Consider the following 144179-nt stretch of genomic DNA (forward strand, 5'->3'; position numbering starts at 1 on the left):
TACGTACCCCAAACGAACAGATACGGACCCAATAACCTAATTCCACCGCCGCAACTTTCTGTATCCATGAGATCCCATCTTGGGGCCTGTTCCGGAGCTCCGCCGGAGGAGGGCCGTCATCACGGAGGGCTTCTACATCCTCATAGCCTCTCCGATGAAGTGTGAGTAGTTTACCTCAGACCTTCGGGTCCATAGTTAGTAGCTAGATGGCTTCTTCTCTCTTTTTGAATCTCAATACAAAGTTCTCCCCCTCTCTTGTGGAGATCTATTCGATGTAATCTTCTTTTTGCGGTGTGTTTGTTGAGACCGATGAATTATGGGTTTATGATCAAGTCTATCTATGAATAATATTTGAATCTTCTCTGAATTCTTTTACGTATGATTGGTTATCTTTGCAAGTCTCTTCGAATTATCCGTTTGGTTTGGCCAACTAGATTGGTAGTTCTTGCCATGGGAGAAGTGCTTAGCTTTGGGTTCGATCTCGCGGTGTCCTTTCCCAGTGACAGAAGGGGCAGCAAGGCACGTATTGCATCGTTGCCATCGAGGATAACAAGATGGGGTTTATTTCATATTGCATGAATTTATCTCTCTACATCATGTCATCTTGCTTAAGGCGTTACTCTGTTTTTAACTTAATACTCTAGATGCATGCTGGATAGCGGTCGACGAGTGGAGTAATAGTAGCAGATGCAGAATTGTTTCGGTCTACTTGTCACGGACGTGATGCCTATATACATGATCATGCCTAGATATTCTCATAACTATGCTCAATTCTGTCAATTGCTCAATAGTAATTTCTTCACCCACCGTAGAATACTTATGCTCTTGAGAGAAGCCACTAGTGAAACCTATGGCCCCCGGGTCTATTCTCATCATATCAATCTCCATCACTTTAATATTGTTTTGCTTTTTACTTTGCCTTTACTTTTTACTTTGCATCTTTATATCAAAAATACCAAAAATATTATATCTATCAGATCTCACTCTCGTAAGTGACCGTGAAGGGATTGACAACCCCTAATCGCGTTGGTTGCGAGTAGCTATCGTTTTGTGCAGGTACGAGGGACTTGAGCGTGGCCTCCTACTGGATTGATACCTTGGTTCTCAAAAACTGAGGGAAATACTTACGCTACTCTGCTGCATCATCCTTTCCTCTTCGGGAAAATCCAACGCAAGCTCAAGAGGTAGCACACTGACACACAGAATCCAAAAATTTATGGTATTTCGATACGAAGAGCATGTTGCGTCACGTCCGGTCAGCGTTATAAGTGTTTCGACCGAAAAAATTATAGAAAATTTATAAAATGGAAAAAAGCCACGAAACTTGTCATGCATCATATTCATGATGCTACAAGACTATGGAAAAAATTGGGTTCATTTGAAGGATGTCGAAAAATACCTCGTTTTCGGACAGGGCCTTTGCTCCTATCCGAACGGTCTACGGAGAAGGAGGTCAATTTTTTGACATCTTTAGAATGGCCTGAAATTTTGCATGTGAGTTAGTATGCCCACTCCCATACGAAGAGCACTCCCACACAAAATAACCATACGCAATTTGAAGGATGTAACAAAATTCTCCGTCGGGGCGTACAAAAAAATCTTTAAGCGCGGATAGTCATACATTACAACACTTATACAGGTCATGCTAGATCAGTCCACAATAATTGTTAAGTGACATAGCAGAACGTACATAAGCATAATGTGGTATGGCCACCACGATTAAAGATTTGATGTTGTAGATGGATGAAGCTATTTAAACACGTTATTAGCCGTGAAAACTAGCAATGTGGGACTAAAAACACAACACTGTGGGCGGTTGGCGCCACTAAAGGCGCACACACGGCCGGCCGCCACCTCTTCGCCCATGCGCGCCGTGGGTCGCGCCTGCGCGCCTTTCAGGCCTTTATGGGCGAACTTTTTTTTAATAAATATAAAAATAATGTGTCTAAAAAGTACTGTATTTGTAAATATTAAAAAACAGAATAAAAATTCCTGTAGTGTTGACGGATTTACCACAGAAGATTAATGTGAATTTTTGCTGTGACACTCCATGATTATGGAGTGCCATAGCATCATTCACATTATCCTCACGAGGAAAGACCGCAACATTAAAGGAATTAATACGGTACACAGAGAACGATATATAAACAGATGAATAAGCGTGTTCAAAAGCAATGCGGGACTAAACAATTAACAGGTTGGGCGGTGGCCGCCGTGGATTTTCGGCTTTCATGGTTCGTAACGTGTGCGCCGCAAACGGCGCCCAAGTGGCCGCCGTGGGTCGCCTGCCTAGCCCGGCAGTATGCACCGCGCGCGCCGACTGTTAAAAAAAATCATTGCATATTTTGTATTTTTCATGCACTAATTTATATTTTGTATTCAACATGGACAAAACACACCTAACTTTTGCATGCGCGTGTGAGTGGCCCCCACGGTCTCGCACGCCAGATTACGACGGAATCGGAGTACGAACGGAAGTTGCGTCACGTCGGGAGACGTTTTCTGGGTATTTTCACGAAGAAAATCGTAGTAAATGCATCGAGTGTCGAAACGCACCCAAATTTTGCAGGCGTGCTTGTGTGCCACACTGTAGCGTGTGAAAAAAATTACGACGTTTCATGGCTTTGCGAAAGGGAACACCTACTGAATGCATGTCACACCCCAAATCGATATCATCGGTTTGTGCTGTGACTACATGTCAACATGAACGAAACACACTCAACTTTTGCGTGCGCGTGTCAGTGACCCCCACGGTCTTCCACGCCAGATTACGACGGAATCGGAGTACGAACGGAATTTGCGTCACGTCAGGAGACGTTTTCTGGGTATTTTCACGAAGAAAATCGTAGTAAATGCATCGAGTGTCGAAACGCACCCAAATTTTGCAGGCATGCTTGTGTGCCATACTGTAGCATGTCAAAAAAAATCCCGATGTTTCATGGCTTTGCGAAAGGGAACACCTACTGAATGCATGTCACACCCCAAACCGATATCATCGGTTTATACTGTGACTACATGTCAACATGGACGAAACACACCCAACTTTTGCGTGCGCGTGTCAGTGACCCCCACGGTCTTCCACGCCAGATTACGACGGAATCGGAGTATGAACAGAAGTTGCGTCACGTCGGGAGACGTTTTCTGGGTATTTTCATGGAGAAAATCGTAGTAAATGCATCGACTGTCGAAACGCACCCAAATTTTGCAGGCGTGCTTATGTGCCACACTGTAGCGTGTGAAAAAATGGCGATGTTTGATGGCTTTGCGAAAGGGAACACCTACTGAATGCATGTCACACGCCAAACCGATATCATCGGTTTATACTGTGACTACATGTCAACATGGACGAAACACACCCAACTTTTGCGTGCGCGTGTCAGTGACCCCCACGGTCTTCCACGCCAGATTACGACGGAATCGGAGTATGAACAGAAGTTGCGTCACGTTGGGAGACGTTTTCTGGGTATTTTCACGGAGAAAATCGTAGTAAATGCATCGACTGTCGAAACGCACCCAAATTTTGCAGGCGTGCTTATGTGCCACACTGTAGCATGTGAAAAAAATGGCGACGTTTCATGGCTTTGCGAAAGGGAACACCTACTGAATGCATGTCACACGCCAAACCGATATCTGAGGTTTGTACTGTGACTACATGTCAACATGGACGAAATGCACCCAACTTTTACGTGCGCGTGTGAGTAACCCCCACGGTCTCGCACGCCAGATTACGACGGAATCGGAGTACGAACGGAAGTTGCGTCACGTCGGGAGACGTTTTCTGGGTATTTTCACGAAGAAAATTGTAGTAAATGCATGAAGTGTCCAAACACACCCAAATTTTGCAGGCGTGCTTGTGTGCCACACTGTAGCGTGTGAAAAAAATGGCAACGTTTCATGGCTTTGCGAAAGGGAACACATACTAAATGCATATCACACCCCAAACCGATATCATCGGTTTGTACTGTGACTACATGTCAACATGGATAAAACACACCCAACTTTTGCGTGCGCGTGTCAGTGACCCCCACGGTCTTCCACGCCAGATTACGACGGAATCGGAGTACGAACGGAAGTTGCGTCACGTCGGGAGACGTTTTCTGGGTATTTTCACGGAGAAAATCGTAGTAAATGCATCGAGTGTCGAAACGCACCCAAGTTTTGCAGGCGTGCTTGTGTGCCATACTGTAGCGTGTGAAAAAAAATATCCCGGCGTTTCATGGCTTTGCGAAAGGGAACACCTACTGAAGTATAAAAAAATTGTGACGTTTCATGGAAACATAAAAAATAAATAAACAAGGCTAAACATTAGCAGGTCGGGCGGTGGCCACCGTCGCACAGATAGGTTGGGCGGTATCGGGCCTGGCCCAATCGGCGCCCGACGCCCGTTTTCCCTCTCCATCGCCATATACCGCCACGCACGGGCGGAACCCTACCCAACCCCACCAGTCACCCCCGTACGCCACCCCGTGCCCCCAAGACGCCCTACCACGATTGCCCCGTTTGCGCAGCGCCGTCCATCGCCGTCCATTGCCGTCGACGTCAAGACCGCACGTTGCCGTATTGGGCCCCCGAGTCTGCCGGCGCAGATCGGCGACGCTCGGCTGCTTGCTTACCTTCCGGCATAGCCGTTGTTTCGGCGGCCGCCGCCCGGATTAAGGTCACGTTTTCCCGTCTCGTATAATTTCTTCGGACGCTATTGCGTAATTAAATTTATTAATAGGAAAAATGTAACATGCAGTATGGACATCGATGGTGTGATTCCATGTTCCATAGAGAAGTGGATAAGTCTTGTTGAGAAATTAACAACCGCTCAGCGATTTAAGTTCTACCAAACAAACTTGCAAGAGATGTTGATCATTCCGTCAGTACAAATGAGGGATTGTTTGCTGCATTTTATGATGTTAGGTTACAATCCAAACAGCAAAAAATTCATGGTACAAGAAGATAGTGGCAGTAAAGGCCTTATTTCACTTAGACCGGACGAAGTGTTTTCAATATTTAGGTTTAAGAATGAAGGTGAGGATGTTTTTGGCATTCTTGCGACGGAAGGAAAAGAGTTAATAAAGAAAATTCCTACTCAGTACGTTCACAAAAAAAATGGTCAGATGATGATAGATGACTTGATTCAAAAAATTGTGAGGAATAAATCCGCTGATGATGAGTTTCTTCGGATGGCTGTTCTTGTTTTGTTGGGGACTATTATTGTACCGATGTTGGCTGTCTCCATACCAAAGGAGTACTACGCGTTGGTGCATGACATGAAGCGGATAAGCACGTTGAATTTTAACATGTTCACTTTGCGAACTTGTTTGACGGAGATTGGTAAACTCAAGCAGGACGGCCGTGTGAGGCAATGGCCATGTGGTAACCTAGCCCTACTCCAGGTATGGTATTAATTAATGCTATTTAATATTCCTTCATGTTATGCATTAGTAATTTATTATGTGATTTGTTTTGTAGTACTTGTATTGCGAGAAGGTGCAGCCAACCACCGGCCCGAAAAATGACCCGTTGTCGTTGCAAGTTCCCCTAATGAAAAACTGGACTGAATCTAAAGCGGAGAAACGAGACAAGTACGACCTGGAAAATGGTCGTGGTCATGGATTGGTAATATTGTAATGTTTCTTTAACAATACATTAATTATCTATTGATAATGTCATGTACTCATGTTTTCATTGCATACTCACTTTGTAGATAGATGACTGCATTACGAAAGAGTATAGAATGAAAAAACTTGCAGATGAACAAGCTGAAAGCAGTAAGAAACATAGCAGCCGAAAGTCATCCGTTACGGAAAGAAAAAAGTGGACTGTGTGTCCGAGGTCCCTGCTAACCTAAAGCCTTTTATGGACCGGGTTATGAATAATATGAAGGAAATTCGTAAGGAATTGTTTCGTATGCCGGAGTTATGCGCACAGGTAAAAATGTAGCAATTCTATTATGCACTCTATTAAACTCGATAAATTGACAAAAAGATATAACATGTAATTGGGCTTACTTTTGCAGAGATTGTTAGAGAAAATGAATAAAACAGGTGTACGGTACAAACCAGGCACAATGGCAGAGGAGGAAGAAAATTTGTTTGGACAGAATAGTGAGTCCAGGTATGAAAACAAGTATCCTAAAAAAGAATTTCAATATGATGACATACACACACCTAATGGCTGAAATGGCAGTGGACATTATGATTTGGATTCTGAAGGAGGGGGTTCGTTCAAACTAAGTACTGGTCACTTGAGTAGCTATAAAGGTGAGAAGGATGATCCTATAGATGTCCCAGAGCATTCGAAAAAAAAGAAGTATCATCTCTAAAAACCGATGAAATAGAAGCAACAAGATGGCAAGTGCAACAAAATGAGCAAGAAGTGTCACAGGGCGTGTCAGATGGTAATAGCGAGATAGAAGAGAAGATGGAGGTGATTCCAGGGAAGCGAAAGCGGAGTGCATCAAAGTGGCAGAAATATCCTTATATTAAAAAGATTCCGAGAAAACGTGCGAAACATTGCGCGAAAGCGAGTAAGTTAAACATGGTATGAATATTTTTTTGATACTTATATATTACAAATTTGTACGATAATTATATTGACTTCTGTTGTAGAACTGTTTAATGAAACAACCCCTCAGTTCGATCATTCTGTGGATGATACGGTGCGTGCCGCTGTGCAGCACGTGAAAGCGTACGAGCACTCACCAAAACACAAGAACCATGAAATATTCAACAACGGTAAACATGAAGGACTTACTACGGCAAGAGTTTGCCAGATACTTAACCATGCATGGTTATCCGGTGATGTATGTTCTTTTATTGTCATGCTTATTTTCATGTGTTAAGTATATTGCATCCATGTTAAATTTAGTCATCTATTTCAGATAATTGACGCATATGCGACGTACATATCGGATTCAAGTATCGTCAAGGACAGTATCTTGTACCCACCCGTAGGTCTTACTGGTTATTAAACACTCGTCCAAAGTTAGTAAGACGAGGGAAGTCGGTAGATGATTCAGAAGGTTTAGCACATGCAAATGAACCTCTCAACAAATGCATGACAGAATATTTTGCAAAACCGAAAGTACCGTTTGTATTGCAGAATTGTATTTTCATTATTATCATATGCAAGCTTAATAACAATATTTAACTTATGAAATAGGGTTATTTTGCTTTAAATAAGGATAAAAACATTGGATTACGTGTGTTATGCACACTAGAAAGAAAGAGTTCCAAATTCTTGATTCTTTGAGGGGGGAAGAAAATATCTCTGAAACTACCAGGAAATTTGTTGAAAATTTTGTAAGTTGTATTCATGTGTGTACAATTAACCGTATAATTTGTTTATCGTATGTAGTCAACGGGTTTATAATTTTTTTGTCAGAAGAGCAACTTGCAGGAGATATCCAAGATGCAAATGATAGTGCAATTATGTCATTCCCGGATGTGTCTGTATGGCCTATAGTCCTGTATGACATGCCTCAACAAGAAGATGGGTGAGTTACATGTTGCACGTGCTTTTGAAATACATTAATTGATTAGTGCTATCTTATTTAACGTGATTTTTAAATTACACTTATGATTTTCAAACACAGGAATTCATGTGGGCTATTCGTCCTTCACTGTTTTCAATACTGGGACAGAGAAAAATTTATTACTGCTATTTCTCAGGTGGGTAAATTTTTAGTATGAAAAATTAGTTCATCATATTATATATAAGTGATGAAATTAAAATTATTTTTATTCCTTTTCAGGAATTTATTGACAGTTCGAGAGAAAGAATGATATCTGGAATTATTTTGTCCCTAGAAAATAAGCTTACAGAAGTGAAGAACAAAGTAATTCGACCTGCAAAGAGGAAACAAAAATAAAAATCTCATACGAGATTTCTACGTAGTTTTCGAAACATGATATATTCATGAGTGAGGATTGAGTGTGGATGATTTTATTTTTTTATGTGAGTTCCAAATATATTTCGCATGTCCAGATTATGTAGACTGACAGATTTATTTAAAGTATATTTTAATCATTTGATTTTTTAGAATTTAATTTATATTTTACATTGAATGAGTGTTCTCGCGAATTTGATATATGGTAAGGTTCTTTCCCTTTCCGCCCGCATGCGCCCCTCTGCGCCCGAGGGCGGCGTCTGCCTCGGGATCGCCATGTGCGGCGGCAGCAGAATCGTCCTCGTACGTACCGCCCATTTGCGCCCGCTGGCGCCACTCGCCCCCCCGGCTGTAAATGTTTTTATTTTAAAATAGAGCAATGGGCGGCCGTACAACGCCTCCAATTGCCCAACATGCATGTTTTATATACAAAATTATATATTTCTATGAAAATAATGTATACATCATATATCGTATTAAAAACAATTCCTATAACACCAAAAAATATATATTATAACGTAAAATGTGTATGCCACATATCATATTAAGAACAACGAGTATAGTGCCAACAAATATGACATAAGTAAACAGCGATTACAAGTCCCCTGTATCGATGTTCCGAAACAAATATATAAGTACTATTATTCAATACAACCAAATAAATCGTCAACTCTATTCAGAAGTTGTTTTTCTTATTCGAACAAGTCTTGCTATGATCATCATGCCATGTTCCTGCATACAATGATCATAATATACGTCATAATTTTGTAAAGAATAAACTTAACAAGAAAAGAACATTAATAAAAATGTATGCACATACTTAGGATTCTGAGGATAATTGTTTTTGAAATGACCTTTTATTCTGCATAAACCGCATAGGCGTACAGGAGGTTTCTCATCAAAACCTTTAGGTCTACCGTTTTTAGTCACGCCAGGTTCCTTACCACGGCCTTTGTTATTCTGCCCTTTCGGTGCTCCTTTCGTATTGATGTTCTCTGGATCACCAACAAAAACATGATCTTGATCCGGCACAAAAGCATCGTCTTGTGCAACCCTATGCTGTCTCACATAATCTTCCTCCTCAACGTCCTTGTTTGCTATCACATCCTCCAGAGCAGCCTTCAGTTTATCAAATAGGAATGGTCTATGACATGCCGCATGATTTGCTTCCGCTGACAAAATAGTCAACTCACTATACTTAGTTCTCTCCTTAGTACCTGCCCATCCCCATGCGAAGAGATCGCTAGTGCGTTTCACGGGTGTCGGTGTCAAAACCGGCGGATCTCGGGTAGAGGGTCCCGAACTGTGCGTCTAAGGCGGATGGTAACATGAGGCAGGGGACACGATGTTTTACCCAGGTTCGGGCCCTCTTAATGGAGGTAAAACCCTACGTCCTGCTCGATTTATTCTTGATGATATGGGTATTACAGGAGTTGATCTACCACGAGATTGGAGAGGCTAAACCCTAGAAGCTAGCCTATGGTATGATTGTATGTTGTCCTATGGACTAAAACCCTCTGGTTTATATAGACACTGGAAAGGGCTAGGGTTACACAAGGTCGGTTACAAAGGAGGAGATATACATATCCGTATTGCCTAGCTTGCCTTCCACGCCAAGTAGAGTCCCATCTGGACACGAGACGAAGTCTTCAATCTTGTATCTTCATAGTCTAACAGTCCGGCCAAAGGATATAGTCCGGCTGTCCGGAAACCCCCTAATCCAGGACTCCCTCAGTAGCCCCTGAACCAGGCTTCAATGACGATGAGTCTGGCGCGCAGTATTTTCTTCGGCATTGCAAGGCGGGTTCCTCCTCCGAATACACCACAGAAAAATTTGAATACAAGGATAGTGTCCGACCCTGCAAAATAAGTTCCACATTCCATCGTAGAGAGAATAATATTTCCACAAATCTAATCTGCTGACTTGTTTTTGCAACATAACGTTATGCCATGACCCGGTGATTATTCGAACCGTTTCCTTTAACTAGCCCCGCACATAACGCGAGGCAGTTTTTTGACACGTCTTGTCAAAGTAGAGATTGTGTTCCCCTTATTACGGGATTCTCATCAATACGGGCATGGGTAACCCAACCGCGCCATCGATTACGATGCTTGGGGGATAAGCGAGTTTTACCAGGCTAGTGGGGGCGCATAGTTTTGGCCGACTGTATAAAGGGATAAGGATTCACCTTTTCATCCACGCCTTCTTCCTCCTTTGCTCATCCATTTTCGCACACTCGAGCTCCAGCGCCCAAGTCCGCATTTCCCACCTCGACCTTCTCCAACCATGTTAGGAGCGGGAGGCAGGTGGATGGTCTCCTCCGTCACGGAGGGACACATCAAGAAGCTGAGGAGAGCCGGATACCTACCCGACGACATCGCGCACCGGCTCCCAGATGAGGGGCAGCTCATCCCCACCCCCAGGCCCCATGAGAGGGTAGTGTTCCTTACCCATTTCCTCCGCGGATTGGGATTCCCTCTCCACCCATTCGTTCGGGGGCTCATGTTCTACTACGGCCTGGATTTCCACGATCTGGCCCCGAACTTCATCCTCAACATCTCGGCGTTTATCGTCGTGTGCGAGGCCTTCCTCCGCATCAAGCCCCACTTCGGCTTATGGCTGGAGACCTTCAATGTCAAGCCGAAGGTAGTGAGCGGCCGCCAGGCGGAGTGCGAAAGCGCCATGGTGGGCAAGATGCCCAATGTCACATGGCTCGAGGGCTCCTTCGTGGAGACCATAAAGGGGTGGCAATCGGGGTGGTTCTATATCACTGAGCCACGCGACCCTAAATGGGCAGCGGCCCCCGAGTTCCGATCTGGCATCCCCACGTGGCCCACCTCCTGGCAAGAGAAGGTTCTGTCCTGGGGTAGTTCGGGAGAGCTAACCGGACTCCAAACATGTATTCAAAACATGGTGAACAAGAAGCTCAAACTCGTCAACGTAGTCCAGGTCATGCTCATCCGCCGGATCCTCCCGTGCCAACAACGGGCTTTCAACTTGTGGGAGTTCGACCCGGCCCAGCACCGAACTCTGAACAGGCTCTTCGACACAACTCACGAGGATGCCTGGAAGGTGCTATTCAAGGGTGCCGAGGTTCCCCCTCCCACTACCGAGGATCGCGGATTCTGCGCGAAGCGCCAAGCTAGCGCGGTAAGCTGTTTTACCTCTCACGGGATACTTGTTTTTCATAGTTTGACTCCATGCGGGATCTAAGCTCCCGTACCTTTGACAGGACTGGCAGGAGACAACCGGACAGATCGACTGTCCGGCTCCTTTGCCCGAAGGCCCAGCAGACGCTCTCCTGACGAAGATGCTAACTCCGGCTCCTTACAAGGTGCCGGAGAAGACCAAGAAGGCCAAGGAAACCCGAAAGAGTTCTCGGCACCAGGTGGTATCGGACTCATCGCCCGATAACTCCACGAAGCACTCCTCCCCCGAAGACGAGGAGGAAGATGAAGATGCTCCCCCTCCAGCCAGGGGAGACAAGAAAAGGAAGGCCGCCCCATCTGGGGAGGCCGAAGGGTCCAAGAAGGGAAGGACTCTCCTTCCGGACCACTCCACCACCACCGCCGAAGGCGACGATGAGTGGCTGCTCAGGGACAAGCCCCTGGCGAAGTCGTTAGTATTTGGGTACCAGAGTAACTCCTAGCATTCCTTTGTCGAACTGCTTCTCCTAACGCCGAATTATGACTATGCAGACCGCCACGAGCCCGTATCGACGTATCGTCGGACGGCTCCCTGGGCTCGTCGGATATGGATAGCGATCCTCTTCCGACCGCCACCTCCCCTTGCCCTACAGACAACGCCGAGGTATTGTCTCAATAGGCACCGGGTCGAGGGGAGACAGCCCCGGAGGCGCCTCAAGGCGACCTTTCGGACTCCGGGAACAGAGGGAGCAAAGCCCCCGAGGGCTCCGAGTTCGGCCCTCAGCCGAACACCGCGCCGGAACCTCCAGTGGTTCCGGACCCGAGCAGGCGGCCTCCTTCCAAGAGGGGCAAGACGCCTGTGCCGGTGACCTCTGTCCATCCAGAGGCACCGGACAATCTGCTGGGAGCGCTTCGCAGCGCTTCCATCGACGAAGAGCACCGCACTATTATGAGTGCGGTGATCGAGAAGGTTCAGTCCGCCAAAAGCGGACTGACTGAAGCATGTGCGAGCCTTCTAGCAGGCTTTGAGGTTAGTATTTAAAATATACGAAAATATTACCGCATAGACAGTAGCCCCTGATGCTCTGTTCGGTGTTCACAAAGAAAAGCCGAACAGAGGATCAAACAATATCGCAGGAGTCTAATATAAGTATGTCTATATGCGTATGCAGGCTTCGCTGTTGGCCTCTGCCGCACTGACTATGGAGGTCGCCGTACTGAAGCAGGACCTTAAAGGGTCCAAGGACGAGCTCGGCCTTGCTAAGAGGCAGCTCGAGGAGAACAAAGGTAAGTAATACCTAGTCTATAGCTATATATATAAAAAAGATGCGATTGCAAAATGACAGGATCATCATGAATTTTCCAGGGGCCACGACCGAAGTGGCAGCGCTGAAGCAAGCGCTGTCCGAGGCCAAAAACAAAGCGGCCCGGGAGCGCGTCGAGCGGGAAAAACAAGAGGCGCGGGTGGGCGAGGTGCAGCAAGAGCTCCAAGCTCTCGTGACGAAGCACGAGGCGTTGGAGCTTGACTCGAAGACGCGAGAGTCCGAGCTTGCCGCGACCCTTGAGAGCGCAAAGAATGCCAAGGCCGAAGCCCAAAAGGCCCTCCAGGAGATTGATGCGATGAAGAAGATAGCGGCGGGTAAGGCATTCTATATGCAAAGCAAGCATGTGAAAGTAAATTACTTGTTACTTACCCGGATCCGGAGCTCTCCAGGAGCATTCGCAGATTTGCCCCGCAGCGTGTCGAATGCCGCATACTTTTACCAGGCCGAGGAGGAAAGCTCAACGGAGAAGCTGTTCTGGTCTTAGTATACTGGGACCGAACACCCGATGCCTCTGAGCGACCAGCTGAAGCAACCGGTCGAGCTGCACAAGGCGGCCGAACAGGCCATGAAGGGCTTTATAGTCCGGTTGTGGCCTGGCGACGCCCTTCCAAACAGCTACTTCGGCCTCGTGAGGCGGCTTGTGGATGCCTGCCCATGGCTGGAAGTCGTCAAGCGGTCCGTCTGCATCGAAGGTGCACGCCGGGCTTTCGCCCGTGTGAAGGTGCAATGGGCCAAGCTAGATGCCGTGAAGCTGATCAAGGAAGGGCCGCCAGAGGGCAAGGAGCATCGCCACCCCGAGATGTACTATGAGGGTGTCTTGAAGGGTACCCGTCTCGTAGCGGACGAGTGTACCAAAGATACAATATTTGAGTAAAGTCGCTCGTGTAATCGTGTATTTATGAAAACTTGTTCATATGCGCTATGCAACGCTTGTTTGAATTTAAAATATTACCTTCTGTTTGGCCGTTTATCAAATCTGAGAGATGGCTAGTCGTCGGCTTCTGCCCCCATGCCACGAGTGCCGGAGTGTTCGGGATAAACCTGAGCACTCTTGTTCCCATTTTTGGGTCCTTCGAGGGAGGTGCTCAGCACAACGAACAAGGGAATCAGACTATAGTGCGTTATCACTCTCACTTAGCCATAGAATTCTATAATTTTAAATTTCGGCGAAGCCCCTAGTATTCGGAAGGCCGAATCTGGGGCGCGATACACGCCTTAAGCCGGACAGGGCCGACTCCTCGCTCTAAGCGGCATAAGTCTTTAAGGACTCGAAAACCTCTCGAACAGCGACCAGTCTCTCGCCTTATCATGACAGTCAGTTTTAACTTTCTCTACTGAGGTGCTTAGCCCAGCAGAACCGGGGCACAATCGCAGTAGTTCTCCCAGTGCTACCTTAGCCGATATAGCGGAACGTAAGGTACCAAAACATGGGAGCCGGGCAAACCCAACTATTGACCCAAGACATGATTCGGAGCTGATGCATATAATGCTATAAGTTTGGGGTGCCGCACTGTTGAAAGTGTTCAGACTTCTCACGCCGTATTATGGGGTATGCTTAAGCCCCTAGCGTATTGGCCGTACCAGAGTGTACGGGTGCTGGATGTCACGAATGAACATATATATATATATATAAGAATGCAATAATAATCTTAATGCTATGCATTGTTTATTCAAAAAGGTGCGTTAAAGCAGAATGATACAAGTAGTGCGATAAGCAAAAAGTAGGACTGTTTGACATGTCCCTTCTAAGGGAAAGCTGAGGAATAATATTAAAGCAAATATCTCACTCGTTATCGTAATCCACCTGGGAGTTCCATGGTGTGACGTAGCTTTCTGCCTCCTTGGTTGCTGCATCATGTGTTTGGCAATCATACTGCCGGACAGGGTTTCCAGAGATTAAAGTCCTGAAAGAGAAAAATACCAAAGCGGGAAGCCCCTAGTGCGGTTTAAGCCCATCTTGGAGCGTGCCGCAGTCATGCCCCCCTCCCCGCCTGTGCCCATGGTATTTTTAATGCGTAATTATGTACGCGTGGCACGGATTTCGCCATTTGGCTGGGACTGGGGTGGGGGCCGCATTGCTATGCGAGCTCAGAACGTGCCAGGCGGTCCTGTTGCCGATTACTCCGGGCGCGCTTGAAGGTGTTCGGGTCCTTAAACGCCGAACTAGTGGATTTCCTTAAGAGGCTGCTTTGCGCTTCCGCTGCGAGGGCCGTAGTGTACTCCTCCGTTCAGAGAGAGCGATCTATGTTTCCATTAACTGTAATGACCCCCCGAGGTCCTGACATCTTGAGCTTGAGGTATGCATAATGCGGTACCGCATTGAATCTCGCAAATGCGGTTCGCCCGAGCAGTGCATTATAACCACTGCGGAACGGGGCTATATCGAAGATTAACTCTTCGCTTCGGAAGTTATCCGGGGATCCGAAGACCATTTCCAGTGTGACTGAGCCTGTGCAATGGGCCTCTACACCTGGTATGACGCCTCTAAAGGTCGTTTTTGTGGGTTTGATCCTTGAGGGGTCTATACCCATTTTGCGCACTGTGTCCTGATAAAGCAGGTGCAGGCTGCTGCCGCCATCCATAAGGACTCGAGTGAGGTAAAATCCGTCAATGATTGGGTCTAGGACCAGTGCGGCGAATCCGCCGTGACGGATACTAGTGGGATGGTCCCTGCGATCGAAGGTGATCAGACAGGAGGACCATGGGTTGAACTTTGGGGCGACTGGCTCCAAAGAATATACGTCCCTGAGCGCACGCTTCCGCTCCCTCTTGGGGATGTGGGTTGCGTATATCATGTTCACCGTCCGCACTTGTGGGGGGTACCTCTTCTGTCCTCCGGTATTCGGCTGTCGGGGCTCCTCCTCGTCATCGCTATGTGGCCCCTTATTTTTGTTTTCGGCAATTAACTTGCCGGCCTGCTTGAACACCCAACAATCCCTGTTGGTGTGGTTGGCTGGCTTGTTTGGGGTGCCGTGTATTTGACACGAGCGATCGAGTATACGGTCCAAACTGGACGGGCCCGGAGTGCTTTGTTTGAATGGCTTTTTCTGCTGACCGGGTTTAGAGCATTTGAATCTGGCATTAACTGCCGTATCCTCAGTATTATCGCTGTTAATGCGGCGCTTATGTTTGTTGCGACGTGACCTGCTATTGCCATCCTTGGTATCCGAAGTACCATGGTTCTTTGATATGTTATTACTGCGAGCCAGCCAGCTGTGTTCTCTCGCACAAAAGTGGGTCATGAGTGTTGTGAGGGCTGCCATAGATTTCGGCTTTTCCTGACCAAGGTGCCGGGCTAGCCACTCGTCGCGGATGTTATGTTTGAAAGCTGCTAGGGCTTCTGCATCCGGACAGTCGACGATTTGATTTTCTTTGTTAGGAACTGTGTCCAGAATTGTCTGGCCGATTCCTCTGGCTGCTGAATTATGTGGCTCAAGTTATCGGCATCTGGTGGTCGCACATAAGTGCCCTGAAAGTTGTCGAGGAATGCGGCTTCCAGATCTTCCCAACAGCCAATGGACCCTGCTGGCAAGCTATTGAGCCAATGCCGAGCTGGTCCTTTGATTTTGAGTGGGAGGTATTTAATAGCATGTAGATCATCACCGCGTGCCATGTGGATATGCAGGAGGAAATCCTCGATCCATACCGCAGGATCTATTGTGCCGTCGTATGATTCTATATTTATGGGTTTGAAACCCTCTGGGATTTGATGATCCATTACTTCATCTGTGAAGCATAAGGGGTGTGCGGCGCCTCTGTACTGGGCAATGTCGCGATGCAACTCCAATGAGTCTTGTCTACTGTGCCCGGCCCGGCCGGATTTACTTTTACTGTATCCGGCGTGACGATTATCGTCTCGCGTAGTGGCGCGCCCTCGTGATCCTTAGATTGATCTTGCATGTTTTTCTTTGTCCTCCAATACGTCTCGAAGGTCTGGCGTATTTCCCCATGCCTTTTTATTTGAATGGTGTCGGGGTGCGGGCTGAGCTTTTGGCTGGAATGCCTCTCTGTCGCAGCCACGGGGTGGCCGATCAGCCGCATCATACGCTTCTTCCTCCAGTCGGGGTAGCAACCTTCATTTTGGGTAACTCTTGGAGGGGCGTTCGAGTTTATATTCCTCGGCCGCCAGGACTTCAGTCCATCTGTCAGCTAGCAGATCTTGATCAGCTTGAAGCTGTTGCTGCTTTTTCTTAAGGCTATTTGCCGTGGCTGTAAGCCGGCACTTGAAGCCCTCTTGATCGACGGGATCCTCTGGCACGATGAATTCGTCATCGTCGAGGCTTGCCTCGTCTTCGGAGGGAGGCGTGTAATTATCCTCCTCCTCGTCTGCCGCTCTCTCAGGAGGGCTGGCCTTTCCATCCTCCTGCCCTAAATCGTGCTGGAGGGGATTATTGCCATCTTCGTCCCTATCCGGAGTGCTATTATCTCCTGTGCAGGTTTCACCACTTTTGCTTCGGCGGGACTTAGAGCGGCGCCGCTGACGTCGGCGCTTGGGTTGCTTCTTGGAGGGGTCATCCTCCGTTGTCTCGTCGCCATTGCCTTCTTTGGGTGTGTCCACCATGTATATATCGTATGATGAGGTGGCTGTCCAGTGCCCTGTGGGCAGTGGTTCCTCTTCGTCTCCCGCATCGTCGTCCATATCGTCGATGTCTTCGGAGTCAAAGTCGAGCATGTTGGTTAAGTCGTCGATAGTGGCTACTAAGTGGGTGGTGGGTGGGCGTCGAATTTCTTCGTCATCCGCATCCCAATCCTGCCGGTCATAGTTCGGCCAGGATCCTCCTGACAAGGAGAGAGACCTTAATGAGTTCAGTATGTCGCCAAAGGGCGAGTGCTGACAAATATCCACGGAGGTAAACTCCATGATCGGCGCCCAATTGCATTCTCTAGGAACGGGCGTAGGCGGTTCGGAGTACGTGGCCGGAGAAGGATCCGACAGTCTGACAACACGGCTCTCGTGCAGGGTAAGGTCGATATTCGGCTCGATCGCCGTTGAGGATAAGGCCTCCGTGGGGAGTCCATCCACCCGTCCATGGACGGCGCAACTGGTGCGATCTCCTGAACACTGTCCGATGGTAGAGCTAAATCGTACTCATCGTGACCGTGTGACGCACAAGGCAGGGACTCGAATCCGTCGAAGATGAAGTCTCCGCGGATATCGGCCGTGTAGTTTAAGCTTCCAAACTTGACCTGGTGGCCAGGGGCGTAACTTTCAATCTGCTCCAGATGGCCAAGCGAGTTGGCCCGCAGTGCGAAGCCGCCGAACACAAAGATCTGTCCGGGGAGAAAAGTCTCACCCTGGACTGCATCGCTATCGATGATCGTAGGAGCCATCAAGCCTAACGACGACGACACAGAGGAACTCTCAATGAAAGCACCAATGTTGGTGTCAAAACCGGCGGATCTCGGGTAGGGGGTCCCAAACTGTGCGTCTAAGGCGGATGGTAACAGGAGGCAGGGGACACAATGTTTTACCCAGGTTCGGGCCCTCTTGATGGAGGTAAAACCCTACGTCCTGCTTGATTTATTCGTGATGATATGGGTATTACAAGAGTTGATATACCACGAGATCAGAGAGGCTAAACCCTAGAAGCTAGCCTATGGTATGATTGTATGTTGTCCTACGGACTAAAACCCGCCGGTTTATATAGACACCGGAAAGGGCTAGGGTTACACAAGGTCGGTTACAAAGGAGGAGATATACATATCCGTATTGCCTAGCTTGCCTTCCACGCCAAGTAGAGTCCCATCCGGACATGAGACGAAGTCTTCAATCTTGTATCTTCATAGTCTAACAGTCCGGCCAAAGGATATAGTCCGGCTGTCCGGAGACCCCCTAATCCATGACTCCCTCAACGGGCAGTCCACCTCTAGCATTCTTGGTGAATCTTCGCAGCACTAAGTAGTTAGGTAAGTCCTTCACGTTCAACCTGGCTAAAACATAAAGAACATGCTTGCATGGAAGACCTTTACGTTTCATACAATTACAACTGCACCTCACTGTTTCTTCTGAATTAGTAGGTGTATAGTCCACTTTGAATCTCAGTTGCCTGTTATTTTTCCATGCCACTATGAATCTCCTACTGACGGCTCCACCGAGTATATCTATGATCTCAAGATCCGCTGCCTTCTTCATTTCTTTCTGCAAGAGGTAAAAGTTCACCGCAGTGAAGTCACGGGCAGCGGCTTTTTCAATGCATTTGAACTTGTCGAGTACTGGTACAGGGAGTGTCTGTGTGGACAAGCAGTCGTCGTGTGACTCGTTCTCATGGAGCCGAACAATGCAGTTCTCATAATGCACAACCATATCAACAATTGTCATGCCAGAGTCAAGATGCATATGAAGGCAAGAGTTCATACTCTCGCTCCTCTGGTTACTCCGCATACCAAGGAAGAACCCACCGGTGAGATATGATGCAGCCCAAAGCCTTTTCTTCCTGTACATCCTATGCAACCATGTTTCAGTTTTCTCCGACTCCCATTTAGCTGTAAAAGCTGTCCATCTCGCCTCAAACTCATCATGTGTAGTGGCATAGTAAATAAGAGCTCTGAACTCCTTAAGGGACTTGTGGTGGAGGTGTTTCTGCATGTTTTTCTCTATATGCCACGAACAAAGTCGATGCCACACGTCAGTAAGGACCTTCCTGACAGCCCTTATCATGGCAGCGTCTCCGTCTGTAATAACAGACCTCGGCTTCTTCTGACAATGAGCTCTCAAGAAGGTCTGCAACACCCAAACATATGTATCCTCCGTCTCATCTGACACAACAGCACAACCGAACACAGTGGTGCAACAATGATTGTTTAGACCAACAAAAGGTATGAATGGCATTCCGTACCTATTCATCTTGTAAGTGTTGTCAAATACGATTACATCACCAAAGTCAGGGTAATCCCGACGTGACTGAGATCACACCAAAACATGTTCTTCAGCTTGCCTTCTGCGTCAACAGTGTACTCAAAGAAAAAGTCTGGATCCCTTGCCTTTCTCGTCATCATGATACCAATCGCAGTGTCCGCATCACCCTTTGCTAGCAACTTTATTTTCTCCCTATAACACATGTTATAAAGCTTCCTCCTGCCGAAACCAGCCCGTGCATATGATCCATACCTACTAACGAAGTTGTCATAAATCCAATGTTTTTTGAGCCCAGCACCAGCCATTGCTAAGATCTCAAGCTTTTGCTATTCCTTTATCTGATTATGGGATCGAAGATATATAACTTCATCCGGTCTAGCAAGAGTGTGAATATGATCATCGCTGAAACTACTGACATACCAAATGGAGCGCTCCCTGTCAAGCTTCACAGTTAGATGGGCCTCGCAATAGCACTGAGTCTCCGCTCTCAACCTGCGCTTCTTCCCTTTCATGGTACAAAACTTGGCCTGTCGTTTCCCAGCCCTTAAACACAGAAACCTCCTCAAGCGCCTAGGTGCGTAGATACCCTTTGCATATTTCAAGTTGTCCTTCCTAATGCTGAATCCACGCTTTTTCGCATAATCGTTATAGAAATCATATGCCTCCTCGTCTGTCCTGAACGTCGTGGACATCACCGTCCAATGCCTGTCCAGTGATTCTTGCTGGTATTCATCGTACCCAGTGTCAAAATTGCACTCATCACCATCGGCATCATCATCGTTTTTGCACGCGCCACTAACCTCTCCCTGGAAAAAATTACAAACAACCTTATATGTCAGTAAGTAGTTGTATAAGGACTATCATATGTATTCACTTTCCACTACTTACTTTGCTCGAGCTGTCATTATAAGATGCATCAATATCGTTTTCATCATTGGCATCATCGAAAAAATTCCATTCATAGTACCCTTCCACTTCCATCTGCGCAAATTGTAAATATGATATGTAAGATTTGATGCGTTTTTCATGTCACTTTAAAAAAACTACAATACATAAATCTAAACCTACATGGCTTCCGCTTTCACCATATGAATCATCTATATCCATATCCTCATTGTCATCATCCCCTCCTATCTGTGAAAATTCAAACATGTTATAGTCATCGCGGATGCTTGTATTTAATATGTAAGACAACATGCAGACCACTTACATTGCCACTGTAAGACTCATCCAAACTCATATAATTTTCGCCGTCATGTTCGTCTTCATCCAATGACAATGATCCGTCCTCGCTACCGCCATCATCACCGTCATATCCTATTTCAGCCTCAATCTATACACGTTCATATATAATCAAAGATTCATTCAAACTTCACGTAACATCTTTGCATTTAAAATCCGTTTTTAAATCACTATGCCAGCGCCTCGCGTACCTCATTGCCTTCGTCAGACATGAGAATAGTGTTGGGATTCGCCGAAGACTCGACGGTGAACAGCTACGAGCTGGCGACGACGGAGGCGTCTGCCCGACCGAGGCGGTTGTCGGCGTCTAGTCACACACAACGCGAGGGCGAACAGCACGCCGGGCTGACGACGGGCGATTCTCGGCGTCCGGTATCGCCCGATCGGCCAGGTACTGCCGGAGATGGCGGCGGCGGTGGCGGCGCCTGAGGCGACGTGAAGATAGGGTTCGCCCGACCGGTTTTTTTAATCACTCGGGCGTATGCAGTGGGGCGGGCGTGCATGCGTGAAGGCGTACACCGGACGTGGGCGCGGACGGGCGGGCGTACGCGACAGCGCCGTACGGCGACGCGGGCGTGCGTACGACGGGCGGGTATTTTCATACGGCGTGTGAAATGACCGCCCTACCCTTTATACATTTTTGGGGGAGGGGGGTTGTACCGAAGCGCGCCTCCCTATAAAATCCTGCGCTCGCCACGCGCATAGAACACAGCAACGCGCCCTCCCCTCGCAACCTCGCCGCTTCGCAACCTCGGCGCTTCGCCACCTCGCCGCTTCACCGCTTTCCGCGCCACCACCGCGCCACCATGTCGCCGCGCCGCCGGGGTTCTTCGGGCTACGGCGGCGTCCGCGAGCGCCCCAACGGCTGGTACTCGGCCGAGATCCGGTCCGGCGACGTCCGGCTCGGCCTCGGGTCGTTCCAGAGCGCGCACGAGGCGGCCCACGCGTACGACGCGGCGGCGTGGCGCTTGGACAGGCCCCGGTCGTAGATGAACTTCCGGGACGTCTTCATGCGCGAGCAGGCGCAGCGCGTCGCCCCTCCGCCGCGTCTCATCACCGACATGGACCCTGCCGACCACGCTCGGCGGCAGCGCTGCCTCCTCATTGCCGAGGAGGACGAGCGAGCCATGGCGGAGTGGCGCCGTCGCCACCCGGAGGTCGTCATCGACGAGCCATGGCGGACCGGCGATGGCGGAAGGCATTGGCGAATGCGCTGTCCGATATCGTTGCAGCAGGTGAGAGGTCCATCTTCACGTCAGACGATGAACGTTGGTTGGACATGTGGCTCGATACCTCGGACGACACCGACGAGGATGATGATGGTGATGATGGTAGCGACTTGGAGTAGTTTCTACCTATGTATGTCATAGTAGTTTCTATGTAATTGCATCGTAGTTTTATCTATCTATGCTTTCGAAATATCTATCTAGTTGCACCGATGTAAAATACATTCGTATCGTTTTTTATTATCTATGCACTCTATCGTTTTATCTATGTAAATTTATCGTTTTTTATTATCTATGCTTCCGAAAATGTTGTAAAAGATGGGCGCGCGCGCTGCTGGAGCGGCGCGCGCGCTGCATTTTAGCGCGGCTGCTAGAGCCAGCGCTGCGTGCCGCGCCAAACTAGGCGGTGGGCGCGCGGCAAAGCTATTTTTTGCGTGCGGTGCGTTCGACGCCTGTTGGAGATGCTCTGATGATAAATATACTACGGCGATATGCTTTGCTCAAAGTCATTCGAGATGTAGACCATGACATGAATTGTAGTTTTATCATTTGGGGTCAATCTGGTGGTTAATTAAACATAGCTGGTAACAGGTTCATATATATATGACCTCAAAATCGAAACCTTAACTTGGTGACCACAAGATTTTCCTGTTAAAAAATTTCCTTTCTTAGAGCATCTCCAACAGCCGCGCTACGCGTCGTGCTAAAAACTTATTTGTCACGCGCCGTTCGTCTGGTTTTACGCGGCCGCCAGCGCTGGCTCCAACAGCGCTGCGCTAAAATGCAGCACGCGTGCCGCTCCAGGAGCGTGCAAAAAATGCAACGCGCGCGAATCGCTGGGGCATTGCATATATGGCATTTTAGACACAAAATGGATTTGAAAACATTCAAAATGCAATGAACATGACATATAAATTTTCACACAAACAAGTTGATAAATAAAAGTTCATGCCCACAAGTTCAAAATCATGCCCACAAGTTTATCCAACCAAGTTCAAAATGCAAACCAAGTTCAAGACACAAACGAAAGACATATCAATCCTCCTCCTCGTCTTCGTCCTCATCTTCGGAAGACGATTCTGCCTCATCCGAAGATGATTCTTCCTCCCTCTCCTCATCGTGCACCGAATCACGTGAAGCTCCGACGGTGTTGGCAAGATTTTCAACGGCACCGTCATGGGAATGTGTGTGAGGAGGCACATCGAAAGACATTCCGCATATGGCGGCCGAAGGTGCACCCATGCCTCCCATGAGAGAAGCAAAACTCATGCCTCCCATGGCGGCCATAACATCGGGGGGTGCTCCAAAGCCACCCATGCCTCCCATGGCACATAAACCTCCCACGGAACCTCCGAAGTCACCCATGCCACCATGGCGCCAAGGCCACCGCCACCCATGGCGCCGAGGCCACCGCCACCCATTGCGTCGAGGCCACCGCCACCCATGGCGCCAAGGCCACCGCCACCCATTGTGCGAATCATGGCTCTTTTTTGGATCAAGACTTCTTCACAGGCAAGATTGACTACTCCTTTTGCACCTCATTGAGGATAGATGTGTCCAAGAAGAACAAGTGCTTCTCCCATTCCAACAATCTAGTTCGCTCCTCATTGCTCACCTTCCTCTCCTCCAAAGCCACCCTCCTCTCCTCGGCCGCCAACTTCCTCTCCTCGGCCGCGACATCTTGGTTCCTTACCATTTTCCTCACCTCGTTGGCTTCTTTTCTTGCCTTCACAATAGCTTCCATAGCTTCCATAGCATTTTTGAGCTCATCATCTCCTTTCCTCTTCTTCTTTTTTTTGCGTCCTTCTTGCACCCATCCGGTCGTTTTGGCTTCGAGTATGAAACCGAGTTGGGTGTGGGGCTTCTCTTGCCGTCACTTGATGCATCATCCTCCTCCTGATCATCATCATCATTCAACTCAATTGTTCGCTTGCGTTTGTTGCTCAAATTCAAATCATCCAAATCTTCACGCTTCTTCCATTTCTCATCATCCTTCAACACGTTATAGCAATGAGGCAAGGTAAAAACCCTTCCTTTCTTGATCTTCCCCTTCTTGGTTTTCCTCTCCTCTTCTTTGAACAAGTTTTGTGCAATGTGGTACTACATGAAAACAAAGCAAGTTAGCACTTCGAACACCAACAACAAGTATGATGAACATGTATGGAAATGCCACTTACTCTATCGTCCTCATTTGTGCCACTTGGGTTCAATTTGTCAACTGCCTTTTGACAAGCCGCCCACTTTTGACAATCCGAGTTGATTGTCGACCACCAGGACCGAAGTGGTTTCTCGGAGCGGTCAATTCCACTGACGTTGTGAACATCATAGTGTTCTTTCATCCGCCCCCAATAAGCATCTCTACTTTGATCACCTCCAACGGATGGATCCCTCAACACTTGCAACCAAGTATTGCATAGTAAGATGTCATCGGAGTTGGTGTAATTGCCCGCTCTTCCTTTTGGCGCGTCGACAATGCCCTCACCCTCCTCGTCCACCTCGAACTCATGGTCTTCAAAATGCATGTCATTGGTTTGAGACCAATGTGAATTGTTGGAGCCAACACCCATAGTTGACATGTATGCATCATCGTTGAGACTACGAAGTTTTTTGAACAATGCGAATAAGCTATCTATATGAATGCATTCAAAAAATAACAAGAAAAGAAACGTTGATTTTTTTTACCTTGGGGGCATTTCGTTGAACACGTTGTGCGCCTCGGCCGCTGGCTTAACGAGTGAGCTCGCCGGCGCTTCGGTAGCCGCCGTTCCCGTCCCACGCCCTGCAAGCTTTTTCCTCCTCGCCTTCGAGGTGCCGGAGCCATCCGCCGCCTTGTTCTTCGCCGATGCCTTGCCCTTCTTCGGCCGCACCGCATTGGGAAGCTTCAAGGGGGGGAGGGGGACGGCGGCTCAAGGCGACGCGGCGCGACGCCACCCGCCGTCGAGGTCATTCGCGGCGGCATGAAGAGGCCGCGCGTGAGGCCGATGGTCGAAGGAGCTCCAGCGGGGTGCCGGCGCTAGGGTTTGCGGCGGCGGCGGCGGCGGTGGACGGGTCGCGGCAATAGGATGAGGTGAGCGGGGTGCCGGCGCGTGCATCCATGGGGTGCAGTTCGCCGGCGCCGACGCGCGCGGGGTGTAGGAGGCGGAGAGGAGAGAGTGCGGCGCGAGCACTCGAGTGTGCCGCGCGCGGAAGCGGGCACCTCAAATACATGGCGCGAGATAGCGAATCGGACAGCGCGCCCAACTCCTTATACCGTGCGCGTGGTTATTGCGCGCCCGCTGGAGACACCCGGAGGGTTGCGCGCTGGCTAAAATGGCCAAATTTGCAGCACTATGCTTGTTTAGCGCGGCTGTTGGAGATGCTCTTAGCATGGATGTTACTACTACATTCTAGAACTAGAAATTGTTGTTCTAGACTCTTATCGCGTTGCCGGACTTTGTTGGTTGTGATTTTAAATGATAAGGGCAAGGGTTTTTTTCTCACACCAAAAATATGTTCTTCTTTGTGCAGTTTCAAAGGAGAATATGAAATGACGAGCTCCGGTGTCTCTGGGATCCTACTCTTGCAAGAGGCCACAGCAGCAGCCTGCCACCACTAACCCAGCTCAAGGGGGGAAGAGTGATGTCGGGGATGCCATGGACTGGACTCACAGTAGGTGATTTGTTTGGGTATGACTGCCTTCGAGGTCCATACCATCATTACGGTTTCTTTGCTTTCAGCCCATGCCAACCCACCATCCGAGAAGTACCCAGGTGGAACGTGGAGAGAGTGTCTGCTTGTGCTTTCTTGTTAACTAGTCAGAATCTTAATTTTATTTATTGTTAAGGTTCTAGAAGATTCAGCAGGAATGTATGATGCATGGAGGTTGAGGCTGGAAGACGATTGTTGCTCCCTCCGGTCCAAAATAAGTATATGTAGGTATATAGAGCTTCTGCATGTCTGCTCTACCAATTACTATTATTATTAAGTTCTAGTACAACCTGATGTCCATGGTTTGTAATCGCCTACTTGTGTTGAGTTTTTTATTTTTATATAAGGTTATTATGAATGAGACGGTGGATGTTTCAGGTGCGTTTTCTAAATTACATGCATGCCCTGGGCGTTGTTGCCGGAATTTGTGCCGAGTAAAAACGATGATATAGATAATTTGTAGACACATGATTAATAAGGAATATCATTTTTCAAATAATTTTTAGTATCCTAAAGTTTTTTTTAATCTAAACGCACTTTTCTTTATTGTTGATCAAAATTAAGATTCATTAGGATACAATTCATATCTGTGGGTTTAAGAGCCAAAGATGACATCCTGTCAAAAGTCCTAAAGCGTGTCTAGCAAGGCTATGTGCCTTTATGGTCTCACGTCCTTCACAAATGAAGGTACGCTTGATGAACTGGCTTGACGTGGCTTGAATCCCCTTGATGATTGTAGCATATCACCCTCTTGTATCTCTGGGTATATCACTGATCACTCCCTGACAATCAGAGAAAATTATCACATGTGATAACGACAAATCCTGTGCAAGACCCAATGCTTCCCAGATTGAGAAGGCTTCGAGTGTGGCCGGGTTGGACACCCATACAGAAGCCCTCAAGTACTTACCAGTACAGTCCCTGCAAAGAGCATTGGAAGTCCCGTCTCTAGAATTTATAGTTCCCAAAGTGAAACACAAAAAATAAATAACATCACATCGCTTTGTGTTGTCAAGGAAGTGGTTGAACTTAGGCACACCAGATGCATTGAGTAGCTTCGAATTGCATTGACAAGTTTTTGTGAGATTCTCTTCCAAAAATAAATAATGCGCAGTAAAGAATTAATGGCCAATCAATCAATCAAATTGAGAGGTGGCAGGAAATGAATTAGTTGACATGTTTCACCGAGGACCGACATGCATGCCCTGGGAGGACAAAGGGTAATTGGTTCAATTGATGCCATCAATTTAGATCGAATGGCTAATAATAACTGGGGTGATGTGGAACCACACATGCGTGTAGTGACTTGTAGCACTATAGGAAAAACATATGTTTCTTCTGTTTCTTTGCAAGCCGGGTGTGGTTTATCGGTTACTCCGCTCATGATGGTGTAAGCCGAGTATTAGCGCCAAGACACACGGCAACGAAAGAGGCCTCGGCTTACTACGTCCTATGACGGCAAATGTCCAAAGTACACCTGGCTTATAAAAAAACTCGGCATATTGTGGCAACAGTGCTCACCTCGCTTAACAGCTCCGTGACGGTGGTGGTCTGTATAAACCGAGTGCTGCCTACGTAGCTCACGAAATATATAAAACCCCTCTGGTAAAAAAAATACGAAAATGTTCCGTCTACTAATAATGATGCATTTTGTTTTTATGCAGAAGAATGATTGTAGACACTGATAATTTAGTCGGTAGCGAAGGGGATTTATTGAATGAGAATGTCAATGATTCGTTGTTATCTCACTATGTTTGATGAAAGGTTGGTGAGTATGATTACTTCTGTAAAGATGTTGTACATTTTTCTTGCATTTAAAGTCTCTTCGTAAATCATTGTGTGTATTAAAGATATATTTCTAGTTAGTTTTTTTATTGTTTTTGCCATCCCTTTTCAGTTTGTTTCGTCTAAAGGCAGGATTGTTCTAAACCAAATGCTTGTGTAAGTATCCAAAAAAAATCATGTAAACTGAGTTCTAGTGATGTGTTGCAACTTTATGTGTTTACTTATACCAACTTGCTTATTTTAGTATATTGTAACTACTATTTCTCTCCCGTGATAATTTGCTAATGCTAGTACACATGATGAATTTACATGTTTTAGTTATATTGGTCTGCAGCCCAATAGCCCTCTCGCTCCGTTCGCTCTAACTCGCTAGTTGCTCCATGTTTGATATTTTGATGGTGCAACTCAGCGTACGAAAACCCATAGATATGGCTCAAAAATCAGTAAAAATGGACACACTTATAAAATATTGCTAAATCTACATACTATTGTGAACTCAAAAATTATATATTTTTTTTAAAAAATATGAACTTTAAATATGTTCACGAATTCAGAAAATATTCATGAATTTAAAAAGTTTATGAATTAAAAAAATGTTCTTGAATTTAAAATTTCTATGTAAAAAAATAAAAAAACCGTACATAAAACCTATTGAAAAACGTGAAAATAAAAAATAGAGCAGAACTAAATTGATTAAAACCAGAGAAAACCTGGTCTTCATTTTTTCATTAGAACATTAACCAGGTGTGTGTGTGTGTGTGTGTGTGTGTGTTTATAGTACATAAAACCTGGTGTTAGTAAAAAAAAACAATTAGGGGTACCAGGTGTTAGTAGACGAGCGGAGAAAAAGATCGGTCTAAATGGGCCCCTGTGTAGCGTACGGTTCTGCCTGGCGTCTTACAGGAAATTCAGCGGAACGCATCGCTACCCACGAGACGAGAGAAGCCAGATTGTTGCGGCACGCGGAGTCCTAGGCGGATTGCAGCAGGAGCACTCTTCGTCTCCGTCTCGTGTTTGTCGGTGAATCCGGTTCTCACTACAACCCTCCTCCCAATAAATACCAACACTACTGGTCCTATAGCTAGAGATCCACCATGTCGCTCAGCCACAATGAATAGTAACATAAACTAGTAACATACACATATCCCTAAATTATGTTACTATCTTCATAGTGGGTACTCCCTCCGTAAACTAATATAAGAGTGTTTAGATTACTATTTTAGTGATCTAAACACTCTTATATTAATTTACAGAGGGAGTAGTAACTTAAGGACGGTAACATGCAAAGATTCATTTATTAGGTTATAGACTCATATTGCATTGGGACATGTGATGTTACAGTAACTAGCTAAGTTACTACAACTACCTCTCTCCTCATTAACTTATTGCCACATAAGAAAATTTGCTGAGTTGGATTCGATGTTACTGCTGAAGTTACTACCACTGTGACTAGTCTCAAAGGCTATTACGAAGCCTCGTTGCGTCCGCCGGCCGCAGACGATGTGTTGGCGGTGGCGGCGGGGGCGGCAAAGTTGAACTGGGGGAAGTCCTCCTCGACAGCAAAGCTTAGAGCATCTCCAGCCATTGGCCCGCCAGGGGGCGCCTGAAATCGTCTTCCGGGGGCGAGCCGGCGCAAAAAAGGGTCTGGGGCGAGTTGGTGCCCAGTCATCAGCCCCAAGGCCGCCCTCAGACGCGCATATTTTAAAAAAACATTTGACGATTTCGTTTAAACACGACTAAATTTTGGCTAAATTCGGAATATATTAAAATGTTCGGCGGTATATAGCAAATATAACTAAAACAGAAAGTCGCTGAACGCCGAGTAGTCGCCGCCGCCGTCGTCGTCGTCGGACTTCTCCTCCTTGATGCGGCCGTCCCTCGTGGATCCCTGACCGGCGTCCCTAACGCAGACTGGTGGCGGCGGCGCGTCATCGTTGTCGCTATCCTCGATGACGACGACTCTTCCTTCGTCGCGGCCCCAGCGGCGCTGCTCGAACCGCGCCAGGGCGGCGCGCTGGCGCTCCCTCGCCATCTTCAGGGAGTCCTTGCGCGCCCATTCCAGGGCTGCGTCGTCGTCGAGCTCTGCGTCGCCGTGCTCCGTCTTCATGGCGGGGAGACCCGGCTCCGTCTTCACCGGCGCGAGCCCCGGCTCCGTCTTTGGCTTGACGAAGCGCGGAGAAGCCGACGAGGAGGCGCGCCGACCGCCCTCGTTGATGACGATGCCGGCGCTGCGCGTGCGTCGGCCGAGCGGCGTCTCCGCCGCGGGCTCGGCCTTGACGCCGAGCAGCGCCGGAGAGCCGTAGGAGTGGGAAGAGGAATGGGAGGAGGACGACGAGGAGGAGCCGAACCTCCTAGGCCAGCGGCGGGTCGTTGTTGCCCTCGAGGTGCGTCAGCACGCCCTCGAGCGTGCGACCGGTGACGCCCCACCACAGGTGGCGCCTGAGGGAGTCCTGGATTAGGGGGTCCTCGGACAGCCGGACTATATCCTTTGGCCGGACTGTTGGATTATGAAGATACAAGATTGAAGACTTCGTCTCGTGTCCGGGTAGGGACTCTCCTTTGCGTGGAAGGCAAGTTTGGCAATTCGGATATGTAGATCTCCTCCCTTGTAACCGATTCTGTGTAACCCTAACCCCCTCCAGTGTCTATATAAACCGGAGGGTTTAGTCCGTAGGAGGACAACAATCATAATCATAGGCTAGCTTCTAGGGTTTAACCTCTACGATCTCGTGGTAGATCAACTCTTGTAATACTCATATCATTAAGATCAATTAAGTAGGAAGTAGGGCATTACCTCCATAGCAAGGGCCCGAACCTGGGTAAACATTGTGTCCCCCGCCTCCTGTTACCATCCGCCTTAGACGCACAGTTCGGGACCCCCTACCCGAGATCCGCTAGTTTTGACACCGACATTGGTGCTTTCATTAAGAGTTCCACTGTGTCATCACCATAAGGTTTGATGGCTCCTTCGATCATCGGCAACGATGCGATCCAGGGTGAGGTTTTTCTCCCCGGTCAGATCTTCGTATTCGGCGGCTTTGTACTGCGGGCCAACTCGCTTGGCCATCTGGAGCAGATCGAGAGCTACGCCCCTGGCCATCAGGTCAGATTTGGAAGCTTGAACTATACTGTCGACATCCACGGAGACTTGATCTTCGATGGATTCGAGCCCATGTTAGGTGCGCCGCACAGTCACGACGAGCATGACTTAGCTCTGCCGCCGGACGGTGTTCGGGAGATCACACCTGTGGCTACTCCGGCCCCCAATCCGGAGCAGATCGTGCCGTCCGAGAACGGGTGGATGGACCCCGCCACAGAGGCCGCACACCCAGCGGCGATAGAGCTGAATACTGACATCACCTCCTATGAGACCTGTGTTGCCGGACCCTTGGATTCATCCCCGACCACACGCTCCGAACCGCCTGCGTCCGTGCCTATCGAATCTGATTGGGCACCGATCATGGAGTTTACCTCCGCGGACATCTTTTAGCACTCGCCCTTGGGCGACGTGCTAAATTCATTGAGGTATCTCTCCTTGTCAGGAGACCCTTGGCCAAACCGTGTCCGGCTTAAGTGGGAAGCGGACGACGAAGAAATTCGTCCCCCACCCACCACCCACTTAATAGCGACTTTCGACGACTTAACCGACATGCTTGATTTCGGCTCCGAAGACATCGACGGTATGGACTATGATGTAGGAGAAGAACAAGAACCACCGCCCACAGGGTGCTGGACTGCCACCTCTTCATCTGATATATACATGGTGGACACCCCCAAAGAAAGCGACGGCAATAAGGCAATGGAGGATAATCCCCTCGAGAAGCAATCTAAGCACCGGCGTCATCGGTGCCGCTCTAAGCCCCGCCATAGCAAAAGCAGCGATACCAGCACAAGAGACAATAACGCTGCGGATAGCGCCGAAGACGAAGACAATCCCCTCCAGCCAGGCCTCGAGCGGGAGGATGGGCAAGCTAGCCCTAAGGAACAGGCAGCAGACGTGGAATCAGAGGATGACAATTACATGCCTCTCTCTGAAAGCAAGGTGAGCCTCGCGATGAAGAATTTATCGTGCCTGAGGATCCCGCCGAATAGGAGCGCTTCAAGCACCGGCTTATAGCCACAGCAAAAAGCCTGAAGGAAAAAGCAACAGCAGCTTCAAGCTGACCAAAATCTGCTAGCGGATAGATGGACTGAGGTCCTGGTGCCCGAGGAATACGAACTTGAGCGCCCAAACAAAAGTTACCCAAAGCGCATGTTTCTACCCCAACTCGAGGAGGAAGCATTAAAGCCCACGCTCCCAGCGTATGATGCGGCTGACCGACCACCTCGTGGCCGAGACAAAGCGGCATATCAGGCCGAAGTCCAGCCCGCACCCCGTCGCCAGCTAAACAAAAATACCAAGGCCCGGGGTAATACGCAGGACCTGCGAGACGTATTGGAAAACAAGGCAGGACATGCAAGATCGATCTACGGATCACGGGGTCGCGCCCCAACGCGTGACCACGACCGTCACGCCGGATATACTAAAAGCAAATCCGGCCGGGCCGAATACAGCAGACAAGACTCGTATGAACTGCGTCGTGATATAGCCCGGCACAGAGGCGCCGCACACCCCTATGCTTCACTGACAAAGTACGGATCACGAATTCCCAAAAGGTTTTAAACCCGTGAATATTGAATCATATGATGGCACAACAGACCCCGCGGTATGGATCGAAGATTTCCTCCTCCATATCCACATGGCCAGCGGTGACGATCTACATGCCATCAAGTACCTCCCATTAAAACTCAAAGGACCTGCTCGGCATTGGCTCAATAGCCTGCCAGCAAACTCCATTGGCAGTTGGGAGAATTTGGAGGACGCATTCCTTGACAACTTTCAGGGCACTTATGTGCGACCACCGGATGCCGATGACCTGAGTCACATAACCCAACAGCCAGGGGAATCAGCCAGGAAATTCTGGACTCGGTTCCTAACTAAAAAGAACCAAATCGTTGACTATCCGGATGCCGAGGCCTTAGCGGCATTTAAGCAACATCCGCGACGAGTGGCTCGCCCGACACCTCGGCCAAGAAAAGCCGAAGTCCATGGCAGCCCTCACGACACTCATGACCCGCTTTTGTGCGGGCAAGGATAGTTGGCTGGCTCGCAGCAACAACACATCAAGAAACCCTGGCAATTCAGATGCCAAAGATAGCAACGGCAGGCCACGTCGCAACAGACACAAACGTCGTAACAACGGCGACAACGCCGAAGACACAACAGTTAATGCCGGATTCAGTGGCTCTAAATTCGGTCAGCGGAAAAAGCCGTTCAAAAGAAGCAATCCGGGCCTGTCCAGCTTGGACCGCATACTCGATCGTTCATGTCAAATTCATGGCACCCCTGATAAACCAGCCAACCACACCAATAGAGAATGCTAGGTGTTCAAACAGGCCGGCAAGTTGAATGCCGAAAACAAGGAAAAGGGGCTGCATAGCAATGACGAGGAGGAGCCCCGGCCGCCGAACACAGGAGGACAGAACAAATTTCCTCCCCAAGTGAAAACGGTAAACATGATATACGCAACCCATATTCTCAAGCGGGAACGGAAGCGTGCACTGAGGGACGTCTATGCGATGGAGCCAGTCGCCCCAAAGTTCAACCCATGGTCTTCTTGTCCGATCACCTTCGATCGCAGGGACCACCCCACCAGTATCCGTCATGGCGGTTCTGCCGCATTGGTCCTTGACCCCATCATTGACGGATTTCACCTCACTCGAGTCCTTATGGACGGTGGTAGGAGCCTGAACTTGCTTCATCAGGATACAGTGCACAAAATGGGTATAGACCCCTTGAGGATCAAACCCACCAAAACCACCTTTAAAGGTGTCATCCCAGGTGTAGAGGCATGTTGCACGGGCTCAATAACACTGGAAGTAGTCTTCGGATCTCCGGACAACTTCCGAAGCGAGGAGTTAGTCTTCGATATTGTCCTCTTCCGCAGTGGCTATCATGCACTGTTCGGACGAACCGCATTTGCCAGATTCAATGCGGTACCGTATTATGCATACCTCAAGCTCAAAATGCCAGGACCTCGCGGGGTTATAACAGTTAATGGAAACACAGAACACTCGCTCCGCACGGAGAAGCACACTGCGGCCCTTGCAGCAGAAGCGCAAAGCAGCCTCATGAGGCAAACCGCCAATTCGACGAAAAAGACCCCGGACACCTTTAAGCGAGTCCGGAGTACCCTGCAAGAGGATCGCTAGGCACGTTTAGAGCTCTCCTAGCAATTCGGCCTCCGTCCTAGTCCCAGTCAAGCGGCGAAATTTGCGCCGCGCGTACATAATTACGCACTCAAGATACCATGGGCATAGGTGGAGGCACGGCCATGGCACGGCCCACAATGCGTCTCAACCGCTTCAGGACCCGTATACCTTTAACATTTTCTTCCTTTCAGGCCCCTATTCTCTGAAGGCCCTCTCCGATCGTCTGATTATCGGACCCGTCACGGGAAAGAAACACCAAGGAAGCAAGAAGCTTTGACGTACAAGGGAATCCTCAGGTGGTCTGTGATAACGATCGATATACCTGTTTTGCATACCCACACGCAGCTTGACCTTGGATAGGACATGTCAAATAGTCCTATTTTTTACTTATTGCACTACATGTATGCATACGCTTTGACGTATCATTTAAATAACAATATACAGCATCAGCTCATTATTGCATTCCTTTATCTTTTTTTCCTGTCTGCTTACTTACGACAAGTCGCACCCATACATTCTGATACGACCAGTGCGCCAGGGGCTTCAGTATACCCCATAACACGACATGAAAAGTCCGAACACTTTCGACAGTGCGGCACCCCGAACTTATACCATTATATGCATCAGCTCCGAATCATGTCTTGGCTCAATAGTTGGGTTTGCCCGGCTCCCATATTTTGGTACCTTACATTCCGCTATATTGGCTAAGGTAGCACTGGGAGAACTACTGCGATTGTGTCCCGGTTCTTCCGGACGAGCACCTCAGTAGAGAAAGCCGAAAACTGACTGTCATGATGCGGCGAGAGCTGGCCGCTGTTCGAGAGGTCTCAAATACTTAAAGATTTTTTCCACTTCGGGCGAGGAGTCAGCCTTGTCCGATTTAGGCGTACATAGCTCCCCAAGTTCGGCCTTCCGAATACTAGGGGCTTCGCCAAAATTTAAAATTGTAGACTTCTATGGCTAAGTGAGAGTGATAAAGCTTTATAGTCCGATTGCCTAGCTCGTTGTGCTGAACAACTCCTTCTAAGGACACAAAACTGGGATAAAGAGTGGTCAGGTTTATCCCGAACACCTCAGTACTAGTTACATGGGGGCAGAAGCCGACGACTGGCTCAAATTTTATAAACGGCCGCACAGAAGGTAATATTTTAAATCAACAAGCGTTACATAGTGCACATGAACTTGTTTCACATTACAGGATCACATGAGTACATTCATTCAAATATTAGATCCTTAGCACATTCCTCTGCCACAAGGCGAGGACCCTTCAGGACACTGTCATAATACTTTTCGGGGTGGCGATGCTCCTTGCCCTCCGGCGGCCGCTCCTTCACCAGCTTTTCGGCATCCATCTTCGCCCAGTGCACTTTCACCCGGGCAAAAGCCCTGTGCGCACCCTCAATACAGACGGACCGCTTTATGACTTCAAACCGTGGGCAGGCATTCACAAGCCACCTTACCAGGTCGAAATAGCTGCCAGGCAGGGGCTCGCCAGGCCACATCCGGACTATGAGGCCCTTCATGGCCAGTTCGGCCGCCTTGTGAAGCTCGACCAGTTGCTTCAACTGGTCGCTCAAGGGCATCGGATGTTTGGTCCCAGTATACTGAGACCAGAACAACCTCTCCGTCGGGCTCCCTTCCTTGACCCCATAGAACTCCGCGGCATCCGACACACTGCTGGGTAGATCCGTGAACGCTCCTGGAGAGCTCCAAATTCAGGTAAGTAAAAGGAAAGTTTCCTTCACATGCTTGCTTTGCATAATGAATTCCTTACCCGCCGCTATCTTCCTGATCACCTCAATTTCCTGGAGGGCCCTTTGGGCTTCGGCCTTGGAATTTTGTGCGTTCTCGAGGGCCTTCGCACGCTCGGACCCTTGCGTCCTAGAGTCACCCTCCAAGGACTCGTACTTCTTGACAAACTACTGGAGCTCTTGCTGAACCTCGCCGACTCGGGCCTCTTGCTTCTCACGCTCGATGCGCTCCTTGGCCGCTTTGCCTTTGGCCTCGGACAACGCCTTCTTTAGGGTCGCCACTTCGGTCGTGGCCCCTAGCAAAATTCATGACGATCCTGTGATCTAACAACCAGTTTCCTTTTTTATCAATAAACAGACGAGGTATCACTTACCTTTGTTCTCTTCGAGCTGCCTCTTGGTAAGGCCGAGCTCTTCCTCAGATCGCTCAAGGTCCCGCTTCAGTGCGGAGGCCTCCGCCGTGTGAGCGGCAGCGGCCAGCAGTGAAGCCTGCTTATTCACATAGACATATTCTGATTAGACTCCTGTGATTATTATTTGATCCTTTGTTCGGACTTTCTTCCGAACACCAAACAGAGCATCAGGGGCTACTGTCTATGCTGTAACATTTTCTCATAATTTGATTACTTACCTCAAAGCCTGTTAGGAGGCTGGCACATGCTTCAGTCAGTCCGCTTTTGGCGGACTGAATATTCTTGACCACCGCACTCATGATAGTGTGGTGCTCTTCGTCAATGGAAGCGTCGCGAAGCGCTTCCAACAAATTTTCCGATGCCCCTGGATGGACAGAGGCCATCGGCACAGTCTTGCTGCCCCCGGCATTAGAGCCCATGGGAGTCTTTCCCCTCGTGCACCCAACATCCAGAATGTCTCCTTGGGGCGCTTCCGGACTGTCTCCCCTTGGTTTGGTACCCTTTGAGAAAGCACCTCGACGTCGTCCGTAGGGCGGGAGGAGGAGGCGGTCGGGAGTGAATCGTTGTTCATCTCCGACGGGCCCAAAGACTCATCCGAAGAGGATACGTCGATACGAGCTTTGGAGGGGCTGCATGATCATCTTCGGCATGATAAGAAGTAATAAAATAAAACATACCAAGAATTATTACGGTATCCGGATACTTACGACTTCGCTAGGGGCTTGTCCCTGGGTAACCAATCCTCGTCGCTAAAAGCGGCTGCCGTGGAGCAGTCGGGAAGGAGAGTCCTTCCCTTCTTGGACCCTTCGGCTTCCCCTGACAGGGCGGCCTTCCTTTTCTTGTGTCCCCGGCTGGGGGGAGAACTTTCCTCCTCCTCCTCCTCCTCCTCATTTTCATGGGAGGAGGGTGCCTCGGTGTTATTGGATGATGAGTCCGATACGACCTTGCGCCGGAGACCTTTTCTGGTCCCTGTGGCCTTCTTCTTGGCCTTCTTCTCCGACGCCTCATAGGGCACTGGAACCAGCATCTCCATTAAGAGAGCACTTGCTGGATCCTCGGGCAGTGGGGCCAGACAATCGATCCGCTCTGCTGTCGCGACCCATTCCTATTAAATGGCGGGGAGGCTTAGATCCCCCACATGATTATACAGGGGAAAGAAACGTCTTATGAGATATAAGAAGCTTACCGGATTGGCAGGGCGCTTTGCGCTGAGTCCGCGATCCTCGATAAGGGGAGGAGGTACCTCGTAGGACTTGAACAGCACCCTCCAGATGTCCTGGTGTGTCGTGTCAAAGAGCTCTCGCAGCGTCTGGTGCTTAGCCTGGTCGAACTCCCACATATTGAATGCCCGTCTTTGACACGGGAGGATCCAGCGGAAGAGCATGACCTGGACCATGTTGACAAGCTTGATTTTCTTTCTTATCATGTTTTTAACACTGTTCTGGAGTCCGGTCAGCTCCACCGATGAACCCCAGGATAGGCCCTTCTCTTTCCAGGAGGTGAGCCGCGTGGGGATGCCGGATCGAAATTCGGGGCCGCCACCCAATTGGTGTCACGCGGCTCGGTGATGTAGAACCACCCCGATTGCCACCCCTTCACTGTCTCCACATAGGAGCCTTTGAGCCAGGTGACGTTGGGCATTTTTCACACCATGGCGCCTCCGCACTCCTCTTGCTGGATGACCACCACCTTCGGTTTAACGTTGAAGGTCTTCAGCCACAGGCCGAAGTGGGGCTTGATGCGGAGGAAGGCCTCGCACACGGCGATAAACGCCGAGATGTTGAGGATGAAATTGGGGGCCAAATCATGGAAGTCCAGCCCGTAGTAGAACATGAGCCCGCGAAAAAATGGGTGGAGGGGAAATCCCAGCCCGCGGACGAAATGGGTAAGGAATACAACCCTTTCGTAGGGTTCGGGGGTAGGGACGATCTGCCCCGCATCTGGGAGCCGGTGCGCGATATCTGCGGCTAGGTATCCGGCTTCCTGGAGCTTCATAATGTTCTCCTCCATAACAGACGAGACCATCCACTTGCCTCCCGCTCCGGACATGTTTGGAGTGGTTTTGCGGAAAAAATGTGAACTTGGGCGCTGGGGCACGAGTGCGCAAGAATGGATGGGCAGGGAAGAAGAAGGCGTGGGTGAAAATGAGGAGTCATTGTCCCTTTATAAGGGCGGAAGAAGCTATGCGCCTCCCCACCTGCCTGGTAAACTCGCTTATTCCCCAAGCGCCATAATTGACAGCGCGGTTGGGTTACCCACACCCATATTGATGAGAATCCCGTGATAAGGGGACACAATCTCTGCTTTGACAAGATGTGCCAAGAAAACCGTCTCGCAATATGTGTAGTAGCTGGTTGAGAAAAATGGTTCGAATAATGACCGGGCCATGGCGTGATGTCATGTTATGAAAAGTTGTTAGCAGATTAGATTTGTGAAATATTATACTCTCTACGGTGGTATGTGGAATTTGTTTTGCAGAGCCGGACACGATCCTTGTGTTCAAAATCTTCTATGGAGTATTCGGAGAAGGAACCCGCATTGCAATGTCGAAGACAATCTACGCGCCCGACTCATCGTCATTGAAGCCTGGTTCACGGGCTACTAAGGGAGTCCTAGATTAGGGGGTCCTCGGACAGTCGGACTATATCCTTTGGCCGGACTGTTGGATTATGAAGATACAAGATTGAAGACTTCGTCCCGTGTCCGGGTAGGCACTCTCCTTTGCGTGGAAGGCAAGCTTGGCAATTCGGATATGTAGATCTCCTCCCTTGTAACCGACTCTGTGTAACCCTAAACCCCTCCGGTGTCTATATAAACCGGAGGGTTTAGTCCGTAGGAGGACAACAATCATAATCATGGGCTAGCTTCTAGGGTTTAGCCTCTATGATCTCGTGGTAGATCAACTCTTGTAATACTCATATCATCAAGATCAATCAAGCAGGAAGTAGGATATTACCTCCATCGCATTATGGGCTATTATTACACATTATGTCACAATACTTATGCCTATTCTCTCTTATTTTACAAGGTTTACATAAAGAGGGAGAATGCCGGCAGTTGGGATTCTGGGCTGGAAAAGGAGCAAATATTAGAGACCTATTCTTCACAGCTCCAAAAGTCCTGAAACTTTACGGAAGTCATTTTCAGAATATATAAAAAATAATTAGCGCAAGAAGTTCCGGAGGGGGGGCCACACCCTGCCCACGAGGGTGGGGGCGCGCCCTACCCCCCTGGGCGCGCCCCCCTACCTCGTGGGCCCCTTAGTGGCCCTATGATGCCCATCTTCTGCTATATGGAGTCTTTCGATGAGGAAAAAATCATAAGCCAGCTTTCGGGACGAGGCTCCGCCGCCATGAGGCGGAACCTTGGCGGATCCAATCTAGGGTCAGGCGGAGCTGTTCTACCGGGGACACTTCCCTCCGGGAGGGGGAAATCATCGCGATCGTCATCATCAACGATCCTCTCATCGGGAGGGGGTCAATCTCCATCAACATCTTCACCAGAACCATCTCCTCTCAAACCCTAGTTCATCTCTTGTATCCAGTTCTTGTCTCTAAGTCCGGGATTGGTACCTGTGGGTTGCTAGTAGTGTTAATTACTCCTTGTAGTTGTTGCTAGTTGGTTTATTTGGTGGAAGATCATATGTTCAGATCCTATATGCATATTAATACCCCTATGATTATGAACATGAATATGCTTTGTGAGTAGTTACGTTTGTTCCTGAGGACATGGGAGAAGTCTTGCTATTAGTAGTCATGTGAATTTGGTATTCGTTCGATATTTTGATGAGATGTATGTTGTCTCTCCTCTAGTCGTGTTATGTGAACGTCGACTACATGACACTTCACCATTATTTGGTCCTAGAGGAAGGCATTGAGAAGTAATAAGTAGATGATGGGTTGCTAGAGTGACAGAAGCTTAAACCCTAGTTTACGCGTTGCTTCGTAAGGGGCTGATTTGGATCCATATGTTTCATGCTATGGTTAGGTTTACCTTAATACTTTTGTTGTAGTTGTAGATGCCTGCAATAGAGGTTAATCATAAGTGGGATGCTTGTCCAAGTAAGGATAATACCAAAGCACCGGTCCACCCACATACCAAATTATCAAAGTACCGAACGCGAATCATATGAACGTGATGAAAACTAGCTTGACGATAATTCCCATGTCTCCTCGGGAGCGCTTTTCTCTATATAAGAATTTGTCCAGGCTTGTCCTTTCCTACAAAAAGGATTGGGCCACCTTGCTGCACTTTATTTACTTTTGTTGTTGCTCATTACCAATTATCTTATCACAAAACTATCTGTCACCTATAGTTTCAGTGCTTGCAGAGAATACCTTGCTGAAAACCGCTTATCATTTCCTTCTAGTCCTCGTTGGGTTCGACACTCTTACTTATCGAAAGGACTACGATATATCCCCTATACTTGTGGGTCATCAAGACTCTTTTCTGGCGCCGTTGTCGGGGAGTGAAGCGCCTTTGGTAGGTGTTATTTGGTAAGGAAAAATTTATATAGTGTGCTGAAATTTACTTTCACTTGTTACTATGGAAAGTAATCCTCTGAGGGGCTTGTTCAGGGTATCTTCACCCCGACCAGAAGAACAAAGAGTTGATCCTCAACCTATTGAACCTACTAAAAATGAAAATGTCTACTTTGAGATTCCTTCGGGTATGATAGAAAAACTGCTAGCTAATCCTTTTGCAGGAGACGGAACAATGCATCCTGATGAGCACCTAATATATGTGGATGAAGTTTGTGGATTATTTAAGCTTGCAGGTGTGCCCGATGATGTTATTAAGAAGAAGGTCTTCCCTTTATCTTTGAAGGGAGATGCATTGACATGGTATAGGCTATGTGATGATATGGGATCATGGAACTACAAACGATTGAAATTGGAATTTCATCAGAAGTTTTATCCTATGCATCTTGTTCATCGTGATCGCAATTATATATATAATTTTTGGCCTCGTGAAGGAGAAAGCATCGCTCAAGCTTGGGGAGGCTTAAATCAATGTTATATTCATGCCCCAATCATGAGCTTTCGAGAGAAATGATTATTCAAAATTTATATGCTCGGCTTTCTGATAACAATCGCACCATGCTCGATACTTCTTGTGCTGGCTCTTTTATGATGAAGACTATTGAATTCAAATGGGATTTATTGGAAAGAATTAAATGCAACTCTGAAGATTGGGACCTCAACGAAGGTAAGAAGTCAGGTATGACACCTAAGTTTGATTGTGTTAAATCTTTTATGGATACCGATGTTTTCTGTAAATTTAGCACTAAATATGGACTTGACTCTGAAATAGTAGCTTCTTTCTGCGAATCTTTTGCTACTCATGTTGATCTCCCTAGGGAGAAGTGGTTTAAATATCATCCTCCCATAGAAGTAAAAGTAGCTGCACCTATTAAAGTTGAAGAAAAGACTGTCACTTATAATGACTGATAACCCACAAGTATAGGTGATCGCAATAGTTTTCGATAAGTAAGAGTGTCGAACCCAACGAGGAGCTAAAGGTAGAACAAATATTCCCTCAAGTTCTATCGACCACTGATACAACTCTATGCACGCTTGACGTTCGCTTTACCTAGAACAAGTATGAAAATAGAAGTACTTTGTAGGTGTTGTTGGATAGGTTTGCAAGATAATAAAGATTACGTAAATAAAAAGTAGGGGCTGTTTAGATAAAGAAACAATAAAGTAAATATAGCGAGTGTGGAAAAGTGGTGGTAGGAGTTGCGAAATTGTCCCTAAGCAATTGACTAGTTTAGTAGACCGATAGCAAGTATCATGTGGGAGAGGCCCCTGCTAGCATGTCATCCCTTACTTGGAATTCTATGCACTTATGATTGGAACTACTAGCAAGCATCCGCAACTACTAACGTCCATTAAGGTAAAACCCAACCATAGCATTAAGATATATTGGTCCCCCTTCAATCCCGTATGCATCAATTTCTATGCTAGGTTGAAGCTTCTGTCACTCTTGCCCTCCAATACATAGTCCTATCAACATACAACAAACCCTAGGGTGTGATCCACGCGCGCAATAATATTATGGGCACCAAAGGACAGCAACATAACCACAAGCAAATTAAATCAATCATAGCAATTCATCAACCACCGATAGGACAACGAAAATCTACTCAGACATCATAGGATGGCAACACATCATTGGATAATAATATGAAGCATAAAGCACCATGTTCAAGTAGAGGGTACAACGGGTTGCGGGAGAGTGGGCCGCTGTAGATAGAGGGGGGAAGGTGATGGAGATGTTGGTGAAGATGGAGGAGGTGTTGGTGAAGATCGCGGTGATGATGATGATGGCCACGGCGCTGTTCCGGCGCCACCGAAGGAGAGGGGGAGAGGGGCCCCCTTCTTCCTCTTCTTCCTTGACCTCCTCCCTAGATGGGAGAAGGGTTTCCCCTCTGGTCCTTGGCCTCCATGGCATGGGAGGGGCGAGAGCCCCTCTGAGATTGGATCTATCTCTCTATTTCTCTCTGGTTCTGCGTTCTGTTCTGGCTCTGTTTCACTGTTTCGTATATATATGAAGATCCGTAACTCCGATTGGCCTGAAACCTTCGCCGTGATTTTTTTACGAATATTAGCTTTCTTGCGGAAAAATAAGAGCGTCAACCGCCTTACGGTGGGCTCACGAGGGTAGGGGCGCGCCCTAGGGGGGGGGCCCTGCCTCGTGACCGCCTCGGGCACTGGTTCGCGTTGATTTTCCTTCCGAATTTTCCATATTTTCCAAAAATAAGCTCCGTCCATTTTTATCCCGTTTGGACTCCGTTTGATATGGATATTCTGCGAAACCAAAAACATGCAACAGACAGGAACTGGCACTGGATCAATATGTTAGTCCCAAAAATAGTATAAAAAGTTGCCAAAAGTGTATGAAAGTTGAATAATATTGGCATGGAACAATCAAAAATTATAGATACGACGGAGACGTATCAGCATCCCCAAGCTTAATTCCTGCTCGTCCTCGAGTAGGTAAATGATAAAAAGATAATTTTTTATGTGGAATGCTACCTAGCATAATCTTGATCATATGTATAATCATGGCATGAATATTAAGACACGAGTGATTCAAAGCAATAGTCTATCCTTTGACATAAAAATAATAATACTTCAAGCATACCAACCAAGCAATTATGTCTTATTGAAATAACATAGCCAAAGAAAGCTCATCCCTACAAAATCATACAGTCTGGCTATGCTACATCTTCACCACACAAAGCATTCACATCATGCACAACCCCGATGACAAGCCAAGCAATTGTTTCATACTTTTGATGTTCTCAAACCTTTTCAACTTTCACGCAATACATGAGCGTGAGCCATGGACATAGCACTATAGGTGGAATAGAATATGATGATGGGGGTTATGTGGAGAAGACAAAAAAAGGAGAAAGTCTCACATCAACTAGGCGTATCAATGGGCTATGGAGATGCCCATCAATAGATATCAATGTGAGGAGTAGGGATTTCCATGCAACGGATGCACTAGAGCTATAAGTATATGAAAGCTCAAACTGAAACTAAGTGGGTGTGCATCCAACTTGCTTGCTCATGAAGACCTAGGGCATTTGAGGAAGCCCATCGTTGGAATATACAAGCCAAGTTCTATAATGAAAATTCCCACTAGTATATGAAAGTGATAACTCAAGAGACTCTCTATATGAAGAACATGGTGCTACTTTGAAGCACAAGTGTGGTAAAAGGATAGTAACATTGCCCCTTCTCTCTTTTTCTCTCATTTTTTTATATTTCCCTTTTTTATTATTTTTTTGTTTTTTGGTGGGCTTCTTTGGCCTCTTTTTTTATTTGGGCTTCTTTGGCCCCTTTTATTTTTTGTAAAGTCCGGATTCTCATCCCGACTTGTGGGGGAATCATAGTCTCCATCATCCTTTACTCACTGGGGAAATGCTCTAATAATGATGATCATCACACTTTTATTTACTTAAAACTCAATATTACAACTCGATAATAGAACAAAGATATGACTCTATATGAATGCCTCCGGCGGTGTACCGGGATGTGCAATGATCTAGCGTAGCAATGACATCAAAAAACGGACAAGCCATGAAAACATCATGCTAGCTATCTTACGATCATGCAAAGCAATATGACCATGAATGCTCAAGTCATGTATATGATGGTGACGGAAGTTGCATGGCAATATATCTCGGAATGGCTATGGAAATGCCATGATAGGTAGGTATGGTGGCTGTTTTGAGGAAGATATAAGGAGGTTTATGTGTGATAGAGCGTATCGTATCACGGGGTTTGGATGCACCGGCGAAGTTTGCACGAACTCTCGAGGTGAGAAAGGGCAATGCACGGTACCGAAGAGGCTAGCAATGATGGAAGGGTGAGAGTGCGTATAATCCATGGACTCAACATTAGTCATAAAGAACTCACATACTTATTGCAAAAATCTATTAGTCATCGAAACAAAGTACTACGCGCATGCTCCTAGGGGGATAGATTGGTAGGAAAAGACCATTGCTCGTCCCCGACCGCCACTCATAAGGAAGACAATCAATAAACACCTCATGCTCCGACTTCGTTACATAACGGTTCACCATACGTGCATGCTACGGGACTTGTAAACCTCAAAACAAGTATTTCTCAATTTCACAATTACTCGACTAGAATGACTCTAATATCACCATATTTATATCACAAAACTATTGCAAGGAATCAAACATATCATATTCAGCGATCTACAAGTTTATGTAGGATTTTATGACTAACCATGTGAATGACCAGTTCCTGACATCTCTCTAAATAGATATAAGTGAAGCACGAGAGTTTAATTCTTTCTACAAAATATATGCCCACGCTCTGACAAATATAAGTGAAGCAAAAGAGCATTCTACAAATGGCGGTTGTCTAAGTGAAGAGAAACAGGCAATCCAAACTTCAAATGATATAAGTGAAGCACATGAAGCATTCTATAAAGCCATACTCAAAAGATATAAGTGAAGTGCAAAGAGCATTCTATAAATCAACCAAGGGCCATCTCATACCAGCATGGTGCATAAAAGAAAAGTGAAAACTAAATGCAAAAGATGCTCCAAGATTGCACATATCGCATGAACGAAACGAATCTGAAAACATACCGATATTTGTTGAAGAAAGAGGGGATGCCTCCCCAGCATCCCCAAGCTTAGGCGCTTGAGTCTCCTTGAATATTTACTTGGGGTGCCTCGGGCATACCCAAGCTTGAGCTCTTGCCTCTCTTCCTTCTTCTCACATCGAGACCTTCTCAATCATCGAACACTTCATCCACACAAAACTTCAACAGAAAACTCGGTAAGATCCATTAGTATAATAAAGCAAATCACTACTCTAAGTACTGTTGCAAACCAATTCATATTTTGTTTTTGCATTGTGTCTACTGTAATATAACTTTTTCATGGCTTAATCCGCTGATATAAATTGATAGTTTCATCAAAACAAGCAAACTATGCATCAAAAACAGAATCTGTCTAAAACAGAACAGTCTGTAATAATCTGAACATTCACCATACTTCTGATACTTGAAAAATTCTGCCAAAATTAGGAAAAATAAAAAAATTGTACAGCAAGACATTGAAAGAGAATCAGAACCATTTGACATTCCATCTAAAAATGTAAAATCGCGCACTACAGCCAAAGTTTCTGTCCTGCACCGTACAAACCATCAAGCAAATGTAAACATCCTAAAGGCAAACCTTGGCACATTATTTTTATAATACAATGGAATTGTACAAGTAGATAATTATTTTTATTGAAAATTTTCTGTAATCAAGATTCACAAAGTTTCCATGAGCATGAACAAAGTTCAAGGCTAGTCTCCCACTTCAACAATGCTTGTCTTTCTCACTTTCGCTTTCCTATTTGAAAAAGTTTTGGGTTCCCCTCTTTATTTTTGTTGTTTTTAAACTATATGAAAGCAGTCAACAGAAATAAATGACTCTCTAAAACTTCCGGGTTGTCTCCCAGGCAGCGCTTTCTTTAAAGCCATTAAGCTAGGCATATAGTGCTCAAGTAGTGAATCCACCCGGTGATGAGGCTATGTACCTAGGGTAGGGGCACGGACCCGTCCTAAGAGCCCTGCCCAAGGACATCCTTAGAAGAAGTCATCTTTCAATCGACTTGAAGGTACCCACTCAACGGGTTCAAGACACTCGACCAAGAAGCTACCACTCGACCACAAAGCCAACCACTCGACTGCCAGGAGATCTAAAGTCACTCCGCAGGCAAACGGTCGGTCATTAAATAGTCTTTATGGTCATCATAGCACTTTATTAGGGGCGTTACCAGTAACGCCCAACCTTAATGTACCTTAAACCCTGCATTACTGAGGGCAAGAGAGGGCTGGCGAACTCTATATAAGCCACCCCCCTCCTCAGTAGCAAGGGTTCGCACCCCTGTTATTCACACACCTATAATCCAATCGACCGCCTCCGGGCACCGAGACGTAGGGCTGTTACTTCCTCCACGAAGGGCCTGAACTCGTACATCTTGGTGTGTTTACAACTTCTCCATAGCTGAGATCTAGCCTCTCCATACACACCCCCTACATCACTGTCAGAGTTAGAACCACGACAGTTGGCGCCCACCGTGGGGCTCGAACCCACGACCACAAGGTTAAGAGCCTAGTTGGAGAAGTTGCGATTTTTCCGATCACTTTGATCATGGTTTCATGCGGAGTTTTGGTGGAGGGCCGCGAGATCCGTCTCGACGCGCTCACATTCATCGCCGACGACTCCGCTTGGCTTCAGGAGGCTCCACTCGACATCGACGCGCTCCCCGCCCGCGGTGCGACGCACTTCCGCGCATGCGTTCGTGGCGTCCTCCTGCGGCAACCGTCGACCCAGTATCGGTCGGCCCCCGTGCCATCTCCCCGCCCTGTCTCCCACCAGCGCAAGAGCTCCGGTCGGTCGAGACTTCAGAGGTGGGTGAGGCATGCCGTGGCTCGCCAGTCGGCCGCCCCACAAGTCGCGGCAATCGAGCCCGACGAATCCCTCTGCGGCCTGTTCGACCTGTCGACTAGCTCCACGGAGACCGCACCTGAGTGCGACAGCAGCGACCCAACGGCTGAGGTTCTGGCGGTCGATGGAACACACAGTCCTCCCGGTTTCCCTCGCACTGATGGAGGCGCGGGTGGGGGAGAGCCGTCGCATCCCCACGATGAGTATCTCCCCGAACCTCTCACGTCACTGCAGCGAGATGAGCTTCGCTGCCGGAACAAGGATGCACTCCACACTCCTATCGTCGGAGAAACCCCCAAGGCCCGGGCCTTGGAGGACGCGCGCTTGGCTAACTTGGCTGAGCGCACACGACTGGAGAATCTCCAGCGAATACTCGACGAGCAGGCGCGTCAGCGAGCTCCCGAGTCCAGTCGACGTCAGCTCTTCCCGCCGACACAGGTATATCGAACCCCAGTTTAGAATTTGGCCGCCGCGGCCCGTATAGCAGAATCGATCCAGCCCTCCCAGTCAGAGGCTGGCAGGGGCTTGTTGCAGATCAGAGAGTTGCTCCGGGCGGCGGGAAACCAGAATTCCGCTGTTTCTTAGTCACGGAATAGGATCCACAGTCGATCCGTTACAACGGATACACTCCAGTCGGCTCACAGCCCGAGATCGCCCCCGAGGCGTGAGGGACATGGAGACCGGCACGATCAGTGCAGAAGAAATGAGCAGTATGATCACCGATTCGATCGTGATGATCGACGTCGAGTGCCAACCCCTCCTCCGAGGAGTGGGTCGTATGCGCCTCGGCAGCGAGATGACAGACGCCCTCATAGTGTTGGGCGGAGGATTCCAGTCGACCCCAGGGACCCAGGCTTTGATGCGAGATCCATCCTCGTTCAAGGTCTGGTTGACAGGAACAGAGCTCATCGAGAAGGCCGCGACAGAGATACGCCTGCCAGCAGCAGAGTACATGCTTCGGGGCCAGAGTGTTTCAGTCGAGCCATCAGAGCCGCAGTGATTCCTCCCAACTTCAGGTTGGCGACGGGAGTCAGCAAGTTCACCGGTGAGTCTAAACCTGACACTTGGCTTGAAGATTACAGAGTGCTGTACAGATTGGCAGTGGCAATGATGAGGTGGCTATGAAGCATTTGCCTCTCATGTTAGAGGGCTCAGCCAGAGCATGGCTAAATCAGTTGGCACCCAGCAGCATCTACACTTGGGAGGACCTCTCCCGAGTGTTTGTCACAACCTTTGAGGTAACATGCAAGCGACCTGCAGGCCTTACACAATTGTAGTCTTGCGTGCAGAAACCGAATGAAACTCTGAGGGATTACATCCAGAGGTGGATCACATTGCATCACACAGTTGAGAATGTACCAGATCATCAAGCAGTTTGCGCCTTTAAAGAAGGCGTTAAGTACAGAGAATTGAATCTGAAGTTCGGTCGAACTGGAGAGATGTCTCTGAATCGGATGATGGAGATTGTCACCAAATACGCTAATGGTGAAGATGAAGATCAACTCCGGAGTGGCAAGCACAAGGCAGTCGCCCAAGAAACCGGAGGAAACTCCAGTCGGAAACAGAAGTGGAAGGCCGAGCCAGCCGCCCCTGGGGAGGCCCTGGCCGTAACTCAGGGAAAATTCAAGGGAAAACCCAAGGGGCCCTGGAAACCCAAGAAAGTCAAGGATCAAGATGGAAATGATGTTTTGGATCTGCCATATCACATCCACACCAAGAAAGATGAAGAGGGTAATTTTATTTACCCAAAGCATACCACTCGACAGTGCCGGCTCCTAATCCAGCAGTTTCAGGGCAAGCAGTCCAAAGATAAGGAAAAGGAGTTGGACAGAGTTGAGGACAAGGAAGATAGTGACGACGGATACCCCCAAGTCAATTCCACCCTGATGATTTTTGCTGATGTCGAAACCAAAAGTCGACTGAAAGTCATTAACCGTGAGGTGAATATGGTTGCTCCAACAACACCCAGTTACCTGAAATGGGAGGCAAGCTTTGGTGGTCGACCCAGTTGTCGAAGGCACTCGACTGACCAAAGTCCTGATGGATGGTGGCAGTGGCCTGAACATACTGTATGTTGAAACATTGAAAGGGATGGGCATTCCGATGTCCAGGCTCAGTACCAGTAACATGAGCTTTCACGGAGTCATTCCTGTGAAGAAAGCCGAATCACTCGGCCAGATTGCTCTTGATGTGGTTTTCGGTGATTCAAAGAATTACCGCAAGGAAAAGTTGACATTCGAGGTTGTGGACTTCCAAAGTGCTTATCATGCCATTTTGGGCAGACCAGCTTACGCACGCTTCATGGCTCGACCATGTTATGTGTATCTCAAATTGAAGATGCCTGGTCCCAAAGGTGTGATCACTGTTACAGGCAATCGGAAGAAGGCAGAAGAGTGTTTTCAGAAAGGCTCAAAGATTGCTGACGCTCAGATGGCAATGGTTGAGCTACAAGAGTATCAGAAAACTGCAGATCCGAGTGAGTTGCTACGAGCTAAGAAGCCCGCTTTAGAATCAGCTTTTCAGTCGTCCGGCGAAACAAAGCCAGCCCACATTCACCCGACCGACCCCAATGCTGCCCCGACTCACATCTCAACGACGCTCGACTCCAAATAGGAAGAAGCGCTCGTCCAGCTCCTCCGTGAGAACTGGGACATCTTCGCATGGAAACCCTCTGACATACCTGGAGTTCCCAGAGAGCTGGCTGAGCACCGTCTACAAGTCGACCCAAAATTCAAGCCTGTGAAAGAACATCTTCGACGGTCCGCCGTCCAGAAGAAGAAAGCTATTGGCGAGGAGGTGGCTCGGCTCTTAGCAGCGGAGTTCATCCAAGATATTTACCACTCCGAGTGGCTCGCCAATGTCGTCATGGTCCCCAAGAAGGACAAGTCACTTCGCATGTGCATTGATTTTAAACATATCAATCGGGCCTGCCCGAAAGATCATTTTCCTCTCCCTCGCATCGACCAAATAGTTGACTCGACCGCGGGGTGCGAGAGATTGTCTTTTCTAGACGCCTATTCCGGGTACCATCAGATCCGTCTGTATGGACCCGATGAGGTCAAAACGGCTTTCATCACTCCATTCGGATGCTTCTGTTACGTCACCATGCCGTTCGGCCTCAAGAATGCTGGAGCCACGTTCATGAGGATGATTCAGAAGTGTTTACTCAGTCAAATCAGTCAGAATGTGGAGGCGTACATGGATGATATTGTGGTCAAGTCACGGAAAGGTTCCGACCTGCGGGCTGACCTTGCTGAAACCTTTGCCAACCTCGGGGAGGTATGATATCAAACTCAATCCATCAAAGTGCACATTCGGAGTTCCAGGTGGAAAGTTACTCGGTTTTCTCGTTTCCGAACGGGGGATCGACGCCAACCCTGAAAAAATTGGTACCATACTCCGGATGAAGCGTCCTGTGCGTGTGCACGATGTCCAAAAGCTTACATGCTGCTTGGCCGCTCTAAGTCGATTCATTTCTCGTCTCGGTGAAAAGGCGTTGCCTCTTTACCGACTGATGAAGAAGTCTGACAAGTTCGAGTGGACTCCAGAAGCTGATGCAGCATTTGCAGAGCTCAAAGCTCTGCTCTCCACCCAGCCGGTGCTTGCTGCCCCAATCAGCAAAGAGCCTCTGCTGCTTTACATTGCAGCCACAGGACAAGTTGTCAGTACAGTACTTACGGTCGAGCGGGAAGAAGAAGGAAAGGCCTTCAGAGTTTAGCGCCCAGTTTATTATGTGTCTAAAGTTTTGACCCCTTCAAAACAAAGATATCCTCATTACCAGAAGCTTGTGTATGGGATTTATATGACCACGAAGAAGGTTGCACATTACTTCTCTGACCACTCCATTACAGTCGTCAGCGACGCCCCACTGTCAGAGATTCTGCACAACAGAGATGCAACTGGTCGAGTGGCTAAGTGGGCGATTGAACTCCTTCCCTTGGATATCAGGTTTGAAGCAAAGAAGGCTATCAAGTCCCAAGCAATCGCAGATTTCGTCGCCGAGTGGATTGAACAGCAACTTCCGACTCAAGTTCACTCGGAGCACTGGAGCATGTTCTTCGATGGATCTAAGATGCTGAATGGTTCCGGTGCTGGGGTAGTATTAGTCTCCCCCCGAGGAGATAAGCTCAGATACGTTCTACAGATTCACTTTGATTCCTCCAATAATGAAGCAGAATATGAAGCACTTTTGTATGGGTTGCGCATGGCCATTTCACTCGGCGTCCATCGCCTCATGGTCTATGGCGACTCAGATTTGGTGGTTAATCAAGTGATGAAGGAGTGGGACGTTAGAAGTCCGGCAATGACTGGTTTTTGCAATGCAGTGAGAAAGTTAGAAAAGAAATTCGAGGGGTTAGAGCTTCATCACATCCCCCGACTGAAAAATCAGGCGGCTGACGATTTGGCAAAGATAGGCTCCAAGAGAGAAGCCATTCCCAGCAACGTGTTCCTAGAGCACGTCCACTCGCCGTCAGTCCAAGAAGATCATTTTACAGAAGAAGCCCCGTAGCCGAAAAGTGCCACAGATCCGACTGAAGTCGAAGTCCCTGCTGTGGTCGACCTAATCATGGAAGTCTTGACAATCACTCCCGACTGGACGATACTGTACATCGCGTATATCCTAAGGAAAGAACTCCCGGAGGACGAGGAAGAGGCTCGATAGATCGTCCGCCGATCCAAGGCCTTCACAGTCATAAAGGGACAGTTGTATAGAGAAAGCGCGACTGGAATCGGCCAGAAGTGCATAACACCAGAAGAGGGTCAGATAATCCTTGATGATATCCACTCGGGAACCTGTGGTCACCATGCGTCTTCTCGGACCATTGTGGCTAAAGCATACCGAGCGGGATTCTACTGGCCAAGAGCAAATGAAATGGCAAAGGAGATAGTCGACAAGTGTGGAGGGTGCCAGTTCTACTCCAACATGTCACACAAGCCTGCGTCAGCCCTGAAGACCATTCCACTCGTCTGGCCCTTTGCTGTTTGGGGACTGGACATGGTTGGTCCACTGAGAACAGGCAGGAGCGGTTTCACACATGTGCTTGTGGCAGTCGACAAGTTTACCAAATGGATTGAAGCTAAGCCTATCAAGAATCTTGATGCTTGCACCGCTATCAGTTTCGTCAGGGGGTTAACATTCAGATATGGAGTCCCGCACAGCATCATCACTAACAATGGGTCAAACTTTGATTCGGACAAGTTCAGAGCTTTTTGAGCCTCTCAAGGCACACAAGTCGACTACGCATCGGTCGCCCACCCCCAGTCGAACGGACAAGCTGAAAGGGCAAATGGTCTGATTCTCAAAGGACTAAAGCCCTGGCTGATGCGTGATCTCAAGCACGCAGCGGGCACTTGGGTCGACGAGCTTCTGTCAGTTCTGTGGGGATTGAGGACCACCCCAAATCGGTCGACTGGAAGAACTCCATTCTTTCTGGTTTATGGAGCCGAAGCAGTTCTGCCGAGTGATCTTCTTCACAATGCACCCCGAGTCGAACTTTATACCGAAGATGAAGCAAAACAAGCCCGGCAAGACGTAGTCGACCTCCTAGAAGAAGAGAGGGAAATGGCCATGATCAGATCGACCATTTATCAGCAAGACTTGCGTCGATTCCACGCCAGAAATGTGAAGAGTCGAGCCTTCCAAGAAGGAGATTTGGTCCTCCGAGTGGATCAACAGAAACCACACAAGCTTGCTCCTACTTGGGAAGGCCCTTTCATCGTCACCAGAGTCCTCCACAATGGAGCGTATCACCTCTACAATGTTGACCGCCAGATCGACGAGCCGCGAGCTTGGAATGCGGAACTGCTCCGCCCCTTTTACACTTGAGTTCTCCCTCGGACGAGATGTAATAAGAAAAACTTCTGCAGTTCATTTTTATCAAAGACAAGAGTGTTCCAATAATTGCTGTCACTTTTGTTTGCATACGAAATCCCCCAGTGGGTGACTTAGCTGCGAATCCGTTTCGCCTAAGTTTGAAAAATCCTACCGAGTGGCGAGCCAGACTCCCACTCGGGGGTTTAGCTGTAGCCCAATGCTCGCCTAAGTGTTTTGAAATCCTACCGAGTGGAGAGCAAACCTCCCACTCAGGGGCTTAGCTGCAGCCCAGTGCTCACCTAAGTGTTTTGAAATCCTACCGAGTGGAGAGCAAACCTCCCACTCGGAGGCTTAGCTGCAGCCCAGTGCTCGCCTAAGTGTTTTGAAATCCTACCGAGTGGAGAGCAAACCTCCCACTCGGAGGCTTAGCTGCAGCCCAGTGTTCGCCTAAGTGTTTAAAAATCCTACCGAGTGGAGAGTAAACCTCCCACTCGGAGGCTTGGCTGCAGCACAGTGCTCGCCTAAGTGTTTAAAAATCCTACCGAGTGGAGAGCAAACCTCCCACTCGGGGTCTTAGCTGCAGCCCAGTGCTCGCCTAAGTGTTTAAAAAAAATCCTACCGAGTGGAGAGCAAACCTCCCACTCGGGGGCTTAGCTGCAGCCCAGTGTTCGTCTAAGTTTGAAAAATCCTACCGAATGGCGAGCCAGACTCCCACTCGGGGGCTTAGCTGCAGCCCAGTGCTCGCCTAAGTGTTTAAAAATCCAACCGAGTGAGAGCAAACCTCCCACTCAGGGGCTTAGCTGCAGCCCAGTGCTCGCCTAAGTGTTTAAAAATCCTACCGAGTGAGAGCAAACCTCCCACTCGGGGGCTTAGCTGCAGCCCAGTGCTCGCCTAAGTGTTTAAAAATCCTACCGAGTGGCGAGCCAGACTCCCACTCGGGGGCTTAGCTGCAGCCCAGTGCTCGCCTAAGTGTTTAAAAAATCCTACCGAGTGGCGAGCCAGACTCCCACTCGGGGGCTTAGCTGCAGCCCAGTGCTCGCCTAAGTGTTTAAAAAATCCTACCAAGTGGCGAGCCAGACTCCCACTCGGGGGCTTAGCTGCAGCCCAGTGCTTGCCTAAGTGTTTAAAAATCCTACCGAGTGGCGAGCCAGACTCCCATTCGGGGGCTTAGCTGCACCCCAGTGCTCGCCTAAGTGTTTAAAAATCCTACCGAGTGGAGAGCAAACCTCCCACTCGGGGGCTTAGCTGCAGCCCAGTGCTGGCCTAAGTGTTTAAAAATCCTACCAAGTGAGAGCAAACCTCTCACTTGGGGGCTTAGCTGCAGCCCAGTGCTCGCCTAAGTACAGGACACAACCCAATCCGCAAAGAGTTACGCCACAAATACAAGGTTATTCCGAGTGAAGATCAAGTTCCACTCGACGGATCAAACCATAAAGATATTCAATGAGAAATCAAGTTCAGATAAGGCCTAAAGGTCCCAGACCTCAGATCAAAGTACTCGAGCCCTCGGCTCGGCAGAGTTTAACGGTTACAAATCCACTCGGCATTCCGAGGCAAATTTAAAGTGAAGCATAAAAGTTTTTATTCCTCAAGCGGAGGGCTGGAAGGGGCGATGAACTCGTCCAAGTCGATCCCGTCTGCAATACGAGTAACAGCAACGATGAAAGTCTCCATGAAGTCTTGAAAGCTGTGCATCCTGGTATTGGCAACTTGAATGGCGGCCAGCTTTTCTTCTCACGCCTCCTTGCAATGGACGCGGACCAGAGACAGAGCGACATCAGCACCGCATCTAACAGAAGATTTCTTCCATTCGGCCACTCGACCCGGGACTTCATTAAGGCGAGCCATCAGGGACTCGAGGTCGTTCTGAAGCGTCGTCCCAGGCCAGAGTGACGTGTTGATCTGCGACATCGCAACCTTCAGCCGGGCAAGATAGTCAACAACGCTGGTAACACGAGACTCCAGTCGGAGCACGTTCATAGCATCCTCGTCCTTCATGAGAGAATTGGCGGGGTCCAAGCCTGGCTCCACTCGACTGGTTTCCTCTTCGAAGCTCTAGCAGAATTCTGCGAACATGATTCAAGAATAAGACAGTGACCCTACACGGGCTTGGTAACTGGAAGACAGTCGGGTCGGAGCAACTACCTTCGAGCATGACGAACAGCTTCTTGGCGAGTCCACCAAGATAAGCCTCCAGATCGTTCACCTTCCCCGCTAGCTCACCCGCCTTGTCGTGCAAAGCCATGTTGTCGTTCTTCAGTCGGCTGACCTCTTGATTGGCTATCTCGAGAGCAGCTTTCAGTCTGGAGTTCTCCTGCTCAAGAGTTCCGACCGAAGCCAGTTTCTCTTCTGCAAGCTTCGTTTTGCTCGAAGCCTCCTTCTGCGCTTTGGCAAGATCTCGATCCTTCTTCTTCAAAGCTTCCTGCAGTTTATCTATAGAACATCGAGTGAGCTCAACATCAAGAACGGGCAAGAAAGAAAAGTCACTTGTCAAGAGTGTGAAACCTCTCCAGCCATACCTTTTGCTTCTTCTTGCGCCTTCTACAGGTTCTCTTGAGCAAGCTTCAAGTCAAGGTTGAGTTGGATCTGTTTGTTCTCCAACTCAGTATAGAGAGCCACAAGTCCACAGGATTTCTGCAAAATTCAGTCGACAGAGGTCCAAGATAAGTTGCTTCCGAGTAACCAAGAGACAATGATGACGCTTCTAAGACTACAGCTGAATCAAAAACATTCAACAGTAGTCTCGGGGGCTACACCCAATGGGTGCACTCAGCATGCCCCCACTGGTTTTGCAAAAAAAAAATCGACTGCCCGCAGTCGACCGGATACAGTTTCACTCGACATGGCCTGACCAGACCGAGTGAAGAAGTGCAACTACTGCAACACAATATAAAGACTATAGTCGACTACCAGCAGTCCACCGTAGTCTCGGGGACTACACCCAGTGGGTGCACTAAGCGTGCCCCCACTCGTCCAAGACTTAACAGACACACCCAGTGGGTGTATAGATTTAAAGATCTTCAGAAAAGAGATTCTTCAGACAACATACCCTAACAGAACAAGCAGTGAATCGACTGACCTGGACGTTACTCTGAAGAGCTGAACTCGCGTCATAAGCTGCTTGGCTGGCTTCTCGAACCACCTTGACCTGCTCCATCATGATCCCTGCCTGGCGTACAGCTTCCTTAGCTGCATCCACTTGGTCATCAGGGACGTGGTGTGTGGCGAAGAGCGAAGGCGGATCCGCAGTCGACATCGAGGGCCGCACACTCGTCAGAGGAATGGCGAAAGTCACAGAAGCCCGAGTGGTCTCACCACCGTCTCGAGCTGCAGCCTCAGGTGCCGGAGTGGATTGGGGGGTCTTGCCAGCCAACGCCCTCCTGTTCCTTCTCATTCTCAGCGGCACGTCGTCGTCGTCATCCGGGAGGTCGATAACATGAGGAGGAGCTACAAGAAAAAATTCAATCGACCAGAGTTGCAATAAATGTCCAGTCGACTCAAGGCAGAACATCAGTAATCATACCAGGGTTGGAGGTAACAGCATCCTCCATCTCTTGATCGTCGTCCTTGGCGGAGAGCTCAGAAGTAGCAGCACTGCAAATCTCGAAAGTTAGTTAGTTGGCTCAACGAATCGACCAAGGATCTGTCCACGGTCGACAAAGGAAAACAAGTTTTATTATTACCCAGAAATGGTGGGGACAGTCATCTTCATCTTGGGTAGAGCCTTGGGCGGCTTGGACGACGTCGCGCGTGGGTGCTTGGGAGCCTTTTCGGTCGGCGTAGGGGAAGAGGTCCGAGGGCGTTTCGACGACTGCCCAACAGGAGCAGTCGCCTTACTGTGTTCCCGCGCTGGATCGTGTGTAAGCTTGGATCGTCCCTCCGAGCGGGGGGGTTCAACCTCCTCCTCCTCCTCTTCGCTGGAGCCGACGTCGTCGTCTCCCTCTCCTTCGCTATCGGACTCCCACTCGCCTTGTTCGTCTCCACTCTCACCTCCGCTCGCCTCCCCTTCCTCACTTGGCTCCTGTGCCCCGTTAGGCGTCGAGTACATCTCAGTAGTTGCCTGGAAAACAACAGACAAGACAAAATCAATCGACCAATTCAAAGAAAACCAATGAAGAAAACAAGATCTCAGTCAGGAGCGTAAAGTCAGACCTGGTCTACTTCATACGAGTTGTCGAGTGGAACGACCCTCCTGGCTCCTCGGGGGTTGTCTTTGTTTCCTGTGATGCTCGACCGCCACCCCTCCAACATCTCATCAGTGACCTCCTCCGGGTGGATCCGAGTGGTGTCGTCGAGACCCGAGTACAGCCACATCGGGTGGTCACGGGCCTGGAGCGGTTGGATGCGCCTCCGAAGGAAGACCTCCAGCAAGTCCATGCCAGTCACGCCATCGCGGACAAGCTGAACCACTCGACCAACCAGCACTTTGACTTGGGCCTTTTCTTCCGGCGTCACTTTCAGAGAAGCAGGTTTTTGAGATCGGTCGAGAGAGAAAGGGGGACGCCCGGTCGACTGTCCTGGGGTCACCTGGTCTTTGCAGTAAAACCAGGTCGCCTGCCAACCACGGACCGACTCTGGGAAAGTGATGGATGGAAAACAACTTTTTCCCCTCGTCTGGATCGCCAGGCCCCCGCACAGCTGGATCACCTGCATCCTTTCGTCACTCGACTTGGCCTTCTTGACCGATTGAGAACGGCAAGTAAAGATGTGCTTAAAGAGTCCCCAATGGGGGCGGCAACCCAAGAAACCCTCACACAAGGAAATGAAAGCAGCAAGATACACGATAGAATTGGGAGTGAACTGGTGGAGCTGCGCTCCGAAGAAGTTCAGAAAGCTCCGGAAAAAAGGATGAGGAGGTAGAGAAAACCCGCGATCGATATGGGTGGCGAGGAGCACACACTCACCATCACGAGGTTGGGGCTCGACTTCTCTCCCCGGGAGACGCGCAGCTTCGTGAAGAATGACTCCTCCCTCAACCATATCATCAAGATCTTCCTGCCGAATCACCGTCGGCATCCAGTCGCCCTGGATCCAGCCGCTAGGCAGAGCAGTCCTTGAGGAAGATCCGCCCCGAGCGGACTTCTTCCCTTTCCCCTGCGCCGTCGCCTTCTTTGTGCGCTCCAGAGAGGACGTCTTGTCCTTCACCATCGTCGCCGGCAAATCTCGAACGGGCCTGCGGCACTAGGGTGAGAGCGGGGGTGGCGGAGGATCTTGCGAAGGGAGAAAGAAAGGAGAGAGCACACCGTTTGGAAACCCCGAGCCGACGGCTTATAAGAGGCCGCTTCCGAGTGGCTGACTGGTAGGCCCAAGCTATCCCATCAAATCCTGCAGCAGACGCGCGCGCAGTATGTGGCGAAAAAGGTGGCGCGGAAATCGAGGAACTTCCGCCTTATCACATCCGATTACTGCGGCCGCGCCCGTCCCGCTCGCTTCCCGAAGTTCAAATCCCGCGAAATCCGCGGGCTGCAGAACAACTCGTCAAACAGAAGGTCCCGCTCGCACCGGCACTCGGTGTTTCACAAGTAAGGAAATTCACTCGACGAAAGGCCTGGAATGGATCAAGGCGACTGAAAGAGGTTGATGACGTCATCCGTGACGATTGATCCAAAACGAGGCACTCATGTAGCCCAAAGAACCAGTCGGAAAGATCCCCAACTCTTTCCCCACTCTAACCTCGATCCATTCGGGGGCTAATGATGAGGCTATGTACCTAGGGTAGGGGCACGGACCCATCCTAAGAGCCCTGCCCAAGGACATCCTTAGAAGAAGTCATCTTTCAATCGACTTGAAGGTACCCACTCGACGGGTTCAAGACACTCGACCAAGAAGCTACCACTCGACCACAAAGCCAACCACTCGACTGCCAGGAGATCTAAAGTCACTCCGCAGGCAAATGGTCGGTCATTAAATAGTCTTTATGGTCATCATAGCACTTTATTAGGGGCGTTACCAGTAACGCCCAACCTTAATGTACCTTAAACCCTGTATTACTGAGGGCAGGAGAGGGCTGGCGAACTCTATATAAGCCACCCCCCTCCCAGTAGCAAGGGTTCGCACCCCTGTTATTCACACACCTATAATCCAATCGACCGCCTCCGGGCACCGAGATGTAGGGCTGTTACTTCCTCCGCGAAGGGCCTGAACTCGTACATCTTGGTGTGTTTACAACTTCTCCATAGCTGAGATCTAGCCTCTCCATACACACCCCCCTACATCACTGTCAGAGTTAGAACCACGACACCCAGATCCCAAGGTATATCAAAGCCAATTCGAATCAACAATGATTTGTAATTTAGTGGTGAGCACAAGGTAACATATATCATGTAATGACGAAGTCTAACTCTCTTCCTATGCATCGGCATGTCATAAAAGAACAATTCATGCACACAAAGTAAAGGCCAATGCATAGCATAAACAGTTTCTTGCAATTTTATCGTGTTGGAGACATAGAGAGGTGGAGATATAGTTCCTCTCTCATAATAATTGCAAGTAGGAGCAGCAAGCAAATGCATATTATATCTATCAAAATCATCATGTGCAACGGTAAAAGGCAACCCATCAATGTAATCCTTAATAAGTGCAAACTTCTCCGATATAGTGTAGTTTGGAGAATTCAAAAAGATAATAGGACTATCATGCGTGGGTGCAATAGCAACAATTTCATGTTTAACATAAGGAACTATAGCAAGTTCATCTCCATAAGCATAATTCATATTGGCATCTTGGCCACAAGTATAGCAAGCATCATCAAAAAGGGATATTTCAAGAGAATCAAAGGGATCATAACAGTCATCATAGCAATCATCCTTTGGTAAGCACGAAGGGGAATTAAACAATGTATGAGTTGAAGAGTTACTCTCATTAGAAGGTGGGCACGGGTGATCAATCCGCTCTTCCTCCTTTTGTTCTTCGCTCTCCTCCTCATCTTTTTCATCCAATGAACTCACAGTTTCATCAACTTCTTCTTCCATAGGTTCCTGCAAAATATTAGTCTCTTCTTGGACAGCGGAGTAGTCCTCAATATATAGTTTAACATAAGCATTAGAAGCATAATTATCATAGCAATATTTAAGTATAGCAAAATTTTCAGATTCGTGAAAAGTAGCATCATACTTTTCAATCAAAGAAGCAATTTCAAAAGCACCCTTAAAAGCAACAAATTCTTCAATTTGTTGAACATCATAGTAATTATAAACACCCTTAGCATATGTAGATAAGATTCCATTATCACTAAACTCACATTGATAGGGAAGGTGTTTCTTAGGGTTTTCAAAACAACAAGTAAAATCATGTATTTCACATAAATTCCAAGCATAGCATTGCAAATGTTGAATTTGACCCCATAATAGTTTCCCTTTTTCAGATATACGGTGTCGCACATAACAAGCATGCTCATCTAAAGATTTGCCCTCAACTAAGCTAGTTGGGGTTTCAGCACGAGCACATAGGGATCGAAGATGATCCAAGTAATAAGCTTCAGCAGTGTGATAGATTTTGAGTGGTTCTTAAACCATTGGTTCAGTAGGTACAACTAATTTTTATGTATTTTGAGTTTCCTACCCATAACAAAAGATAGAAAACAACTAAGAACAGCAAATAAAAATTACTTAGTGATAAAGCAAACAAGCACACACGAGAATATTCACCCCACACTATTGCTCCCCGGCAACGGCGCCAGAAAAAGGTCTTGATAACCCACAAGTATAGCGGATCGCAACAGTTTTCGATAAGAGTGTCGAACCCAACGAGGAGCTAAAGGTAGAACAAATATTCCCTCAAGTTCTATCGACCACCAATACAACTCTACGCATGCTTGACGTTCGCTTTACCTAGAACAAGTATGAAAATAGAAGTACTTTGTAGGTGTTGTTGGATAGGTTTGCAAGATAATAAAGATTACGTAAATAAAAAGTAGGGGCTGTTTAGATAAAGAAACAATAAAGTAAATATAGCGAGTGTGGAAAAGTGGTGGTAGGAGTTGCGAAATTGTCCCTAAGCAATTGACTAGTTTACTAGACCGATAGCAAGTATCATGTCGGAGAGGCCCCTGCTAGCATGTCATCCCTTACTTGGAATTCTATGCACTTATGATTGGAACTACTAGAAAGCATCCGCAACTACTAATGTTCATTAAGGTAAAACCCAACCATAGCATTAAGATATATTGGTCCCCCTTCAATCCCGTATGCATCAATTTCTATGCTAGGTTGAAGCTTCTGTCACTCTTGCCCTCCAATACATAGTCCTATCAACATACAACTAACCCTAGGGTGTGATCCATGCGCGAAATCATATGATGGGCACCAAAGGACAACAACATAACCACAAGAAAATTAAATCAATCATAGCAATTCATCAACCACCGATAGGACAACGAAAATCTACTCAGACATCATAGGATGGCAACACATCATTGGATAATAATATGAAGCATAAAGCACCATGTTCAAGTAGAGGGTACAAGGGGTTGCGGGAGAGTGGACCGCTGTAGATAGAGGGAGTAAGGTGATGGAGATGTTGGTGAAGATGGCGGAGGTGTTGGTGAAGATCGCGGTGATGATGATGATGGCCACGGCGGCGTTCCGGTGCCACCGGAGGAGAGGGGGAGTGGGGCCCCCTTCTTCCTCTTCTTCCTTGACCTCCTCCCTAGATGGGAGAAGGTTTTCCCCTCTGGTCCTTGGCCTCCATGGCATGGGAGGGGCGAGAGCCCCTCCGAGATTGGATCTATCTCTCTGTTTCTCTCCGGTTCTGCGGTCTGTTCTGGCTCTGTTTCACCGTTTCGTATATATATGGAGATCTATAACTCCAATTGGCCTGAAACCTTCGCCATGATTTTTTTCCGAATATTAGCTTTCTTGCAGCAAAAGAAGAGCGTCAACCGCCTTACGGTGGGCTCACGAGGGTAGGGGGCGCGCCCTAAGGGGGGCGCGCCCCCTGCCTCGTGACCACCTCGGGCACTGGTTCGCGTTGATTTTCCTTCGAAGTTTTCCATATTTTCCAAAAATAAGCTCCATCCGTTTTTATCCAGTTTGGACTCCGTTTGATATGGATATTCTGCGAAACCAAAAACATGCAACAGACAGGAACTGGCACTGGGCACTGGATCAATATGTTAGTCCCAAAATAGTATAAAAAGTTGCCAAAAAGTATATGAAAGTTGAATAATATTGGCATGGAACAATCAAAAATTATAGATACGATGGAGATGTATCAATGATCCTATTGTTCCTACTGCTTATGTTGAGAAACCACCTTTTCCTGTTAGGATAAAAGATCATGCTAAAGTTTCAACTGTGGTTCGTAAAAGCAATATTAGAACTTATACACCTCCTGAGCAAGTTAAAGTTGAACCTAATATTGCTATTGTTAAAGATCTCTTGTCTGATAATATTGATGGGCATGTTATTTATTTCTGTGATGAGACTGCTAGAATTGCTAAACCTTGTGCTAAAGATAAACATAGACCCGTGGTAGGCATGCCTGTTATTTCTGTTAAAATAGGAGATCATTGTTATCATGGCTTGTGTGATATGGGTTCTAGTGCTAGTGCAATACCTATTGACTTATACAAAGAAATTATGCATGATATTACACCTGCTGAGTTAGAAGATATTGATGTCACGATTAAACTTGCCAATAGAGATACTATTTCACCAATGGGAATTGTTAGAGATGTTGAAGTCTTGTGTGGGAAAACTAAATATCCTGCTGATTTTCTTATTCTTGGTTCCCCACAAGATAGCTTTTGTCCCATTATATTTGGTAGACCCTTCTTGAACACAGTTAAGGCTAAGACAGATTGCGAAAAGGATGCTGTTACTATTAGTTTAGGTGATATGTCTCATGAATTTAATTTCTCTAAATTTCGTAGACAACACCGTGAAGAGGAATTTCCTAGTAAAGATGAAATTATTGGTCTTGCTTCTATTGCCGTGCCTCCTAGTGATCCTTTAGAACAGTATTTGCTAGACCATGAAAACGATATGTTTATGAATGAAAGAAGGGAAATAGATGAAGTATTCTTTAAACATGAACCCATCCCGAAACACAATTTGCCTGTAGAAATCCTAGGGGATCCTCCTCCACCCAAGGGTGATCCCATGTTTGAGCTCAAACCGTTACCTGATACTCTTAAATATGCTTATCTTGATGAGAAAAAGATATATCTTGTTATTATTAGTGCTAACCTTTCAGAGCATGAAGAAGAGAGATTATTGAAAACTCTGAAGAAGCACCGTGCTGCTATTGGATATACTCTTGATGATCTTAAGGGCATTAGTCCCACACTATGTCAACACAAAATAAATTTGGAGAAAGATGCCAAACCAGTTCGTGATCACCAACGACGGCTGAATCCTAAGATGAAAGCAGTGGTAAGAAAGGATATACTAAAGCTCCTTGAGGCAAGTATAATTTATCCCATTGCTGATAGTCAGTGGGTAAGTCCTGTCCATTGTGTCCCTAAAAAGGGAGGTATTACTGTCGTTCCTAATGATAAAGATGAATTGATTCCGCAAAGAATTATTACAGGTTATAGGATGGTAATTGATTTCCGCAAATTAAATAAGGCTACTAAAAAAGATCATTACCCCTTACCTTTTATTGATCAAATGCTAGAAAGATTATCCAAACATATACATTTTTGCTTTCTAGATGGTTATCCAGGTTTCTCTCAAATACCTGTGTCAGCTAATGATCAATCTAAGACCACTTTTACTTGCCCACTCGGTACTTTTGCTTATAGGCGTATGCCTTTTGGTTTATGTAATGCACATGCTACCTTCCAAAGATGCATGATGGCTATATTATCTACCTTCCGTGAAAAGATTTGTGAGGTTTTCATGGACGATTTCTCCGTCTATGGATCCTCTTTTGATGATTTCTTAAGCAACCTTGATCGAGTTTTGCAGAGATGTGAAGAAACTAACCTTGTCTTGAATTGGGAGAAGTGTCACTTTATGGTTAATGAAGGTATTGTCCTGGGGCATAAAGTTTCTGAAAGAGGTATTGAAGTTGATAAAGCTAAGGTTGATGCTATTCAAAAGGTGCCATGTCCCAAGGACATCAAAGGTATAAGAAGTTTCCTTGGTCACACCGGTTTTTATAGGAGGTTCATTAAGGACTTCTCAAAAATTTCTCGGCCTCTGACTAATTTATTACAAAAGGATATACCATTTGTTTTTTATGATGATTGCGTAGAAGCATTTGAAATACTTAAGAAAGCATTGATCTCTGCACCTATTGTTCAGCCACCTGATTGGAATTTACCCTTTGAAATTATGTGTGATGCTAGTGATTATGCTGTAGGTGTTGTTCTAGGACAAAGAGTTGATAAGAAATTAAATGTTATTCAATATGCTAGTAAAACTCTAGACAATGCCCAGAGAAATAATGCTATTACTGAAAAAGAATTCTTAGCAGTTGTATTTGCTTGTGATAAGTTCAGACCTTATATTGTTGATTCTAAAGTAACTATTCACATGGATCATGCTGCTATTAAATATCTTATGGAAAAGAAAGATGCTAAACCAAGACTCGTTAGATGGGTTCTCTTGCTACAAGAATTTGATTTGCATATTATTGATAGAAAGGGAGCTGAGAACCCCGTTGCAGACAACTTGTCTAGGCTAGAGAATGTTCTTGATGACCCACTACCTATTGATCATAGCTTTCCTGATGAACAATTAAATGTCATAAATGCTTCTCGTACTGCTCCATGGTATGCTGATTATGCTAATTACATTGTTGCTAAATTTATACCACCTAGTTTCACATACCAGCAAAATAAAAAGTTTTTCTATGATTTAAGACATTACTTCTGGGATGATCCACATCTTTATAAAGAAGGAGTAGATGGTGTTATTAGATGTTGTGTACCTGAGCATGAACAGGAACAGATCCTACGCAAGTGTCACTCCGAGGCTTATGGAGGACACCATGCTGGAGATAGAACTGCACATAAGGTATTGCAATCCGGTTTTTTTGGCCTACTCTCTTCAAGGATGCTCGTAAGTTTGTTGTATCTTGTGATGAATGTCAAAGAATTGGTAATATTAGTAGACGTCAAGAAATGCCTATGAATTATTCACTTGTTATTGAACCATTTGATGTTTGGGGCTTTGATTATATGGGACTGTTTCCTTCCTCTAATGGATATACACATATTTTAGTTGTTGTTGATTACGTTACTAAGTGGGTAGAAGCTATTCCAACTAGTAGTGTTGATCATAACACCTCCATTAAGATGCTTAAAAATTTATTTTTCCAAGGTTTGGAGTCCCTAGATATTTAATGACTGATGGTGGTTCACATTTTATTCATGGTGCTTTCCGTAAAATGCTTGCTAGATATGATGTTAATCATAGAATTGCATCTCCTTATCACCCATTGTCTAGTGGTCAAGTAGAATTGAGCAATAGAGAACTCAAATTAATTTTGCAAAAGACTGTTAATATATCTAGAAAGAATTGGTCCAAGAAACTTGATGATGCGTTATGGGCCTATAGAACTGCATATAAAAATCCTATGGATATGTCTCCATATAAAATGATTTATGGAAAAGCATGTCACTTACCTCTCGAACTAGAATATAAAGCTAATTGGGCTATTAAAGAGCTCAACTATGATTTCAAGCTTGCCGGTGAGAAGAGGTTATTTGACATTAGCTCACACGATGAATGGAGAACCCAAGCCTACGAGAATGCCAAATTATTTAAAGAAAAAGTTAAAAGATGGCATGACAAAAGAATACAAAAGCGTGAGTTTAATGTAGGTGATTATGTATTGCTATACAACTCTCGTTTAAGATTTTTTGCAGGAAAACTTCTCTCTAAATGGGAAGGTCCTTACGTTATCGAGGAGGTCTATCGTTCCGGTGCCATAAAAATCAACAACTTCAAAGGCACAAATCCAAAGGTGGTGAACGGTCAAAGAATCAAACATTATATCTCAGGTAATCCTATAAATGTTGAAACCAATATTATTGAAACCATAACCCCAGAGGAATACATAAGGGACACTTTCCGGAATGTTTCAGACTCCGGAAAGGAATAGGTACGTGGTACGGTAAGTAAACCGACTCCAAAATAGTTCTAATGGCAATTTTTATCCGTTTTGGAATATTTAGAAAAATAGAAAAATAAGAAGCAGTCCGGGAAGGACACGAGGGCTCCACGAGGGTGGAGGGCGCGCCCTACCCCCCTGGGCGCGCCCCCTGCCTCGTGGGCACCTCATGCGCTCTCCGGACTCCGTTTTCTTACACATTACGTATTTTGGTCGGTAAAAATTCATTATATAATCCCCCGAGGGTTTTGACTCCCGTATCCCGCAAATATCTCTCGTCTTTGTTTCGAGCTGTTTTTCTGAGAGATCTAGGTCGTCATTGAAGGAAATATGCCCTAGAGGCAATAATAAAGTTATTATTTATTTCATTATATCATGATAAATGTTTATTATTCATGTTGGAATTGTATTAACCGGAAACATAATACATGTGTGAATACAAGACAAACAGAGTGTCACTAGTATGCCTCTACTTAACTAGCTCGTTGATCAAAGATGGTTAAGTTTCCTAACCATTGACATGGGTTGTCATTTGATTAACGGGGTCACACCATTAGAGAATGATGTTATTGGCTTGACCCATTCCGTTAGCATAGCACTTGATCGTTTAGTTTGTTGCTATTGCTTTCTTCATGACTTATACATGTTCCTATGACTATGAAATTATGCAACTCCCGTTTACCGGAGGAACACTTTGTGTGCTACCAAACGTCACAACGTAACTGGGTGATTATAAAGGTGCTCTACAGGTGTCTCTGAAGGTACTTGTTGGGTTGGCGTATTTCGAGATTAGGATTTGTCACTCCGATTGTCGGAGATGTATCTCTGGGCCCTCTCGGTAATGCACATCACTTAAGCCTTGCAAGCATTGCAACTAATGAGTTAGTTGCGGGATGATGTATTACGGAACTGTGACACTCCAAAATTTTTAATTGGTTTTCATCAAAAGCTTTGTTGAATTTTTATGGCCATGTGTTGGCATGAGGATGGGTAAGATGGCAGTGTTGTAGCATGCCAGTCTTATGCCAGGCTATATGACTACAGTGTCAAACCGTATCAGTCCAGTTCCTCCCGTTTCCTTCCCTGTACTACCACATGTTTTCCGCAAGGAATATGGCTTAGTAAGTTGCAAACCGCTTTCCTGGTACACACCAAAAGGAGAGGCCGTGATGATGGTTCCATGGCCCTGGATTAAAGCCAGTCATCCGGTCAGGGGGCATGGGTGTTTCCGGTTGGGACCGAGAGGGGGGCACCCCTTAGAGCGCGCGTATATAAATTTGATCCCATGCTATTCGAGATTGTGATCTCCCCGTCTCAAAAGTTTTTCTTGGACAATGTCTAGGGTGATTCCTAGCATCGAGAGGTAGGATGGGTGTGTACTGGTTAGCTGTGTTTTCTTCCGAAATACCATAAACGGAACTAGTCCTTCGTGACTACGGAAATCCGTTGGCTGTGGGAAATTTTTGTACAACCTCTGCAGAGTCATATATTCCTTGAATCATCTATTCCATGTCCAAGTTCAGTATTATCTTATCCTGACAAGTGCCAGTTTTGATGACAGAGACTCCGGTGAATCGTATGAGTGCTAAGTCCGGTTAAATGATTATTCCTGTGGATGGACTAACCCGTTTGCTTTCATAAATTGAATGTTTATTATGAGTACTATTTACTTGTGAATAAAAGCCCTTTCTGCGATGTCGCTCAGACGTCCGACTGTGGCATTGTTATATTTTGCTTTCAATAAAAGCCCTTTATGTGGTGTCGCTAAGACGCCCGACTGTGGCATTTCTTTTAAAGCCCTTTCTGTGATGTCTCCCCGACGTCCGACTGTGGCATTTCTTTTAAAGCCCTTTATGTGGTGTCGCTAAGACGCCCGACTGTGGCATTTCTTTTAAAGCCCTTTCTGTGATGTCGCCCCGACGTCCGACTGTGGCATTTCTTTTAAAGCCCTTTATGTGGTGTCGCTTAGACGCCCGACTGTGGCATTTCTTTTAAATCCCTTTCTGTGATGTCGCCCCGACGTCCGACTATGGCATTTCTTTTAAAGCCCTTTATGTGGTGTCGCTAAGACGCCCGATTGTGGCATTTCTTTTAAAGCCCTTTCTGTGATGTCGCCCCAACGTCCGACTGTGGCATTTCTTTTAAAGCCCTGTATGTGGTGTCGCTAAGACGCCCGACTGTGGCATCATTTCCTTATATTTATTTGTTCACCTTTCGAGGCGTCGCTTCAGACACCCGATCGGCTACTCATTTATGTTTTGTTGGGATTTCAGGCGGACTACCGCCGTTTCCCTTTTACTTACTTCGTTATGCTAATTTTTGAATGTACATTGGTGAATTAATCGTGACGCATTCATGCATGCATTTGTTATATCTTACGTCCGAACTGTCTTGCGAGTACTTTCAAAGTACTCACTGGCTTGTTGATTTGGCCAGATGCTGACGAAGGCGATCTCATGGATGAAGAGTTCGATAGCGAGTTCGACGCCTAGAGGAATCCCAGTCAGTCTCGTGCGACCCTGGATTTGGTCACTGTATTATATCCGCTTCCGCTACCAAATAAATTCATCGAGCCTCACCTCGACGCTCGATGAGATGCCAGTTTTAGAGTCATGTATCTCACTCCCCGCTGTGTTTTTCCACCACCGCCCTATCCTCGAGTCAGTAGTATGCCTCCACACCACTGTGTCATGTCCGCCACTATGTATAATTATTGGCGTGCTTGTAATAATTTGGTTGAGCTACCGTAGCTCGACCCTGTAATATATTTTATGCTACTGGCTTATTGTATCAAGAATTTGTCTACCGGTAAGGAGGATTTTCCTCATACTGGACCCAAAAGATTGGTTTCTCAATAAACATTTTTATTGGAAAAAACCGGTCGTGACAGGCTTGGTACCAGAGCCAGGCTGACTGTAGGAAGCCACTAGGTGCGATCGCTAATTGGTTATTAGCATGTTTGAGCCTTTTCATATTTTCTTGATTGTAGTCATTTTCTGTCAGTCAGCATAAATTTATGATCTGACCATGCAGAATTTTTGCCTACTTTTGTAGATGGCCGACAACAGCTGCGAGTCTCAGACCTTCGCCAACGTGCCCGATGGGTTCGTCAAACTTCTTTCCTTCATCGTTCAGGTCGCGATGGGGCCATCTGTGCGCCCAGTCTTCACACTCTGCCAGCACTGAGTCAACGACAGTCTGACCATGCACCAGGTCGCGGTGCAGTTCAAGGGAGGGCGTGGTGAGTTACGCCGCTTCCGGTTCTTGGGAAGAGCCATGCCTACAGAGAAGCATGCTATGCAGATGGCAGCCCGCGAGGCGATAGCTCGTCTCAGGGATGTCCTCCCCGTGATGAAGACTCGTCGTTACCGTTATCTTCCATGCCATGTGCCTTACACCTGTCACTACGCATTCTCCTGCCCCAGAGGAGAACGAGACGAGGCTCTTGAGATGCTCATTGAGTATCTCCGGGCCCTGGAGGCAGCCTTCGACAACCTGGTGGACGACTTCGTGGCTGCCCGCATGGACTCAGTTCATGGCTGTGCTGCCAACAGGAGGGAGCTCCTACCCACCGCACCGCCACTGACTTGGGTCTCGTCCTCAGCATCTTATGCACCTACTCGTCGCCTACCTACCACCGAAGAGTTCAACCAAGTTATTGCGCCCACTCCAGCGCGCACTGCACCACCCTGCGCGCCCACTCCTGTTCGTGTTGTTCCGCCCCTGGCACCCGCTCCATCTGCTCAGCGCAACACTACACGTATGGAGCCTATTAGCGAGGAGGAAGTCGAGTCCCCAGCCTCGCTACGCCTCACCCTCGGCGGGGCAAAGGAGATCGTCAACATCTCCGCCTGAGTACGCTTAGCCGCCATGAATGTACCGCTTTGTATGATATGTTTATATGTACATAGGTTGTGAGAAGTAGCCTGTTTGCGCATCATGTAGGATCTGGAGGAGTGCACTAGCCTAAATAACATGTTAGGATTATGTACGCATATCCTGAGTGACGTATTGTATAATTACCGCTCGCGTGTAAGATATGTAATGAGCAGTCCTCCTCCGTGCGCAACTCGATTTGTTTTTTAAGCTTGGTTATCAAATTTTTATTTGCCAGCTTTATGCATTTCTGGAATTGTTTTGCGACTCTTTTCGCGTTTCTTATGGATTTTACAAAATATATTCCCAGAGTGAAAAATGTCTCGTCCTTGGACTCGCTCCATGCCAACTCCACCAGAGGAAAATTATGATACACAACCCAGCAACGAGTTCACTCAGGGACAGTCAAGCCAACGGGGCAGTGAATCGGCATTTTCACAAATGTGCCGCCTTTATGAGCAGAGTCAGCAACAACATCGGGAAATGATGAACCAAGTCATCAACATGGGAAATCACCATGGACAGTATCAGCAGCATTCCAAGTTATCTGAGCTACAGAAGACACGTCCCCAAACATTTTCTCATACTGACAAACCTCTTGAAGCCGAGGATTGGCTTCGAGATATGGAGAGAAAATTAATTATTGCAAAATGTTCAGATCTCGAGAAAGTACTATATGCTCCGCACTATCTCACAGGAGCAGCTGCATCATGGTGGGAGAATTTCCTGCACATGCACCCAAACGAAAATGATATAACCTGGGATGATTTCAAGGAAGGTTTCCGTGGTGCACACATTCCCAAGAGTATTATGAAAATCAAGAAGAGAGAGTTCGATGACCTCAAACAAAGGAACATGACAGTGTTAGAATACAACGGTCAATTTACTCTATTGTCCCGCTATGCCAATGAAGAACGTATGACTAAAAGCAAGAAGATGGAGAAATTCCTTGACGGTCTGGCGCCCGCGCTTAAATGCCAACTGGTCGTTCACACTTTTCCAGATTTTAAGACACTAGTGGACAAAGCCATTACTCTGGAAAATGAGAGACGTAGCTTGGAAGATTTACGCAAGCGAAAAAGAGACCAGACTTCTCTTGCGCGCAACCACCGAAGCAGGACAGATTTTCAGAAAGGTGGGACACACAAACCTACGACAAACATCTCATGCCCAACCAAGAATTTCCATGCAAGGGACAAAGAGTTCACATATCGCCCAGGCGTTACTTGCTACGCTTGTGGAGAAGAAGGGCACTACGCCAAACAGTGCCCCAAGCCAAGGAACTCGGCCCAGAAGCCAAACAATGGTGGAAATAATTCAGCACCCAAGCGCAACAATTTCAACCCCAACAACAACCACAGGAAGGGTCATCTAAACCACGTAACCAAAGAAGAAGCACAAAACGTTCCGGATATCGTACTCGGTACGTTTCCTGTCAACACAATACCTGCAACGGTTTTGTTTGATTCTGGAGCTTCTCACTCATTCATTTCGAAAAGTTTTGCTTTGCAAAATAATTTTTCGATGTTTCCCTTGGAAAAATCCATGATCATCAAGTCCCCTGGGATTCAGCAAGTTACTCAGAGTTACTGTCAGAATGTGGTTATTGAGTTCGAAGGATTGAAATTCTACGCCAATCTTATTGTGTTGGAAAATAAAGGACTGGATGTCATCCTAGGGATGGACTGGTTAACCACCAACAAGGGTTTTATTGACTGTTTCAACCGGACCGTAATTCTCACGCATCACCACGGGAAGACAATAAAAGTACCAGCCAAGGAAAGGAAAATACCCCGGCAGCCAAGATTGAATAAGGTGGACGTTTCTGAGTTAAGCAAGGTTCCAGTGGTATGTGAATTTCCAGATGTATTTCCCGAAGAACTACCAGGCATGCCACCAGACCGAGAAATAGAATTCAGCATTGAGCTAGCACCGGGAACCACCCCCATATACAAGAAACCATACAGAATGGCACCATCCGAATTGATTGAGTTGAAGAAACAAATAAAGGAATTACTGGACAAGGGATACATTCGAGCCAGCTCCTCACCTTGGGGATCACCAATTTTATTTGCCAAAAATAAAGACGGAACACTGAGATTGTGCATAGACTACCGAGCACTTAACATGGTCACAGTCAAGAACAAATACCCGATGCCACGAATAAATGATTTATTTGATCAGCTCGCTCAGGCCAAGGTATTCTCAAAGATTGACTTAAGGTCAGGATATCATCAATTAAAAGTACGAACAGAAGATATCCCCAAAACAGCCTTCACCTCCAGATATGGACTATATGAGTTCACAGTTATGCCTTTTGGACTAACTAATGCCCCTGCATATTTTGTTCACCTCATGAACAAAGTATTTATGAAGTTTATGAACAAGTTCGTTGTGGTATTCATCGACGATATTCTAGTATACTCCAAGACACCAGAAGAGCACGCGGAACATCTCAGGATTGTGCTAGGAGAACTCAGAAAACACCAATTGTATGCCAAGTTCAGCAAATGCGAATTTTGGCTAAGACAAGTAGGCTTTCTAGGCCACGTGCTGACCCAAGACGGTATCGCAGTGGACCCGGAGAAAGTCAGGGCTATACTTGACTGGAAGGCACCAGCCAGCGTAACAGACGTACGAAGTTTCTTGGGAATGGCAGGATATTACCGCAGATTTATTGAAGGATTCTCCACCCTATCCAAGCCAATGACGCAGTTACTCAAGAAAGACAAGAAGTTTGAATGGATAGAAGCCTGCGAAAAAAGTTTCCGGGAGTTAAAACGGAAATTAACTATAGCACCGGTATTAATTGTACCCGACACACACAAGAATTTTGAAGTGTATTGTGACGCGTCCAGAAAGGGTCTCGGATGCGTGTTGATGCAAGAAGGCAAGGTTGTCGCATACGCTTCACGACAACTCTGCAAGCATGAGGAAAATTATCCCACTCATGACTTAGAAATGGCAGCAGTCATTCATGCACTTAAGGAATGGAGACATTTCTTACTTGGGAATCGATGTGAAATATACACGGACCATAAAAGTCTCAAATATATTTTCACACAGCCAGAACTAAACTTACGGCAACGACGCTGGTTGGAATTGGTAAAGGATTATGATGTTGGTATCCACTATCATCCAGGGAAAGCAAATGTAGTGGCCGATGCTCTTAGTCGGAACCCCAGCTCCGACGAAAATAGTCTGCAAAGCTTGAGGCCTGAATTCCAACAAGAATTTGCCAAACTCAACTTGTTAATGATCGCGGAAGGCACCATATCAAACTTGGAAATAAAGCCCGACCTTGTGAAGAGAATTAAAGAAGCTCAGCCTGGTCACCCCAGTATTGAAGGAATTAAAAGAAAGGTGAGTATGGGCAAGGCCTCGGAGTTTGTCATAGGCGATGATGGAATATTACGGTACGGAGACAGACTCTGCGTGCCAAACATAGAGGACCTCAGACAGCAAATCCTAGCTGAATCACACACCACCCCATATTCAATCCACCCTGGAGGAACCAAAATGTATAAAGATATTCAGGAAAAATTTTGGTGGCACGGTATGAAGAGGGACATAGCCACCTTCATTGCATGTTGCGACTCATGTCAACGCATAAAAGCGGAACATCAAAAACCAGCCGGACTACTGCAACCAAACAAAATACCTGAGTGGAAATGGGATGAAATAGGGATGGATTTTATTGTCGGACTACCACGGTCACAACATGGGAATGATGCCATATGGGTCATCACCGATAGATTAACCAAGGTGTCACATTTTATTCCAGTGAAGACAACCTACAACACTCAGAAGCTTGCCAGGATTTATCTCTCCCGTATAGTTTGTCCGCATGGAGTCCCGAAGACTATAATATTCGACAGAGGCACTCAATTTGTCTCGAAATTCTGGGATCATTTACAACAGGCTCTAGGAACTCAATTGGCCTTCAGTACAGCCTACCATCCCCAGACTGATGGACAGACTGAACGCGTAAACCAAATTTTAGAGGACATGCTGAGAGCATGTGTCCTCACCTATGGAACCAGTTGGGAAGAAAGTCTGCCATATGCCGAGTTCGCATACAACAACAGCTACCAGGCCAGCCTGTGAATGGCACCTTTTGAAGCCCTATACGGACGGAGGTGTCGTACCCCGCTAAATTGGTCAGAGACCGGAGACAGCCGTATCTTCGGCCCAGACATGCTCAAAGAAGCCAAGGAAAAAGTCAAGCTAATCAGGGACCGACTCAAGACCGCTCAAAGCCGATAGAAGAGTTATTACGATCAGAAACATCGTGGGGTCAATTTTGAACCCGGTGAATTTGTGTACCTACGAGTATCACCTATGAGGGGACTACAACGGTTTAAGATTAAAGGGAAGTTAGCACCGAGATTCATTGGACCATTCTGCATAGTGGCACGAAGAGGCAATGTAGCCTACCAGCTAGACTTACCCGAAGACCTGTCCGACATTCACGACGTGTTCCACATCTCTCAATTAAGGAAGTGCGTAAGCAAACCAGAGAAGCAAGTATCCCATGAGAACATTGACGTGCAGCCAGACCTCACTTATCGGGAACGCCCCGTAAAAATATTAGAGGAATCTGAAAGGAGGACCCGACAGAAGACCATGAAATTCTTCAGAGTTCAGTGGAGCAATCATACCGACAGTGAAGCAACTTGGGAAAGAGAGGATTTTCTTCGGACAGAGCATCCACACTTATTTGAGGAACAGCTGAAATCTCGGGGACGAGATTTTTCCTAAGGGGGTAGGTGTTGTGACACTCCAAAATTTTTAATTGGTTTTCATCAAAAGCTTTGTTGAATTTTTATTAAAAGAAGGCATTTAAAATTTCTTTTCCAGAAAACCTTCCTCTTAAAAACTTCCTTTTCTTTGGCAAGGATTTTATCTTTCTTCAAAACTATGGTGTTTGATCTTTTGAAACTTCTCCTCTGTTGTTTCCCTCTCAAATTATTTTTGGAGTTTAATCTTTTCCTTTTAAAAAGAAACTCTATGAAAATTTGGGATTTTCATATCTTGGAAACCACCCATGACTTTGTATTTTTGCCCATATGGTAAAACCCCTCCAAAACCTCCCCTCCTCCTTGAAATCAACCTAAGTCCCCTGTCCCAACTCATCCAAGCAAGTTTTAGATTTTTATTCTAATTATTTTTCCCCTCAAATCATTTCTGCAAATTATTTGGAGCCTGAAAGATTTTCAAAGCAAGTACCCTTTTTCATTTGAGTTTTGACCTCAAACCAACTCTCCTGGATAGTTCTTTGTACCCACAACCCAGAACCATCTTGATCCACTCCTCCTCTTTTCAAATTTTTCAATTTTCAGTCCCTGCAAGTTTGGACCAGATTTGACAAATTTGGTGAAATTCATATCTACACTTCTCCAAAAATTCCACCAAAATTCAGGCAGCCTACTGGAGCAATGAGTAGCCACTCCACCAAAATTCAGCTCAAGGAAAAATCACCAGAGACCAAATTCATTCTGTCGAACACCTTGCATGCACTGTTGCTGTTCAAAATTCAGAAATTCAGAGTTCAGTGTCGATCTTCGTCAAAAGTTCAGTCACATGCCCACAGTGCCCTTGGCACGTTCCTCGCCGCCTCTTCCTCCTGTCTGGAGCACCCCCGCACGCACGCTTGGCGTCTTCCCGGCGTCGGCGGCGCCCTGGCCCGACCTCGCCAGCGTGTCTTGCGGCGGCCGAACCACCGTGGCGGCTGACAGGGAACAGAACGGCGGCTCAACGCCGTTCCGCGCCGCCCTTTGCTCCCTGGCTCTACGCGTGGCTCATGCATGCCAGCGCACGCCCGTGGCACCGTCGCCGTGGCCCGGCAAGCACGGGACGTGCTCCCTGCCGCCGACGGGCCCGCGCCGCCCCGTTCTGTCGAACTCGCCCAACGCACCAAATCCCAACCCGATTAGCACCTAAATGGAACCGGTGGACCTCCGTGATGGCGCCCAACTCCCTAATCACCCCCGACCAAGCCCTGCGCCGCCGTAACCTTCACCGGAGACCCCCGTTCATGGCCACCGCCTCGGACTGCCTATAAAAGGGGCCCCCGAGCTCACCCTCGTGCACGCATCATCACTACACCTCACCAACGTCCCGCCAGGCCACTAGGAGGACCTCGAGGAGGTCTCCTCCCCCAGCTCCGGCCGCCCCGATCCGCCTCGGCCTCCACCTCGATTCGCTCCGGTGAGGCCGTCCCCGGTGCCCAAATCTTGTCTATAGCCCCCTCTAGCACCCAGTAAGCTAACGCCAGCATCAATTTGTCCTTCGCAGCTCTCTCCGACGAGTCCCTCGACCACCCGAGCCGCCGTCCGCCGGAGCAAGGCTCGCCGTCGACGTGGTACTCGCCGGCGACCACCACCACCACCAACCGACGCGGAAAGGTGCCCTGAACACGGAGGTACCCTCCGATCCCCCTGCCTCGCCGTGGATCGCCGCCGGCGACCACCGCGGCTCTCGGGCGCCGACGAGCTTCGTCCCCTTTTTTTGAAAGTTTAAACCTGACGAGTGGGACCCGTCCGTCAGCCTCTCAGATACTTTTAAACGAATCGTTTTATGAAAACGCCTTCGGGCAAAATACGCTTTCCCCTCTGGGCTGGCGTATTCAAAACTGGAACGTTTTCTGTTTTTATAAGCTAGCCCCTGGAAACTTTCTGTTTCATTACAGATGAGTCCCTGGACAAAAACCTTTATAACTTTTAAGCAGAATAATATTTTTGAGTGATTCTTTTTCTGTCCTCTTCAAATTTTTGTCTAGTTTTTTATCATATTTATTTGAAAATTATTTGAAATAATTTTTGTGCACCTCACGGTATTCACGATAGCGCGTATATTCTCTTTATACCGTAGATACCGAAGGAGGTGACGGGACCGCAAACTTCACCGAGCTAGGCTCCGACTACTCCGAACCAGGCAAGCATGCTTGAAATTTTGATATGATGAGTGTCTTGGCATGTTTTACATTTAGTTAGTCTCATGGCATGTTGTTGAGCATACCGATGAACGTTATTCCCATGCATTATTGAGGTAAGTGAGTTCGATGATCCATAAGAGGATGGATGTGAGTATGAATGGCCATGTGTTGGCATGAGGATGGGTAAGATGGCAGTGTTGTAGCATGCCAGTCTTATGCCAGGCTATATGACTACAGTGTCAAACCGTATCAGTCCAGTTCCTCCCGTTTCCTTCCCTGTACTACCACATGTTTTCCGCAAGGAATATGGCTTAGTAAGTTGCAAACCGCTTTCCTGGTACACACCAAAAGGAGAGGCCGTGATGATGGTTCCATGGCCCTGGATTAAAGCCAGTCATCCGGTCAGGGGGCATGGGTGTTTCCGGTTGGGACCGAGAGGGGGGCACCCCTTAGAGCGCGCGTATATAAATTTGATCCCATGCTATTCGAGATTGTGATCTCCCCGTCTCAAAAGTTTTTCTTGGACAATGTCTAGGGTGATTCCTAGCATCGAGAGGTAGGATGGGTGTGTACTGGTTAGCTGTGTTTTCTTCCGAAATACCATAAACGGAACTAGTCCTTCGTGACTACGGAAATCCATTGGCTGTGGGAAATTTTTGTACAACCTCTGCAGAGACATATATTCCTTGAATCATCTATTCCATGTCCAAGTTCAGTATTATCTTATCCTAACAAGTGCCAGTTTTGATGACAGAGACTCCGGTGAATCGTATGAGTGCTAAGTCCGGTTAAATGATTATTCCTGTGGATGGACTAACCCGTTTGCTTTCATAAATTGAATGTTTATTATGAGTATTATTTACTTGTGAATAAAAGCCCTTTCTGTGATGTCGCTCAGACGTCCGACTGTGGCATTGTTATATTTTGCTTTCAATAAAAGCCCTTTATGTGGTGTCGCTAAGACGCCCGACTGTGGCATTTCTTTTAAAGCCCTTTCTGTGATGTCTCCCCGACGTCCGACTGTGGCATTTATTTTAAAGCCCTTTATGTGGTGTCGCTAAGACGCCCGACTGTGGCATTTCTTTTAAAGCCCTTTCCGTGATGTCGCCCCGACGTCCAACTGTGGCATTTCTTTTAAAGCCCTTTATGTGGTGTCGCTAAGACGCCCGACTGTGGCATTTCTTTTAAAGCCCTTTCTGTGATGTCGCCCCGACGTCCGACTGTGGCATTTCTTTTAAAGCACTTTATGTGGTGTCGCTAAGACGCCCGATTGTGGCATTTCTTTTAAAGCCCTTTCTGTGATGTCGCCCCGACGTCCGACTGTGGCATTTCTTTTAAAGCCCTGTATGTGGTGTCGCTAAGACGCCCAACTGTGGCATCATTTCCTTATATTTATTTGTTCACCTTTCGAGGCGTCGCTTCAGACACCCGATCGGCTACTCATTTATGTTTTGTTGGGATTTCAGGCGGACTACCGCCGTTTCCCTTTTACTTACTTCGTTATGCTAATTTTAGAATGTACATTGGTGAATTAATCGTGACGCATTCATGCATGCATTTGTTATATCTTACGTCCGAACTGTCTTGCGAGTACTTTCAAAGTACTCACTGGCTTGTTGATTTGGCCAGATGCTGATGAAGGCGATCTCATGGATGAAGAGTTCGATAGCGAGTCCGACGCCTAGAGGAATCCCAGTCAGTCTCGTGCGACCCTGGATTTGGTCACTGTATTATATCCGCTTCCGCTACCAAATAAATTCATCGAGCCTCACCTCGACGCTCGATGAGATGCCAGTTTTAGAGTCATGTATCTCACTCCCCGCTGTGTTTTTCCACCACCGCCCTATCCTCGAGTCAGTAGTATGCCTCCACACCACTGTGTCATGTCCGCCACTATGTATAATTATTGGCGTGCTTGTAATAATTTGTTGAGCTACCGTAGCTCGACCCTGTAATATATTTTATGCTACTGGCTTATTGTATCAAGAATTTGTCTACCGGTAAGGAGGATTTTCCTCATACTGGACCCAAAAGATTGGTTTTTCAATAAACAATTTTATTGGAAAAACCGGTCATGACAGGAACGAGTAAAGAGACTTGCCGGTAACGAGATTGAACTAGGTATTGAGATACCGATGATCGAATCTCGGGCAAGTAACATACCGATGACAATGGGAACAACGTATGTTGTTATGCGATCTGACCGATAAAGATCTTCGTAGAATATGTAGGAGCCAATATGAGCATCCAGGTTCCGCTATTGGTTATTGACCGGAGACGTGTCTCGGTCATGTCTACATAGTTCTCGAACCCGTAGGGTCCGCACGCTTAACGCTACAATGACAGTTATATTATGAGTTTATATGTTTTGATGTACCGAAGGTTGTTCGGAGTCCCAGATGTGATCACGGACATGATGAGGAGTCTCGAAATGGACGAGACATGAAGATTGATATATTGGAACCTATGTTTGGATATCGGAAGTGTTCCGGGTGAAATCGGGATTTTACCGGAGTACCGGGAGGTTACCGGAACCCCCCGGGGGCTTAATGGGCCTACATGGGCCTTAGTGGAAAAGGAGGGAAGCAAGGGAAGTGTGGGGCGCCCCCCCCCCCAAGGCCCAAACCGAATTGGTTTAGGGCAAAGGGGGCCGCCCCCCTCTTTCCTTCTTCCCCCCTCCCAAGTCCTAATCCAACTAGGAAAGGGGGGAGTCCTACTCCCAGTTGGAGTAGGGCTCCTCCGACGCGCCTCTCCCCTTGGCCGGCCGCACCCCCCCTTGCTCCTTTATATACAAGGGCAGGGGGGCACCTCTAGACATAAGTTGATCAAGTTGATTGTCTCTTAGCCGTGTGCGGTGGCCCCCTCCACCATAGTCCACCTTGATAATACTGTAGCGGTTCTTAGAAGAAGCCCTGCGTCGGTAGAACATGAACATCGTCACCACGCCGCCGTGCTGACGAAACTCTCCCTCAACACTCGGGTGGATCGGAGTTCGAGGGACGTCATCGGGATGAACGTGTGCTGAACTCGAAGGTGCCGTACGTTCGGTACTTGATCGGTCGGATCGTGAAGACGTACGACTACATCGACCGCGTTGTGCTAACGCTTCCGCTTTCGGTCTATGAGGGTACGTGGACAACATTCTCCCCTCTCGTTGCTATGCATCACCATGATCTTGCATGTGCGTAGGAATTTTTTTGAAATTACTACGTTCCCCAACAGTGGCATCTGAGCCAGGTTTTATGCGTTGATGTTATATGCACGAGTAGAACACAAGTGAGTTCTGGGCGATATAAGTCATACTGCTTACCAGCATGTCATACTTTGGTTCGACGGTATTGTTGGATGAAGCGGCCCGGACCGACATTACGTGTATGCTTACGCGAGACTGGTTCTACCGACGTGCTTTGCACATAGGTGGCTGGCGGGTGTCAGTTTCTCCAAGTTTAGTTGAACCGAGTGTGGCTACGCCCGGTCCTTGCAAAGGTTAAAACAGCACCAACTTGACAAACTATCGTTGTGGTTTTGATGCGTAGGTAATAACAGTTCTTGCTAAGCCCGTAGCAGCCACGTAAAACTTGCAACAACAAAGTAGAGGACGTCTAGCTTGTTTTTGCAGGGCATGTTGTGATGTGATATGGTCAAGACGTGATGCTATATTGTATGAGATGATCATGTTTTGTAACCGAGTTCTCGGCAACTAGCAGGAGCCATATGGTTGTCGCTTTATTGTATGCAATGCAATCGCCCTGTAATGCTTTACTTTATCACTAAGCGGTAGCGATAGTCGTGGAAGCATAAGATTGGCGAGACGACAATGATGCTACGATGGAGATCAAGGTGTCGCGCCGATGATGATGGTGATCATGACGGTGCTTCGGAGATGCAGATCACAAGCACAAGATGATGATGGCCATATCATATCACTTATATTGATTGCATGTGATGTTTACCTTTTATGCATCTTATCTTGCTTTGATTGACGGTAGCATTATAAGATGATCCCTCACTAAATTATCAAAGTATAAGTGTTCTCCCTGAGTATGCACCGTTGCGAAAGTTCTTCGTGCTGAGACACCACGTGATGATCTGGTGTGATAGGCTCTACATTCAAATACAACGGGTGTAAAACAGTTGCACACGCGGAATACTCAGGTTAAACTTGACGAGCCTAGCATATAACAGATATGGCCTCGGAACACGGAGACCGAAAGGTCGAGCGTGAATCATATAGTAGATATGATCAACATAGTGATGTTCACCATTGAAACTACTCCATCTCACGTGATGATCGGACATGGTTTAGTTGATTTGGATCACGTGATCACTTAGAGGATTAGAGGGATGTCTATCTAAGTGGGAGTTCTTAAGTAATATGATTAATTGAACTTAAATTTATCATGAACTTAGTACCTAATAGTATCTTGCTTGTCTATGTTCATTGTAGATAGATGGCTCGTGATGTTGTTCCGTTGAATTTTAATGCGTTCCTTGAGAAAGCAAAGTTGAAAGATGATGGTAGCAATTACACGGACTGGGTCCGTAACTTGAGGATTATCCTCATTGCTGCACAGAAGAATTACGTCCTGGAAGCACCACTGAGTGTCAGGCCTGCTGCTGATGCAACTGACGACGCTAAGAACGTCTGGCAGAGCAAAGCTGATGACTACTCGATAGTTTAGTGTGCCATGCTTTATGGCTTAGAACCGGGACTTCAACGACGTTTTGAACGTCATGGAGCATATGAGATGTTCCAGGAGTTGAAGTTAATATTTCAAGCAGATTCCCGGATTGAGAGATATGAAGTCTCCAATAAGTTCTATAGCTGCAAAATGGAGGAGAATAGTTCTGTCAGTGAACATATACTCAGAATGTCTGGGTACCATAATCACTTGACTCAGCTGGGAGTTGATCTTCCGGTTGATAGTGTCATTGACAGAGTTCTTCAATCACTGCCACCAAACTACAAGAGCTTCATGATGAACTATAATATGCAAGGGATGAATAAAACAATTCCCGAGCTCTTCGCAATGCTGAAAGCTGCGGAGGTAGAAATCAAGAAGGAGCATCAAGTGTTGATGGTCAACAAGACCACTAGTTTCAAGAAAAAGGGCAAAGGGAAGAAGAAGGGGAACTTCAAGAAGAACAGCAAGCAAGTTGCTTCTCAAGAGAAGAAACCCAAGTCTGGACCTAAGCCTGAAACTGAGTGCTTCTACTGCAAGCAGACTGATCACTAGAAGTGGAACTGCCCCAAGTATTTGGCGGATAAGAAGGATGGCAAGGTGAACAAAGGTATATGTGATATACATGTTATTGATGTGTACCTTACTAATGCTCGTAGTAGCACCTGGGTATTTGATACTGGTTCTGTTGCTAATATTTGCAACTTGAAACAGGGGCTACGGATTAAGCGAAGATTGGCTAAGGACGAGGTGACGATGCGCGTGGGAAATGGTTCCAAAGTCGATGTGATCGCGGTCGGCACGCTACCTCTACATCTACCTTTGGGATTAGTATTAGACCTAAATAATTGTTATTTGGTGCCAGCGTTGAGCATGAACATTATATCTGGATCTTGTTTGATGCGAGACGGTTATTCATTTAAATCAGAGAATAATGGTTGTTCTATTTACATGAGTAATATCTTTTATGGCCATGCACCCGTGAAGAGTGGTCTATTCTTATTGAATCTCGATAGTAGTGACACACATATTCATAATGTTGAAGCCAAAAGATGCAGAGTTGATAATGATAGTGCAACTTATTTGTGGCACTGTCGTTTAGGTCATATCAGTGTAAAGCGCATGAAGAAACTCCATACTGATGGACTTTTGGAACCACTTGATTATGAATCACTTGGTACTTGCGAACCGTGCCTCATGGGCAAGATGACTAAAACGCCGTTCTCCAGTACTATGGAGAGAGCAACAGATTTGTTGGAAATCATACATACAGATGTATGTGGTCTGATGAATGTTGAGGCTCGTGGCGGATATCGTTATTTTCTCACCTTCACAGATGATTTAAGCAGATATGGGTATATCTACTTAATGAAGCATAAGTCTGAAACATTTGAAAAGTTCAAAGAATTTCAGAGTGAAGTTGAAAATCATCATAACAAGAAAATAAAGTTTCTACGATCTGATCGTGGAGGAGAATATTTGAGTTACGAGTTTGGTCTACATTTGAAACAATGCGGAATAGTTTCGCAACTCACGCCACCCGGAACACCACAGCGTAATGGTGTGTCCGAACGTCCTTATCGTACTTTACTAGATATGGTGTGATCTATGATGTCTCTTACAGATTTACCGCTATCGTTTTGGGGTTATGGTTTAGAGACGGCCGCATTCATGTTAAATAGGGCACCATCGAAATCCGTTGAGACGACGCCTTATGAACTGTGGTTTGGCAAGAAACCAAAGTTGTCATTTCTAAAAGTTTGGGGCTGCGATGCTTATGTGAAAAAGCTTCAACCTAATAAGCTTGAACCCAAATCGGAGAAATGTGTCTTCATAGGATACCCAAAGGAGACTGTTGGGTACACCTTCTATCACAGATCCGAAGGCAAGACTTTTGTTGCTAAATTCAGATTTTTTTCTAGAGAAGGAGTTTCTCTCGAAAGAAGTGAGTGGGAGGAAAGTAGAACTTGATGAGGTAACTGTACCTACTCCCTTATTGGAAAGTAGTTCATCACAGAAAATGGTTTCTGTGACACCTACACCAATCAGTGAGGAAGTTAATGATGATGATCATGAAACTTTAGATCAAGCTGTTACTGAACCTCGTAGGTCAACCAGAGTAAGATCCGCACCAGAGTGGTACGGTAATCCTGTTCTGGAAGTCATGCTACTAGATCATGATGAACCTACAAACTATGAAGAAGTGATGGTGAGCCCAGATTCCGCAAAATGGCTTGAAGCCATGAAATCTGAGATGGGATCCATGTATGAGAACAAAGTGTGGACTTTGGTTGACTTGCCCGCTGATCGACAAGCAATTGAGAATAAATGGATCTTCAAGAAGAAGACTGACGCTGACGGTAATGTTACTGTCTACAAAGCTCGACTTATTGCGAAAGGTTTTCGACAAGTTCAAGAGATTGACTACGATGAGACCTTCTCACCCGTAGCGATGCTTAAGTCCCGAATCATGTTAGCAATTGTCGTGTTTTATGATTATGAAATATGGCAGATGGATGTCAAAACTGCATTCTTGAATGGATTTCTGGAAGAAGAAGAGTTGTATATGATGCAACCAGAAGGTTTTGTCGATCCAAAGGGAGCTAACAAAGTGTGCAAGCTCCAGCGATCCATTTATGGACTGGTGCAAGCCTCTCGGACTTGGAATAAACGCTTTGATAGTGTGATCAAAGCATTTGGTTTTATACAGACTTTTGGAGAAGCCTGTATTTACAAGAAAGTGAGTGGGAGCTCTGTAGGATTTCTAATATTATATGTGGATGACATATTGTTGATTGGAAATGATATACAATTTCTGGATAGCATAAAGGGATACTTGAATAAGAGTTTTTCAATGAAAGACCTCGGTGAAGCTACTTATATATTGGGCATCAAGATCTATAGAGATAGATCAAGACGCTTAATTGGACTTTCACAAAGCACATACCTTGACAAAGTTTTGAAGAAGTTCAAAATGGATCAAGCAAAGAAAGGGTTCTTGCCTGTGTTACAAGGTGTGAAGTTGAGTAAGACTCAATGCCCGACCACTGCAGAAGATAGAGAGAAAATGAAAGATGTTCCCTATGCTTCAGCCATAGGATCTATCATGTATGCAATGCTGTGTACCAGACCTGATGTGTGCCTTTCTATAAGTCTAGAAGGGAGGTACCAAAGTAATCCAGGGGTGGATCACTGGACAGCGGTCAAGAACATCCTGAAATACCTGAAAAGGACTAAGGATATGTTTCTTGTTTATGGAGGTGACAAAGAGCTCATCGTAAACGGTTACGTTGATGCAAGCTTTGACACTGATCCGGACGATTCTAAATCGCAAACCGGATACGTGTTTACATTGAACAGTAGAGCTGTCAGTTGGTGCAGTTCTAAACAAAGCGTCGTGGCGGGATCTACATGTGAAGTGGAGTACATAGCTGCTTCGGAAGCAGCAAATGAAGGAGTCTGGATGAAAGAGTTCATATTCGATCTAGGTGTCATACCTAGTGCATCGGGTCCAATGAAAATCTTTTGTGACAATACTGGAGCAATTGCCTTAGCGAAGGAATCCAAATTTCACAAGAGAACCAAGCACATCAAGAGAAGCTTCAATTCCATCCGGGATCTGGTCCATGTGGGAGACATAGAAATTTGCAAGATACATACGGATCTGAATGTTGCAGACCCGTTGACTAAGCCTCTTCCATGAGCAAAACATGATCAGCACCAAGGCTCCATGGGTGTTCGAATCATTACTGTGTAATCTAGATTATTGACTCTAGTACAAGTGGGAGACTGAAGGAAATATGCCCTAGAGGCAATAATAAAGTTATTATTTATTTCCTTATATCATGATAAATGTTTATTATTCATGCTGGAATTGTATTAACCGGAAACATAATACATGTGTGAATACATAGACAAATAGAGTGTCACTAGTATGCCTATACTTAACTAGCTCGTTGATCAAAGATGGTTAAGTTTCCTAACCATTGACATGGGTTGTCATTTGATTAACGGGGTCACATCATTAGAGAATGATTTGATTGACTTGACCCATTCCGTTAGCATAGCACTTGATCGTTTAGTTTGTTGCTATTGCTTTCTTCATGACTTATACATGTTCCTATGACTATGAGATTATGACACTCCCGTTTACCAGAGGAACACTTTGTGTGCTACCAAACGTCACAACGTAACTGGGTGATTATAAAGGTGCTCTACAGGTGTCTCCGAAGGTACTTGTTGGGTTGGCGTATTTCGAGATTAGGATTTGTCACTCCGATTGTCGGAGAGGTATCTCTGGGCCCTCTCGGTAATGCTCATCACTTAAGCCTTGCAAGCATTGCAACTAATGAGTTAGTTGCGGGATGATATATTACGGAACAAGTAAAGAGACTTGCCGGTAACGAGATTGAACTAGGTATTGAGATACCGACGATTGAATATCGGGCAATAACATACCAATGACAAAGGGAACAACGTATGTTGTTATGCGGTCTGACCGATAAAGATCTTCGTAGAATATGTAGGAGCCAATATGAGCATCCAGGTTCCGCTATTGGTTATTGACCGGAGACGTGTCTCGGTCATGTCTACATAGTTCTCGAACCCGTAGGGTCCGCACGCTTAACGCTACGATGACAGTTATATTATGAGTTTATATGTTTTGATGTACCGAAGGTTGTTCGGAGTCCCGGATGTGATCACGGACATGACGAGGAGTCTCTAAATGGACGAGACATGAAGATTGATATATTGGAAGCCTATGTTTGGATATCGGAAGTGTTCCGGGTGAAATCGGGATTTTACCGGAGTACCGGGAGGTTACCGAAACCCCCGGGGGCTTAATGGGCCTACATGGGCCTTAGTGGAAAAGGAGGGAAGCAAGGGAAGTGTGGGGCGCCCCCCCCCCAAGGCTCAAACCGAATTGGTTTAGGGAAAAGGGGGCCGGCCCCCCGTCTTTCCTTCTTCCCCCCCCCCAAGTCCTAATCCAACTAGGAAAGGGGGGAGTCCTACTCCCGGTTGGAGTAGGACTCCTCCGCCGCGCCTCTCCCCTTGGCCGGCCGCACCCCCCCCCTTGCTCCTTTATATACAGGGGCAGGGGGCACCTCTAGACAAAAGTTGATCAAGTTGATCGTCTCTTAGCCGTGTGCGGTGCCCCCCTCCACCATAGTCCACCTCGATAATACTGTAGCGGTGCTTAGGTGAAGCCCTGCATCGGTAGAACATCAACATCGTCACCACGCCGTCGTGCTGACGAAACTCTCCCTCAACACTCGGCTGGATCGGAGTTCGAGGGACGTCATCGGGCTGAACGTGTGCTGAACTCGGAGGTGTCATACGTTCGGTACTTGATCGGTCGGATCGTGAAGACGTACGACTACATCAACCTCGTTGTGCTAACGCTTCCACTTTTGGTCTATGACGGTACATGGACAACACTCTCCCCTCTTGTTGCTATGCATCACCATGATCTTGCATGTGCGTAGGAAATTTTTTGAAATTACTACGCTCCCCAATAGTCATGTCGTCTTCAAGTGCCCCCAAGGACAAGTTTTTCGAGAAGGTCATCAACCCTTACCTCGCGGGAGTGCTCCAACACCCTCAAACCATTGAGATGAGTGAGGGGGTGCTGCACATCCGTGATGCTGAGGGACCAAGGAGGACCGGAAGCGTGGAGACAAGGCTCGAGGCAATGGAGCAACAAGTTTTCAAGTGCCAGGAGATGGTGGAACGCGGAGTCGACACCAACCATATGATGATCGCGGAGTTCACCAACAACCACAAGTTGGATTCCAAGAACATTGGGGAGACCATCTTCAAGCTTCACGAGAAGATCGAGCACCTCCAAGCCCAAATCTATGACCTGCAAAACCAAAACTGTGAGTATGAATATAGATTCAGAAGGATGAGTTTGGTTGCAAATTTGAGGATCTAGGAGACTCAATCATCCTTCTATGATGGCGAGCCTATGCCTTGGAAGAAGGACGGCAAGCCTACATCATCAAGAACTCCACCCTCTCCACCAACAAAGAAGAATTGAGTATCTGGTATGGGCACTCCCCTTGGCAACTGCCAAGCTTGGGGGAGTGCCCCGGTATCGCATCACCATCACTTTTATCTTTACCGCTTTTCTTAGTTCGATCCTTTTGATAATATTTTGATCTAGTAGAATAAAAGTTCTTAGTATGATCTAGTTGTGAGTTTTGCTTTATGATCCTTCTATGTAATCGAGTCCGTGAGCTAGATTACTGTTGAGTCAAGGGCTTGATTATTTTGCCATGATCTTGAGGGAATAAAAGAATAGAGAAAGAATAAAAAGGAAATAAAAGAGATCATATGGATCTTATGGAGAGTAATGAACTCACATATAAAAAGTATGATGAATAAAAGTTGTTGAGAGTTGACAAACATAGTTTTGGTCATCGTTGCAATTAATAGGAAGTAATAAAGAAAGAGAGGTCTTCACATATAAATACACTATCTTGGACATCTTTTATGATTGTGAGCACTCATTAAAATATGACATGCTAAAGGGTTGACATTGGACAAGGAAGACAACGTAATGGGCTATGTTTTCTTACATCTGAGATAAATTATATTATCATGGATCATCCAACATGATTGAGCTTGCCTTTCCCCCTCATGCTAGCCAAATTCTTTGCACCAAGTAGAGATACTACTTGTGCTTACAAACACCCTTAAACCAGTTTTGCCATGAGAGTCCACCATACCTACCTATGGATTGAGTAAGATCCCTCAAGTAAGTTGTCATCGGTGCAAGCAATAAAATTGCTCTATAAATATGTATGACTTATTAGTGTGGGAGAAAATAAGCTTTATACGATCGTGTGATATGGAAGAAATAAAAGCGACAGACTGCATAATAAAGGTCCATATCACAAGTGTCAATATAAAGTGACGTTCTTTCGCATCAAGATTTTGTGCATCCAACCATAAAAGCGCATGACAACCTCTGCTTCCCTTTGCGAAGGGCCTATCTTTTACTTTTATCTCCCACCTGACATAAGAGTCATGGTGATCTTCACCCTTCCTTTTTACATTTTATCTTTTGGCAAGCACAACATGTTGGAAAGATCCTGGTATATATGGCTAATTGGATGTGAGTTTTCATGAACTATTAGTGTTGACATTACCCTTGAGGTAAAACGTTCGGAGGCAAAACTATAAGCCCCTATCTTTCTCTGTGACCACGGCGAAGAAGATTAGGCCCGCTTGTTCTCTGCTACCTCTTGAGCACTTGCGTTGGTTTTCCCTTGAAGAGGAAAGGGTGATGCAGCAAAGTGGCGTAAGTATTTCCCTCAGTTTTTGAGAACCAAGGTATCAATCCAGTAGGAGGCCACGCACGAGTCCCTCGCACCTACACAAACAAATAAATCCTTGCAACCAACGCGATAAGGGGTTGTCAATCCCTACACGGTCACTTACGAGAGTGAGATCTAATAGATATGATAAGATAATATTTTTGGTATTTTTATGATAAAGATGCAAAGTAAAATAAAAGGCAATAAAAATAACTAAGTGTTGGAAGATTAATATGATGGAAAATAGACTCGGGGGCCATAGGTTTCACTAGTGGCTTCTCTCAAGAGCATAAGTATTCACAGTGGGTAAACAAATTACTGTTGAGCAATTGACAGAATTGAGCATAGTTATGAGAATATCTACGTATGATCATATATATAGGCATCACGTCCGAGACAAGTAGACCGACTCCTGCCTGCATCTACTACTATTACTCCACACATCGACCGCTATCCAGCATGCATCTAGAGTATTAAGTTCAAGAGAACAGAGTAACGCTTTAAGCAAGATGACATGATGTAGAGGGATAAACTCATGCAAAATATGATATAAACCCCATCTTGTTCTCCTCGATGGCAACAGTACAATACGTGCCTTGCTGTCCCTACTGTCACTGGGAAATGACACCGCAAGATTGAACCCAAAGCTAAGCACTTCTCCCATTGCAAGAAAGATCAATCTAGTAGGCCAAACCAAACTGATAATTCGAAGAGACTTGCAAAGATAACCAATCATACATAAAAGAAGTCAGAGAAGATTCAAATATTGTTCATAGATAAACTTGATCATAAACCCACAATTCATCGGTCTCAACAAACACACCGCAAAAGAAGATTACATCGAATAGATCTCCACAAGAGAGGGGGAGAACTTTGTATTGAGATCCAAAAAGAGAGAAGAAGCCATCTAGCTAATAAGTATGGACCCGAAGGTCTGAGGTAAACTACTCACACTTCATCGGAGAGGCTATGGTGTTGATGTAGAAGCCCTCCGTGATCGATGCCCCCTCCGGCGGAGCTCCTGAAAAGGCCCCAAGATGGGATCTCGTGGATACAGAAAGTTACAACGGTGGAATTAGGGTTTTGGCTCCGTATCTGGTAGTTTGGGGGTACGTAGGTATATATAGGAGGAAGGAGTACGTCGGTGGAGCAACAGGGGGGCCACGAGGGTGCAGGGCGCGCCCAGGGGGGTAGGGGCGCCCCCCTACCTCGTGGCCTCCTGGTTGATGTCTTGACGTAGGGTCCAAGTCCTCTGGATCACGTTCGTTCCAAAAATCACATTCCCGAAGGTTTCATTCCGTTTGGACTCCGTTTGATATTCTTTTTCTGCGAAACCCTAAATAGGCAAAAACAGCAATTCTGGGTTGGGCCTCTGGTTAATAGGTTAGTCCCAAAAATAATATAAAAGTGTATAATAAAGCCCAATAATGTCCAAAACAGAATATAATATAGCATGGAACAATAAAAAATTATAGATACGTTGGAGACGTATCAAGCATCCCCAAGCTTAATTCCTGCTCGTCCTCGAGTAGGTAAATGATAAAACATAATTTTTGATGTGGAATGCTACTTGGCATAATTTCAATGTAATTCTTCTTAATTGTGGTATGAATATTCAGATCTGAAATATTCAAGATAAAAGTTTAATATTGACATAAAAATAATAATACTTCAAGCATACTAACTAAGCAATTATGTCCTCTCAAAATAACATGGCCAAAGAAAGTTCATCCCTACAAAATCATATAGTTTAGTCATGCTTCATTTTCGTCACACAAGAATGCTCTCATCATGCACAACCCCGATGACAAGCCAAGCAATTGTTTCATACTTTAGTAATCTCAAAAAAAATCAACCTTCACGCAATACATGAGCGTGAGCCATGGATATAGCACTATGAGAGGAACAGAATATAATGATGGGGGTTATGTGGAGAAGACAAAAAAGGAGAAAGTCTCACATCAACGAGGCTAATCAATGAGCTATGGAGATGCCCATCAATTGATGTTAATGCAAGGAGTAGGGATTGCCATGCAACGGATGCACTAGAGCTATAAATGTATGAAAGCTCAACAAAAGAAACTAAGTGTGTGTGCATCTAACTTGCTTGCTCACGAAGACCTAGGGCATTTGAGGAAGCCCATTTTTGGAATATACAAGCCAAGTTCTATAATGAAAAGTTCCCACTAGTATATGAAAGTGACAAAACAAAAGACTCTCTATCATGAAGATTATGGTGCTACTTTGAAGCACAAGTGTGGTAAAAAGGATAGTAACATTGTCCCTTCTCTCTTTTTCTCTCATTTTTTGGGGCCTTCTCTTTTTTATGGCCTTTCTCTTCTTTTTTCTCACTTGGGACAATGCTCTAGAAAATGATGATCATCACATTTCTATTTATTTACGACTCAATGATTACAACTCGATACTAGAACAAAGTATGACTCTATATGAATGCCTCCGGCGGTGTACCGGGATATGAAATGAACCAAGAGTGACATGTATGAAAGGATTATGAATGGTGGCTTTTCCACAAATACTATGTCAACTACATGATCATGCAAAGCAATATGACAATGATGAACGGGTCATGATAAACGGAATGGTGGAAAGTTGCATGGCAATATATCTCGGAATGGTTATGGGAATGCCATAATAGGTAGGTATGGTGGCTGTTTCGAGGAAGATATAAGGAGGTTTATGTGTGAAAGAGCGTATCATATCACGGGGTTTGGATGCACCGGCGAAGTTTGCACCAACTCTCAATGTGAGAAAGGGCAATACACAGTACCGAAGAGGCTAGCAATGATGGAAAGGTGAGAGTGCGTATAATCCATGGACTCAACATTAGTCATAAAGAACTCACATACTTATTGCAAAAATCTACAAGTCATCAAAAACCAAGCACTAGCGCATGCTCCTAGGGGGATATATTGGTAGGAAAAGACCATCGCTCGTCCCCGACCGCCACTCATAAGGAGGACACTCAAAGAACACCTCATGTTTCAAATTTGTTATATAGCGTTTACCATACGTGCATGCTACGGGACATGCAAACTTCAACACAAGTATTTTTCAAATTCACAACTACTTAACTAGCACACCTTTGATATCACTACCTCCATGTCTCAAAACAACCATCAAGCATCAAACTTCTCTTAGTATTTAACACACTCATAAGAAAGTTTTTATTAGTCTTGAATACCTAGCATATTAGGATTATTTAAGTAAATTACCATGCTATTTAAGACTCTCAAAATCATCTAAGTGAAGCATAAGAGAATAATAGTTTCTATAAAACAAATCCACTGACGTGCTCTAAAAGATATAAGTGAAGCACTAGAGCAAAAACTATATAACTCAAAAGATATAAGTGAAGCACATAGAGTATTCTAATAATTTCCGAATCATGTGTGTCTCTTTCAAAACGTGTGTACAGCAAGGATGATTGTGGTAAACTAAAAAGCAAAGACTCAAATCATACAAGACGCTCCAAGCAAAACACATATCATGTGGTGAATAAAAATATAGCTTCAGGTAAAGTTACCGATGGAAGTAGATGAAAGAGGGGATGCCTTCCGGGGCATCCCCAAGCTTTGGCTTTTAGGTGTCCTTAGATTATCTTGGGGTGCCATGGGCATCCCCACGCTTAGGCTCTTGCCACTCCTTGTTCCATAATCCATCAAATCTTTCACCCAAAACATGAAAACTTCACAACACAAAACTTAAAGTAGAAAATCTCGTGAGCTCCGTTAGCGAAAGAAAACAAAACACCACTTCAAGGTACTGTAATGAAATCATTCTTTATTTATGTTGGTGTTAAACCTATTGTATTCCAACTTCTCTATAGTTTATAAACTATTTTACTAGCCATAGATTCATCAAAATAAGCAAACAACACACGAAAAATAGAATCTGTCAAAAACAGAACAGTCTGTAGTAATCTGTAACTAACGCAAGATATGGAACCCCAAAAATTCTAGAATAAATTGCTGGACGTGAGTAATTTATCTATTAATCATCTGCAAAAATAATTAACTAAATATCACTTTCCAAATAAAAATGGCAGCAATTCTCATGAGCGTTAAAGTTTCTGTTTTTTACAGCAAGATTAAAAAGACTTTCCCCAAGTCTTCCCAACGGTTCTACTTGGCACAAACACTAATTAAACACAAAAACAACACAACCAAAACAGAGGCTAGATAAATTATTTATTACTAAACAGGAGCAAAAAGCAACGAATAAAAATAAAATTGGGTTGCCTCCCAACAAGCACTATCGTTAACGCCCCTAGCTAGGCATAAAAGCAAGGATAGATCTAGATATCTTTAGTTGGTAATTCTTTAATGAGACATATATCACCTTTAGGAGTTTCTTTCCTTTTATCAATAATCAAACTTCTAGGCACAAGATCAAAAAAAACATTAGTAGCAAATGGTTCCTTAATGATAGCAAAAGATTAGGATGAATACTTATAGATTTGAGATCCGCAGTTTCTTTGCTAGAGGATTCACCCTTATTTTTAGGAACATACATAAGGTTGGCAATTTTAGTTGGAGGACTTGGAGTATTCTTTACGGAAAAAGCGGTTCCCAAGTTGGTAATGATACCCTCAAGTTTATCGATTCTAGTGGAATCATGATTTATTCTTTCATTAACTATAGGTTCCTTCTCATTAATATTTTTCAAAGTTACTCCTACTTTAGATCCATATTGGATAATTTGGTTGTGGATCTTTTTATCTAAATTTTCAATTAACTCAACGGTAGCAACTTTATTTTCAATAATTTCAAGTTTTTGCATTACATGCTCCAAAGTTAACATAGTTCCATTAACCAAAAGAGGGGGTGAGCCAAATAAATCTATCATAGCATTATAGGAATCAAAAGTGTGGCTACCCAAGAAGTTCCCTCCGGTAATGGTATCAAGGACATATCTGTGCCAAGGAATAGCACCTACATAAAAATTGTGAAGAAGAATAGAAGTAGATTGCTTCCTGGTAGATCTATTATGAGCATTGCAAATTCTATACCAGGCGTCTTTTAGGTTTTCTCCTTCCCTTTGCTTAAAATTAAGAACTTAATTTTCGGGAGACAACGGAGAAGATAGGGGACTAGCCATAATGACAAGCAAGCAATCCAACATACGAGCAAACAAGAAACGAGCAAAAAGAGGCAAATAGAAAAAGAGAGGGAGGATAGAGAGAGAGAGGGAAAACGACAAGGGTGAAGTGGGGAAGAGGAAAACGAGAGGCAAATGGCAAATAATGTAATGCAGGAGATAAGGGCTTGTGATGGGTACTTGGTGTGTTGACTTTTGCCCGAAGGTTTGAGGTAAACTACTCACACCTCATCGGAGAGGCTATGGTGTTGATGTAGAAGCCCTCCGTGATCGATGCCCCCTCCGGCGGAGCTCTGAAAAAGGCTCCAAGATGGGACCTCATGGATACAGAAAGTTACAGCGGTGGAATTAGGGTTTTGGCTCCGTATCTAGTAGTTTGGGGGTACGTAGGTATATATAGGAGGAAGGAGTACGTCGGTGGAGCAACAGGGGGCCCACGAGGGTGGAGGGCGCGCCCAGGGGGGTAGGCGCGCCCCCTACCTCGTGGCCTCCTGGTTGATGTCTTGACATAGGGTCAAAGTCCTCTGGATCACGTTCGTTCCGAAAATCACGTTCCCAGAGGTTTCATTCCGTTTGGACTCCGTTTGATATTATTTTTCTGTGAAGCCCTAAAATAGGCAAAAAAAAAACAACAATTTTGGGTTGGGCCTCCGGTTAATAGATTAGTCCCAAAAATAGTATAAAAGTGTATAATAAAGCCCAATAATATTCAAAACAGAATATAATATAGCATGAAACAATAAAAAATTATATATACGTATCATTCTCCCACGAGCCGTCCATGCTGGCCAATGAGGGTAACCTTGCCCTAGTCACCCTCCGCAACGGGCGCTCCCATTCCTCCTCCACCTTCAGCACCTTCCCCATCAGTGACTACTACGAATACTTTGTCTACCAGGCGGGGGCGCGGGAGCTCTCCCGGCTCCGGCAACTGTCCCCCGAGATGTTAACCGGGGGAGCTGACTGCTTCGATGTCGATTCGATCGGTGTCATGCCTTACCGCAGCAACATCTCCGTCACCGGCCCTTCTCAGGCCCTCCCCAAGGACGACGATGATGCCGCCTGTGATGCCTACGTAATCGCGGTGCTTGGCCACGACTATTTCCACGACTCTGCCAATGGCCCATACTACCTGTGCATCTACGACTCCAAGGCCGGGGCCTGGACCCGCAAGCCAGGCGCCATTCCACGGCCGCCGCCGCCATCCAGCTACATGTGCGACATGGCCATCACCATCGGCGGCTTCAACGGTGGCATCGTTGGCTGGGTCGACCTCTGGAGGGGCATACTCATCTCCGACGTGCTAGCCGACCACACCCCCTTCCACCTGTTCCGCTATATCCCCCTTCCCAAGCGGAGGCATCTGCAAAATTGCCTCCCTCTTGCCATTGACATTGCACGCGACTTTAGGGACATTGTCTTTGTCAAATACTCCAGCACCATCAGGCTCGTCGACCTTCAGGTCCACGCCGACACCAGCAGCAGCCCTTTCTCAGAAACCCCTAGTGGCTGGACGGTGGTCACATGGACCATGGAGATGGAGGGGCTTCATGGGGATTTGGATACCCTGGGTGATTTGCGTTTCAAGCAGGAGCTTGAACTTAATTCCCGTGATACCAAGGGCTACAACTTGCCCAAGTCTCTCTTTGTCTGCAGCCCCATTCTCAGCTCCGGGAAAGATGTCATCTTGTACCTCCTGACCAATATCAGCAGTGAAACCGACAGGAACTCGCATGTGATTGCTGTTGACCTCAAGCTCAAGAAGCTGCTGGGGGTCAAGGAATTCGATATGCAAAGACCCACCAGCTACATACGAACTAGCATCTCCAGCCATCTCATTCCGTCGGGTCCCGTATTTATTCGAGATGTAGACCATGACATGAGCTGTAGTTTTAACATTTGTGATCAATCTAGCAGTTAATTAAATACAGATCCATGTAGCTATACATTCTATCTATATCGCATCTAGCTTTCCATCAAGTCCAAATATTTTTCTTATTTTGGAGGAAAGAAAAGAAAAGTTTGTGCACTTGAATTTTTGGTGTTAGAATGGATGGTTTAGATAAGAGGTGTAGCTGCATTGCTACACAACCACACAACTTTCCCACACTCTTCTCGGATCACGTTGCGGTCGTTGTTGGTTGTGATTTTAAAAAGAGAAGGGCACACGCTTATTTTTCACACCAAATTTTTTGGAAAAAATCTTATACGACCGGGTCGTACATCCCGCGTCGTGCGACCCTCTCCTGATGATGACACCTAGCAAAATGAATATCAAAGCACATCCCCTTTCTGCTTCCACCTCTGACCTCTCTCTCTCCTATCTCTTTCTCCTCCCGCCGTTCTCCTCGACTAACGCACGGGCTCTGGGATCAACATCGATGTCTCTGGGATCCTCTCGCAAGAAGCCTACCATCACTAACCTAGCGGAAGGAGATGGTGATGTCGGGGATACAATGGAGATCGACTCGCAATGGGTAGTTTAATTTGTTTAGGTGTGACTGCCTTGGATGCCCATAGCACCATACCACCATTATGGTATATTTGCTTTCAACTCATGTCACGCCACACCGGACATCTTAATACTAAGTTGTAGCAAACTGTGAGGAAGTACATACATTAACATTAGAAATGCATTGTTCCTTTAAAAATGTAGTATTGTTGATGTCATTGGCATGTGCAACTGAATTTATAAAGTGAAAATTGTGTAATATTAAGTACAGAGTTACCGACTGATAACCTTAGTCTGGAAAATGAATTATTCAAAGTTCAGGCGACTGGTTTTGCCACAAAAGTGCGGTGAAGTGGATATCATGTGCATTATCTCTCAGCTTTGCACCATGCGCATTGACGGCGGCAAGAGGTTAGGCCGGCGGTGGAGGGTGGCACAACTGCAACATTGGAGGGTGGCAAAACGGTTTGAGGAGGAAGAAGAGGATGCACGCACAGGAGGGATTCGAAGTATGAAAAGAAAAATAGTCAACTGATGCATCCAGTTTTACATTTGTGTTAGGTATATTGTCGTCTCTTTTTCTTCGCCACGATCAATTGTCACCTCTTCACATTTTTATTTTGCCTCCTCTACATGTCACTTCCTCAGTTTAAACAACCAATACAGTGAAGGCATTGAGGAAGGATGATGGTACTTTGTGTATGGTAGATGAGGAGATGCGGGAGATGGCAGCGAGTTTTTATGAGAGCCTCTTCTCTTCGGAGGGCTCAACTAACGCTCAAGTGCTTCTTCAGAATATACATCCCTGTGTTGTTGATGATATGAATAATGCACTAACGGACCCTTTTGCAGATGATGAGATTGAGAGGGCTCTATTTCAAATGGGCCCAACGAAAGCACTCGGACCCGATGGCCTGCCTGCACTCTTCTATCAACGACACTGGTCGCTTCTTCGTGAAGATGTGTGTAAGGCTATGAAAGACATCTTGGGGGGGTGTTCCGGCTCCGGAGGCGTTTAACGCCACTATTATTGTCATGATGCCTAAAGTTAGTTCTCCGGAGATACTATCTCAGTTTAGGCCCATAAGCCTCTGCAATGTGCTATACAAGGTGGCAACCAAGGTGTTAGCAAATAGGCTTAAGCAAATCCTTCCGATTCTTATATCTAAGGAGCAGAGTGCGCTTGTTCTGGGGCGGCTCATTACAGACAATGTCTTGGTGGCCTATGAATGTGTTCATGCCATCCGCAAGAGGAAAAGAAAGAAGCCGTTCTGTGCAGTTAAGCTGGACATGATGAAAGCATATGACAGAGTGGAGTGGCCTTTTTTTGGAAAAAATGATGGAACAGTTCGGGTTTCGAGCAGAGTGGATCTCCATGATAATGAGGTGTGTGACGTCGGCAACATTCTCTTTTAAACTGAATGGTGGGCGATCAAGGTGTTTTCTTCCTTCCCGTGGCCTACGGCAGGGATATCCACTATCGCCCTACCTATTTCCCTTCTGTGCTGAAGGCTTTTCTGCGCTCCTAAAAAGGGCCCAGGAGGAGAAGAGGATCAAGGGAGTGTCTTTTGGGAGCACTGGCCCCCATGTGACACATCTTCCGTTTGCGGACGATAGTGTGGTTTTTGTGGAGGGGACAAGAGATAGCATGGAGGCGCTGAAGGATATATTGCAGCAATACGAGGAGGCCTCGGGCCAGAAAGTAAACCTGTAGAAATCTGGAATTTTCTTCGGAAAAGGCTGTTCGGAGGAGAGTAAAGTAGAGTTGAAGGATGTGTTGGGAGTTTCTTCAGAAGCACTCAGTGAGAGGTACCTAGGACTACCAACACTGGTTGGGAAATCCAAAGAAGGCACTTTCAAGTATGTCACTGAGAGCTCGAAAGGAAAAGTGGGCGGATGGAAGGGGCAGGGGCTTTCCAAAGCGGCAAGAGAAGTGCTTGTCAAATCCGGTCTTCAAGCTGTACCTACTTTCACGATGAGTTGTTTTCACCTCACAAAGAAAACGTGCCAGAACCTGACTTCGATCTCTTCGAAATTCTGGTGGGGGGCAGTGAATGGTGAAAGGAAAGTGCACTGGATCGCTTGGGAAAAAATGTGTGCGTCAAAGAGAAGTGGTGGCATGGGCTTTAGGGATCCCGAAGCTTTTAATCAAGCCCTCTTGGCAAAACAGGCGTGGCGCATTCTACAGGTGCCCTCATCTCTATGTACTCGGGTGCTAAAAGCACGATACTTCCCTGAGCACTCAATATTGACAGCCACTTGCCCGCCGGGGGGGGGGGGGGGGGGGGGGGGGGGTCCTTCACTTTTTAGAAGCATCATCCATGGAAGAAACTTACTCCGGGAAGGACTAGTATGGAGGATAGGTGACGGATCGAAAGTTTCTATACACCATGATAACTAGATACCCCGCTATGGAAGCCTAAAACCGTTAGGGCAGAATTATGTTCATGGGATCACCAAGGTTGCAGACTTGTTGAACCAGGATGGCACGTCGTGGGACGCCCGGAAGGTGGATGACATGTTTTCCCCGACAGATGCTGCTGATATAAAGCAGATCGCTGTAGGTGGACCAGGTGCTGATGAATTTTTTGGCATGGAACTATACTCGCAATGGAGTGTTTAATGTCAAATCCGCATATCACTTGTGTATGATGATGAACAGGTCAAGAACTGGACAGTCGGGTTCTTCATGTTCTGTTCGAGGTCATCAGGGATATATGGGTCTATGGAGCACAAATGCACCAGCAAAAGCGAAGATACATATGTGGCACATCATTAAAAATGGAATTGCAGTGGGGGCCGAACTACACCGTTGTCGGATAAAGCCTGGTATTTTTTGTGTTGCATGTGGCAGGGAAGAGACCTTATATCACAGATTCTGGGCATGTCAACATTCATCACAGTTCTGGCAAATGATGCAGTCGGAAAAGGGAGTTTCGGTGGCGATCCCACCGAGTCAGATCGACTCTCAGAGTGCATTGGCGATCTGGTTACTGGGGTGGTTTGCAGGAGCATCTGATGACGAGAAGGAGGCGATGATACACGCTGTATATGGCTTGTGGTTGGCTCGCAATGAAGCAAGGGACGGCCGAAGGATAGTTCATCCACATGAAATCATGGAGTGAGTGTATAGTTACATGCAGGAGTGGCGGGCGGTCCATACACCTAAGGTGCGTGCTCCGGTGACCAGGGAAACGGAGAGGTGGAAACCACCAGAGAAGGGTTGGATGAAGATAAATTCAGATGGTGCTATATCAAAACATGGAAGCAGCACGGGCGGAGGAGCAATTCTGAGAGACTACATGGGTGCGTTCCGAGGAGGAATCTGCTAGTTTTTCCCTCGCGTTACCGACCCTGAAGCAGCCGAGGTTCTTGCATGTAGGAGAGCAATTCAGTTCGCAATACAGCAGCAGGTGGAAAGGATCCATGTGGAGCTAGACAGCCAAGTGGTGGCATAGATGATAAACCAACCGGACAAGAACTTGTCTGCTACCGGGCCGTGGATCCAAGATATTAAGGACATGCTTCAGTCTTTCACTCAGTTCAAAGTGGTTTGGGTTCGGAGATCTGCAAATGTTGCCGCTCATAAACTTGCAAAAGTAGGTGTAGGTGAGGAGAGATCGCAGCTTTGGCTTGGGTCTCCTCCTGATTTTATTTTAGATGTAATTTCGGATGACATTCCAGACTTTGTTTAATTAATAAAGCGGCAGCAGATTACACCCCAAAAAAAACGACCAATAACTTTCTCTTCACGTGTCTTTTGTACTAGTGCTATCATTTCTCCACAAACAACCAACACGTGCTAATTCATTTCTTCACAAAGAAACAACCTTTCCATTTGTCCTTACAACAAACATGTGCTAATTCAAGTATAAAGATAAATACCAACTTCTGATAAGCGGAGCGGTATTGACCTAGGTCACATCTACAATATATATCCATTGTAAGCCGACGCACGGGATAAGTTGATCAGTTCTAAATCCCTGGCATTTGTAACCTCTCCCGATATAGTTTTTTTTTTAAACTATCACCGGGGGGGAAAGGCTCCCCGTCTGAATATATTTCAAAAAAACGTTGAGAGAGATTACAGAGTAGAGAAGGCGAGAGGAGAAGAAGTCCTGCCACAGCCCGGCATGGGACTTGTCCTCAGCCTTTTTAAGGAGGTGAGACCAAAGCGTGAGATCCGCAATGATTCCCTTAATTACATCATTGGGCGAGACATCGACCTGGCGAAAAGTTTTTGCGTTTCACGCGTCCCAAATTTTCCATATGATGAGAATAAGAATGAAGGGCCAAACAGATCCTGGGAGCCCCGCATGGGCCGGTGGCGACCAGAGTGCTGCCAAGGGAGAGGAGCATGGGAGGAACCCAATGGCGTCCCAGATGCTGCGCGAGGCAGGGCAGTGGAAGAACAGGTGGGCACGGTCTTCCGGCGCAGACGCACATCTAGCACATGAGGAGGACTCGATGATGGTCTTCCGATGCAGATTAGCCCTAGTGTTGAGCCGGTCGAGGTAGAATAGCCATCCAAAGACCCGCACCCGGCTCGGCACCCGCGAGTCCCAAATGCAGGCCAGAGAGGGATCGGCGAGTTGTGAAGAGAGGGCCTCGTAGGCCCCCTTGATGGTGAAGGGGGCACCATTAAGCAAGGTCCTCACGTCGGGAGCACCTGTCAGACACACCTCCTGCAACAGACATCTCCCGATATAGTGAAATTCGTTGGCTGGCGCTCATGGTTTTTTTTCTTCGTGTTGGGGCATGTGTTGATTTTGTTTATCGTCGTTTGATTTGGTCTGCAAAGTTGTCATCCTCACAAAGAAAAGAAAAAGGTTGTCTCTTCATTTGTATTTACCCTTAGTTTGGTTAAGCAAATTTATCTATTAAAAAAATCTTTGAATGCAAAAAATCATTTGTATAGGTCGTTGATTCGGCATTGATTAAAAAGGATGGAGTGCCCCTCTTTCTGGTAAATAGTTCATGGTTATAGATCTCCCAAAGTTTCATTGAAAGAGGGAGTAGAACCGCGCGTCTGTGAGATCTCGTCGATGAAAACCTGACTCGAGAGAGTGCAAGCCCACACCCCGTCCCCCACAACACACACACACACACACACACACACACACAAAGTGCACACAAAGAAAACGCGAGATGTGGCTACAAACGCCACCCGACACACATCACACCACATCTTTAAAAAAAACTCACACCACATCTTTTGAAACCAAATTCGCATGCGGTGTGCATTTGAGCTTTGTATTTTGAGGTTGACTTACAGTTTTCCTACTTGCTCGACGTCACCATGTTGCGGGCCCGTATGAGGGCATGTACAACGCTATACAGTCAGGTGTCTGTAACGAGAGCCACATATGATTTTAGATGAGGTGGAGTTGAGAAAAGGAAGAAAGAGAATGAGTCCGTCGGTAGAAATGCAGACGGTCTTTAGTCCTGAAAGATCGGCTGCTATCGACGGCTTATTACCATTGTACGAGGCCGTCTCCAACTGTAGACCCGATTTTTCCTCTACGCAAGGATCCAGCATCCCAATCCTCACCCGCGGCGATGAGGAGACCTTGTGCCCCGCCCGACGAGCTGCTGCTCGAGCCTGACATTTAGTCGATGAGGAGCTTTGATGTCACCGACGCGGGTGATACTCGGGGCAAAGGCTGCGACAAGGCGCGGCGGGGGCGGCGCAACCCGGCACCACCACCAGTTCACGAGTATGTCAGAGTTCCTCGTCAAAACCGCAATATCCTATCTCAGATTTGAGTCCGGTGTTCCGATCTGGCTAGCAATTGATTCAAAGGATGGACAAATCTCTGGTAGCTCAGCTTGCGATGCATGTGACTGCTATGAATTGGGGTCGATCCATTCTCTTCTCCGTCTCTCTAGATTTTCCTCTCTTAATTGATTTTACAAATTTTCGTCTTCGTGGAAGCTGCGTGATACGGAGCCGGCACTGCGCATGGTGGCATGACTCTCTGCAAATTACTTGCATGATGGTCCTGCATTTGGAATGATTAATTAGGAACTGAGCTTGTGGAGTTTTTCTCATTTTTGAATGTTATAGACAACTAGAAAGACAGTCTGTTGTATAAGCTATCTATACCGCTACCTACAGATGACATGGAGAGCTGCTATAGACGGATGCTATTTAGACTATTATATTCCCTCCGTTTCTTTTTACTCCACATATAATAAGATTTGGTCAAAGTCAAACTACATAAAATTTGACTAAATTTATATAAAAAAAATATGAACATCTACAATACCAAAGCTATATAGTATGAACATACGTTTCATGATGCATCTAATAATATTGATTTTATATTATAAATATTTATATTTTTTAATATAAAGTTAGTCAAACTCTACAAAGCTTGACTTTGATCAAACCTTGCGGACTACTTGCCCTGAAGAGATAACGCACCGAAAAATCAGCAGTACGAAGACGTGGTCGAATAGATACACACGTTGGTCAAACTTTACAGCAAAAGAAAACAAATGTTACACCGAGTATGGCGTTCAGATTTGGCTGAGGTGACCTAGTGTAAAACTGACATGCGGGCCAGCTGATTTGCGGCCCCACACGTCAGTGATTCCAGCGAACCCCAGCACGTCGTCGAGTGTCGACTGACAGCCACAGCCACACAGCAGCTCGCCGAAAATAACAAGCTTTAAAAAAAAGTTTACACAATTAAGAAAAAACGAAGCAATGGCTATACTACATCTTCCATCCATCCATGGCAGAGTTGACTCGAGCTCGCCTCGCCTCAGACCCTCTGCTCCGGGGACACCTGGTGGAGCTCCGCCTCCCTTCGCTGCCCGGCGACCTCATCGCGGGCGCCCTCGCGGACGAAGAAGAAGTAGAAGGCGACGCCGATGCCGGCGGCGAGGACCACCCAGACGGCGATCTGGAGCCCCCGGTCGGGCATCGAGTCGGCGACGCGCGCCGCGATGACGTTGGCGAACGCCACGGAGACGACCCACACGGCGAGCCTGACCCGGCGCCGCTCGGGTGCCGCCGCCGGGTCGTCGCGGCGCAGCAGGCTCAGCTTCCCGAGGCAGCAGTAGAGCACGGCGAGGAGGTAGTAGGTGACGATGACGTAGGCGAGGCTCCGCGGCCGGTGGCGCGCCTGGTACACGCCCCACGCGAAGCTGGCGGCGAGGACGAGGGACACGACGGCCCACAGCGCCCAGCGCGCCCACCCGCCGCGCGCCGGCGCCGCCGGGCCGCCGCCCAGCTGCGCCGTCTGCGGCGCCGGCCGCGGCGGCGGGTCCCGCGCCACCGGGTAGGACGTCGCGGCCGCCTCCATGGCGCGGTGGTCGCGGGCGAGATCGAGCTGGTGCCGCCGCTGTGGCCTGAGAAAGTGGGGAATGGCTACGCACGTGTTGAGTCTGTTGACGCGTTGGGTTGATCTCGACACGGGATGAGATGCGGTTGGCTTATATTGGACAGAGCGGCTGCACCTGCTCGGAAAACGCGGGGAAAGAAGCGGGGATAATCGGCAACCGCGTTGGGTGCTCACGGCAACACTTCCGGCTTCTGAATTCCTGACCGAGTGGAAGTTACTTCCAAATTCGCAAGAAACCAAATTACTCCTGGGAGAGTACAGACTTTTTTCGTGGAAATGCACTGCTCATGTCACTGCCACACAGATATGCGACCAGATATTCTGCATGTGTCACTGGCACCTGGGACAAGGAGGGAGAATGCCAAACCCAGGACTAGTAATACAACTTTGTCCAAAAACACAAGCCAGTTGCATATATTATATATACAAAACAAACACACGCAACGACCGGCTGCTCAATTCAAACTTCAGCCATATGGTTTTTGCCACAAAAGTACCAGGAATACGTCCAATACTTATACTAGTTATACGTAAGTGGTTCAGAGTACCGGTTTCTAGGATATAGGTACACGCCAGTTTCAGCTTCGCACACGTTGAATCACTTCAGAGAAGGGATTAACCATAGGAACGGCTCTGCTCGAGGCTGGCGCCCGTAAAAGTCTTGCTGACTCTGAGCAGGGGCAGCGGTTTCGAGGGCTTCTACGAGCTCCTTGGTCCCATGCTCAAGGTTGAACGCGCACATGTTGTTGTAGCCGTCGATGAAGTAGACGCAGTTTGCCTTCAGGTACGGATGGTCCTTGGCCGGGAAACAGAACGAGCTGTAGTGGCTGACGAACAGCCCGAATTCCCCAATGTCGCTGGTCCGCTCGAAGTAAGAGGTCTCCCTGTCGAGGACCCACAGCGCAAACTTGTTCTGCGACTGGCGCTTGACCCTTATGAGGTGTCCGGACGGGGTCTCCACCAGACAGTTGAACTTCTGGTGTTGGTAGTGGACGAGGTTGTGCATATGCGGTTCCACCTGGGGGAAGTCATCATCTGGCCATGAACGGGGAGGCTCTGCCCACACCTCGACCGTGCCATATACATCAATGGTGTAAAGTTGCCTTCGGTGCTTGAAGACATCCACCAAAATGTGTTTTGAATCGACAAACGACCAGCTTTTACTTCCTTTGCGTGTCACTTGGTATCCTTTTTGGTCGCGATGGATGACAGCAACAGTGAAGTTGCTCTCACTCATGTCAAGCAACATGGCCTTGGACAGGTGCTTCCTTCCGATTGAGGGGAGTTGGAACGATGTGCTGCTGATGGGATTAACCAGCTGGATGGTTCCCTGTGGCGGGCTAAAGAAGATAAGCCAGCCATGGGATGAACCAACCGGAGTCCACATGGATCCAAAGATCGTGGCAACACTCGGGATATGGATGGTTTGACTCTTTTTTTCAGGTAAGCTAAAAAATTTAGCACCTTCAAGCGCCTTTGTGGGGAGCATCAGCCATGGGTCCACCCGTGGATGGTTGGATACTTCCTTGCAGATATGGTTCCATGACGTGCATACAGCACGGAATCTGATGTAGTCAGGAATGCCAAGCTTCTTTATAATTAGACCAACAATATCAGTCTGAATATTAGCCCAATCTTTCATCCCAACAGAATTAACTTCTTTAAGCCTGAAAAAAAGAACTTGTCTGTATCAGTGTACTTCATGAATCATGACACAAATGCTAATAAAGACACCAAATTCTTGCTACATCTTTGTGGAAGCGTTCAAATAGTTTCACAACGAAGGCATTCAAGCCATGTCCAAGTCAAATAACAGTTTCTGATATGTACAGATAGCATCAGTACATACATCCATTTAAGCTCATTTAATTTTGGGATTTGATAAATGGAAAGGGGAGTAAATAAGAAAACCAAGTTCAATAAGGAAAACCTTAATGTAACAAGTTAGACGATACTCTAAAGGTTAGTTTTATGAAAACAACTATCCAGCTATTCACAAAGACCATTCACCAGAGAGTAGCTAACATGAAATAGCAGTGACGGGAAGCAGATCAATCAGAGAATGTTGGTAAGGATCGAATGTTGCTTGATAAGATAATATTACAGTTCAGTTCAATATGCTGATTAAAATACCAGCTCATGGATAAACATGGTCAAGTCGGAATCTGTGAATAGAAAGGGGGCAGCCCGATGCATGTAGCTCCCGCTTGCGCAGGGTCCGGGGAAGGGTCCGACCACTTTGGGTCTATTGTACGCAGCCTTTCCCTACATCTCTGTAAGAGGCTGTTTCCAGGACTAGAACCTGTGACCTCATGGTCACAAGGCAGCAGCTTTACCACCGCGCCAAGGCTCCCCTTCAGAATCTGTGAATAGAAGCACAGGAGAAAACAATAGTACTCCGTCCTTCCGTCCCAAAATAAGTGTCGTGGTTTTAGTTCAAATTTGAACTAAACGGCGACACTAATTTTTGGATGGAGGGAGTATGTACTATGTACACTGCTTTAAGACCTTCATTCTAATCAAGCAGATTAAACACCACTGAGCTCAAGATCGGGTCTAAACTTGAATACCCCATAACTAAGTTGAGTGACTGTAGAACTCCATATGTGATTGAACAGTTCCGTAGAGTTTCATATGTGATTAAACAGAATGGCGAATGCACAAATCGATAGTTCAGAAAATTCTGGTAAGTGATAATAGATTAATAGTACCTTGTTTCCTTCGTGGACATGCTACTACAATAACTTCAGCTGATGTAGAGGATCCAAACTCAACTGCAGTGACATCACAACATCATAAACTGAATTAAATGGGCGGAAGAGGAAACAACATATCCTGGTGCAGTGTCGCACAAGTTAAGACATAAGATACAACATGAATAGACAGGAGGGAGTCAGGGAGGAGTGCTTTTTGAATTTTTTATCACGGAAGCTCTAATGTAAGGAAAACCTTCACTCTACATATAAACTTACGCTGCTGCACGGCAGCACGTAAACTCAGATCACCAACCACAGATGACCTACATGTACTACATTTCATGGAAATTACAATTGAAACAAATCCATATGTACATATATGCAAGTACGACTGCCACATTAATAGCGGCATTAAATATCAGCAACCTCAGTTACCAGATCTCCAGCATTTTCATTTATATTTGGGGGGTTTAGAGGAGTTTGTTACAAGGGATGTACAAGTCCAACACATGTACCATTGGACAAGCCCTACACCAGTACAATTACATGATAAGATGGAAACTATAATAGGAAAATAGGGCACACTGCTCCTTTGATGTTTAAACTGTGCTTATCATTGGAACGTCTAAATGAACAGATGTTTATGCACATCCCCTGGACCATGGACCGACCACAGTATGTTCTATTAAACAACACAAATACACAATCCTTCTTACATACCAAACGAACCGTTTGGAAGGGCCACGGAATCACACCAAAGCTCGATCAATTAATCAAAGATATAAAACTAACAAAGTGACATCTAACTCCTACACCATTTGGTTTTACACGGAGATTCGTGGGAATTTTCTCTTTTCTTTTTCTTGTTTGACTAATCAAATGATGTAGGGGTTAGATGTAGCTTTGTTAATTCTCATCTAGAGGAGCAATAGCAAATCCGATTAAAAAATCTATAACCCCCAAACCCTACCAAAACCCCCCAAATCAACGCGTCCCCGCCCCCACCAACAAAATCGCCGACCAGAACTAGACGGCCTCGGGGCAGTCCTTCAATCGCCGCCAAAAGAACACCAAGGAAATCGCCGGTCGGAACTAGAAAACCTAGGATGGGTCCTTCAATCGCCAAATCAAACGCAGAACTCCCCGGCGGAACTTGAAATCGATCGATACGGCACGCGTACATGAGTATATGAGGGCGTGGAATCTCAGCTCACCACCGTGATACGCGGGGGTACCGGTCGACGCGACGTCGCCTGGATCCCGCCTCCGTGCCGCCGCCGATGTCGATGTCGATGTCGGAGAGGAATCGAGGGGCGGCGGCTAGGGTTCGACGGCGGCCTCGATTCAAGCTGTGGCGGCGCGACTCGGTGCGGGGCCCGAGGATAAGGTGGGGGAAAGCACGTACGCGGCGGTCGCCGGCCGTGACGGCCCCCGTCGGATCAGTGCGGGGCGAAGTGGGGACTGTGAAGGAGAATTCGAGGGGCGGGGGGATGGTGGCGGGGGGTGGGGAGAGGAGGTTCGGACGCGGTTGTTCTGGTCAAGGAGTCGCCGGCCTGGGACGGATGACCTGGCACATTCTGTAAATGTTTTTTTTACCATAATAATTCGGCGAGTGCTAGGCGCCGGCCGGCCGGCCCAAGTTTCGGCCGGTCGGCTAGCAGCCGTGCGATTCGACCACGCAGAATCGTCTAATCGTGACTTCGTCTTCTTCATCCTCATGTACACGGGGGAAATCCCCCTTGTCTCGGTGGCACGCGACTTTGCCTACCCGTGTGCTGCTCTGACGAGGGCAGTGGCTGCCGCCCGCTCGCACCGCGACGCCTCGTAATGCCGCCCCTCCATTGCTCATCGAAGTACTTTCTGCTGTTCATCAATTCCGGTTGAAGATTCGACGCCAACAGGTTGCAAACTCCCGTCGTCGACCGGTTTGCAACTCCAATTTGTCGAAGCTCCATGGTTGCAGCACTTGATGCGCCACTGCCGCCTTGGCCGTCGACACTTGCTGCACGGGATTGCACAAACAGCGGCACCTGTCAATGCATTTGAATTGACGTAGCAAAAAACTTCGCTGGTTGTAGCAAAAAATGACGACGGTTGTAGGAAAAACCAACGGTTTGTACCAACCCTAGATAGGGTTGTAGTTGTGGATAACATGGATGTAGCTTCGTACATACGGTTCTATCATTTAAGTCTACCGGTTGCAGCTTCCTGGTCGTAGGTTGAAGTCGCCTGCCGTCGCCGGCCACAAATTCATCGTCGTTGGATGCAACATGTCATTCCACCCGCCGAAGCTTTTTTGTTACCGGTCGTAGCTTTTGCGCAACCCGGTTGCAGCTTCTTGAACTCTCCAGCTGCATCCATTTGTTGCCGCTGGCCACAAAACTGTACTTTCGGTGATTGTAGCAAATAGTGACGCCGACTGTAGCAAAAAAACAATGCGGTTGTAGCAAAAACCAGTCGTGGTTTCAGCTCACTTATTGGTTGAAGCAAAAGCCAACTGTGGTTTCAGCTTTGGCTTCGGTCAGTTGCAACAAAAAAAAATGTTGGTTCCAGCTTCGTCGTCCGCTCGTCGGGGTTGCAACCATTGTCTTGGTCGTCCGAGAAGCCTCGTCGGGCACCCCTTGGCACGGCGGCACGACGCGGTCCCAGCACCTCCATCACGGAAGTCGGCAGCTGATGGTGCGCACAGGAATGGCAGCTCGGGAGATTACATTTTTTGTGTAACATCACCTACTATAATATTAACTACCCTTTCGTGCGCCTATGTCCAAGGTTTTTCATGTGGTCTCTTGTAGTCGTGACGACGATGCCCGTAACCCGAATCGCCCCATGTGAACAATCTGGCATAGTCCAGGATGAGGACTCAACGTGCTAGTGGAAAACGAACGTCATCCTCCGACAAGCACTATCAAGTCCGGAAAATTACAAGTCAGTGCAAGGAGGGGGCATGAAAAGGGCATGCTAGAGCATGATAATCAACTTCGTCGTGAATAGATGGACAATGTAACCGACACGGTCGATGTTAGGAAATAGGATGAGATGCCACGTATGGGCGTATTTGCTAGTATAGTAAAAAAAAACATCTTAATGAAATCTCACTCATCACCTATTCTCAAAAATTACTGTTTTGCTGATGCAAATGCAGTTCCCCCTGTATACGGTAAGATTGAGACGACCATGGTTGGCTATTGACCAGCAGTCTAGAAAGTGACTGGCACTCGGAGGAAAATATCGGCGACAAGCATTCGTGGTCGTGCTACGAGCGACCTCACTTTTCAGTAAACGCGGGTAGGTGATCGTGGTGCTGTTACCCAAGATAAGACGCACCATTTGCAGAAGTGGGCAATGGATCCTGCGTCATTCACAGATCACAGCTGCCGGCCAATGGATTCCCATCGACCATCCTCGCTGAGCCCGTCGCCGCTCAGCAAGAGTCGCGTTAGACAGCGACGTTCATCTTTTTTCTTGTCCTTGCGACGTCGATCTCGGGGACGGAGAGGGAGAGGGGTGATATTCTGGTTTTCGATTCTGATTGGGTCGGGGTTGATGCGTCGATTTGCCCGAGAGTGCGCCGGCAACGTTGCTGCTTGCGGAATTAGCAAAGATCGGAGCAAGTTTCTTTGGATGCGTCCAGACGTCCGGTGCTCCTGTGTTGTACTCCCTTCGTTCAATGATGTTGGCGTATATATTTTTTAAAGACCAAACTTTATAAACTTTGACCAAGCGTAGAGAAAACTATTTCCGTTTAGAAACGCCACAAAGCGCATTTCAAGACACTTTATGTAACTAAACACTCGCTTTTGATGGCAGCGATGACGCCCGTGCCGTCATGCTCCCGCCGTGCCGACGTGAAGCAACTCACCACTCCTTATCGGGTCGTCCTGAAACGGCGAGTTGCTGAACCACGTGCCGGCTTGGAGCGGTAACTTGCTCCGTTGGGTCGGGCGCGGGAGGTGGAGCAGCGAGTTGCCTTCCTCGTATTCGGCCGGCTTAGCGTGGCCACCCAGCCGGCTTGTATGCTGAAAAACTGCTCTTTGGAAGCCATCGAAAGAGTGGTGAAGGAGGAGATGTGGGGGCGGCGGAAGGGTGTGGTTCTTTTGCCCGGCGTCTGGCCTCGTTTAAATAGAGGGTGGACGCGAGGAGTTCAGCCGACATTCCGTTTAATGCCTCCCCGCTCATGAACGAACATGTGGCCGGAGTAGGTTTCTTGGCTTTCACGCGGGGTTAATGGAGGCGTATGAATGCGGTGAGTAGGCGTGTTCAACCGGACGTGTAGCAGGCGGTGCCCTCGACCGGCGAGCCGCTTCAATGACAGAGACAATGAGAGGTCGCGTTCGCCCTAAGCCGCATTCAATGCGGAGCGGCGCGCTCTACAGCGACATGAATACGGGCATATGGCATTAGGCGGGATGCACGTGGGAGGGGGAGGGGTTTTCGATGGGCCAGGGCGGTCAAAAAGCGGGCTTGGGATCGGTCTGCACTCCCTCAAACCTCCTCCACTTTTGTCTCGGATTTATGGAAGAAATCGTGTCCGAACTATCCCGCGGACCGATATAGATCGGCGTTGAATGACTTCCGCGGTTCGGATAGCGCCGTCCGGACGGTTGCGGGAGATTTGCGGGTTGGCGTTGGAGATGTTCTTACAAGCTAAAGTATAAGAGCATCTACAGTCGGACCTCTCAAACCCGCCTCATACGCCCGGGCGGGCTGCCCAGTCACTGATCGGTCACGTTTTTTCATCCAGACGGACGCCTCAAACGCCCGGGCTGACCGGCACCCCCCATATCCAGCCCAAATATGGGGGCACACCCGCCACGTCAGACCCGGCCCATGTTGGCCCACCCGACCCCACTTATATTCCCCATCCTCTCGCCGGAGCAAACCTTAGTCACTTCACTCCACTCCCCTCTGCCACCCGAACTCACCTCCGGGCAGTTTCCGTCCTTCTCCGCCATGGCAGGCAGCGGATCGGACTCCGACCAATCCGGATCCGGCAATTGGGGTGTCATCCCGTGTGGGTTGGAGGAGGCAATGCCAGTCCGCATTGCACTCCACCGCTTCCAGGAGGACAGCGCCCGGCTGACGCCATAGTGTCGGCTCACTGGGCGCTCGGGTCCTCTGGTGCTGGATCCTCGCGGTCCCGGGCGGAACACCTGTCCTTTCCCATCACCTCGGGCAGAGTATGAGTCCCACCGGGAACGGGCGGCCCGCCATGAAAAGGAGAGGATAAGGGCCGCTGAGGCACATATCGCAGCAGAAATGGCGGCTGATGTAGCGGCGCGGGCCGCCGCAGAGGAGGAAGCCATCTGTTCCCGCATTTGGAAAAACGGTACTGGAGGAACATGTGCGCCATCGCCCGTGAGCAGAACCGGGCGGTCCGTGCCATGGCCGGACTGCCACCGAAGGGGGACAGCGACGGCGAGGACAACTTCGGCGACGAGCAGATCCGGCTCGATCCGTACTGCGTCTTTGACCAGTACTTCCGCGAGAAGGACGACAAGGGTGTCGGGAAAGGCAAGGGCAACTGTGGATGAACTCCATCATAGCTAAACATGCCAAATTTTGGTAGTCCGATAGTATGTTTAGTGTAGTGTGATGGAATAGCCGGATGATGCGTGTGTGTCGACGTAGTTGTATGAGTTTGTATGGATTTGAGATATGGTAATTGAGGTGTCCGGATGTGGATTGCATTTTTTGAGAAGTGCCCAGTCGATGCCCGCGGACGTGCCCGTTTGAGGAGCCGGATTTACCTAGTCCAGTTTTAGATGCTCATCAGCTCGCCTCCCCCCGGGTGAACAACAAATTCAAGTAAAGTGGCAGAAAAAAATTGTACATCAACGATGAACAAGTTCTCTATGTGCATGCAATTGCAAAATTGCATGACAATATGACATCGATGGTGGGCTCGGAACAGAAGAGAAAAACAGTGCTCCAAAAATCAGGGCCTGTTTACCTTTTCTCAAAATTCCAACTTTCTTTGTTTAGAATTCCTCTAATGTCATATCACCATGAATCTAGAAAAGTCATACATCTTTCGTGCCATTTTTTTGCTATTTGTTTTCAATTTACTGTTCATCTACGGGAGCAGATGCTCTTGTGCACCGCAACGCCATCCGCCTACAAGATTACATTCCCTGGGACAATGTTCGACAGAAACATGAGTGAACCTTTTAGCAAAACGAGTGCATTCTTCATATGTCGTCGCAGCAGTACCGATTGAGCTTCCTTCGTTTCTCATTGTATCTACGACGTCCATGTACGTTGGTTACAATTAACTTGGAGCATCCAAATGCCCAATCTGGCCAGCCAGGAAAGACAACGCCAACTAGGAAATCTCGCAGCGGCTGGCCGCCAAGAAGGTACCTCCGCGTATAATTTCTTTACCCCAATAGTTTGTGCAATAGGATTTTTGTAATCGATTATCCAACTTTGCCCCTCGGTTTCCGCTTTGGCTGCACTGCTCTGTGGTGAGTAACACACACTATTTCCTATCACTTGGCCGCACCTCTCGCTGTACCAATCCCATACTCCCCGTGAGGGAGAGCCAATCTATAGAAGAGAAAGAATATCTCCACAAGGGAGGAGTTGATGGCGTGGACGTTGACAACATGTTGTTGGCGAATCAAGACGATGGTAGCACGAAAAATGGGGACGATGGCTTGCTCGCGGAGGACAGTCTCCTCGTGGACGATGGAGTGCTCACGGAGGTAGTGAAGTGCATCCAAGTCGCAGAGCAAAACATCATGCCTGGGAACCGTGATTTCCAGTTATGGTGTCACCATGCAGACCGCGTCCGATATGGAACAGAATTGTCCAAAACTGCCCGATTTTAAGTTGCCTATTCATATATGGGGAAGTGGATATTCATATATGGAAACTCAAGGAGACACTCGGACTTCAGGAGGTTAGGGTTGAAAGCATTGTCAATGAAACTTACCTCACTACTAAATTCCCAATACCTCCTAGGCCTAGAATTGCATACTACTACTAATGAAAAGAATGGAAATTGTGTTCTTGCGTCCATCATTTGTCATTTTTCTCAAACATCTTGCTTCATAAGGATGCTCTTTATAAGGGCGTGAGGCGAGTGGTCCAACAAATTACTCACTCTCTACCGAGACGCTGCATCGTGAATGAATGATTGAATAGCACTAATTGGCAACTGTACTACGTATCATGATATATATTATCATGGCAGAAAAGATAGGCCAGGATAATTTGCCCAACGGAGACATCATATAGCAATGATGCGTTAGGGGAGACCCCACAATGTACCAGTTACAAAAACAGTTCACTGTTCAGTGCTACGAACAATTTTTTCATCTCATAACCAAGATTCAAATAATAAAAACTAATGTTTGCAAAAAAGTTTGCAAGAGAAGGGGAAAAAAGGGATTACACTAGCGGAAGATCATAATAGAACTCGGGCTATTATTTCTAGATTTCTATTGAACGAAAAATCATGGTTGGAAGAAATCAATCTTATAAAAATCCTATTGCAGAAACTATTGAGGGAAAGAAATTGCACGTCGAGAAAAAAAATATTAGGAGGGAGTAACAAAGATGTTCCGTGAAGAATGGGTGGGAAGCTCCATGAGAAGGCCATGCTAAACTGAACATCGATGCAGTTTTCTCTGTCGATGAAAGTAGTGGTGCTTCAGGTGTTGATGCGTTGTCATTCGATGAAGGCCACTCTAAACTGGCAAGATAAAGAAAATAAAAACCCATTTTTTTAAGTTTCAAAAAACTGTGAAAACTCACACATGTATATAGTGATGTATACCTCATTTTTTGTAAAATCTTATGTTTAAATACGTTTTGATGCGGTCTACACAAAAAAAAATCTTGAACTTTTATAGCGAACAGTACATGTGTTAGAAAGTGATGGTTTTGTTAATTTTGTGTAACTCACATCAGAATGTATTTTATCATGAAAATTTACATACATGTAATATAAATCCCTATGTGCTTGTGTATTTTTTTTCAGTTTTTTAAAACTTAAAAGGCTGATTTTAAACTAAAAATCAGGGTTTCCCAGCTCTATTAGGAAATTTCACCGGTGCAAGTCTTTTTTTCTTCTCTTGCAATTTTTTTGCAAATATTTTATTATTATTATTTGAATCTTAGTTACAAGATTAAAAATTGTTTGTAGCATTTTAACGGTGAAATGTTTTTCCCCAATTGATGCATCGTGGGGTCTCCAATACTGCATCATTGCTATGTCATGTCTTTGTTCGGTGCATTGTTGTGGCCTATCTTTTCTGTCATGACAATATATATCATGATAGTACAGTTGCTCACTAGTGCCATTCAATTATTCATTCATTATGCAATGTTTTGGTAGAGAGTGAGTAATTTGTTGGACCACTCGCGTCATGCCCTTATAAAGAGCATCATTCTGATGTCGAGAAAAATGACAAACGTCGGTCGCAAGAACACAATTTCTGTTATTTTCGTAAGTATAAGTATGCAATTCTAGGCCTAGGAGGTATTGGGGATTTAGTAGTGAGGTCGGTTTCATTGGCAATGCTTTCAGCCATAACCTCCTGAAGTGCAAGTTTGTCTACCAGTCCCCATATATGAGTAGCCACTTCCCTGTATATGAATAGGCAACTTAAACTCAGGCAGATTTGAACAATTTTGTTCTCGATCGGAAGCGATCTGCATGGCAACGTCGTAACTGCAAATCTCTGTTTCCAGGCATGATGTTGTCCTCAAGGACCTGGATGCCCTCCACTACCTCAGTGAGCACTCCACCGTCCATGAAGAGACTATCCTCCATGAGCAAGTCGCCCTTCCCCATTTTCGTGCTACCATCATCTTCGTTCATGAACACAAGATCGTCGTTGTCCACGCCGTCCACTCCTTCCTTGTAGAGATTTTTCCCCTCTTCTATAGGTTGGATCTTCCTCCACAACAAATGGATCTGCCATGGGGACGACCGGGGCAGGGGTTGTTGTTAGCACCGAACAATCAAATAATGATATTCTAACTACATAAAGTATTATTCAATAATGAAAAATAAATTTAGTACTTCAAAAATAAACATTTGGTATGGCACTATTCAATTAAAGTTTACATTTGTAAAGCAATGCTATAGGTTTGAAGAGATAATATCAATGTGACAAGGCTTAGAGAAGGTTGTTCGATTGTAACTACACATACATGTTGGAAAACTGAACACCGCCAGTTCGTATTCTATCATAGATAAAAAAATGTTAACATCTATCTCCAAACCAGAAACACATCGATGCCCTTAATTATTTGTCATCACACATGTACATGCGAGGGAGGAGTATATCATGAAACTCAAGGTGGAGTTAGGCTGACCATTTGGCTGAACTAACATCATGGGCATATTAAATGGTGCAGTTCATCTGTTTCTTCATGCAAGAACACTAAAGAATACAAAACATAGAAGATATATTCACCATCTAGCACTTCCATGAAAAAGAAAAAGAAAATGGATTGGGCAGACATCAATGATCCATTTTCACGTGGACACATGTGTGTCGGCAGTAGTTGAGTTAGAGAGGCGTTTAGGGGAGAGGGTCGGATTGGACTTGCTGCTTGGTAGGTGTGTGGAGATGGGGAGAAAGCTTAAAAAAAACTACCCAATACACACAAATCAGCTCGTCCAATCAAGCTAACTCGAACCAGCACACACAAAATCAACTCATCTAATCAAGCTAACTTAAAAAAGATGTTCATAGCTGAGAAGATTGAGGCCTTGTTTGTTTGGGCCTTTACTTCTACTTTTGGAGTTTTTCCACTTCGGCAAAAAGCCAAATAAAACTCCTAAATGGGTCTTTTTGCTTCGGCTTTTGGTTTATATCATCATATAACAATATTTATTCATAAGCCAAAAGGCGAAGCAAAAAAGGCCCGATTTAGGAGGTTTTGTGGCTTTTTTGTCAAAGTGAAAAAGCTGCAAAAGCAAAAGCCCGAACAAACAGGGCCTAAGAGGAAGGAAAGAACCCACCTATGGCGCAAGTGATGTTGGACATGGCGTGGGCGGTGGCACATACAGATCATCAGGTCAATGCTTGGGCATAGGGCATCTGCTATCATAGCCCGAGAAGGCGGGGATCACGGGGCTTCGAGAGAGGTACATATAGGGGCGATGATCGAGAGGCTCGGAGCCGGCAGCAGCGCACGGGTCTCCGGCTGTGAGCTTGCGACTGATTGTGAAGGCTTGGTCGGTGGCATTGCAATATGGAGAGAGAGGGGTAGAGAAAAGAATCCAAGAACACCGTAAGTGTTGTTCGGATCTCGGTGGAGATTAGTTTTTGAGGGAATCAGTGAGGATTTTATTGGTTCAGGCTGCTCAAGAGAATTTTTGTCCTCAATTAATCATAAGAGGAATGGCCATAAGATAACCTGAGCAATTACACTGGGGTGCAAGTTGCATCGTGTCTCACGTGTGCGTACATAATGCATGCATGTATACATGAGGAGAATTCCTGATGTGGCTAGATGATGTGAGAATTGATAGTAGTGGGATCAACTTCTTAAAAATGTAAGATTAGTTTCGTTTAAAGTCAAATTTTGTAAACTTTGACTTTATAAAAAAAATTAACATTTACAATATCAAGTCAATACCATTAGTTCCATCATTGAATATACCCTCACATCATATATATTTATATTGTAGATGTGAACATATATTTTCTATAAACCCAGTCAAACTTCACACAAAGCTAATATATTATGCAGAGTGAATAAATATGGAAGGGGTGCTAAAAATGTCATATGAACATCTTAGATGTTTGGGTTTTGAGTTGTTCATATGCATGGTCTCACACCTCAAATCTACGAACACATTTTCACCTACTAAGGTTGAATAACAGGTCTCGAAAAACATTTCTAAAGTTGCCTGCACACATGTACAAGCCGTATGTTTGTGAATTAATATCCAAACACCAATAAATTTGTATATTTAAATTAGAAAATGTCAAAGGGCACTTAAATAATTAGGTATATTAGAAATCAATTTCAATAATCAAGAAATGCGATGTTCGATATGATTTACATTTATTTATATAGTCTGGTTTAGTTGTTCATGTCGATTAGATAAAATATTCAATCTACTAGTGCACAACGTTCCCATGTAGTTTCAAAAAAAATCATGTACTTGTTGCACAAAAAAGAGTAAAGCAACAACATAATTGAGATCTAAATACCCTTGCTGGATCAAGGAGTAAAGCACCATTTCCGACGCGTATCGTCACCTCGTCCTTCGCCAGTCTCCGCTTATTCCGCAGCTCCTGTTTTGAGTTACAAATATGAGCAACCGCACCGGTATCAAATACTCAGGAGCTACTACGAGCGCTGGTAAGGTACACATCAATAACATGTATATCACATATACCTTTGGCGTTGCCGGCCTTCTTATCCGCTAAGTACTTGGGGCAGTTCCGTTTCCAGTGACCATTTCCCTTGCAATAAAAGCACTGAGTCTCGGGCTTGGGTTCATTCTTTGTCTTCTTCCCGGCAACTGATTTACCGGGCGCGGCAACTCCCTTGTCGTCCTTCTTGAATTTCTTTTTACCCTTGCCTTTCTTGAAACTAGTGGTCTTATTCACCATCAACACTTGATGTTTCTTTTTGATTTTCACCTCCGCTGATTTCAGCATTGAATAGAACTCAAGAATGGACTTCTCCATCCCTTGCATATTGTAGTTCATCACAAAGCTCTTGTAGCTAGGTGGAAGCGACTGGAGGATCCTGTCAATGACCGAGTCATCTGGAAGATTAACTCCCAGCTGAAACAAGCCATTGTTCAACCCAGACATTATGAGTATATGCTCGCTGACAGAACTGTTCTCCTCCATCTTACAACTGTAGAACTTGTCAGAGACTTCATATCTCTCGAACCGGACATGAGCTTGGAAAACCATTTTCAGCTCTTGGAACATCTCATATGCTCAATGCTGCTCAAAACGCTTTTGGAGCCCCGGTTCTAAGCTGTAAAGCATGCCGCACTGAACCAGGGACTAATCATCACTACGCGACTGCCAGGCGTTCATAATGTGGCTTACACCCGTTGTATGCGAACGTTAGAATCTATCACACCCGATCATCACGTGGTGCTTCGAAACAACGAACCTTCGCAACGGTGCACAGTTAGGGGGAACACTTTTCTTGAAATTTTAGTGAGGGATCATCTTATTTGTGCTACCGTCGCTCTAAGCAAATAATATGTAAACATGACAAACATCACATGCAAATCATAAAGTGACATGATATGGCCAATATCATCTTGCATCTTTGATCTCCATCTTTGAGGCGCGGCATGATCACCTTTGTCACCGGCATGACACCATGATCTCCATCATCGTGTCTTCATGAAGTTGTCTCGCCAACTATTACTTCTACTACTATGGCTAACGGTTAGTAATAAAGTAAAGTAATCACATGGCGTTTTCATTGACACACATGTCATACAATAAATTAAGACAACTCCTATGGCTCCTGCCGGTTGTCATACTCATCGACATGCAAGTCGTGATTCCTATTACAGGAACATGATCAATCTCATAAATCACATATATCATTCATCACATCCTTTTGGCCATATCACATTGTTGGGGAACGTTGCAGAAAACAAAAATTTTCCTACTCGTTTCACCAAGATCATCCAGGAGTTCATCTAGCAACGAGTCATTGGATGCATCTACATACCTTTGTAGATCGCGCACGGAAGCGTTCAAAAGAACGGTGATGATGTAGTCGAACACGACGTGATCCAAATCACCGATGACCAAGCGCCGAACGGACGGCACCTCCGCGTTCAACACACGTACGGGACGGGAGACGTATCCTCCTTCTTGATCCAGCAAGGGAGAAGGAGAGGTTGATGAAGATCCAGCAGCACGACGGCGTGGTGGTGGATGCAGGGCGTCACAGTAGCAGGGCTTCGCCTATACTACGAAGGAGAGACGTAACGGGGAGAGAGGGAGGTGCCAGGGGCTGGTGTATGAAGTCCCTCCTCTCCCCCACTATATATAGGAGGGCCAAGGGGGGGTGGTGCGCAGCCTAGGAGATCTGATCTCCTAGGTGCGGCGGCCAGGGGAAGGATTCCCTCCCCCCAAGGCACCTTAGAGGTGCCTTCCACCACTTGGACTCCTCCCCCATGGAAACCCTAGGCGCATGGGCCTAGTGGGGCTGGTGCCCTTGGCCCATGCAGGCCAAGGCGCACCCCCTACAGCCCATGTGGCCCCCCGGGACAGGTGGCCCCACCCGGTGGGCCCCCGGGACCCCTCCGGTGGTCCCGGTACAATACCGATAACCCCGAAACTTGTCCCGATGGCCGAAACAGCATTTCCTATATATAATTCTTTGCCTCCGGACCATTCCAGAACTCCTCGTGACGTCCGGGATCTCATCCGGGACTCCAAACAACATTCGGGTTTCTGCATATACATATCTTCACAACCCTAGCGTCACCGAACCTTAAGTGTGTAGACCCTACGGGTTCGGGAGACAAGCAGACATGACCGAGACGACTCTCCGGTCAATAACCAACAGCGGGATCTGGATACCCATGTTGGCTCCCACATGCTCCACGATGATCTCATCGGATGAACCATGATGTCGAGGATTCAATCAACCCCGTATGCAATTCCCTTTGTCAATCGATATGTTACTTGCCCGAGATTCGATCGTCGGTATCCCAATACCTCGTTCAATCTCGTTACCGGCAAGTCACTTTACTCGTACCATAATGCATGATCCCGTGACCAGACACTTGGTCACTTTGAGCTCATTATGATGATGCATTACCGAGTGGGCCCGGTGATACCTCTCCGTCATACGGAGTGACAAATCCCAGTCTTGATCCGTGTCAACCCAACAGACACTTTCGGAGATACCCGTAGTCTACCTTTACAGTCACCCAGTTACGTTGTGACGTTTGGTATACCCAAAGCACTCCTACGGTATCCGGGAGTTACACGATCTCATGGTCTAAGGAAAAGATACTTTGACACTGGCAAACTCTAGCAAACGAACTAACCGATCTTTATGCTATGTTTAGGATTGGGTCTTGTCCATCACATCATTCTCCTAATGATGTGATCTCGTTATCAATGACATCCAATGTCCATAATCAGGAAATCATGACTATCGGTTGATCAACGAGCCAGTTAACTAGAGGCTTACTAGGGACATGTTGGTGTCTGTTATTCACACATGTATTACGATTTCCGGATAACACAATTATAGCATGAATAAAGACAATTATCATGAACAAGGAAATATAATAATAATGCTTTTATTATTGCCTCTAGGGCATATTTCCAACAGTCTCCCACTTGCACTAGAGTCAATAATCTAGTTACATTGTGATGAATCGAACACCCATGGAATTCTGGTGTTGATCATGTTTTGCTCTAGGGAGAGGTTTAGTCAACGGATCCGCTACATTCAGGTCCGTATGTACTTTACAAATCTCTATGTCTCCATCTTGAACATTTTCACGAATGGAGTTGAAGCGACGCTTGATGTGCCTTGTCTTCTTGTGAAACCTGGGCTCCTTGACAAGAGCAATAGCTCCAGTGTTGTCACAGAAGAGCTTGATCGGCCCCGACGCATTGGGTATGACTCCTAGGTCGGTGATGAACTCCTTCACCCATATTGCTTCATGTGCTGCCTCCGAGGCTGCCATGTACTCCGCTTCACATGTAGATCCCGCCACGACGCTTTGCTTGCAACTGCACCAGCTTACTGCCCCACCATTCAAAATATACACGTATCCGGTTTGTGACTTAGAGTCATCCAGATCTGTGTCGAAGCTAGCGTCGACGTAACCCTTTACGACGAGCTCTTCGTCACCTCCATAAACGAGAAACATTTCCTTAGTCCTTTTCAGGTACTTCAGGATATTCTTGACCGCTGTCCAGTGTTCCTTGCCGGGATTACTTTGGTACCTTCCTACCAAACTTACGGCAAGGTTTACATCAGGTCTGGTACACAGCATGGCATACATAATAGAACCTATGGCTGATGCATAGGGGATGACGCTCATCTCTTCTATATCTTCTGCCGTGGTCGGACATTGAGCTGAGCTCAATTTCATACCTTGTAACACAGGCAAGAACCCCTTCTTAGATTGATCCATATTGAACTTCTTCAATATTTTATCAAGGTATGTGCTTTGTGAAAGACCTATGAGGCGTCTCGATCTATCTCTATAGATTTTGATGCCTAATATATAAGCAGCTTCTCCAAGGTCCTTCATTGAAAAACTCTTATTCAAGTAGGCCTTAATGCTGTCCAATAGTTCTATATCATTTCCCATCAATAGTATGTCATCTACATATAATATGAGAAATGCTACAGAGCTCCCACTCACTTTCTTGTAAACGCAGGCTTCTCCATAAGTCTGCGTAAACCCAAACGCTTTGATCATCTCATCAAAGCGAATGTTCCAACTCCGAGATGCTTGCACCAGCCCATAAATCGAGCGTTGGAGCTTGCACACCTTGTCAGCATTCTTAGGATCGACAAAACCTTCCGGCTGCATCATATACAATTCTTCCTTAAGGAAACCATTAAGGAATGCCGTTTTGACGTCCATTTGCCATATCTCATAATCGTAGAATGCGGCAATTGCCAACATGATTCGGACGGACTTTAGCTTCGCTACCGGTGAGAAAGTATCATCGTAGTCAACCCCTTGAACTTGTCGATAACCCTTAGCAACAAGTCGAGCTTTATAGATGGTCACATTACCATCTGCGTCTGTCTTCTTCTTAAAGATCCATTTATTTTCTATGGCTCGCCGTTCAACGGGAAAGTCAGTCAAAGTCCATACTTCGTTTTCATACATGGATCCTATCTCGGATTTCATGGCTTCTAGCCATTTTTCGGAATCCGGGCCCGCCATCGCTTCTTCATAGTTCGAAGGTTCACCGTTGTCTAACAACATGATTTCCAAGACAGGGTTGCCGTACCACTCTGGTGCGGAACGTGTCCTTGTGGACCTTCGAATTTCAGTAGGAGCTTGATCAGAAGTATCTTGATCATTATCATTAACTTCCTCTCTAGTCGGTGCAGGCACCTCAGGAACATTTTCTTGAGTTACACCATTTTCCGGTTCAAGAGGTAATACTTCATCAAGCTCTACTTTCCTCCCACTTACTTCTTTCGAGAGAAACTCTTTCTCCAGAAAGAGTCTGTTCTTGGCAACAAAGATCTTGCCTTCGGATCTGAGGTAGAAGGTGTACCCAATAGTTTCTTTAGGGTATCCTATGAAGACGCATTTTTCCGACTTGGGTTCGAGCTTCTCAGGTTGAAGTTTCTTGACATAAGCATCGCATCCCCAAACTTTTAGAAACGACAGCTTAGGTTTCTTCCCAAACCATAATTCATACAGTGTCGTCTCAACGGATTTTGACGGAGCCCTATTTAAAGTGAATGCGGCAGTCTCTAAAGCATAGCCCCAAAAAGATAGCGGTAAATTGGTAAGAGACATCATAGATCGCACCATATCTAATAGAGTGCGATTACGACGTTCGGACACACCGTTACGCTGAGGTGTTCCAGGCGGCGTGAGTTGTGAAACTATTCCACATTTTCTTAAGTGTGTGCCAAATTCGTGACTCAAGTATTCTCCTCCATGATCCGATCGTAGAAACTTGATTTTCCTGTCACGTTGATTCTCAACCTCACTCTGAAATTCCTTGAACTTTTCAAAGGTTTCAGACTTGTGTTTCATTAAGTAGACATATCCATATCTACTCAAGTCATCCGTGAGGGTGAGAACATAACGATAGCCACCGCGAGCCTCAACACTCATTGGACCGCACACATCAGTATGTATGATTTCCAATAAGTTGGTTGCTCGCTCCATTGTTCCTGAGAATGGAGTCTTGGTCATTTTACCCATGAGGCATGGTTCGCACGTGTCAAATGATTCATAATCAAGAGACTCCAAAAGTCCATCTGTATGGAGCTTCTTCATGCGTTTGACACCTATGTGACCAAGGCGGCAGTGCCACAAATATGTGGTACTATCATTATCAACTTTACATCTTTTGGTACTCACATTATGAACATGTGTAGTAATACGTCCGAGATTCATTAAGAATAAACCATTCACCATAGGAGCATGACCATAAAACATATCTCTCATATAAATGGAACAACCATTATTCTCAGATTTAAATGAGTAGCCATCTCGAATTAAACGAGATCCCGATACAATGTTCATGCTCAAAGCTGGCACTAAATAACAGTTATTGAGGTTTAAAACTAATCCCGTAGGTAAATGTAGAGGCAGCGTGCCGACGGCGATCACATCAACCCTGGAACCATTCCCGACGCGCATCGTCACCTCGTCCTTCGCCAGTCTCCGTTTATTCCGTAGCTCCTGCTGTGAGTTACAAATGTGAGCAACGGCACCGGTATCAAATACCCAGGAGTCACTACGAGTACTGGTAAGGTACACATCAATTACATGTATATCAAATATACCTTTGGCGTTGCCGGCCTTCTTGTCCGCTAAGTATTTGGGGCAGTTCCGTTTCCAGTGACCCTTCCCTTTGCAATAAAAGCACTCCGTCTCAGGCTTGGGTCCATTCTTTGGCTTCTTCCCGGCAGCTTGCTTGCCGGGTGCGGCAACTTCCTTGCCGTCCTTCTTGAAGTTCTTTTTACCCTTGCCTTTCTTGAACTTAGTGGTTTTATTGACCATCAACACTTGATGTTCCTTCTTGACTTCTACCTCCGCTGATTTCAGCATTGAGAACAACTCAGGAATGGTCTTTTGCATCCCCTGCATGTTGAAGTTCATCACAAAGCTCTTGTAGCTTGGTGGAAGCGACTGGAGGATTCTGTCAATGACCGCATCATCCGGGAGATTAACTCCCAGCTGAGACAAGCGGTTGTGTAACCCAGACATAGTGAGTATGTGCTCACTGACAGAACCATTTTCCTCCATCTTACAGCTGAAGAACTTATCGGAGACTTCATATCTCTCGATCCGGGCATGAGCTTGAAAAACCATTTTCAGCTCTTCGAACATCTCATATGCTCCATGTCTCTCAAAACGCTTTTGGAGCCCCAGCTCTAAGCTGTAAAGCATGCCGCACTGAACGAGGGAGTAGTCGTCAACACGTGTCTGCCAAGCGTTCATAACGTCTTGGTTCTGTGGGACGGGTGGATCACCTAGCGGTGTTTGTAGGACATAATCTTTCTTGGCAGCTATGAGGATGATCCTCAGGTTCCGGACCCAGTCCGTATAGTTGCTGCCATCGTCTTTCAGCTTGGTTTTCTCTAGGAACGCGTTGAAGTTGAGGACTACGTTGGCCATTTGATCTACAAGACATATTGCAAAGATTTTAGACTAAGTTCATGATAATTAAGTTCATCTAATCAAATTATTAATGAACTCCCACTTAGATTAGACATCCCTCTAGTCATCTAAGTATTACATGATCCGAGTTGACTAGGCCGTGTCCGATCATCACGTGAGACAGACTAGTCAACGTCGGTGAACATCTTCATGTTGATCGTATCTTCTATACGACTCATGCTCGACCTTTCGGTCTTCTGTGTTCCGAGGCCATGTCTGTACATGCCAGGCTCGTCAAGTTAACCCTAAGTGTTTTGCATGTGTTCCGAGGCCATGTCTGTACATGCTAGGCTCGTCAACACCCGTTGTATGTGAACGTAACGATCCATCACACCCGATCATCACGGCGTGCTTAGAAACGACGAACTTTAGGAACGGTGCACAGTTAGGGGAGAACACTTCTTGAAATTGTTATGAGGGATCATCTTATTTACTACCGTCATTCTAAGTAAACAAGATGCAAAACATGATAAACATCACATGTAATCAAAAATTAACGTGACATGATATGGCCAATATCACATAGCTCCTTTGATCTCCATCTTGGGGCTCCATGATCATCTTGTCACCGGCTTGACACCATGATCTCCATCATCATGATCTCCATCATCGTGTCTCCATGAAGTTGCTCGCCAACTATTACTTCTACTACTATGGCTAACGCGTTTAGCAATAAAGTAAAGTAATTTACATGGCGTTTCTTGATGACACGCAGGTCATATAAAAGAATAAAGACAACTCTTATGGCTCCTGCCGGTTGTCATACTCATCGACATGCAAGTCGTGATTCCTATTACAATAGCATGAACATCTCATACATCACATATAGATCATTCATCATTCATCACAACTTTGGCCATATCATATCACAAACCACTTGCTGCAAAAACAAGTTAGACGTCCTCTAATTGTTGTTGCAAGTTTTACGTGGCTGAATTAGGGTTCTAGCAAGAACGTCTTCTTACCTACGTTAAAGCCACAACATGATTTGTCAACTTCTATTTACCCTTCATAAGGACCCTGTTCATCGAATCCGCTCCAACTAAAGTGGGAGAGACAGACACCCGCCAGCCACCTTATGCAACTAGTGCATGTTAGTCGGTGGAACCGGTCTCACGTAAGCGTACGTGTAAGGTTGGTCCGGGCCGCTTCATCCCACAATACCGCTGAAGCAAGAAAAGACTAGTAACGGCAAGAAAGTTGACAAATCTACGCCCACAACTAATTGTGTTCTACTCGCGCAAGAAGAACTACGCATAGACCTAGCTCATGATGCCACTGTTGGGGAACATTGCAGAAAACAAAAATTTTCCTACTCGTTTCACCAAGATCATCTAGGAGTTCATCTAGCAACGAGTCATTGGATGCATCTACATACCTTTGTAGATCGCGCACGGAAGCATTCAAAAGAACGGTGATGATGTAGTCGAACACGACGTGATCCAAATCACCGATGACCAAGCGCCAAATGGACGGCACCTCCGCGTTCAACACACGTATGGGACGGGAGACGTATCCTCCTTCTTGATCCAGCAAGGGAGAAGGAGAGGTTGATGAAGATCCAGCAGCACGACGGCGTGGTGGTGGATGCAGGGCGTCACAGTAGCAGGGCTTCGCCTATACTACGAAGGAGAGACGTAATGGGGAGAGAGGGAGGTGCCAGGGGCTGGTGTATGAAGTCCCTCCTCTCCCCCACTATATATAGGAGGGCCAAGGGGGGGTGGTGCGCAGCCTAGGAGATCTGATCTCCTAGGTGCGGCGGCCAGGGGAAGGATTCCCTCCCCCCCAAGGCACCTTAGAGGTGCCTTCCACCACTTGGACCCCTCCCCCATGGAAACCCTAGGCGCATGGGCCTAGTGGGGCTGGTGCCCTTGGCCCATGCAGGCCAAGGCGCACCCCCTACAGCCCGTGTGGCCCCCCCGGGACCCCTCCGGTGGTCCCGGTACAATACCGATGACCCCGAAACTTGTCCCGATGGCCGAAACAGCATTTCCTATATATAATTCTTTACCTCCGGACCATTCCGGAACTCCTCGTGATGTCCGGGATCTCATCCGGGACTCCGAACAACATTCGGGTTTCTGCATATACATATCTTCACAACCCTAGCGTCACCGAACCTTAAGTGTGTAGACCCTACGGGTTCGGGAGACAAGCAGACATGACCGAGACGACTCTCCGGTCAATAACCAACAGCGGGATCTGGATACCCATGTTGGCTCCCACATGCTCCACGATTATCTCATCGGATGAACCACGATGTCGAGGATTCAATCAACCCCGTATGCAATTCCCTTTGTCAATCGATATGTTACTTGCCCGAGATTCGATCGTCGGTATCCCAATACCTCGTTCAATCTCGTTACCGGCAAGTCACTTTACTCGTACCGTAATGCATGATCCCGTGACCAGACACTTGGTCACTTTGAGCTCATTATGATGATGCATTACCGAGTGGGCCCGGTGATACCTCTCCGTCATACGGAGTGACAAATCCCAGTCTTGATCCGTGTCAACCCAACAGACACTTTCGGAGATACCCGTAGTCTACCTTTACAGTCACCCAGTTACGTTGTGACGTTTGGTATACCCAAAGCACTCCTACGGTATCCGGGAGTTACACGATCTCATGGTCTAAGGAAAAGATACTTTGACACTGGCAAACTCTAGCAAACGAACTAACCGATCTTTATGCTATGTTTAGGATTGGGTCTTGTCCATCACATCATTCTCCTAATGATGTGATCTCGTTATCAATGACATCCAATGTCCATAGTCAGGAAATCATGACTATCGGTTGATCAACGAGCCAGTCAACTAGAGGCTTACTAGGGACATGTTGGTGTCTGTTATTCACACATGTATTACGATTTCCGGATAACACAATTATAGCATGAATAAAGACAATTATCATGAACAAGGAAATATAATAATAATGCTTTTATTATTGCCTCTAGGGCATATTTCCAACACACATCACATAGCATACCCTGCAAAAACAAGTTAGACGTCCTCTAATTGTTGTTGCATGTTTTACGCGGCTGCTAAGGGTTTCTAGCAAGATCGTTTCTTACCTACGCAAAATCCACAACGGTGATATGCCAATTGATAATTACCCTTCATAAGGACCCTTTTCATCGAATCCGATCCGACTAAAGTGGGAGAGACAGATACCCGCTAGCCACCTTATGCATCAAGTGCATGTCACTGGGTGGAACCAGTCTCACGTAAGCGTACGTGTAAGGTCGGTTCGGGCCGCTTCATCCCACAATGCCGCCGAATCAAGATAAGACTAGTAACGGTAAGCAAATTGCACAAATCATCCCCCACAATTACTTTTGTGTTCTACTCGTGCATAGAATCTACACATAGACCTAGCTCATGATGCCACTGTTGGGGAACGTAGTAATAATTCAAAATTTTCCTACGTGTCACCAAGATCAATCAAGGAGATGCTAGCAACGAGGGAGAGGGAGTGCATTTTCATACCCTTGAAGATCACTAAGCGGAAGCGTTACAAGAACGCGGTTGATGGAGTCGTACTCACGGCGATTCAAATCACGGAAGATCCGATCAAGCGTCGAACGGACGGCGCCTCCGCGTTCAACACACGTACAGCTGATACGTCTCCAACGTATCTATAATTTTTGATTGCTCCATGCTATATTATCCACTGTTTTAGACATTATTGGGCTTTATTATCCACTTTACATCATTTTTGGGACTAACCTATTAACCGGAGGCCCAACCCAGAATTGCTGTTTTTGCCTGTTTTAGGGTTTCGAAGAAAAGAAATATCAAACGGAGTCCAAACGGAATGAAACCTTCGGGAACGTGATTTTCTCAACGAACAAGACCTGGGAGACTTGGACCCTACGTCAAGAAAGAAAAGAGGAGGCCACGAGGTAGGGGGCGCGCCCACCCCCACCAGGCGCGCCCTCCACCCTCGTGGGCCCCCTGTTGCTCCACCAACGTACTCCTTCCTCCTATTTATACCTACGTACCCCCAAACGATCAGATACGGAGCCAAAAACCCTAATTCCATCGCCGTAACTTTCTGTATCCACGAGATCCCATCTTGGGGCCTGTTCCGGAGCTCCGCCGGAGGGGGCATCGATCACGGAGGGCTTCTACATCAACACCATAGCCTCTCCGATGAAGTGTGAGTAGTTTACCTCAGACCTTCGGGTCCATAGTTAGTAGCTAGATGGCTTCTTCTCTCTTTTTGGATCTCAATACAACGTTCTCCCCCTCTCTTGTGGAGAACTATTCGATGTAATCTTCTTTTTGCGGTGTGTTTGTTGAGATCGATGAATTGTGGGTTTATGATCAAGTCTATCTATGAATAATATTTGAATCTTCTCTGAATTCTTTTATGTATGATTGGTTATATTTGCAAGTCTCTTTGAATTATCAGTTTGGTTTGGCCTACTAGATTGATCTTTCTTGCAATGGGAGAAGTGCTTAGCTTGTTGGAAATATGCCCTAGAGGTAATAATAAATTAGTTATTATTATTATATTTCATTGTTCATGATAATCGTTTATTATCCATGCTAGAATTGTATTGATAGGAAACTCAGATACATGTGTGGATACATAGACAACACCATGTCCCTAGTAAGCCTCTAGTTGACTAGCTCGTTGATCAATAGATGGTTACGGTTTCCTGACCATGGACATTGGATGTCGTTGATAACGGAATCACATCATTAGGAGAATGATGTGATGGACAAGACCCAATCCTAAGCCTAGCACAAGATCGTGTAGTTCGTTTGCTAAAGCTTTTCTAATGTCAAGTGTCATTTCCTTAGACCATGAGATTGTGCAACTCCCGGATACCGTAGGAGTGCTTTGGGTGTGCCAAACGTCACAACGTAACTGGGTGGCTATAAAGGTACACTACAGGTATCTTCGAAAGTGTCTGTTGGATTGGCACGAATCGAGACTAGGATTTGTCACTCCGTGTAAATGGAGAGGTATCTCTGGGCCCACTCAGTAGGACATCATCATAATGTGCACAATGTGATCAAGGAGTTGATCACGGAATGATGTGTTACGGAACGAGTAAAGAGACTTGCCGGTAACAAGATTGAACAAGGTATCGGGATACCGACGATCGAATCTCGGGCAAGTATCGTACCGATAGACAAAGTGAATTGTATACGGGATTGATTAAATCCTTGTGTGACGCCCCCGATTTGACCGTACACTAAACATACACGCAAACGTGTACGATCAAGATCAGGGACTCACGGGAAGATATCACAACACAACTCTACAAATAAAATAAGTCATACAAGCATCATATTACAAGCTAGGGGCCTCGAGGGCTCGAATACAAGAGCTCGATCATAGACGAGTCAGCGGAAGTAACAATATCTTAGTACAGACATAAGTTAAACAAGTTTGCCTTAACAAGGCTAGCACAAACTGGGATACAGATCGAAAGAGGCGCAGGCCTCCTGCCTGGGATCCTCCCAAACTACTCCTGGTCGCCGTCAGCGGGCTACACGTAGTAATAGGCACCTCCCGAGTAGTAGTAGTCGTCGGCGACGGTGGCGTCTGGCTCCTGTACTCCAACGTCTGGTCGCAGCAATCGGTAGAAGGGAAAGGGGAAAAGAGGGAGAAAGCAACCGTGAGTACTCATCCAAAGTACTCGCAAGCAAGGAGCTACACTACATATGAATGCATTGGTATCAACTGGAATAAGGCTATCATATGTGGACTGATCTGCAGAATGCCGTAATAAGAGGGGGATAGCTAGTCCTTTCGAAGACTACGCTTCTGGTAACCTCCATCTTGCAGCAAGAGAAGAGAGTAGATGGTAAGTTCACCAAGTAGCATCTCATAGTATAATCCTAACCGATGATCCTCCCCTCGTCGCCCTATGAGAGAGCGATCACCGGTTGTATCTGGCACTTGGAAGGGTGTGTTTTATTAAGTATCCGGTTCTAGTTGTCATAAGGTCAAGGTACAACTCCAAGTCATCCTGTTACCGAAGATCATGACTATTCGAATAGATTAACTTCCCTGCAGGGGTGCACCACATAACCCAACACGCTCGATCCCATTTGGCCGGACACACTTTTCTGGGTCATGCCCGGCCTCGGAAGATCAACACATCGCAGCCCTACCTAGGCACAACAGAGAGGTCAGCACGCCGGTCTAAATCCTATGGCGCAGGGGTCTGGGCCCATCGCCCTTTGCACACCTGCACGTTGCGAACGCGGCCGGAAGCAGAACTAGCCCCCTTAATACAAGAGCAGGCTTACGGTCCAATCCGGCGCGCGCCACTCAGTCGCTGACGTCACGAAGGCTTCGGCTGATACCACGACGTCGAGTGCCCATAACTGTCCCCGCGTAGATGGTTAGTGCGTATAGGCCAGTGGCCAGACTCAGATCAAATACCAAGATCTCGTTAAGCGTGTTATTTTGAAATAACCGCGAACGCCGACCAGGGCCAGGCCCACCTCTCTCCTGGGTGGTCTCAACCTGCCCTGTCGCTTCGGCGCCACAAAGATCCACACAGAGGGCCGTTGGGACAAAGGTCCTTTCAGCCCCCAATCCGTGAATCACTCGCGGGTGCTCCACAAGCCGACCCGTCTTTAGTCACCACATGTATCATGTATAAAGTATATAATATATACCCGTGATCACCTCCCGAGTGATCGCGGCCCGATAATATAGCATGGCAGACGGACAAGAATGTATGGCCACTGATGATAAACTAGCATCCTATACTAAGCATTAGGATTGCAGGTAAAGGTAACACCAGTAGTAGCAAGGACAGGCTATGCATCAGAATAGGATTAACGGAAAGCAGTAACATGCTACACTACTCTAATGCAAGCAGTATAGAGAAGAGTAGGCGATATATGGTGATCAAGGGAGGGGGGCTTGCCTGGTTGCTCTGGCAAGAGAGGGGTCGTCAACACCGTAGTCGTACTGGGTAGCAGCGGCGTCGGTCTCGGTGTCTAGCGAGAGAAGAGGGGGAAGAAACAATAAATATATCGCAAACAAATGCATGATGATGCATGACATGACAAAGCGTGATGCTAGGTGTGCCCTAACGCGGTACGAGGTGGTACTGGTGAAGGGGGGAACATCCGGGAAATTATCCCCGGTGTTTCGCGTTTTCGGACAGATGAACCGGAAGGGGAAAGTTGCGTGATTGCTATGCTAGGGATGCGTGGCGGACGAACGGGCTGCGTATTTGGATTCGTCTCGTCGTTCTGAGCAACTTTCATGTACAAGGTATTTTCAACCGAGTTACAGATTATTTTATACTGATTTTTAAAGTTTAATTTATTTTCTAGAATTAACATATTATTCTAATTCGGGTTGACTAAGTCAATTTGACTAGTCAAAAGGGGATGTGTGGCTCACATGTCATAGACTATTCACCTACACAAATAAATAAATCTAACTTATTTAAAGTGGGGCCTACATGTCATCTACTACTAGACTAACTTAGCACTAAACTAGTACTACTACTAACTAAGCCTAGCAACTAATTAAGTAAGGGCCGGCCTGGGCACAGCCGTGCACACACAGTCACGCTGTCACGCACACAACACACTCACACACAATGCTAGAGGTTAAATCAGTTTTCCGCTAATAGAAGATCGCATTTTGTGATTTTTGTAGGAATTAATTCACGCATTATTTGAAGCAGGTCCAATGGAACAAAATGAAGCTTGTTACATCTACTTTCGGTTCATATAATTTTTATCCATGTTAGGATTTATCTTATCGCTGTTCAGGGGCTGTTTAAAGGGCTAGACATTGTAAAAATACAAAAGCTAGCTAGCGCTACAGTAACTGAATGTTACTGTAGCAGCAGCAGCACAGGCAGAGTAGCAGCGGCAATGGGGCAGCAGCGGCTGCGGGCGGCGAGGGAGGCCGGCCGTGGCTGCGTCAGGCAAAGGCGGGCAACGGCCGCGGCAACAGCGGCAGCCAGGACCAGTTACAAACGGCGGCGGCAGGCGAGAAGCAGCAGCAGAGCATGCAGAGCAGCCGCGGTGAGCACAGCAGCACAACGGCAGGAGCAGCTCGCAGGGGCGCGCGTGTGCGGCAGCGGGTGGACGGGCGTTGTGAGGTGAGTGCGGTGGCGCGCGCGGTTCGAGCAAAAGTGACTGGAGTTGGCCACTACGACGAGGTCGGGCGGCGGCGGTTGCGAGCTTGCGACGGGGACGGTGCTGCAGTGCGCGCGTGAGTAAACGAGGAGGCCAGGCGAGGCCTAAGCGATGCGGTGAAGCGGATGGGTCGCAGCACGGGGCCGTTTGGTCGCCGGAACGAGGCCGGCGACGAGCTACGCGGCGGCGAGCTCGGGCAAGTTGGGGGCGGCACGTACAGCTAGCGAACGACGACGACGAGAGAGAGAGGGGAGGAAGCGGGGGCTCACCGAGCGGCACACACGGTGGCCCTTGGAGGATTAGTAGCAGCAGAAGGTGCCGCCGGAGTCGGTGAAGAACGGGGGCAGTCGGAGATGGGGACGAAGGGGATCCGGTGCTTTGGTGCCTCCCAGCTCCAGTTGAGGCCACCAGTTGAAGGAGTCAATCCCGGCGGAGGTCATCGACAGGGTCAGCGGGCACGGGGCCGCCGGTGGCCGCGACAACGACGGAGGACGGCGGCGATGCGGAGGAAGAAGACGGCATAGTGGGCGATGCTGCGGTGGCTCCTGGCTCGGTCCAGTGGGCGAAGACGATGTAACCGGGCACGGTGGGGTTCGTGGACGGACTAGCTAGGCTCGGGGGCGACGGGGAGCGCGAGGACCATGGAGGCCATGACGGCAGAAGCTCGGCCTTGCATCAGGAGGAAGAAGGGGGCGCGAGGAAAAGAGGAAAGTGAGCTAGGGTTTGCCCAAGGCGTCGGGGTGGAGTTCTTATCCGACCTAGGGCTACAGTGGTGTCGCGGTGGCAGCATCCGTGCGGCGCACAGCGACGGACGGCGATGGCGTGCTCAGGCTCCGAGCGGTGACGAGTAGGGGAAGAAAAGCCGAGGTAGGTGGATTGGGCCACACTGTGGCTTCGGTCGGGCCAAGTGCACAGTCTAGCTTTGCCATTTATCCTTTTTTGTTTTTTGTTTTTCTTTTCCCTCTTTACATTTTTTGTTTCTTTCTAGTTTTATTTATTTCAGTTTTATAAAATACCAAGTTAGCACCTAAAGTAGTATCATTAATACAGGCCACTGCCAAACCTAGTTTGATACCAAAACAAGTTAGTTTAATATTTTTATAATTTAAAAAGCAATTAAATTGTTATTTCAGCCACTATTTTTTTATTTAGCTTAGGGGATTTAAACATTTTGAAAAAGGTTGGTTCCATCACCAAAATAAGTTAGGGATTATTTGCGACATGATGAACACTTTAGTTTTCATGTTTGAGAATTTCAGAATTCCACTTACTATTTGAATTTGAATTTGAACCGGATTTGGATCAACGTGAGATTAGTAACAGTAATAGTGGTGACGTGGCATCATTAGCGTGGGATTACTGTAGCTTAATTATCCGGGCGTCACACCTTGACATCGTGGTTCATCCGATGAGATCATCGTGGAGCATGTGGGAGCCAACATGGGTATCCAGATCCCGCTGTTGGTTATTGACCGGAGAGTTGTCTCGGCCATGTCTGCATGACTCCCGAACTCGTAGGGTCTACACACTTAAGGTTCGATGACGCTAGGGTTATAGGGAAAGTATGTACACGGTTACCGAATGTTGTTCGGAGTCCCGGATGAGATCCCAGACATCACGAGGAGTTCCAAAATGGTCCGGAGGTAAAGATTAATATATAGGAAGTATGGTTTTGGCCACCGGAAGTGTTCCGGGCATCACCGGTAGTGTACCGGGACCACCGAAGGGGTCCGGGGGTCCACCAGGTGGGGCCACCAGCCCCGGAGGCCTACATGGGCCAATAGTGGGAAGGGGCCAGCCCCTAGGTGGGCTGGGGCGCCTCCCACCATTGCCCAAGGCGCCTCCAAGAGGGGAGGGGGGCAAACCCTAGGGCAGATGGGCCCTAAGGCCCACCTCAGGTGCGCCTCCCCCTCTCCCCCTTGTGGCCGCCACCCTAGATGGGATCTAGGGCTGCCGCCACCCTAGATGGGATCTAGGGCTGCCGCCACCCCTAGGGAGGAAACCCTAGGTGGGGGCGCAGCCCTCCCTCTCCCCCTATATATAGTGGAGGCAAAGGGGTAGCCCAACACATGAAGTTCCTCCCCTGTTGGCGCAGCCCTACCCCTCTCCCTCCTTGTCTCTCGTAGTGCTTGGCGAAGCCCTGCTGGAGTCCCGCGCTCCTCCACCACCACCACGCCGTCGTGCTGCTGCTGGATGGAGTCTTCCCCAACCTCTCCTTCTCCCCTTGCTGGATCAAGGCGTAGGAGACGTCACCGGGCTGTACGTGTGTTGAACGCGGAGGTGCCGTCCGTTCGGCACTAGGATCATCGGTGATTTGGATCATGACGAGTACGACTCCATCAACCCCGTTCACTTGAACGCTTCCGCTTAGCGATCTACAAGGGTATGTAGATGCACTCTCCTTCCCCTCGTTGCTAGATTACTCCATAGATAGATCTTGGTGATGCGTAGAAAATTTTAAATTTCTGCTATGATCCCCAACATAGCTTTGGGTTCAATCTTGCGGTGTCCTTTCCCAGTGACAGTAGGGGCAGCAAGGCACGTATTGTATTGTCGCCATCGAGGATAACAAGATGGGGTTTTCTTCATATTGCATGAGTCTATCCCTCTACATCATGTCATCTTGCTTAAGGCGTTACTCTGTTTTTAACTTAATACTCTAGATGCATGCTGGATAGCGGTCGATGAGTGGAGTAATAGTAGTAGATGCAGGCAGGAGTCGGTCTACTTGTCTCAGACGTGATGCCTATATACATGATCATACCTAGATATTCTCATAACTATGCTCAATTCTGTCAATTGCTCAACAGTAATTTATTCACCCACCGTAGAATACTTATGCTCTCGAGAGAAGCCACTAGTGAAACCTATGGCCCCCGAGTCTATCTTTATCATATTGATATCCTACTACTTAGTTATTTCCTTTGCTATTTACTTTGCCTTTATTTTACTTTGCATCTTTTATCATAAAAATACCAAAAATATTATCTTATCATATCTATCAGATCTCACTCTCGTAAGTGGCCTTATAGGGATTGCCAACCCTATTTGCGTTGGTTGCGAGGATTTATTTGTTTTGTGCAGGTACGAGGGACTCACACGTAGCCTCCTACTGGATTGATACCTTGGTTCTAAAAAACTGAGGGAAATACTTACGCTACTTTGCCGCATCATCCCTTCCTCTTCGGGGAAAACCAACGCAGTGCTCAAGGGGTAGCAAGAAGGATTTCTGGCGCCGTTGCCGGGGAGGTCTACGCAAAAGTCAACATACCGAGTACCATCACATACCCTTATCTCCCGCATTACATTATTTGCCATTTGCCTCTCATTTTCCTCTCCCCCACTTCACCCTTGCTGTTTTATTCACCCTCTCTCTCTCTATCCTCCCTCTCTTTCTCTATTTGCCTCTTTTTGCCCGCTTGCTTTCTGTTTGCTTGTGTGTTAGTTTGCTTGCTTGTCACGATGGCTCAAGATAATACTAAATTGTGTGACTTCACCAATACCAACAACAATGATTTTATTAGCACTCCGATTGCTCCTCTTACAGATGCTGAATCTTGTGAAATTAATACTGCTTTGCTGAATCTTGTCATGAAAGATCCATTCTCCGGCCTTCCTAGTGAAGATATCGCTACCCATCTAAATAGCTTCGTTGATTTGTGTGAAATGCAAAAGAAGAAAGATGTGGATAATGAAATTGTTAAATTGAAGCTATTTCCTTTTTCGCTTAGAGATCGTGCTAAAGCTTGGTTTTCGTCTTTGCCTAAAAATAGTATTGATTCATGGAACAAGTGCAAAGATGCTTTTATCTCTAAGTATTTTCCTCCTGCTAAGATCATCTCTCTTAGAAACGATATTATGAATTTTAAGCAACTTGATCATGAACATGTTGCACAAGCTTGGGAGAGAATGAAACTAATGATACGTAATTGCCCTACTCATGGTTTAAATTTGTGGATGATTGTTCAAAATTTTTATGCCAGATTGAATTTTGCTTCTAGAAATCTTTTGGAGTCAGCCGCGGGAGGCACTTTTATGGAAATCACTTTAGGAGAAGCTACTAAACTCCTAGATAATATTATGGTTAATTATTCTCAATGGCATACTGAAAGATCTACTAATAAAAAGGTGCATGCGATAGAAGAAATTAATGTTTTGAGTGGAAAGATGGATGAACTTATGAAATTATTTGCTAATAAGAGTGTTTCTTATGATCCTAATGATATGCCCTTGTCTACTTTGATTGATAATAATAATGAATCTATGGATGTGAATTTTGTTGGTAGGAACAATTTTGGTAACAACGCGTATAGAGGAAATTTTAATCCTAGGCCTTATCCTAGTAATCCCTCTAATAATTATGGTAATTCCTACAACAATTCTTATGGAAATTATAATAAGATGCCCTCTGATTTTGAATCTAATATTAAAGAATTTATTACTTCGCAAAAGAATTTTAATGCTATGATTGAAGAAAAAATGCTTAAGCTTGATGATTTGGCTAGGAACGTTGATAGAATTGCTCTTGATGTTGATTCTTTAAAACTTAGATCTATTCCACCTAAGCATGATATCAATGAGTCTCTCAAAGCCATGAGAATTTCCATTGATGAGTGCAAAGAAAGAACCGCTAGGATGCGTGCTAAGAAAGATGCCTTTATAAGAGCGCGTTCTTCTAGTTGCTATGAAAATAAAGATGAAGATCTAAAGTTATTGATGTGTCCCCTATTAAATCTTTGTTTTGCAATATGAATCTTGATAATGATGGGACTGAATATGATCCACCTTTACCTAGAAGGCGTTCTAAGAATTCGGAATTTGTTGATCTTGATGCTAAATTTGATAAAAGTGGGATTGAAGAAATTAAAACCCTAGATGTTGCTAAACCCACTATTATGGATTTCAAGGAATTTAACTATGAAATTGCTCTTTGATTGATTGTATTTCCTTGTTGCAATCCGTTCTAAATTCTCCTCATGCTTATAGTCAAAATAAAGCGTTTACTAAACATATCATTGATGCCTTGATGCAATCTTATGAAGAAAAACTTGAATTGGAAGTTTCTATCCCTAGAAAACTTTATGATGAGTGGAAACCAACTATTAAAATTAAAATTAAAGATCATGAATGCTATGCTTTATGTGATTTGGGTGCTAGTGTTTCCACGATTCCAAAGACTTTGTGTGATTTGTTAGGTTTCCGTGATTTTGATGATTGCTCTCTAAACTTGCACCTTGCGGATTCCACTATTAAGAAACCTATGGGAAAAATTAATGATGTTCTTATTGTTGCAAATAGGAATTATGTGCCCATAGATTTTATTGTTCTTGACATAGATTGCAATATCTCATGTCCTATTATTCTTGGTAGACCTTTCCTTAGAACGATTGATACAATTATTGATATGAAGGAAGGAAATATTAGATTCCAATTTTCATTAAGGAAAGGCATGGGACAATTTCCTAGAAATAAAATTAAAGTACCTTATGAATCTATTATGAGAACCACTTATGGATTGCCTACCAAAGATGGCAATACCTAAATCTATTCTTACTTGTTATGCCTAGTTAGGGGCGTTAAACGATAGCGCTTGTTGGGAGGCAACCCAATTTTATTTTTATGCCTTGCTTTTTACTCCTGTTTAGTAATAAATAATTTATCTAGCCTCTGTTTCGGTTGTGTTTTTTTGTGTTTAATTAGTGTTTGTGCCAAGTAGAATCGTTGGGAAGACTTGGGGAAAGTCTTGTTGAACTTGCTGTAAAAAACAGAAACTTTAGCGCTCACGAGAACTACTGTCATTTTTATTTGGAAAGTGCTATTTAGTTAAATCTTTTTGAAGATGATTAATAGATAAATTCCTCACGTCCAGCAATTTATTTTAGAATTTTTGGGGTTTCAGATCTTGCGCTAGCTACAGATTATTACAGACTGTTCTGTTTTTGACAGATTCTGTTTTTCGTGTGTTGTTTGCTTATTTTGATGAACCTATGGTTTATAAACCATAGAGAAGTTGGAATACAGTAGGTATAACACCAATATAAATAAAGAATGAGTTCATTACAGTACCTTGAAGTGGTCTTTTGTTTTCTTTCACTAACAGAGCTCACGAGATTTTCTACTTTAAGTTTTGTGTTGTGAAGTTTTCAAGTTTTGGGTAAAGATTTGATGGATTACTAGATCATTGATGGCGCGTGTTGCCGCACCCGTCTATTTGAATAATATAATAATAGGAAGTTTTATAAATATTCATATCACTTGATTGCTAAATTCAAAGGTATTATTTTTATTGTTGCCACAATTTGTCATCTCATCTTTTTATCAGTTCAGCACTTTAACATTAACGACACAAAGAGAGGCATCAGTTGTCACATAGCACATGTTGACGTGAATACGATGCAAAAAAAGATATGTTCACAAAAGTGGCCTATAGTAAAAAGCCACGAAGAAGAAAAAAAAAGTACAGTTATGTGAGAGAGATGATTACCTCAAGCTTGTGCAATAAAAAGAAAGCAAACAAAGAACATTACGCCCCAGTAAGGCAACACAAGGAAATGTTAATGTAGCCAGCATAAAGATTAGACATATAGAGCAATCAGATTTAACATCTTTCATCCACATCACATCCACATACACAAGAAAAGTCAGAGGCAGATATATTGTTTGCCATCTTGGAAAATCGTAAATTCACAAAGCATGCAAGCTGGAAAAACAGAACAAAGCATTTTGTAATGATAAATTAACCTGAATTCACTCACATTCAGTTAGGACAATATCTGATGAATTAAACCTCCAGTCAATTGTCCACTGTATGCAGTCCTTCCTGCAAAATGATAACGATATACAAAGCAACTTTCAAATGATATAAAATAATAAGGGACAAAAACAAAGAGAGATGATATTATTGAGTTCCAGGGACAGGATGCTTACAAATAGCTAACAAACTAAAACACAAAACTAATATTAACCTATTTATAAAATTGAGTATTTGGAATTATTAAGAGAGATGTGTTTATTAATTAGAAAATCAAAACTTTGTTATATGAATGATGTTAACATTATGTCTTATACTCAATTTGCTTTCCTTCTTATATTCACGTGGTGTTCCTAGGCATTTGGTCCACCAAGGTTGGCTACACTGAGACAAACAATGGGCCAAATATTGCAATTGGGTAAAAACTTGTCCAGAACATTACAAAGTGGTCTTAAAGTTTCAAGAAGCAATTTGTCATCATATAAACCAAAGCAAACAACATTTAGCATACTTCATTTCTGTGTTATTGACAAAACTATACTTTGGTTGTCACTTTGTATGAATGCATTAATAAATGTTACATGCATGGCAAACAAATTGTTAGGGAAATGTGACCACATTATTTGATATAATCTATAATCAAAATTTCAAAAATATATTGAGTAAAGTTCTTCTAGTTTAATTAGTCGGGCATCAAGGGATCATTCTGTGAGGTTTGTAAGTTGAATGAACCTTAAGATGTACTCCCTCCGTCCCAAAATTCTTGTCTTAGATTTGACGGAGGGAGTATAAATAAATCTCTATAGTTAGGAAATTAAGCCCTCCCACCTTGCAGCTTATAAGTCGCATCGTTTATGCCAAAGCCTCATCCATGCTTGAAGATGAATATATAATTTTCAAAAACCATATGAGCAACCAGTTTTGATATCGCAAGAGGGAGAGCATGGCATAGTTACCTCTGTGAAATTGTGAGTCTTCCCACCTTACAAATTTCTTCATTGCCTTTACTTTTCCAAGGTGAGCAAACCTGGAAGGCATTCAAGAACTACGTGAGCCAAGTATAATTCTACGTACATAACAAACTTGACTGTTTCTAAAAATACAAAAAAATAAAATTGAGTTTCTGACAAAAATCATTCCCAAAGAGGATATTCCAGTTTTTACCCAAGTTAGAGCCAAGACAAAAATGAATATGGCCGTGGATGACTTAAAGAGGCACGTAATCATCCTCGTTGTGCATGCCAGCTTCAAATATGGTTTGTGCATAGCAGATCAAAAAGATATTTGTTCCTACAATAATTTCAAGATATGAAGAGAGTGACTAAAAATGAGTAATGAATACATAGAATAGAAAGAGAAATTCATAGGTGGTTAGCTAACATGGTTAGACAACTAATTCTTGTTTTTTTTCTGGATGTGATTTCCCCTCGAAATCAAATGCACAAGACACTTAGGCATCCATTCCTGTGATAGAAATGAAATGTGTTTCAGTCTTTCTCTGCTAAGCTAAACAAAAAGCTCTGTTCTTTTCTTTCTGTTCCATTTTGAAAAAACCTTCACATACATACAAATACAATGTACAGAATTGCATATACTATGAATCTCACAAGATTCAACATTTTTATATTTTTAGAGTGTATCTGCAGTCAGTGTCAGCGCCTTGTATTACGTCAGAGCTCAGTCGTGTCTTGTTGATCTAAAGCCATGACCAGAAGTGAGCTGTACCTGTAGGGAATGCATGACCGGTGTGCAGGTAGTGCGAAAGGGCAGCGACCGTCTTGGACGGTAGCACACATGGGGACGCTGATTCTTGCTGCGTCACTGCTGGACGTGATGGATAATCGTGGTGGTCACGGCCAATTTCGTTGACTTCAAGAGATTATCGGACTCCACTACACAACTCTGGCACCTTTCTCCCAATGCACTTCCTAGACCACCTACTAATCTGCAAGTCGAAATCAATGACAACATGGATTAGTACAAACGTAACTTGCTGTTTAAAACATAAAGTCCCACGTCCAGGATAAAAAATATTGATCAAGCCTTGCAGAAAAGCGGTTTTCCTTTCTACAACTCCAGTGCCATTCAGAACATTTGCATGTGGTCATGGCCTTTGTTTCTTCTCCGGTTGCAAGTCTAACACGAATAAGATTTGGCAACTGATGTTTCCCCAACAGTCCTCATCCCCAAATCCTATCCCGATCTCCTCGGGACAATTTTTCCTCAGCAGAACCGATCAAGACCTATGCCTAACACCCACATAGGCATCGCTACATCAGTCTCCATAGGAACAAACACTTTGCCACACGGAAAAGGGAGATCAGCGGGCGCGGGGTGGCATAGGGAATCCCGGTCGCGATGGGGACAGCAGCCGCGGGCACTTGTGGATATCGCCGTCTTCACCGCCGCGACGGCGGCGGTACACCACCAGTTCGCCCTCGGTACAGAGAACGAGATGTCGGGGAGGAGGTCACCTGCGCCTCATGGCCGTCGTCGGGGCCAACCAGATGAGCAAAGGGACCTGGCGGTGGCGAACCGTGCCGGCGCCTGAACGCACATATCGTGGGAGAGAGATGAGAGGGTGGCTTGCTTCTGTCTATCGAGCACCTCGGATGCCCTCGAGCAAATGGCTTTCAGCGTAGCTTCGATGGGTCCCGTACCTATATGGGCTGGAGCAGCCCGTAGAAGCCCAAGTAACCACAGGCCTCCGAAAAAGCCTCCAGAATAGCGGCTTATTAGGACAGCCAGCCCAGATCGCGGTAAACTACCAATTAGATGAAGATCTGACGGCCAGAAACTAAACAAACGTGAAATCCGACGGCCGAAAATGCTGAGTGCATGAGAGAGCTCGCTTTAGGCTCAATTTTGCTGTCATTAATGAAACAAGGAGTGGCAAGAGCCTAAGCTTGGGGATTCCCATGACACCCCCAAGATAATCTAAGAACACCTAAAAGCCAAAGCTTGGGGATGTCCCGGAAGGCATCCCTTCTTTCGTCTACTTCTATCGGTAACTTTACTTGGAGCTATATTTTTATTCGCCACATGATATGTGTTTTGCTTGGAGCGTCTTGTATTATTTGAGTCCTTACTTGTTAGTTTACCACAATCATCCTTGCTGTACACACCTTTTGAGAGAGCCATACATGATTTAGAATTTGTTAGAATACTCTATGTGCTTCGCTTATATCTTTTGAGTTATATAATTTTGCTTTACTACTCTATGTGCTTCACTCTTTGTTCCATAATCCATCAAATCTTTACCCAAAACTTGAAAACTTCACAACACAAAACTTAAAGTAGAAAATCTCGTGAGCTCCGTTAGCGAAAGAAAACAAAAGACCACTTCAAGGTACTGTAATGAACTCATTCTTTATTTATATGGATGTTATACCTACTGTATTCCAACTTCTCTATGGTTCATAAACTATTTTACTAGCCATAGATTCATCAAAATAAGCAAACAACACACGAAAAACAGAATCTATCAAAAACAGAACAGTCTGTAGTAATCTGTAGCTAGAGAAAGATCTGGAACCCTAAAAATTCTAAAATAAATTGCTGGACGTGAGGAATTTATCTATTAATCATCTGCAAAAATAATTAACTAAATATCACTCTCCAAATAAAAATGACAGCAGTTCTCATGAGCGCTAAAGTTTCTGTTTTTTACAGCAAGTTCAACAAGACTTTCCCCAAGTCTTCCCAACGGTTCTACTTGGCACAAACACTAATTAAACACAAAAAACACGACCAAAACAGAGGCTAAATAATTTATTTATTACTAAGCAGGAGAAAAAAGCAAGGAATAAAAATAAAATTGGGTTGCCTCCCAACAAGCGCTATCGTTTAACGCCCCTAGCTAGGCATAACAAGCACGAATAGATCTAGGTATTGCCATCTTTGGTTTTCAACTTTTTAGCGTAATCAAGCTTGAATGCGGGAGGTTCTTTACGTTTCCCTTCATATTCTGAAATTTTTAGATCTAACGAATCCAACAGCTTATTGCAAAGGGTAATCAACATTTTCATGCGGTGAATATTTCCACTAATGTTCTTAAGAGGTTCAAGAGATTTCTGCAAGATTTTAGTAACTTCACAATTTTTTTCAAAAACTTGTGTCTCTTCCTGGGTAGGATGAGGCCCCTTTTGTTGAGGTAGTGTTCCCACTATATCTTCTATAATTTCAAGCGTAATATGGGGATCGATTTCAATAAAATTGCCTTTGGCAACGCAATCCAAGAGTTGTCTATGAGACATATTCAATCCAACATAAAAAATGTGAAGCAAAATTCTCACGTTTATTTCAGAGGTACAATTACGATAAGACTCCATTATTCTCAACCAGGCATCTTTTAAGTTTTCTCCTAGTCTTTGTTTAAAGTGAAAGATCTCGAACTCAGGGGTCAACGGAGAAGATAAGGGACTAGCCATAACGACAAGCAAGCAAACTAACACACAAGCAAACAAAAAGAAAGCGGGCAAGTAGAGAAAGAGAGGGAGGATAGAGCGAGAGAGAGTAAATAAAATGGCAATGGTGAATTGGGGGGAGAGGAAAACGAGAGGCAAATGGCAAATAATGTAATGCGGGAGATAGGGATTGTGATGGGTACTTGGTATGTTGACTTTTGCGCAGACTCCCTGGCAACGGCGCCAGAAATTCTTCTTGCTACCGCTTGAGCACTGCGTTGGATTTCCCCGAAGAGGAGAGGATGATGCAGCGAAGTAGCGTAAGTATTTCCCTCAGTTTTTGAGAACCAAGGTATCAATCCAGTAGGAGGCTACGCGCGAGTCCCTGATACGTCTCCAACGTATCTATAATTTTTGATTGCTCTATGCTATATTATCTACTGTTTTGCACTATATTGGGCTTTATTTTCCACTTTTATATTATTTTTGGGACTAACCTATTAACCGGAGGCCCAGCCCAGAATTGCTGTTTTTTGCCTATTTCAGTGTTTCGGATAAACAGAATATCAAACGGAGTCCAAACGGATAAAATCTTCGGGAACGTGATTTTCTCACCGAACGTGATCTAGGAGACTTGGACCCTACTGCAAGGGATCAAAGAGG

At 46.3% G+C, this 144179-nt stretch overlaps 3 protein-coding genes and 1 pseudogene across 4 annotated transcripts; 1 reads left to right on the forward strand and 3 right to left on the reverse strand.

The window, feature by feature from the left end:
- Positions 1 to 18184: 18184 nt before the first annotated feature.
- LOC147978665 (protein FAR1-RELATED SEQUENCE 5-like) lies at positions 18185 to 19625 on the reverse strand (annotated as a pseudogene).
- A 9741-nt stretch (positions 19626 to 29366) lies between these two features.
- On the forward strand, positions 29367 to 99152 carry LOC147978666 (uncharacterized). The gene is made up of 6 exons (XM_087514843.1): positions 29367 to 29381; positions 94099 to 95254; positions 97332 to 97522; positions 98303 to 98380; positions 98724 to 98867; positions 98964 to 99152. Exons 1-6 carry the CDS (start codon positions 29367 to 29369, stop codon positions 99150 to 99152), a joined length of 1773 nt encoding a protein of 590 aa, XP_087370969.1.
- Positions 99153 to 102239: 3087 nt separating this feature from the next.
- LOC125542970 (uncharacterized) lies at positions 102240 to 103364 on the reverse strand. The gene has a single exon (XM_048706206.2). It carries the CDS (start codon positions 103131 to 103133, stop codon positions 102591 to 102593), a length of 543 nt encoding a protein of 180 aa, XP_048562163.1. The 5' UTR covers positions 103134 to 103364; the 3' UTR covers positions 102240 to 102590.
- A 194-nt stretch (positions 103365 to 103558) lies between these two features.
- On the reverse strand, positions 103559 to 107381 carry LOC125542969 (putative F-box protein At5g66830). 2 transcript variants are annotated; one of them, XM_048706205.2, is made up of 3 exons: positions 107050 to 107381; positions 105884 to 105946; positions 103559 to 104839 (listed from the first exon to the last, which is right to left on the reverse strand). In XM_048706205.2, exons 2-3 carry the CDS (start codon positions 105901 to 105903, stop codon positions 103771 to 103773), a joined length of 1089 nt encoding a protein of 362 aa, XP_048562162.1. In that variant the 5' UTR covers positions 105904 to 105946; positions 107050 to 107381; the 3' UTR covers positions 103559 to 103770. The 2 variants fall into 2 exon arrangements, with proteins under 2 accessions (XP_048562162.1, XP_048562161.1); XM_048706204.2 differs by having other exon boundaries at positions 107083 to 107380.
- Between the last annotated feature and the right edge of the window lie 36798 nt (positions 107382 to 144179).

Source organism: Triticum urartu, chromosome 3A (genome assembly GCF_056163025.1).
Source record: "Triticum urartu cultivar PI428250 chromosome 3A, HENAU_Tu73, whole genome shotgun sequence".
Classification (NCBI taxonomy): Eukaryota; Viridiplantae; Streptophyta; class Magnoliopsida; order Poales; family Poaceae; genus Triticum; species Triticum urartu.

Excerpts from the sequence above, each read along its gene's own strand:
- LOC125542969 (XM_048706205.2), bottom strand. The coding sequence starts at position 105,903 with ATGTCCACGAAGGAAACAAG. Across the intron at positions 104,840-105,883 it reads ATGTCCACGAAGGAAACAAG|GCTTAAAGAAGTTAATTCTG; the intron begins GTACTATTAATC and ends TCTTTTTTTCAG.
- LOC147978666 (XM_087514843.1), top strand. Across the intron at positions 97,523-98,302 it reads AGGAGGCCTCGGGCCAGAAA|GATGGCACGTCGTGGGACGC; the intron begins GTAAACCTGTAG and ends TTGTTGAACCAG. Across the intron at positions 98,868-98,963 it reads AGGAGGCGATGATACACGCT|GAGTGGCGGGCGGTCCATAC; the intron begins GTATATGGCTTG and ends AGTTACATGCAG.
- LOC125542970 (XM_048706206.2), bottom strand. The coding sequence starts at position 103,133 with ATGGAGGCGGCCGCGACGTCCTACCCGGTGGCGCGGGACCCGCCGCCG.